At 40.7% G+C, this 136,021-nt stretch overlaps 8 protein-coding genes across 26 annotated transcripts in view; 4 read left to right on the plus strand and 4 right to left on the minus strand.

The window, feature by feature from the left end:
- Positions 1-5,534: 5,534 nt before the first annotated feature.
- pikfyve (phosphoinositide kinase, FYVE finger containing) lies at positions 5,535-35,260 on the plus strand. Of its 9 annotated transcripts, none has more exons than XM_058391074.1 (43): positions 5,535-5,683; positions 8,540-8,730; positions 9,430-9,468; positions 9,683-9,841; positions 15,347-15,456; positions 17,198-17,369; positions 18,579-18,786; positions 19,145-19,171; positions 19,371-19,460; positions 19,720-19,855; positions 19,980-20,137; positions 23,258-23,369; positions 23,462-23,609; positions 23,696-23,914; positions 24,245-24,307; positions 24,407-24,536; positions 24,655-24,835; positions 24,936-25,010; positions 25,096-25,203; positions 25,294-25,434; positions 25,608-25,737; positions 25,957-27,197; positions 27,284-27,384; positions 27,505-27,576; positions 27,674-27,845; positions 27,991-28,169; positions 28,283-28,396; positions 28,487-28,595; positions 28,712-28,866; positions 28,999-29,095; positions 29,329-29,389; positions 29,473-29,607; positions 29,737-29,857; positions 30,325-30,420; positions 30,509-30,592; positions 30,689-30,783; positions 30,881-30,940; positions 31,443-31,619; positions 32,621-32,724; positions 32,951-33,079; positions 33,336-33,597; positions 33,678-33,752; positions 35,065-35,260. In XM_058391074.1, exons 2-43 carry the CDS (start codon positions 8,550-8,552, stop codon positions 35,178-35,180), a joined length of 6,342 nt encoding a protein of 2,113 aa, XP_058247057.1. In that variant the 5' UTR covers positions 5,535-5,683; positions 8,540-8,549; the 3' UTR covers positions 35,181-35,260. The 9 variants fall into 9 exon arrangements, with proteins under 9 accessions (XP_058247057.1, XP_058247059.1, XP_058247062.1 ...); XM_058391069.1 differs by lacking the exon at positions 5,535-5,683 and adding an exon at positions 6,203-6,346; XM_058391073.1 differs by lacking the exon at positions 5,535-5,683 and adding an exon at positions 6,203-6,346 and having other exon boundaries at positions 23,696-23,863.
- A 2,229-nt stretch (positions 35,261-37,489) lies between these two features.
- ankrd44 (ankyrin repeat domain 44) lies at positions 37,490-60,065 on the minus strand. 6 transcript variants are annotated; one of them, XM_058391084.1, is made up of 28 exons: positions 59,597-60,065; positions 51,814-51,897; positions 50,497-50,575; positions 50,259-50,329; positions 49,264-49,464; positions 48,699-48,786; positions 48,377-48,519; positions 46,828-47,040; positions 46,657-46,735; positions 46,444-46,558; positions 46,271-46,353; positions 45,130-45,247; positions 44,405-44,473; positions 44,054-44,194; positions 43,399-43,464; positions 43,176-43,287; positions 42,888-42,959; positions 42,209-42,428; positions 42,009-42,096; positions 41,447-41,564; positions 40,973-41,192; positions 40,752-40,839; positions 40,523-40,606; positions 40,254-40,399; positions 40,084-40,166; positions 39,046-39,128; positions 38,863-38,954; positions 37,490-38,403 (listed from the first exon to the last, which is right to left on the minus strand). In XM_058391084.1, exons 1-28 carry the CDS (start codon positions 59,621-59,623, stop codon positions 38,372-38,374), a joined length of 3,015 nt encoding a protein of 1,004 aa, XP_058247067.1. In that variant the 5' UTR covers positions 59,624-60,065; the 3' UTR covers positions 37,490-38,371. The 6 variants fall into 6 exon arrangements, 5 of the variants coding, with proteins under 5 accessions (XP_058247067.1, XP_058247063.1, XP_058247066.1 ...); XM_058391080.1 differs by having other exon boundaries at positions 37,490-38,500; XM_058391083.1 differs by having other exon boundaries at positions 37,490-38,500; positions 42,209-42,410; positions 45,130-45,193; positions 59,597-60,064.
- Positions 60,066-62,851: 2,786 nt separating this feature from the next.
- Positions 62,852-74,326, minus strand: sf3b1 (splicing factor 3b, subunit 1). 3 transcript variants are annotated; one of them, XM_058391581.1, is made up of 25 exons: positions 74,166-74,326; positions 73,216-73,388; positions 72,302-72,403; positions 71,545-71,659; positions 69,550-69,629; positions 69,252-69,437; positions 68,843-69,080; positions 68,523-68,735; positions 68,305-68,426; positions 68,014-68,211; positions 67,836-67,937; positions 67,563-67,742; positions 67,385-67,471; positions 67,021-67,291; positions 66,676-66,821; positions 66,416-66,562; positions 66,160-66,285; positions 65,846-66,067; positions 65,552-65,734; positions 65,339-65,450; positions 64,926-65,046; positions 64,157-64,288; positions 63,798-64,070; positions 63,481-63,697; positions 62,852-63,367 (listed from the first exon to the last, which is right to left on the minus strand). In XM_058391581.1, the coding sequence occupies exons 1-25, from the start codon at positions 74,191-74,193 to the stop codon at positions 63,209-63,211; spliced, it is 3,933 nt and encodes a 1,310-aa protein (XP_058247564.1). In that variant the 5' UTR covers positions 74,194-74,326; the 3' UTR covers positions 62,852-63,208. The 3 variants fall into 3 exon arrangements, with proteins under 3 accessions (XP_058247564.1, XP_058247565.1, XP_058247566.1); XM_058391582.1 differs by lacking the exons at positions 71,545-71,659; positions 72,302-72,403; positions 73,216-73,388; positions 74,166-74,326 and adding an exon at positions 69,916-71,516; XM_058391583.1 differs by lacking the exons at positions 62,852-63,367; positions 63,481-63,697; positions 63,798-64,070; ... (15 more) ...; positions 68,843-69,080; positions 69,252-69,437 and having other exon boundaries at positions 69,547-70,492.
- Positions 74,327-77,149: 2,823 nt separating this feature from the next.
- coq10b (coenzyme Q10B) lies at positions 77,150-86,669 on the plus strand. The gene is made up of 5 exons (XM_058391586.1): positions 77,150-77,308; positions 81,725-81,877; positions 83,282-83,474; positions 83,598-83,699; positions 85,014-86,669. The coding sequence occupies exons 1-5, from the start codon at positions 77,208-77,210 to the stop codon at positions 85,179-85,181; spliced, it is 717 nt and encodes a 238-aa protein (XP_058247569.1). The 5' UTR covers positions 77,150-77,207; the 3' UTR covers positions 85,182-86,669.
- Positions 86,670-87,739: 1,070 nt separating this feature from the next.
- hspd1 (heat shock 60 protein 1) lies at positions 87,740-93,084 on the minus strand. Its single transcript, XM_058391584.1, has 11 exons — positions 92,934-93,084; positions 91,607-91,782; positions 90,952-91,287; positions 90,743-90,838; positions 90,440-90,533; positions 90,183-90,351; positions 89,970-90,069; positions 89,638-89,883; positions 89,381-89,555; positions 89,101-89,279; positions 87,740-88,942 (listed from the first exon to the last, which is right to left on the minus strand). The coding sequence occupies exons 2-11, from the start codon at positions 91,778-91,780 to the stop codon at positions 88,787-88,789; spliced, it is 1,725 nt and encodes a 574-aa protein (XP_058247567.1). The 5' UTR covers positions 91,781-91,782; positions 92,934-93,084; the 3' UTR covers positions 87,740-88,786.
- A 401-nt stretch (positions 93,085-93,485) lies between these two features.
- On the plus strand, positions 93,486-104,213 carry LOC131354214 (MOB-like protein phocein). 3 transcript variants are annotated; one of them, XM_058391590.1, is made up of 9 exons: positions 93,486-93,644; positions 94,961-95,122; positions 99,268-99,330; positions 101,507-101,607; positions 101,705-101,747; positions 101,891-101,977; positions 102,754-102,833; positions 103,058-103,169; positions 104,007-104,213. In XM_058391590.1, exons 1-9 carry the CDS (start codon positions 93,642-93,644, stop codon positions 104,136-104,138), a joined length of 783 nt encoding a protein of 260 aa, XP_058247573.1. In that variant the 5' UTR covers positions 93,486-93,641; the 3' UTR covers positions 104,139-104,213. The 3 variants fall into 3 exon arrangements, with proteins under 3 accessions (XP_058247573.1, XP_058247572.1, XP_058247571.1); XM_058391588.1 differs by lacking the exons at positions 93,486-93,644; positions 94,961-95,122 and adding an exon at positions 98,391-98,518; XM_058391589.1 differs by lacking the exons at positions 99,268-99,330; positions 101,507-101,607; positions 101,705-101,747; ... (2 more) ...; positions 103,058-103,169; positions 104,007-104,213 and adding exons at positions 95,206-95,295; positions 95,398-95,589.
- Positions 104,214-104,292: 79 nt separating this feature from the next.
- rftn2 (raftlin family member 2) lies at positions 104,293-119,804 on the minus strand. The gene is made up of 9 exons (XM_058391585.1): positions 119,276-119,804; positions 112,472-112,652; positions 110,310-110,418; positions 109,975-110,140; positions 108,960-109,178; positions 108,036-108,142; positions 107,235-107,338; positions 107,079-107,157; positions 104,293-105,989 (listed from the first exon to the last, which is right to left on the minus strand). The coding sequence occupies exons 1-9, from the start codon at positions 119,412-119,414 to the stop codon at positions 105,789-105,791; spliced, it is 1,305 nt and encodes a 434-aa protein (XP_058247568.1). The 5' UTR covers positions 119,415-119,804; the 3' UTR covers positions 104,293-105,788.
- A 14,815-nt stretch (positions 119,805-134,619) lies between these two features.
- Positions 134,620-136,021, plus strand: part of plcl1 (phospholipase C like 1) — a 65,671-nt gene continuing 64,269 nt past the window's right edge. Inside the window, exon 1 of one of the 2 annotated variants that reach the window (XM_058392488.1) lies at positions 134,620-135,450. In XM_058392488.1, the coding sequence (XP_058248471.1) occupies positions 135,289-135,450 (162 nt within the window). In that variant the 5' untranslated portion in view covers positions 134,620-135,288. The remainder of the gene's footprint in view (positions 135,451-136,021) is intronic. The other variant, XM_058392489.1, reaches the window with a different exon arrangement.

The following is a 136,021-nucleotide window of genomic DNA, read 5'->3' on the forward strand; positions in this document are numbered from 1 at the left end:
AGCAATTGAGGATTGAGGGCCTTGCTTAGGGGCCAAACAGCAGCTTGTTGGACCTGGGATTTGAGCTTGCAACCCTCTGATAATTAGTATAACCTCTGAGCTAGCACTTCCCCCCAAAGATAAATCAACCTGTAACATTTAGACAAAATAACCTAATACATAATCTGCTGAATTTAGACAAAATAACCATTATATTTTTTATCAACGGGGAAACATATATATTACAAATATAATCTTAAACTGACACACAGTGGCACAGTGGGTAATGTTGCCACCTTTACAGCTGATTTTCTGGTTTCTTCCCCTGTAGAAAAACAATCAGGTAGGTGGGTTGACTATGTTAAATTACCCCTAGATATGAAATTGTATGTGTGTGTGTGTGTGTGTGTGTGTGTGTGTGTGTGTGTGTGTGTGTGTGTGTGTGTGTGTGTGTGTGAGCATGCTGGCCTTCACTCGACTGGCAACCCTTACTGGGTGAATTCTCTCACCTTGCATCCATTGTTTACTTTCCTAAACACCTTTCCTGCTATAAGTATTTAATCTCAGTAAAAAAAAAAATCTGATTTGTGAACTTTAGATAAATATTGGCTATAAAAAAAAGATTGTAAATGAGGCTAGAATGATTCAGCAGATAACAGTAATTAAAGGTTTTTACATTTCATGTAATTAAAGGATTTCATGCATTAATTCCATCATTACAGTTGTGTGAGGATCTAACATGATCATTCTCATCCATACGGTTGTATCACCTTTTAATAAAACCAGGTATGCTCATGTATGGTCCTAGAAATATGCCCGCCTGCAGACTTCATGACTTTTCTCTCTCTCTCTCTCTCTCTCTCTCTCTCTCTCTCTGTCTCTCGCTCTCTCTCTCTCTCTCTCTCTCTCTATTTTTTTCTCCCTGACACTATTTGATACTTTCCTTAGTAGAATCATTTAGAATAGAAAAGAGTAAAGCAGAGCACAATAAAGGTTCACAATATATCATCATATATCACAACATACATCATCAAACTCACAAAGTACCTCGAATATACACTATATTGCCAAAAGTATTCGCTCACCTGCCTTGACTCGCATATGAACTTAAGTGACATCCCATTCCTAATCCATAGGGTTCAATATGATGTCGGTCCACCCTTTGCAGCTCTAACAGCTTCAACTCTTCTGGGAAGTCTGTCCACAAGGTTTAGGAGTGTGTTTATGGGAATTTTTGACCATTCTTCCAGAAGCGCATTTGTGAGGTCACACACTGATGTTGGACGAGAAGGCCTGGCTCTCAGTCTCCACTCTAATTCATCCCAAAGGTGTTCTATCAGGTTGAGGTCAGGACTCTGTGCAGGCCAGTCAAGTTCATCCACACCAGACTCTGTCATCCATGTCTTTATGGACCTTGCTTTGTGCACTGGTGCACAGTCATGTTGGAAGAGGAAGGGGCCAGCTCCAAACTGTTCCCACAAAGTTGGGAGCATGGAATTGTCCAATGTCTTGGTATGCTGAAGCATTCAGAGTTCCTTTCACTGGAACTAAGAGGCCAAGCCCAGCTCCTGAAAAACAACCCCACACCATAATCCCCCCTCCACCAAACTTTACACTTGGCACAATGCAGTCAGACAAGTACCGTTCTCCTGGCAACCGCCAAACCCAGACTGATCCATCAGATTGCCAGATGGAGAAGCGCGATTCGTCACTCCAGAGAACGCGTCTCCACTGCTCTAGAGTCCGGTGGCGGCATGCTTTACACCACTGCATCCGACGCTTTGCATTGCACTTGGTGATGTATGGCTTGGATGCAGCTGCTCGGCCATGGAAACCCATTCCATGAAGCTCTCTGCGCACTGTTCTTGAGCTAATCTGAAGGCCACATGAACTTTGGAGGTCTGTAGCGATTGACTCTGCAGAAAGTTGGTGACCTCTTCGCACTATGCGCCTCAGCATCCGCTGACCCCGCTCCGTCAGTTTACGTGGCCTACCACTTCGTGGCTGAGTTGCTGTCGTTCCCAAACACTTCCACGTTCTTATAATACAGCTGACAGTTGACTGTGGAATATTTAGGAGCGAGGAAATTTCACGACTGGATTTGTTGCACAGGTGGCATCCTATCACAGTTCCACGCTGGAATTCACTGAGCTCCTGAGAGCGACCCATTCTTTCACAAATGTTTGTAAAAACAGTCTGCATGCCTAGGTGCTTGATTTTATACACCTGTGGCCATGGAAGTGATTGGAACACCTGATTCTGATTATTTGGATGGGTGAGCGAATACTTTTGGCAATATAGTGTATATATAAAAAAACAGAATACAAATATACACATAAATTACTCTCCATGTTATTTAGAGACTTCTGATTTCTGTAAAGATTAACTGCATGAAATACAAAAATAAATACATAAATACATTTACCAACCTTTCCCTGACACCTATAATGATTATTATTTTATTAAACCATGATAACATAATAATTAATGCTCTACTCCACCAGCAAGAGGAAGAACGACTCTCAACAATCCAAAGAGACAATCGGATGCTACTGGATAAAATATTCCACATCAAGCAAACCTCTGGTCAGATTGATTGTAGAAATGAGTATGTGAATAAAAGGTAAGCATTTTATAGTCCTTGGATTTAAACGTAAACTGGCGAAAAGCTGAGTGAACACTGCTTTAGTGATCAATTCAATTCCCTTGTTTCTCAAATTCAGGCTTGACACAGACAAAAGACAAGAAGCGCTGCTTGAAATTGTGAAGGATAATAAAATAATTCTCCGACGTTTATCCCAGTGCACACCATACTACAGTGTTCAGGCGTGGAATGAACAGTGGATAAAAACATTTGATATTATGAAGAGCATTGGGCGATTCCCACCATTAAACCATGCTCAGGTGAGGTGTGAAGTACCACTGGATGATGTCTTATCTGACAGTCATCACCTGATGATGTTATCAGTGCACTTCAGGATGTTTTAAATCATTTCTATTTCAAATGCAGACCGGTGTATTTTCTCTCCTCTTTACAGAGACCTGTAGATGTTTTACCACAGAAGACGATGCAGTTTTGAAAGAGAAAGCTTAAGAAGAACATACAATACTTTCCGTCAATCAGATTTCTATGAAAGCGTTCTATACTAGAAGTTAGAATCATTGGTTTTAATAGACTGTTAGAGAAACTACAACCACTGAACATTACTGATAATGATTATAGCCTGTAGCTTATGAGCACACCTGTGTTACATGGCTCCCCCTAGACTTAGTGGAATATTAGAGAGGGTGAACTGCAAACATATGTTCATTCATGAGCTCCTGTCTTACAGTAATACAAGCCATTATGAAGAATATTCACTGAAGAATAAGTTACTAAGAGAAGTCCATGATGTTCTTTGCATCTAAAATAACCTAGCTGAAGCATGTTAATTTAATATGCTACTTTAAGCTGTAATCATTGAAGAAATTCGACTAAACGGTGGCTGGAAGACTAGCAAGATGGGTGTGAATTATTTACTTGAATGTATAAAGATTCAGTAATTCAGTAAGGATATGCAGTACACTGTATATAGTATATACAGTTAGGTCCATAAATATTTGGACAGGGACAAAGCTAGTGTTATTTTAGATGTCTACAACTGTATATCAGAGTTGAAATTAAATAATGAATTATATTAGTTTGTTTCATATGTTATATGTTAGTTATATGGCTAGGCATTTAACTAGGCATAAGACGATATTCTGAATCCTCTTGATTGTTTCTTGCATTTCTTCTTTCATTACTTCTTTTATTTCTTCACTTCTCACCAGATATAGATTCATCTAACCACCCAGCTGTAGCATATTAAGCTTAGTTTACTACACAAGATTTCAGTTTCCACATTTGGCCCTCTTTGAGCAAATCTACAACATGTAAAGCAATAGCTAGAAACTATCTAAAAGAAAAAGAAAAACTCATAAGCACTCAGCTGAGAAAACCCAACTACTGTTAGTAGTATGTAGAGTAGATACACACAACCTGCACTAAGTGGAACTGCAAGAACACAGACATATCATATTTTATAATATTGATAATATCTTATGATATTTATTTGGGAGAAATGCTTTACATTTGTCAGAGAAATATTAAATATTGAGATTTCAAGTGTGAAAGCTTGCTTTCTATTCTGGATCCTCTTCCCTTTCATGTTCCACAATTTGTTAAAAGGCAATACTTTAAACCACACATTTATTTTAAACCTGAAACATGATAAAAAAAAAAATGTTACTATTACTGTAACCCTGGCTCTCAAACATCAAGAGAACAGCTTATGCAACCTGACAGATTTGAAACAACAGATGATGAAACGAAGCTTCAATAACAGATGCACAAAGTCAAGAATTATATGAGGATACATGTAATAATGTATTTTATATCTGTAGGCACAATTTTGTATTTGTATATTGAGATTTCATGCTCACTAAAAGAAAAATGCTAAAGCATGTTAGTTTTATTATGTGTGCAGTGCAGCTTCCTTCTACTCTACAAGAATTAATCTCAAAACTGTGAGTCCACACATTCAAACAGACATTAGTGCCATACCACAAACCACATATTGATCATATAGTAGTAAACGGATATAGCACATTGATGCACACTAGCCCACCAACCCTCCTAAATTAGCTTAAACACAGTGTAGAGAACGGTTCTGGTTTCATGCAGTGTTTTGCATTCAGTTATTACTTTTTCTTTTATAATACCTTCTCTCCTAATATTCCCAAGACAAATGTGAGATATAACCTCTTCAACAGGTCCAGGGTCTATATCAGGCTGTTGACTGATGTTAGCTTTGAGGGTGTGTGTTTATTTTCATTAATCAACTTAACAAAATGATACACGTTACGGTTAGTGTAAAATTAGCTTTTGCTAACATTAGGTGTAGCTAATTGAGAGCGAACAAACATAGAGGGAATGACATGCTTGTGTTTGTTCAGTGCCATTTGTTCAGTAATGGCGGTGGTAGCTCAAGTGGTTAAGGTTCTGGGTCATTGACCGGAAGATCAGGATTCAAGCCCCAGCTCTGCCAAGCTGCCTCTGTTGGGCCCTTGACAAAGCCCCCACCATGCTCCAGATGTAGTCCACATTGAGGTGTAAATATAAACTACATCCATTGCCTTGAGAGTCAGATTAGCTGTGTTTAGATTGTGAAGTACTGTGATTGCAGTTTAACTTAATGACATTTAAGCTTTATTTGTGTTTGCATGTTTGTTTCACTGGAGTTCATGAAAGTTTCTCTAACACTTCTAATAAACAGTGTATGAATCATTGATAAAATTATTCTGTTAAGTCTAATTTTGTCAAGGATGACTGGCAGCAGAATGATCTTTTTTTATTATTATTATTTTAACAAAAAAATCCTAAGCGATGTATCTTAATCAACAAATTCACCTTTATTAAAAATAAAATGTATGCTTTGCGTACACGGTACGTACACTGTTTGCTCAGATAGATGAGTAATGTCTTGTCGCGTGATAAAAACAATGATCGAGCAATGTGCGATCGACTACTTCTGTCTACTCAGATGAAGACTCCCTTTCCTGGCTTGCTAGCGGGCTAATGCTTACCGATCATGTGAAATGGATTAAAAATGTCGTATTGTGTCGTGTGTTTTATCTCGGTTCGGATGCTATAGGTATGCTGTAGGACACAACAACACAACAGGTAAGCGGAGGTTATTTTGTGAAAAGTTAGGCTAGTGATATTCGCGGTCTGATGTGAAGAGATTGAAGGCGGCTAGCCGGGTGACGGGTCTCTGCTGTTAGTTGGAGCTTGTTATTTACAATCTTGTGATGGTTAAAGTCTTTAAAAGAAACGCGGTTAAAAATCTGCTCATCATAGCATAGATAACCGTGTTGAAAAAATCTACTAAGACTATGTAGATGTGGCTACACAGAATGAAAATGATGTTCTGGGCATATCTCTGTTTAGTAGCATCCATCAGGATTAGTGTGAGAGTGATATCACTGGAGGATGTCGTATTAGATTTCATAGCCTTTTCGGCATAAGTAGGTGAAACAAATATCTGATGTAGCAGACTAGCAATCTAACCGGCTGGAGATGAAGTTGCAGATGTGTCTATGGCTGAATGCAGGCAATGTCTGTGTAAAGTCATGTGTAAGAAACGCAGGTCTGTGGTGTGAGCTGTGATGCCTGCGGTGCTGAGCTCTGGTGCCATGGCCCTTCATCACATGACCTGCTGATCTGTGTGAAAGCGGCGCTGTTCCGATCAGGAACCGGAGACACACCATGCTTCCTTCATTCTTTTAAATGATCTGTCACTATGACCTGTTCACTGCGACTTGAGTCAGTGATGTTTATTAAGCGGTAAGATTTCATTTCCATCTCCACGACATGCTTTGCAAATCTATGTACGTTTTAGCCATTTAGCTTCGCCAGCAACCGGAGCGACCCTTTATCATTTTGGTCATTTCAAGTAAGATAAAAAAAAATAAATAATGAATTAATTATCTAAACGGCCAAACAACCTGTTATCCGTGCTCACGTTTTGACATTAGGTAAATGTTAAAGTGCATAATGGTGCAATGTTAGTCATATGTCTCCATTTAAGGATGCAGACCGGAAGTTGTCGCCCGAACCGGTTATTACTGTCCGAAAAGAAAATGTCTTTTTAATTTTGTACTGTGTTTGCTTTCTTTCTTTCTTTTTGTTTGCTGCAATTTTTAGTTTTAGTTAAGTTTATCTGTGTAATTTGGACTTTGGACAAACATTCAACGGTTTCTGTGGAAATGCCATAACGCATTGTTTTCCGCTTTACAGTGTTTACAAGTGTCCTCTGCTGCCCTGTGCTCTCTCTTCACACTGTTATGAGAGAGTTTTTCTAACTTTCCATTAACTCATTTAAACTCCTTTATAAATCAGAATGGGTTTAAAATGATGCCAGGTAACACTAATGTCATGGCATTCCTATAAGCAATGTATATCAGGCATAACATTATGACTACCTGCCAAATATTGGTGTTTGTCCCCCTTTTTGCTGCCAAAACAGCCCTGACCCATCATGCACTGTGTATTCTGACACCTTTCTATCAGAAGCAGCATTAACTACTTCTTCAGCAATTTGAGCAACAGTAGGATCGGACCACACGGGCCAGCCTTCACTCCCCAGGTGTATCAGTGAGCCTTGGCCGCCCATGACCCTGTCGCTGGTTCACCACTGTTCCTTCCTTGGACCACTTTTGATAGATACTGACCACTGCAGACCGGGAACACCCCACAAGAGCTGCAGTTTTGGAGATTCTCTGATCCAGTCATCTAGCCATCACAATTTGGCCCTTGTCAAACTCACTCAAATCCTTACGCTTGTCCATTTTTCCTGTTTCCATTTTGAAGTGAATAACACTGATTATCTCCTCATCTGTCAGTGCTTATAATGTTATGCCTGATCGGTGTATATGATGAATACAGTCTACATTCAAGTCTGCATGTTTCACATGCTTGAAATTCTGTGAGTTATGAAAAGTTGTAATGCTGCCAAAAATAGGTTGGTACAGATTTTCCAAAGGTGCTTGATCTTTGATTTTATGGGCATTAAACTACAAATAACCACACAATTTATGAAGAAATCACACGGACCTCTGTGAGAGATTTATTTATGCATTTATTTATGCATTTATTTTATGCTCTGGGCTGCCAAAACGTTAAATCCATATGCATAGCACTTTACCTAGCATTTTTTTCCTCCTTTCTCTTTTTTTGGAGCATTTTATGAATGATACACAGAGCACATGACTGGGGAGGGTTATGTCTAACAGCTGTTTTGTACACAGGCTTCAGCAGAAAAACTTTATTTTTGGTCCTAGTTGTTCTCGTTTCCATTGAGTTTTCATATGTAAAGACTAGCGCTATACTTGGTGTTGTTTTGTGCTTTTGTTGAAGGTTTTGTATAGTATGTATTTTTTTCCCCATTATAAAAAAAAAAAAACATATTTAATTATGTATATGTAGGTATAGAGCAAGCTAAACAATTAAACAGACACTATTTGTACCACACCAGAGTGACTGGTTCTGAGGTGCACTAAGTACAGGGTTATTGAGAGTTTATGAAGAGTTGATAGTTAAAGTAGTACTTGCTGACATTCTTGGCTTGATGCTCTTTCTTTCTACATGAAGATGTTATGCAACATCCTTCATCTGGTTTGAATGGGTTTTATGTATTTCCTTCCTTTCCTGTTAAATGTTATCAGCCTGCATGGCAACAGTATAAAAGATGTGGTCATGTGATGTCTGTCATTTGACAGCATGATGTTCAGAGTCAGTCTAGCTAAAGAACTTTGTGCTATATGTCAAGTTAAGCTACGAATCTTGGAAATATACATCAAGAGACAAGTGGAAGCGGAAATACGTGAGAACAAGACAGTAAACAGCAAACCCTTTGTTCCTTATTTAAGAGAAATTGTGGTCTGTTGTAAAAAAAAAAAAAAACACAAGAGCCTGATACATGAAAGTGGTTTATCACTCAGCAGAAGTTACAGTCTCTTATGTTATTTTGACTAACAGGGGCAGTGATATGGCTGCTGATGACAAGTCCACGTCGTCCTCGTCCACACTGGACTGGAACTCCGAGCCACCCCTGTCTCCCACCAGCCCCTCCCACCTGACTCACTTTAAACCCCTCACCCCGGATCAGGAGGAACCCCCCCTTCGTTCGGCCTACAGCTCCTTAGTCAGCCTCTTCCGCTTCAACAAAGGTGATTGATAATGCTTTCACAAACCTTCCAGGAAACCTTTGCCCCTGCTAATAGCAGAATCAGACAGTTTCAGATACATACTTTGCTCTTTAAGGGACTGCACCATATCCCAAGTTAACAATTATCTTTACGTAAAAGCACGTGTGTTAAACATGAAGTTTGACGATGTAGACTTAGCTTTCATTCACATTCAGGTTTAGAGCCTTTTCATTTTTAACAAGTGTTGGAACTTTTTAACAATCGGATAATAACACATGCCATTGCCAAGAGTTTGAAGTCATGTGATGTTGGTGGAGCAGTGCCATGAGCTCTGGGAATTTCATAAACAGTCATGTGTTCTCCAACCTCACTTTAACCAGCTCTCTATCTTCCTCTTGGAGAGTAATATTAGCACAGAGCTGGAAAAAGGCCTGTCTGAGCAAAACGATGTTTTTGAATATTAATTTCTTGGCAAGGATATGCATATATTAGATATAGTTACAGATATGTGTGCATTTAAAGAACTTCAGAATAAACTAGTTAGCTATGGTTAACTGGATAGGATAAAGTTTGTGAATGACAATGTTGTATATAATTACCCCCAACATTTGCTGATTAAGATGATTTACAATTATTTTTAAAACAAAAACATAAACCTGGAGGAAATGTAATTCACACAGTGATTAAATATATCTAATTTCTGCCTTTTATTCTTTTTAGAAAAGTCAGGTGCAAACATTGCACCAGCAAAAAAGCTTGGTAAGTCTGGCCCTTGTTATACCCAAAAATATAAGCACAGCAAGGATTTTTTTTTTTTTTTTAAATAAATCACAATTCAGGGAAAAGCAGATTTGGCAGCAGTGGGTTTGCGATTCCACTGAAAACAGCTAACCATCCCATCAGCATAGTGATGTGTTTCTGTGGCTGGGGCTGAATTTCAATCTTCTCCCTTCCCCACTGCTGTTGCACACAGAGGATGGTCGGCCTTCTTCAGCAGCTGAGAAACCAGAGTCTGCTGCGCCGTCACCACAGGGCGAGCGCCGGAGCTGGGGCAGTTCCTCACTGTCCACACATGGCTCTGGGACACACAGGAAGCACTCAGACCTGATCAGGAGAACATCTACAGCCTCCGGTAAAACACATGCTTCTACACGTTATTAATCCTTTATGACCAGCAATATTTATACTGGTATATAAGTATTTGGATTGTTTTTCTATGGTTAAGAATTGCAATTGTAGATCAGTAGAATGCATCAGTCTTTGATTTGTAGATATAAGAAAAATCTTATGATGTATAGCAGGAGTAATCTGTCGTGTCTTATGTGACCGCAATCTTATTACTGAATCTGCTGGAATCTTACGGATCTTTTGTGCTTGGCTTCTTTCTCGCACCCTCTTTTTAGGTATCCCTCCAGGCACAATAACTTTACAGTCCAGCATTAGAGGTTTTAGTACATCATTGTATATAACTTCAGATTTTCAGAGAGAGTCATTAAAAGTTATAGGTCAATAAATTGGGAGTACAGGTGATGCAGCTGGCAGTATTGTACTTTGGTTACTAAAAAAATTAAGCACATACCAGTCCCTCCAGGGTTTCAAAATTCTGTGATCACAGAAATTAATGCAAAATTAAGGAAACTCAGGAGCTAGCAAATTTGATCACTTGCAAATTTGATCACAGATTTTCCACAGATTTGGGCCACGACATGTTGTGTGTCATCACAACACTCATTCAGCTAAATCCCTCTTCCATTTCCATGCATGGAACATGAGTACAGCTATCATAGGAAGTGATTACATGCATCTTCACTGCTAGGAGTTTAAACTTGCAGCAGTTCAGGAAGCTTTCTATGTTTGCCAAGATGCATCATAAAATTTCAGGAAAATCAAGCATTTTGGTCCACAACAATCAGAAAAACACTCCTGAAGAGACATTTCATTACGTTTTGTCACATGGATCATTTTACATTTAAAAGACACACAAATGCTGAGAAGGAATAAAATCACACAAACCTAACTATACACAGGCTCTGTAGTAAAAAAACTAAAATGTTTGACATGATACAGTAAATCAAAGGATCCTGTGTAGTACTTTAGTGAGACTGTAACTTCTGCAATGAATCATGGTGAGCAGATACCACCACTGTGTGGTCACTCACTTGCAACATGATGACATTTTCAACAGTGAGTTTCAAAAAAGTAATATCACTATTGATTTTGTTTGTTTGTTTGTTAGTTTCCCTTGACCTTCATTACTTTTTAAAGCTAATTTTCTTATTGTGTGGTGACACTTAAATGTTATTCTATGGTCTTGCAATACCTGCTTTTCCAGACGTGACAAAAGCCCACGATGGAGAAACTGATTCAGAACAGAATTAACTTAAATTCAGAATTAACTTAAATGTTAATGCTTAACATTTAAGTTAAAGCAAATAAAATCTTGTAATATGTAGATAGTCTGAAAGGTCTGTTTCATACACTATATTGCCAAAGGTTTTGGGACACCCCTCCAAATCATTCAGTTCAGGGGTTGGTCTTGGCCCTTTAGTTCCAGTGAAAGGAACTCTTAATATTTCAGCATACCAAGACATTTTGGACAATTTCATTCTTCCAACCAGGAACAGCTTGGTTTGGTGATGACCCCTTCCTGTTCCAACATGACTGCACACCAGTGCACAAATCAAGGTCCATAAAGTCATGGAAGAGTGAGTTTGGTGTGGAGGATCTTCAGAGAATCCTGTCCTCAACCTGATGGAACACCTTTGGGATGAATTAGAGTGGAGAATGTGAACCAGGCCTTCTCGTCCAACATCAGTGCCTGACCTCACAAATACACAAATATAGAAAATATGGTCAAAATTTCCAATAAACACACTTCTAAACCTTTTTGAAAGTATTTCCAGAAGACTTGAAGCTGTTATAGTTACAACGGGTGGGCCAGCTCCATATTAAATTCATGTGCATGTAAAAGGCAGACGTCTCAGTTTTGGAATGGCTCGGAGTCTCCACTCTAATTCATCCTAAAGGTGTTCTATCAGGTTTAGGTCAGTCAAGTTCCTCCACACCAAACTCGCTCATCCTCATCATGTCCTTGTGGACGTTGCTGTGTGCAGTCATGTTGGAACAGGAAGGGGTCATCCCCAAACTGTTCCCACAAAGTTGGGAGCATGAAATTATCCAAAATGTCTTGGTATGCTGAAGCATTAAGAGTTCCTTTCACTGGAACTATAAGGGGCCAGACCCAACCCCTAAAAAAACAACCCCTGAATTCAATGATTTGGAGGGGTGTCCCAAAACCTTTGGCAATATAGTGTATATTCCTCAACTAAAAGTAGATATAGTGTGATAAGCAGGAATACTCTAATGCTGGCTAACTTGTGTACAAATGTACAGCTTTAGAATGATGCTAAATTTCATGGGTGTTACAGAAATAACTGAAATTTAACATGTTTGGTAACCTTGACCTTTATTGAGGACAATAATTTTCCAGTATATGATAGAATATGAGCAGTGAAATTACTACAGTGATGTTATGGCTTTTGTTTTGTTTTTATTTAGTTTATCTTGGTCCTGTCAACTGTTCGAACAGCTTTGAGGAAGCTAAAAAGCACCGTTCTCCATAACACATGGAACAATGTGCTTAGCTTTAAGATTTCATAAAATAAGACATAATTTCTATATGACCTTATTTCTCAGATTTTAGCTTGGCTCTCACATCAGTATTCAGGGTAATAATACAATATCTCTTCACTAACACTGTGTGTGTGTGTGTGTGTGTGTGTGTGTGTGTGCGCGCAAGCATTCCTAGATTCTTCTATGAAAGTTCTCCCTCTGGTCCTGTTCTTTATTTTAGCACACTGGAGCTAAACTTAAACTTGAATTCACAGCATAGTTTGGAGACAGGTAGTATTTGGACATGCTGATTGAGTAAGCTGAACATTTTCTGGCTGAAAGATTTGGGGAATTTGTTATACAGATGTTACTCAACTAATATGGCTGTGTTAATTTAGACCTACAATACCACACAAAAATAATAGCACACACTTGTTACAGTAAAGTTATTTTTGTTAGTTAGGAGCGAGTCATAATAATCATTAGTTATTGATCATTCACTAACTAGGAAGAATACCAAGAGTGTAATTTAACATGGTAAATACATATATTCTTGGATGTCACAGGATAATTAACGATTGGAGGTACAATACACTTTTTTTTACCACTAGGTGGCGGTGAAGTGTCGTTTTAGACAACTTGTTTGGTATAAAATGCATGATATAGCAACAATGAAGCAAAATTTGGAGATTATATACAGACAGACACTATACTGCCAAAGGTTTTGGGACACCCCTCCAAATCACTGAATTCAGGGGTTGGGCTCGACCCCTTAGTTCCAGTAAAAGGAGCTCTTAATGCTTCAGCATACCAAGACATTCCTGTTCCAACATGACTGCACACCAGTGCACAAAGCAAGGTCCATAAGACATGGATGAGTGAGTTTGGTGTGGAGGAACTGCACAGAGTCCTGACCTCAACCTGATAGAAAACCTTTGGGATGAATTAGAGCAGAGACTGTGAGCCAGGCCTTCTTGTCCAACATCAGTGCCTGACCGCACAAATGAGCTTCTAGAGGAATGGTCAAAAAGTCCCATAAACACACTCCTAAACCTTGTGGAAAGCCTTCCCAGAAGAGTAAAAGAAGTGTAAAAGAAGCTTTTATAGATGCAAAGGGTGGGCCAACTCCATATTACATTCATGTGCATGTGAAGGCAGACGTCCCAGTTTTGACCTGGCTCGCAGTCTCTGCTCTAAATCATCCCAAAGATGTTCTATCAATTTGAGTCAAGTTCCTTCACACCAAACTCACTCATCCATGTCTTTATGGACCTTGCTTTGTGCAATGGTGTGCAGTCATGTTAAAACAGGAAGGGGTCATCCCCAAACTGTGCCCACAAAGTTGGGAGCATGAAATTGTTCAAAATGTCTGTTTTCTCTCAAGGTTTCTTCCTCATATCATCTCAAGGAGTATTTTCTTGCCACCTTCATCTTTATATAAAATGTATATTCTGAATTTATGATAATTTTCTGTAAATCTGCTTACTGACTAAGTCCATTATTGAACGCACTATACAAATAAAATGAAATTGACATTGACATTTATTTTGGTTTTAGTATTTTGAAAATGATAAAACCTTCTGTTTATTTATGTTATGTTTAAATAGGAACAAATAAATCCCATATTTTCGATGTGGCCTTGGAGGCTTACAGGCTGCTTCACTCAAGTCTAATTTTGTTGTACAGTAAATACAGTAATATTATGTTCTTGGCTGGCATTAGAAGCATGCAGGCAACACTGAGGCCTTCTTTATTTGGCCTTTAATCAGGATCAGGACATGGAAATTATACCAGATATTTTAGTTTATTTCAAGTTAAGGAAAGAGGCTAATTATAAAGCTGTGTTCATCTTTTCTTCTATCCACAGATGAGTGGGAAGGTGAGGGTCTTTTTTTATTATTATTACTTTTTTATTAGTTTTTAAGGAAGTGTGATTTGTGGGCTGGGGCTCTGAAATTGTTTCCTGCTTGAATTCAGGCAACATTTGTTTATTAATACTGTTGCTGTTGGGTGTGGTGTGTGTGTGTGGTTTGAAACTTAACCTTTTATATCAGGGGTGTTCAACTTAAATTTGTGATTGGATTTATTTACATGAAATTGTGGTTATGCATCTGACATGCCTAAATGGCTTATCGATTTAGTGATCAGTTTATGAATAAGATGATATGTAGTGGTTGTGCTTTCTCATGTCTACACTTCATGTTAATACATCAGACTAAGACACTTCTGTTTTGAATTTGATGCAGGCAGAAAAAGTAGATGCGTCTCTGTCCGTTCCTCTTCAAACACTTTGTTTTCTTTGGTGATTCTTTTCTTCTGTGATTAATCAGTGCACTGGTCACTATAGAGAGTAAATAATAATTGATGAATCTATGAATATTTTCAGTGAAATTTTCAGATCAAATATCTCTGGCTCTGATGTCTCTGGTCAAAATAACAGTTAACATAAATCATGTGGTTGCATAAACTGCAAGAAAGGATCTGATGAAGCTGCATTCGTTTACGTTTAACATACGTTTAATACGTTTAAAGTATTTTTCTACTCATGTTCGCTTTAGTTACTAAGTTGGGTCTGTTTCCGGACCACGGTTCACTAGTTGAAGACCCCTGTTCTACAGCATGTCACATTTTAATAACCTAGTAGTGTTTTTTTTTCTTTGAATGATCATTTAGCTCATGTTGGCTGAACACATTTTGTGACACGCAACAGCTAGATAAAAACATCGCATTTTTTTTCTGTTTTATTTTAAATTGTGTTGTGTTTTGGTTTTTATTTAAACATGATTTACGTTTGCTGTGTTCACAAAACACAACTCTTATAACAATTCACAATAGCTGCCGTTGTTTTTTACTCAGGGCTACCATCAGATCATGAGTTGGTATGTGACCATTTTTTTGAAAGAGGTGAATGAGGCGGATTGAATTGACAGTACGCATGAGCAGTGTGAATATTCTGAATTGCATGTTCACTGATATTTTCTCACATTTTGCACGGTACTGATCTTTCCTGTACGTTTGTTTCCAGAAGGGCGACGAAAGTCAGAGACTCCTCTCGGGGGCCATGACCCTCGAACTGCAGTCCAACTTCGCACTGCTCTGAAGAGACTGAAGGAGATCATGGAGGGAAAGAGCCAGGTATGAATATGTATGTGGTTTTAGAATTTCAAAAGAAGCAAGCATTTTGTTTCTTCTTTTCACTTACACTATATTGCCTAAAGTTTTGGGACACCCCTTCAAATCATTGAATTCAGGTGTTGTTTTTCAAGGGTTGGGTTTGGCCCCTTAGTTCCAGTGAAATGCCAAGACATTTTGGACAATTTCATGGTCCAAATTTTTTGGGAACAGTTTGGGGATGACCCCTTCCTGTTCCAACATGACTGTGCACCAGTGCACAAAGCAAGGTCCATAAAGACATGGATGAGTGAGTTTGGTGTGGAGGAACTTGACTGGTCTGACCTCTACCTGATAGAATACCTTTGGGATGAATTAGAGCAGAGACTGAGAGCCAGGCCTTCTCGTCCAACATCAGTGTCTGACCTCACAAATGCGCTTCTAGTGGAATGCTTAAAAATTCCCATAAACACACTCCTAAACCTTGTGGAAAGTCTTCCCAGAAAAGCTGAAGCTGTTATAGCTGTGAAGGATGTAAAGGCAGACGTCCTAAAACATTTGGAAATAAAGTGTATATACTTTTCATTAGAAATGTAATTAAATAGGGAGATTACCTTGCATGGCATCTTTCACAAGATTAAAATCTGATGTTAATTATGATTAACAACATTAAATACACATATAGTATTTTACAAAATAATAGGCATACCATCACTGAGCACTTTATTAGCACTTCTATATTTATACTGGGATGGGCCTCCCTTTGCTCTCAAACAGACTCAGTTGTTTATAGCTTGGATTCCACAAGATGTTGGAAACATTCCTTTGAGATTCTGGTCCATGTTGAGATGATTGCATCACACAATTTCTGTAGATTTTTCAGGAGCACTTTCATGAATGTGAATCTCCTGCTCTACCACATCTCACATGTGATCTACTGTATTCAGACCTGGTGACTGCGAAGCTCACTGAAAAACACTAAAGTTGTTCAGAATGTGCATGAAACCAGTTTGAGATGAATTTTGCTTTGTAACATGGCGCATTATCATGCTGCAACTAGCCGTTAGAAGATTGTGGCTTTGAAGGAATGCTGAAGTTCAGCAACAATACTCAAATAGCCTACTGTCATTCAAGTGATGATTGACTGGTGTTAACAGCACAAGAAAGTGAAAAGGAAACTTTCTTCACACTATGGATTCATGCTGTTGGTGCCAAATTCTGACTCTACCATCTGTGTGCCTCAGCGAAAATGAAAATTCATCAGACCAGGCGACATTTTTTCTAGTCTTCAACTGGAATCTTTGTATTCAACTGCTCAGCCCTATTGTACATGATTAGAATTGTTATCGGAGTTACTGTAGCCTGTCAAGTGGAAGCAATCTGGCCATTCGCCATTGACCTCTCTCATCAACAAGGCATTTCTGCCAACAGAACAGCTGTTCACTTGATGTTTTTTTTTCTTTATTGCATCATTCTGAGAAAACTGTGAAAATCCCAGGAGATCAGCAGTAATAAAAAACCAGCCCATCCAAAACCAACAAACATGCTACAGTCAACATCCACACCCTTATTTTAATGGTTGGTCGGAACACTACCTAAAGCTGCTGTCCTGTATCTGTATGGTAATATTCACTGCACTGCTGACACATGATTGGCTGATTAGATAACTGCATGAATGAGTAGGTGTACAGGTGTTACTAATAAAGTGACCAGTGTGTGTATATGTAAACATTCTTTTTAATTCTGAGTGCATTGCTGTTTACAGGACAGCGATCTGAAGCAGTACTGGATGCCAGACAGCCAGTGTAAAGAGTGCTACGACTGCAACGAGAAGTTTACTACATTCCGTCGGCGCCACCACTGCCGTCTCTGTGGCCAGATATTCTGCAGCCGCTGCTGCAACCAGGAGATCCCCGGCAAATTCATGGGATACACAGGTAAGCTCTTAGGAACTCAAAGCACAGCTCAGTACTATCAGCATACTGTTTTCACGTTCACAATCCCACTTTCACAAACTCACAATGAGACATTATGTCAGATTTTACATGAATAGAGATACTTGGACCTGAGGAGCTGGTATCTTTGAGCATATTTGTGTGCCAACATGTACAGGCATGACATTATTACCACCTGTCTAATATTGTGTTGGTGCCCCTTTTGATGCCAAAAAAGCCCTGACCCGTTGAGGCATGGACTCCCTGAAGGTGTACTAGATCCCTGAATGTGTGCTGTGGTTTCTGGCACCAAGATGTTAGCAGCAGATCCTTTAAATTCTGTATGTTTGGAGGTGGAGCCTCCATGGATCAGACTTGTTTATCCAGCACATCCCACCGTTGCTCGATTGGATTGAGGTCTGGGGAATTTGAAGGCCAAGTCAACACCTCAAACTTTTTGTTGTGCTCATCAAACCATTACTGAACCATTTTTGCTTTGTGGCACAGTGCATTATCCTCCTGAAAGAGGCCACATCTGTGTGCACAATAACTTTGATATTATTGTATAGCATTTGATCACTAGGAGGTGTTGGTGATGCTGATCTCTCACAGAAGAGTCCTCTCTATCAGAGTCATTCACTCAGTGAAACTTTCCACTGACAAAATACTGACCGTTTTAAATCCATGTCATACATTTGGTACGTGTTTTTCTCCCAATTTAAGTGTGACTGGCAGGCAGTGTTGGCAACATGGCTGCTGAGTGAACAAACTAGATATTTTGTGTATTTTAGGAAATGTTTTTCCATGTTAAAAAAAGTACAGAAATGAAATTTCTATGGTTCAATAAAAAAGCAGAATTTTATTGTATACACTTAAATAACTAGAGGAATATTTAAATAATTAGATTTGATTAAAAAAAATGAATTTGCATTGAGGTAGTGGGTATAAATGTTATAACAGTTCCAGCATTATTGGAAATCATGCTGATAAAGAAATGATAATGATAATTACCTCTTTAAATGTTACTCAGAAATGTTGTCTTAAACAACCTCCAAACACTTCGTAGAGAGCGCTTATTATTCAGACGTTTGTTAAAATGTTTTAATCCTGATTTACTGCATTACAGCTCAACTGAAGAACAATTAACTGGACTTCCCCATCCTTCCCTTCCCCCCCTTGTCTCTCTTTTTTGTGTGTGTGTTCTTCATGTAGGTGATTTACGGGCATGCACATACTGTCGCAAGATCGCGCTGAGCTACGCACACTCTGCAGACTCGGCGTGTATCGGAGAGGATCTGACGGCGCTGTCAGACTCGCCGTGCTCTGTGTGTGTGCTGGAGCCCACAGAGCCTCGCACACCTGTCGGCGGACGCAAAGCTAGCCGCAACATCTTCCTGGAGGAGGACCTCGCCTGGCAAAGGTGAAGATAAGGCATTGGAAAAGTTTTATATTTGCATCTTGTAACATTTTTGTTTTGTCACAGTGTTTTTATGTTCAGCGAATATTTGTCGTCATTCATCGTCCTCTTGAATTTCATCTCTGCTTCCATTCTTTTAACCATCTGAAAAGCAGAAGTGGTTGAAGGCAGTTACATTTGGTTCTTATTACTATTCATAAGTGTGTGTGTGTGTAAACCAGTTTAAGATGTTCCCTTTGTACTAGCTATTCTCATTGCTGTGTAAGCAGTCAGGTTTTTTGTTTTGTTTTGGGGGTTTTTTGGGATTTTTTTGCTCATGACTTTTCAAAGCACATCTTTTCTCCTTTCTCTTCATGCATAGAAAAGCTCCCATTGGGATGAGGAAGAAGTGAGTCTACGGTGTTTGCACCTTTAGTTAACATGTTGAGGCTTCTGTTCTAGATATAGCGAATGCACCATTTGTCATGCATGATGTGCATGTGCTTTAATGTGTTTACTAACCAAATCTCTGTAGGTAGCAGCAATTGATATAGTCACAATCTTGATTATTTGAGTCTGTTCGGGGTGTGTGTGTGTGATTTGTGCAGTTTGATTCATCCAGAGTCTCAAAATAGTGGGCTTAACTCTAGATTGTCTGCTGTGCAAGAAGATCTGGGCAAATCACCAGCACGAAAGAGGTTAGTGAGTGATTTATTATGTATGAGGGTTTTTTATTTTGCTTTTATCTGACTTTCTTTCCTATGGTAGCATAGAACTGGTTAATATGATTTAATTATAAGATAATTGTTTTAAAGTATATTCATTTTCTTTGTTTTTTTAAAACAAAATACTTAGTTTAACTCATTGGACAAGTGTTTGTTTGTTTGCTGTAGCACTCTTAATTACAGAGTATATGGACATTGTGAAAGGTCACATGTTTGCCATTTCTCTCTGTAGATCAGCTAGTGTGACCAACTTGTCTCTGGACCGCTCAGGCTCCATGGTTCCCTCATACGACAGTTCAGTGAGCCCCCAGAGCAGCCGAGCGGTGTCCAAACCTGACCACAGTGAAGAGGAGCGCAAGATCCTCTTGGTACACCTCCCATCCTTAAACATCACACCAGTACAACTTTCTTTCTTGTTAATTTTTGTGCTTTTTTTCTCACAGGGATTTTGATTGTATTTTATTCTTACCTATATACTTTATATATTTGTAGGATTCGTCTCAGCTAAAAGACTTATGGAAGAAAATTTGTCACAGCAATACCGGGATGGAGTTCCAGGACCACAGATATTGGCTACGTACTTACCCTAATTGTATTGTGGGTAAAGATCTAGTAAACTGGCTCTTGCGAAATGGCACCATTTCTACCAGGTAAGTATAAAACTGCCAAGTCACACAGTATGGTCTTGAAGCATTGTATGACAAAATATTCTAGAACAAGTTTCAGTAACAATTTTTCTCAACATCAAACACAACACATATTTACTACTGGTGTATTGCAAGAATTTCTCCTGCAGTGATGTAACCTAACACTAGTGCACTGTGCTGGAGAAACTTTCAAATTAAATTTTATTTGTCACATACGAAATCATACACAGTACGACATGTAGTGAAATGCTTTTTTACGACGGTCTTACATAAAAGAGGAAAGAGTAAAAAAAGAAAATGTGTGGACATGAAAGATAGGGGATATAGTTAAGAAGTATAGGGAAAAATAGGGAAAAAAATTTTAAATGATAAAAAAAAAATCAACTGTCAGATATGCATATGCAAATATATGTCTATGTATGTATATATAACAAATATAAAAACAAAAATATATATATATATATATATATATATATATATATATATATATATATATATATATATATATATATATATATATATATAGTACAATATAGTATATGTAAAAAATAAAACAATATAAATAAATGTGTAGACTCTATAATGTACAGAAGATACAGTATATGAATATATGTAGATAAAAATGGTCAACATTGAAATGGTGTTGCAAAATAATATAGTATGTATAATGTGCATATGTAAGATAAATATATAAATATATTGTATAAGTGTATATAAGGCAAAATATAATGTCCAGTTTAACAGGGAGTAAAGTGACAGTGCAGTGTGCACACAAAGATGTACAGAGAAGATGTACAGTGAGAGTGTTATTGTGTGTACAGAGTAGTGCAGAGTAAAAAGTAGTGCAATATTTGCATGTGCAACAATCAGCTGAGGTAGTATGTTATGTTGTGTGGGGGTAAGACCAGAGAGTCCAGATCCTAGGTGTACTGGTTGAGGGCCCGAATGGCCTGCGGGAAGAAGCTCCTCCTCATTCTCTCTGTGTTCGCCTTCAAGGAACGGAAACGTTTCCCTGACCTCAACAGAGAGAAGAGTCCATTGTTGGGATGGCTGAGGTCCTTCATAATCTTCCTGGCTTTGGTCCAGCACTGCTTGCTGTATGGTGTCAAGGTCAGGAAGCTCGGTGAGGATGGTACGCTCGGCTAATCACACTACCCTCTGGAGAGCTTGCCTGTCCTGTTTGGTGCTGTTCCCAAACCAGGCAGTGATACTTCCCGTCAGGATGCTCTCAATGGTGCAGGTGTAGAATGTCTTTAGCACCTTTGAGGGCAGTTTAAAGTCCTTCAGGCGTCTGAGATGATAAAGACGCTGCCGGGCCTTCTTCACTAGGGTGTTAACGTGACAGGACCATGTCAGGTCCTGCGTGATGTAAACACCTAGGTACAGGAAACTGTCCACTCTCTCCACTGGGGTCCTGTTGATGGGGAGGGGCTGGTAATTCCTCTCCTGCTTTGTGCTAAAGTCCACTATCAGCTCCTTAGTCTTGCTGACGTTCAGGAGGAGATTGTTGACCTGGCACCATGTCTCCAGGTTTTTAATCTCCTCTAGGTAGGCCGCCTCATCATTATTGGAGATCAGGCCCACCACCACAGTATCGTCCGCAAACTTCACGATGTTGGTGGAGCTGGAAGTGGCCACACAGTCAAAGGTGTACAGAGAGTACAGCAGGGGGCTCAGAACACAACCCTGGGGGGCTCCAGTGCTGAGGGTGAGTGAGGGTGAGACATGGTTGCCCACCCGTACTGCCTGAGGACTGTCTCGCAGGAAGTTGGAGATCCACCGACACAGGGATGGGCTAAGGCCCAGGATCTCCAGCTTAGTAGTGAGTATGGAGGGAATTATGGTGTTAAATGCTGAACTGTAGTCGACAAACAGCATTTTGACATAATTCCCCCTTCTGCTGTCCAGATGGCTCAGGGCTGTATGATGGAGGTGTGCGATGGTGTCCTCAGTAGATCGGTTGGGACGGTACGCGAACTGTAGTGGGTCCAAGGTAGGGAAGAAGTGATGAAGTCTCTGATGAGTCTTTCGAAGCACTTCATCACCACTGAGGTCAGGGCCACTGGACGGTAGTCGTTCAGGCAGGTGGGTTGGGGTTTCTTGGGGACAGGAACAATGGTGGACCGTTTGAAGCACGTTGGGATTGTAGACTGTTCCAGGGAGAGGTCGAAAATCTCAGTGAACACAGGAGCCAGCTGGTCAGCACAGGCCTTCAGGACCCGACCCGTGATGCCATCACGTCATGCTCCGAGATGATGAATGCGTTGTCCTCTCCGGCATGCTCCTCGTGTGTGCTGCCTATAGCGCTGTTGGCGCTGTTAACACCGTTAGCGCTCTGAGCTGCAGCCTCGAAGCGAGCATAAAAGGTGTTTAGCTCGTCTGCCAGAGAAGAGTCTGCATTCACCGATCTAGAAGATGGTGTTTTGTAGTCCGTCATAGTCCTTAGTCCCTGCCACAGACTCCTAGAGCCACTTTGGTGAAATTATGACTCTAGTTTCTGTCCATAGCGCCGCTTCGCCTCCTTCACCACTCTGCGCACGCTGTAGGATGTAGCTTTATACTCATCCATGTTTCCGCTGGTGAGCCCCGTGTTGTACGCAGCGGAGCGGGATCTCAGAGCATCGCGGACGGATTCATCCACCCACGGCTTTTGATTGGGGAAAGTCCGTTAGTCTTGTGAACTGTCATCCGCTAGTTTCCCGATGAATCCCACAACCGCTTCCGTAAACATGTTGATGTCATCAGAGCTGCGCCGGAACATGTCCCAGTCTGCGTCCTGCAGAGCGTCCACCGATTGGTCCGTCTGGCGTAAGACCTCACTCCGAGCCGGAACTTCCTGCTTGAGCCTTTGTCATGCTGTTTCTTGGTATCAGTTCTCTTGCAGTTTAGAATGGCTTACAAACTTCTAATTTAACACTTCTGACTCAATCATTAAAGCCTTCTGCAGTCAACTGTATATGACTAGGGTGGCAATTAAGAACCAGATAGTAGACTTTGGTGCTAGAGGAAGTCGATCACGCAAAAAAAATTTGTTTTCTTAATTTAGGATGGAAAACCATGGCTAGAATGTTGGAACCTTTCTTAAGCCACATTTTCATTTAAAAGTACCTCTTCCCTCAACAGGGCTCAGGCCATAGCTATTGGACAGGCTCTGGTCGATGGGCGCTGGCTTGACTGTGTTACTCATAACGATCAGATTTTCCGTGATGAGTACGCACTGTATCGCCCTCTTCAGGTGCCTTTTTCTTTTTAATTCAAATTGTGTATATGCCACTAATTTGTCAGTGTTTTGTACTAAAGACTGTTATTGTTGTTGTGTTTTGGTAGAGCACAGAGTTCTCTGAGACCCCATCTCCAGATACGGACAGCGTGACATCCCTGGAGGGCCACTCAGAACCATCATGGTTCAAAGACATCAAGTTTGACGACAGTGACACAGAACAGCTAGCTGATGAAAATGACTTAATAACAACAAGTGAGAAGATTACATAGATATACGCGTTTTATCACATCTCTTTAGTGCATGTCCGGCTCACTTTTAAGACTGTTTCTGTTATTCAGGTTCAGCCAGCCCCAGCAAAAGAACCTCAGTCAGCAGTTTCCATTCAGCAGTGGATAGTGATTCAGCTGCCTCCATCAACTTGAATGTCGAGCAGGACAACGTCAACTTTCACATCAAGAAGCAGGCCAAGTACCCTCACGTGCCTCCTCACCCAGCCGAACAGAAAAGTATGGCGCACTCTGACCCATTCGCCCCTGACTCTGACTTCCACGCACCAAGTGAGAAGAGACTTAGAGATTTAATGGCCCTCTTTGTTGGCGACAAACTGCATTAACTCATTAAACAGCACTAACTCATTACTCCAGCCATGACTTATCACATGTTCATTCCCCAACACTAATTGCGTAACAGCATCACCTACATATAGAAGCATGACTTCACTGACTCCCTTCCCTTAATTACACTGACTTCCTCAAAACTAACTAATCACAAAGCTGACATGATACTAAGTGACTCACAGCAACTACAAAGAGTTAATTGGTTGCCTTCTGATGTTGTCTGTGGTATTGCATTGTCACAGTCTCACACTTTCTTTGCTCATCATGCAGCTGAGGTCCTTGTCACAGAAGATGGCGGTCAGCATTTATCCATTAGTGATGCCTTTATTAAAGGTATGTGTTCTTCAGAGTCCCTTACTACATCTTTTTTTTTTTCTTTCACTAATTAAATTGTTAATTGTTGAGGGTTTTTCTTTTTTGCTGTGTCGGCAGAGTCTTTGTTTAATCGGCGTGTAGAAGAGAAAGCTAAAGAAATGTTCTTCACTCCACTGGGTTGGCACCACAGCTCCCTAGACCAATTGAGGGAGGAGAATGGCGAGAAGAAGGCTATGGAAAGACTTCTGTGAGTCATCAAGAGCACTGCTAGACCAATGCTGGCAATCTTTTAAAAAGGTTTTGAGATTTAATTTTTGACACGAACATTTACTTTTCCTTGCGGATTCTTGCATTTATCGTGTCAGATCAGCCAACCACAACCACATGATGGCCCTGCTACAGCAGCTGCTTTACAGCGAGTCACTGTCTCTCTCCTGGCGAGACATCATCGTGCCCGTAGTGCGGCAGATAGTGCAGACGGTGCGTCCAGATGTTCGGAGCTGCGACGATGACATGGACATTCGCCAGCTGGTGCACATAAAGAAGGTTGGATCTTGCTTTTTCATCTTAATGTTCTGTGAGCAGTGCATTTGTGACAAAAGAGCAAATCTGCATATCTCTGTCTGAGCATCTGTACTTTTTATAGATACCAGGAGGAAAGAAGTTTGACTCTGTCCTGGTGAATGGCTTTGTTTGCACTAAGAATATTGCTCACAAAAAGGTGTGCTTGCTTTTTAATACATGCAATTATTATGAGTACATGTATGTGTTCTAGTTGACTGATCGTAGATGGTCTCGTTTTCCAGATGAATCCTTACATCAAGAACCCCAAGATTCTTCTGCTCAAGTGTTCCATTGAGTATCTTTACAGAGAAGAGACAAAGTTTACCTGCATCGATCCAATTGTGCTTCAGGTATCTGTTTGGCTATAATGTGTACAAATATTTTACTGCAATACTAAAAGTCAGATTGGAGTCCTGACATCACTAATATATTCTCTATAGGAGCGAGAGTTTCTGAAGAACTATGTGCAACGAATAGTCGATGTGCGTCCTAACCTGGTGCTGGTAGAGAAGACGGTGTCACGCATCGCTCAGGATATGCTGCTTGAGCACGGCATCACTTTAGTCATCAACGTCAAACCTGTTAGTGCTTCTTCTGTTGCTGTGGAAATAATGTTTTGTTGTGTATGTGTGGATTGCTTTCCAACAATGAAAGCTTCACCATAGGGCCAATTCAGCGGTAGAACCTACACTTGACTTTGACAATGTTGGCTTATAGTCTGTTTTTTGCTCATGTCATCTCTGTGTCTTTGTAGCAAGTGCTAGATCGAGTGAGTCGAATGACTCAGGGAGATTTAGTCATGTCTATGGATCAACTTTTGACCAAACCTCGCTTGGGAACATGCCACAAATTCTACCTTCACTCCTTTCAATTAAACTCTAATAGTAAGTATGGATTTTTTTCTTCCCATAGGGTATCTTTATTTGTTTTGTCATATTAGGCAAATTTTAACAAAAACATAATTAGTATTTGATTTCTTCTGATTGTTTGTTTTATTTTTCCCCAGTGCTCACTACAAGCAGTGACTTGAGTTGCTTTGCTTAACAAGATATTAAATGATCCTATTATTGCATTGATTTTTTTTTTTGTTTGTTTTTGTTCAGATGAGCTAAAGACACTCATGTTCTTCGATGGATGTCCTTCTCATCTGGGTTGCACCATCAAGCTCCGTGGTGCTTCAGAGTATGAGCTAGCTCGAGTTAAGGAGATCATTATGATGATGGTGTACGTGGCTTATCACTCCCAGTTAGAGATTTCCTTCCTAATGGATGAGTTTGCAATGCCTCCTAGTCTGTCTAAGAGCTCATCATTCCACTGCCTGCTTGAGAGCGCACCTGAGGAAGCAGAGAAGGAGGTGGACCGCGAGAGCCAGGGGAACCAAACTGAAACAAGGGAGGAACATGGAGAGATCAACTCGGAAGGTGATTATGACTTTGAGCCAGGGTTTCAAGAGATTATTAAAAGCCACAGTAGGCAGCATTCGACCTCTGAGTCCTCAATGAAAGATGGAGAAAGTCCTAAAGTGAGCAGAAATGACTCCCCCATGTCTACAATTGTGGTGGAAGGAGATGAGATAAAGACCTCCACTCCTCTGTCCAGCCAATCACACCAGCCACTGTGTATGTCCCCTCCTTATCTTTCGTCTCTGGAGGAGATCGTAGAGGAGGATGTGAAGAAAGCAGCTGAGGCAGTGAGAAATAGAGAGGATGAGGAAACCCTGGTGCGAGCAGACAGCACCAGTTCAGAAACTCCACTTGCTCCAACACAGCTCTTCAGAGACCCGCTGCAAGATGACAGCGGCTTGTTCGTGGCTGAGCAGGTGACTTCATCAGACGATCGGCTTAAGTCTATTTCAGCCAGCTTTAGGCAGGAGTTGAAAGACGTTATCCTGTGCATCTCGCCCTTTATGACCTTCCGCGAACCCTTCTTGCTCACATCAGCTGGTCTACGCTGCCCGAGCCGGGACTACTTCCCAGAGCAGGTCTACTTCTCACTGCTGCTAAACAAGGACCACAAGGAGGTCGACAGCCGCCGCAAGAGGCTCCTGCTCAAGGACTCGAACTCATCTAGTAGTTCTCTGGTTAACGGGATTGGCCAACAGCACCGCCCAGTCCGAGAATTGCCCCCCCATAAACTCACTACAACCCGCATGACCCAGCAGCTTAGCAATAGTCAGGGTCTGGCTCGCATGCTGGCAGACTACCGCGCTCAGGGAGGACGAATCCAGCGAGACACTGATCCATTTGCTCATCCCTCGCAGACCCCAAATACAAAGGCACCAGTCAAGGCAGACAGTGAGGAGGAGAAAGGGCCAGGGCAGAGTGACATGGTCTGGGCTACTAAGGTAAATCAGTTTCCATGTTGCACTCATAATCAAAATGTGTGTAAAACCCCTGAGAGGTGTTTTTGTGTATTGTTCCTCCCATGTAGCTTGACTGCCTGAATCCAATAAACCACCAGAGGCTGTGTGTGTTGTTCAGCAGCTCCTCAACACAGTCCAACAATGCCCCAAACTACTGCGTCAGCCCTTGGTAAATCCTGCTCATCATTCTGTATAGCAAATTTCCCACAGATTAGAGAAAATCATCTCTTCCTTTATACAGATGGCTGAATGTGATTTTAATGAAATTGCAACTGTTACTTACATTTAGGATTGTGACCATGGAATTTTATGGGAAGAATGACTTGACTCTTGGAATATTTCTGGAAAGATACTGCTTCAGGTATAATTATTCTAAGTGACAAATATTCCAAACTAGTTAATGCTATATTTCTGAAAGCCTAAAAAAGGACTTCTGTTGGTGTGTGTATGTAATGCAGGCCGTCTTACCAATGCCCCAGCATGTACTGTGAAACTCCCATGGTACATCACATCCGTCGCTTTGTGCATGGTAGTGGCTGTGTCCAGATTGTTCTGAAAGAGCTCGATTCACCTGTGCCTGGATACCAACACACTATCCTCAATTACTCCTGGTGCAGAATCTGTAAACAGGTATGTTGTAAATAGAGTGGCTAACTCCTTTACTTCTCTTGTTTAAAGATGTATTCATTGATCAAAGCTGTAAACAACAGAGCTACCCACACTACCCCAAACACATTTAGTTTACCTTATGGTGTTCTTTCTTCCATGGTGACAGGCTACTCCAGTTGTCCCCTTGTCCAACGATTCATGGTCCATGTCCTTTGCTAAATATCTGGAGCTGCGTTTCTACGGCCACCAGTACACTCGCCGTGCCAATGCAGAGCCATGCGGACATTCCATTCACAAGGACTACCATCAGTACTTCTCCTACAACCAGATGGTGGCCTCTTTCAGGTGAACATCTTCAATTTCTATAGTAGATACAACAGTTCAGCCTTCCTGGAATTATTTTCACAATTCTTTTGATGTTTATTTCCAATTTCTGTCTTGCTGCTTCTTATCTATAGCTATATCCCAGTGAGATTGTTGGAGATCTGCCTGCCTGCTCCTAAGATCATCATCAGGAACCAGGGCCCCAGTAAGAACATTCTGCAACAGGACCTCAAAGATTTTGCGCTGAAGTAAGAATCTTTACCATGGCTCTAACCTTTCCAACATTTCTCGCTCCAGTGTCATCTCTGTTAAGTGTAGGGATTCCTCTTCTCACACAGGGTGACTCAAGTGTATGCTGCAATAGACGATCGTCTCACCTCTCTTAAAACGGACACATTCAGCAAAACTCGTGAGGAGAAAATGGAGGACTTGTTTGCACAGAAAGATGTAGGTTTGAGAAATTAATAATGTTCCGGTCTTTGTTTTTGATTGGTTAATACTGTTTCTATATTATAAACCAGCTATATGGGATGGTCAAATTCTGCTTGTATTTCTGGGGTTAGATGGAGGAGGGTGAGCTGCGCAGCTGGATGGAGAAGCTGCAGGGACGTCTGCAGGCCTCGACTGTAGACACCCCACAGCAGATGCAGGCTGTTCTTGAGTCTGTGGTGATGAAGAAGCAGAGCTTGTGTGAAACCCTGCAATCTTGGAATAGCAAGTAATAAATCCTAATCACAATGGCCTTCAGACATACAGTGCACATATTTATGATTTATATTATATACACCAACAGAGTAAATACACTTGCCGTACACTTTATTAGACATAACCCTGTGTGTGTGTGTGTCAGACTGCAGGATCTGTTCCAGCTGGAGAAGGGCAGGAAGCGTTTGTCTGTTCCACCTAGCCCTGGCAGACACAGACAGGCCACCAACGATGAGAGCAAGGTGAATATCCCAAGAATGCAGCTTATTCTTGTGTTTATTCTTGTGTTGGGACCAAAATAAATTTCTGCAGTTGAAAACGTGAAATCCTGGAGTGACCAAAAAAAGTTTGCACAGTGGCATGCTGTTTAGTCTGTAATTAGCTGAGAACTCATGTAATATGCTTATTCTAATAAATAGAGATTTCAGAAAAAAAGATCATAAGATACATACCATAATGTTCTGTTTTTTGACAGACGAGTGTCTTGGAATCGTCTCCCCGCAACCCCTCCCCTGTGGTACAGAATGGTGAGAAAGGTAAGTTCTTTAACTAATTAACCGATAATGGTTTACAGTATGGTTTGCCTGTCTTGTTTAGATGACATAGCTCTATTTTCCAGCATTAGAGGATCGTCACCTCAGCACCCTGCCCTCAAGCACAGGATCCTTATCCTTTCCCCTGCCATCGCCAGCCGAACAGAGCTCAGAGGTCCCCACGGCTGGTCCTTCCTTCCATGATCAGGACTCTGAAGGAGGTGACACACATGGACATGGTCCCAGGACCTGATTAACTAAACACCTACCTATGTGAAAACATACTTTATTGTCCATGAGTCATAGAATGATCAAGTCCATAACCTCAGTTTGCCTTGTGTCACTCTCAGAGGTGTTTGACAGCCACCTACAAGGCTCCATTGACAGTCAAGTGAAAGAGAAAACCACCATGAAAACCATTCTGGCCAACCTCTTACCAGGCAACAGTTATAACCCTATTCCTTTACCTTTGTAAGTATCTTATTACATTTATTATTATCTCTATACACTTGTACCACATCACTGTTTAATTCTCAATTCTGATTGGTCAAAAGGACTTTTTATCTGTCTGTAAAGTTTATATTAATATGCTTATTCTAATATTTTGTATATTGATTTTATAGTAACATTCCACATAAACAGATGTGTAGTTTTCTGATGTTTTGGAAGGATAATGTACGTTATAACAAGAACATTCATGGATGTTCCACCATTTTAAATATAAACGGATGTAATAAATGTTTGATGCGTTACTTTTCCCTAAACAGTAAATTATCATCATTAGCAAATTACTGTAGCATAAGAGGAATAAAGCACTTGATGTTGTGCTGTTAGGATATAATGACCGGTGTGGTGAAGTCCTGAAGTGTTTTATTTCTTTAAGTGTTATCTACTTATTGAATTCTGCTCAATTCCGAATCTTGTTGTCTGTGTATTAGTGACCCAGATAAACACTACCTCATGTATGATCATGAGCGTGTCCCTATCGCCGTGTGTGAGAGAGAACCGAGCTCGATCATCGCCTTCGCTCTGAGGTACTCCACCTTTCATCCAACACAAACCTTGCATCACTGACTCTTTCTCTTTGTTCTTCAAGTATTAATGACATGATTTCCATTTTAGCTGTAAAGAATATAAAACTGCTCTTGAAGATATTTCAAAAACTACACTGAAGACCTCTGGCGAGGAAATCTCACAGACCAACAGGTCTATATTAGTGATTTATGTGAAATTGTAGTATTGTTGCATGTAATGTGTGATATAGGACTAATCCTGCACTGAACTGTTCTCTAATGTATGTAGTTCGGGAGAGAACAAGGTGAAGAGCAGCCCTGCCAAGGTCACTGATGGCAGCACCTCTCAGACCGGCCGCAGCAGCATCGATTCCGACCCGCCCAGTGAGTAAATGAAGCCGAGTCATCCACTGGATTTCTCTAAAGATGTAAATATCAGTTGGAAGCAGTTTAGAGCATCATTCTTTCCTTGCACTTACAGAGGAGCCTGAGAGTGGTGACAAACAGAAGAAGCAGACAGGAAATCCACACATAGAACTGCGTAAGTGTTAAGCAAACGAGTTGGTCAGAAATTTCATCTGAATAAAAGGATATTATAACGATGGATATTTTACTAATTCTACTGATTTTTCAGCTTTATCAGTGGTATTTTTTTTCTGTTAAACACTTGCTTTGTCATGATCTCAGAGAAGATGAATGCATTCTTTCTGCTCTGTGAAAAAAACACATCATGACATTTTGTTTCTTCAAGGAAAAATAGATTTGGGGTTTAATTAAGCTGCTTTATCTTTGGGGTTTACTGAAGGCGGGTCATTTTTCACCTCAAGTGGGGTATACGATACAAATTTCCTTTAGTTTCCTCTGGTTTCCATACCTGAGAAATAATATATGAATCAGGGTGTGTTTTAAACATTTATCTCTATGTCCAGATAATATAACCCTAAAAACTAGCATTGTGTAGATATCCAGAAGATTCTCCTCACTGCAATTTTTCATTCAGTTTATAACTTGTGTAACTAAGTGTGTGTGTGTGCACTCTGCAGAGTTCTCAGACGCCAGTGCAAAATTCTACTGCCGCATCTATTATGCAGAGGAGTTCCATAAGATGAGGGCTGAGGTGATGGAGAGCACAGAGGAAGATTTTGTGCGCTCGCTCTCTCACTGTGTCAACTGGCAAGCTCAAGGTGGCAAATCGGGAGCTGTCTTCTATGCCACTGAAGGTGATTCTGATGTTTAAAATGAGAAACTTACTTCTAGTCCGTAGTTCTGTGTTGTTTTATGTAGCTCTTTGTTGTTTTATGTAGCACTGGAGTCCTGGAGAAACACTGCTTCATTTCACAGTGTACTGTGTCAGCTATATATGGTTGAAATGACTATAAAAGCTACTTGACTTGAGCACACCTTAGGGGTTCTTGTGATTTGTTTAAGGCTTAACAAAGGTTTCAGCCTGTCACTGGGTGATTGCAAGATGCTCAAAATGATGGCATACAGCTGTCTGTTTCTGATGGTCTAAAGGGTCATAGTAAGCTCTGCTTACAGGGTGTAAAGGATGGCTTTCTTCCTGCATGGTCAATCAGAGCAACACTAGCCAATCAGGAGTGTCTGTGAACTCACTGCTGCTCTTTCTCAGACATGTTTGGGTATAAATTATATATTTATTACGTTCCATGCTCTCACTCTCTTTCAGTAACCGGGTTACTCTGATCAGGGTCATCAGTCTCATTTACAAATACAGACATTCACACACTTACAGTTAACAAACTACATTGTGCATCAGACGGATTGTTTATTGCAAATGTGTAACTGGATTTTAATATATTGTCTTTGTCACTATTTAATAAAAATAGTAACAGGGTTTATGCACACTGCTTTTCATCATACCTAAAAACAGCCATAAAAGCCACAAATGTTATTAAATCACTGTAACACACACACTCTCATGACTTATTGCTTAATTTAGCTACATAAAAACATATAGGGGCAATCAGTGTTAGCCAGTCCACTAACTGGCAATTTTTGTGGGAGCTGGAAGAAAACCTGAGGTCCTGGAGGACAACCATGTGAACACAGGGAGAACATGCTTATTAGGTTTTTTTAATCTTTTATATATTTGTAGTCGCAATGCGTCTGTTCAGTTAGTCAAAAGATGCTGGTTGTAACAGTGTAATGTAATCTAGCATCTGAAGTGCTAATCGGCTAAAGTCCTTTCTTCTCTCCACAGATGACCGGTTTATTTTGAAGCAGATGCCCAGACTGGAAGTGCAGTCCTTTCTGGATTTCGCCCCATACTACTTCACTTATATCACTGGTGCAGTTCAACAGAAGGTAGCTACAATTCAGTTTCATTTAGAATTAGTCTCATCTTAAGTTCATAGCCTCCAGAATAATATTGTTTGCGTTTTTGACTGGCCAAAAATGTAAGTATCTTGAAGGCTGCCATTTTGATTAAATATATATACTCCATAATGTCTTCCTGCACCTATCACACAGAAAGTGGTATTTAGACTACAATCAGTTTCTCTTCTTCCCTCTTTACACTTCCTGTTCTCAGCGGCCTACAGCACTTGCAAAGATTCTGGGAGTTTACCGTATTGGTTACAAGAACTCACAAAACAACACGGAGAAGAAGCTCGACCTGCTTGTGATGGAGAACCTCTTTTATGGACGCAAGATGGCACAGGTGTGTGTGACCAGAGTGTGTCTGCTTGTATGCAGATTGAGCCACTTGGGTCTTGAGTGACCTCTACTGTAGAACATTCTAGGGGCTTTGTCATGTGTTTTGTCTGTAAAGGAATTTTTTAGACTGTAACATATTATGTTCATGCACTATAAATAAATAGTTTATTGTTGTTGCATGCTTTAACCTCAGTCAGATAATCATGTAATTAATCTTCTCGAGATTCACCATTAGATTGATGTCATTTCTACTTACCCAGGTGTTCGACCTAAAGGGCTCTCTGAGGAACCGGAACGTGAAGACGGAGCAGGGTAAGGAGAGCTGTGAGGTGGTGCTGCTGGATGAGAACCTGCTCAAGCTGGTGCACGATAATCCACTCTACATCCGATCCCACTGCAAGGCCATCCTGCGCGCCGCCATCCACAGCGACGCTTACTTCCTGTCCAGCCACCTCATCATCGACTACTCGCTGCTGGTGGGCCGTGATGACACTTCCGACCAGCTCGTCGTGGGCATTATAGGTACGTCATCAGGTTGATATGGCATTCTCCTTCATGCATTTCCCAACACGAGAAGCTGATGACATGTATTCTGTTTCTAGATTACATCCGGACATTCACATGGGATAAAAAGCTTGAAATGGTGGTAAAGTCTACGGGAATTCTCGGCGGGCAAGGTTAGAGTTCTGTGGTCTGCTAATTATAAGATACGTTTTAATGGGTTTGTTGTCAAAGCGCTAAACAAACAGTATTAGGTTTATATATATAAAATACATTAAATTTTTTAAATTTCTTCTGAATTGCTAATGATGGCAACTTTTTATTTTTACCCCTGAGAAAATTTAGAGTTGGCATATTAAAGCACTTATAAAGTGTTGTACAGTTTATTTAAAAAAAATATTTAATACCCTTCATCTATTCCACACCTAATGATAGTTAGAAATCACCAAAGCCGTCAATAAAAAGCAGTCTTAACACGGGTTTTAAACATGATCACAGAGGTTTGAGGATCTAGTAAACACTGGTACTCCATTTCACAACTTTCGGGCAGCAATGGAATGTATAAAGTGCTCTGTGTGCGTGCGTGTGTGTGTGCATTGAGATATATCGTGATGTGTATATATTGTGTGTAAAAAATGTACGTATAGAAAACTAAATGTGGTGCATGGTCTGTAAGAAGTGAGACTTTAGTCTGCGGTCTCTAGTCCTTCATTTCCTGATGGCAGGAAGTGCTTAACATTTTTTTAACATGTGACTAAAGATGACTAATTGTAACAGCTAGAGGCAATCATGCTTGAAACAATAGCATTTTAGAATATATATATATATATATATATATATATATATATATATATATATATATATAATAGTGTGTGTGTGTGTGTGTGTACGATTAGTCATCTTTAGTCACATGTTAAAAAAAAATGTTAAGCACTTCCTGCCATCAGGAAATGAAGGACTAGAGACCGCAGACTAAAGTCTCACTTCTTACAGACCATGCACCACATTTAGTTTTCTATACATACATTTTTTTTACACACAATATATACACATCACGATATATCTCAATATTTATATAGTTATACAGTTTGCTGTATATAACAATCATTACATCTAGTCTGTCTGAATGTGTAAATATGTATAGCTATGTTTGAATATTTGTAGTTTGAATAGTATATAATAATAAGAATATTTGAATAGTTGATATTTGATTGTACATTACTATGTATATATTTTTATATAGTTTTTGTCATATTTATTGTTGCCTTTTGCTGCCTTTATTACCAGGCCACTCTTAGTTTTGATAAAATAAAAGTTGCTATTATATATATATATATATATATATATATATATATATATATATATATATATATATATATATATATATATATATATATATATATATATATATATATATATCCACTACATGGCAGTGGTTTCTGCGTCCATGCTTGACATGACATGCGTTGTGCTCTTGCTGCCCCGCAGGTAAAATGCCCACAGTCGTTTCTCCGGAGCTGTACCGCGCCCGCTTCTGTGAAGCCATGGACAAGTACTTCCTTATGGTCCCTGACCACTGGACCGGACTGGGAGTGAACTGCTGAGTTGTGGAGCTGCCCTAAGATGCTACAGTAGACAATCTTCAATGACTAGAGACTTTATATTAAAAAAAAAATAAATTAAATAAATAAATAAATAAATAAATAAAACCCTGCTTCTGTGGACAGCAGAAAGCACATGGGGAAGTGCAGAAACTAGTTCAGAATGGAGACTTTTTCATCCACATGCACACAAAAGCACAGCAGGAAACTGCACCAATGTGCACATTTCAGTTTACTAGAAATGCCAAGGGTTTCAAAATGACCCTTAAGGACTGTTGCACTGAAATGAATTAACAAGCTAGATATCTTTAATGCTGTTCATGTATTTATATATAAATAATATAAACTATGGATAATGTAAATCTTTCATAAATGTACAGATACTGTAATTAAAGATTATTAACATGGTTTGGCTGTTTACTGTAACTTTTAGATATTGCAACTTTAATCCAAGCACCCTGATGATCTACCAGTTACCATTTAGTAAGTGTTTATTTATTTCCTGTGCAGCTCAGTGCCATCAGAAGTCGCATAGTTAATTGAATGGAGTCTAATAGCTATAAAATGATCCCAATATAAACACACCTGTTCTTTTAAAACCCCAGACTTCAACTTTTCCAGAGTCCAAGGGAATGTTCTGGAAGACTCATCAGGAGATTCATGAGGGACCGGTTATAAAAAATATCCTAAATTTCTAACATGCCATGGAGCAACATTAATTATTTATGCAGGGAATGGAGGAAGAGTCAAATGTGTAGAGGAAAAGGAAGAGGAAATGCAGACTGGGGGACTTCATTCGAATAATTTATGCAAATTCTGGTGACTAAATGCACAAAAGTTATTTAGGGTTTTAGGGGTAAATACTTATGCATTCACAACTTTTTCATTCATAAATCATTTTATTTAGTCATTTATTTTATTTTTTTTAATTTCAATAAATTTTACCTCCCACTTAAATGAGTTATTTTGTATGAACTTATACATATAGTACAATTACTATATATATATATATATAATATATAATATATAATATATAATATACACACACACGGTCAATTTCAACTCCAGATTGTAACTGTGTGTGTGTGTGTGTGTGTGTGTGTGTTGGGGGGTGGCCTATGCAAGGCACTGTAAGTACACCAGTATGTTAGGTAGACCTGATCAAAACAACAAATCTGTGTTGTCACTAAATGCACACAACTCATTGTAACCTCTCTTACTGGTGCATGTTGGAAGACACTGTGAGGAGAATAAAAAGACACACAACATTTTATAAGGATACAATTTATAGAAAAGAATGCTCAGCTGACCAACAGCATTTCGTACTGCATGAGGAACATGTGGCACACGATAGGATTGTCAAGGTTGGCAAAGCTTAGTCTTAAGTCTGGCATAATACTGATAAGATTTCACATCTGTGCATCATTCAGCTCGCTACTTATCCAAGCCATATGGAGACAAACAGTTAGTCATGTGCTTTTGTTAGACAACATTTGTGTTGATTCTTGTAAAATACAGAATGTATTAGGAATGTAGCCAACATTGTCAGATGTATCGCACACACACACACACAAACACACACCCATGTACACACACCTCAATATAGTGAAAACACAGGAGTACAGTATGAATCAACCACCAAAATGCAATAAATCCCCTTTTCACATTTTTCAAGAACAAAACAAGGCACTGGACAAGCTTTAGAGACTGGCACATAGTGGACAAAAATGATTAGGATTTTTGGAAAGCAAATGAAAAATCAAAACTCTTAACGAATCTTTTGGTCAATTTCAATCGTCAAATTTTTAATCATCAAAACATTTGAAGGCTTTAGCACCATATGATCCAATTCAAGCGACTGGTTCAGATTAATAACAAACTGGAGATGAACAAATGTAACATTCCTCCAGAAAGCATTCCTGATTGCAGCCGCACATGTTCGCTAGTAGCTGTTTGGTATTTCTTTTGCCTTTATTTGGAGAAATGAACATGTAGGTAGCACAAACTATGAGAGGAAGCTTAAGAAGAGTGCGACAGTTATTCATGGTTCTTCACTGAACTCCTAACCAACCCTCTTCCTCTAGATATACAAGTGCAGACAAATCTTAGTACCATTTTATTAATAAACACTCTTCAGACACGAGTGTGTGGCAGCTGTGCTCGACTTGGCCCTGTGGAATTCTTTTGATTTTTAATACTGTCAGTGTAAATGATTCTAAAAGTGATAGAGTAACACTCCCCGAGCGTTACGGTTAAATATAGACCTTCATAAGCTTTCTGCATTGTAACAGACTATTCAAGACCGTCTGGTCATCTCATCTGCTGAGTCTAATTAAAATTCATTTACACACAATTATCTCACTTTCAATCTAGACTGTTAATGTGCTCGCATGTTTCTAGTCCAAATATTTAAACATACATGTATAGAATCCCAATCAGTCTGTGGCAGTAGTTTGCGATTCCCTGTTTGCCTTGATGTCCTTGGTCCTTGATCCAAACTAAAATAACCCTGGAACAACTGTTTAATAACAACATATGAAACTGGACATTGTGCTTCTCTGGGGCTTGTGCTTGCAAGCAGTGCACAAGATGCTGGACCCCACACTACATACAGAGTACCCTAAATGCGGCATTGCAGAGACGATATTTGGCAAATTGATCCGTAAAAGAAAATTTAAACCAAAAAAAAAAAAATCTGCTTTATGGTTCAGGTAGGTAAAAAGAATTCTAAAATGGCTTTAAAAAGTCTCTGTGTGTAATCAGAAACACACAGGAAGTGTACCGATGTTCTTGTGAAGGCTGATTTATGCTTTTAAAGCCAACGAGCTCTTCTATATTATAAATAGCAGCAATGGTGGTCTTCTTTCAGTCTTCATCAATAAAGAACTGCTAGAATCTTAGATATCTGCTTTTCACGATCTTTACATTTGGCTACATGAAGCATAGACCAGCCTTCATAATCTTCTCCACAAGTGGAAACTGAGGATATTCGTACAGCTTCTGGGAGGTCGGAGAGTTTAAGTGCTGTGAGAACTCTAGAGGTGGAAGGTGGATAAGGCTCTCCAGAAAGGGCAGAGGTCAAAAGGTCTCCGAGTCGGAGTCGTTCTCGGTGGCCGTGCCCTCGCTGGATGGGCCGGAAGGATCTCTGGGGCTGCGTGGAGTCTGAGGGCCCTCAGCTTTGGCAGGAAGAGATCTCAGCAGGGTGCCTGGAGAAGGAGCTTCTGAGCTGCAAGGGGAGCAAAAAGGCATCATGGTAGCCAGAATGAGAGCCAGGCACTCAGCAACTTCCTTGCTAGGGGCGCAAGCCAGAGCGGGAGTGAGACCTGAAGAAGGGAAAGAAACAGGGGAGACGGACGGACAGACAGCCAGAAAGGAGGACAGAGAGGAACGGGGAGGCGATGGGACATAATACAGTGGTGGGGAAGTGGGTGGGAGAGAGCAGCATTTCATTAATACACAGCCAGGCGGGCAATCAGACAGGGCAGGGCAGAGATGGACACGGTCAAAGATTTGCAAGAAATGCAACGCTTTGGGACTGGGATTTTTTTTTAAAGCTTCAAAGCACACAGATAGAGGGCAGTCACACTAAAAGACACAGAGCAGAATGACAACCAGCTGCAGAATTCATTACGAACAAGCAGCACTATGAAGCATGCGTTGTGGAGTCAGGTTGAAGAAGACGCACCGTTCTCATCCAAGAGCTGCACGCTGGCTCCACGAGACAACAGCTCCTGCACTGTCTGCTTCAGCCCACTGCGAGCTGCAAGATGGAGGGGACTGAGAGACAGACAGGAAACAGTTACACGACCATGAGAATGTGCTCTCAAATCAGACTGTCCTTTCCAAATGTTTCACGAAACACACTCACGTCTGGAGCGCAGCGTTCGTGGCGTTGACCAGGGCAGAATCTGGAAGTTTCTCCAAGATGAACAAAGCACATTCTTCTTTTCCCTGTAAATGAATAGAGGACAGGAAACAGGACAATAATCTTCAGTGCACTGGAGAACTCAAATGAACTAGGAGTAAATTGCCCAAATAAAGAAATGTAACCTTTTTATCAGTCCATTCTGGAAATTTTCAATCTGTGTAAATAAATAAATTATTTTATGTCCACATGTCTGATTAGAAAATGAGTCAGGGCACTGTTGGCTTTCAGTGCGAGATGTTTTAATCTCTGTTGGTTAACCTTACACAGAATTTTAGTGGTCAAAGAGAACACCTTCAAATTTTAGTAACTTTGGTTTTTCTCATCGAGCAGAAACGGGTTTAATATCACCATTTACTTTGAAGATAAAGTTTTGGTAAGTTTTCTATGAATATATTGCCCCTAGTTGGCTAGGAAAAACAGATATCCTTATGAAAAACTACAATTAAAATTTTAGTGTGTCTACTTTCATACGAGTCATTAACCACCTCTGTGCAGTGTGACATGACAAAGACATTCAGTACTGAACATGGAAACAAGCAAAACAGAAGGAAATTCCTTTTTGTGGCTTCTGGTAAAAAAAAAAGAGATAAAGAAAACTTGTGTATAAAGGTCAAAAGTGAGAACCGGGTGGAAACTAACATGGACATATCACTATTTATGACGCAAAAAGCATATTCATAGGAAACTGAGTGGTTAGAGACTCAACCCATCCCACGTTGAGCTATAACTCTGTGGCAGAGTTTCATCAAGGAAATATGAAAATATTCTGTATAAATGCTGTTACTGAGACAAGGCTTGAGTTAAGCATGCAATCATTTAGAAAGTGATTAATTCTTGACTATATGATTCTAGTGAGCAACTTCAGGACAAAACTAAAGAAACCATGCATCTCTTGGCTCATTGGTTATACTGCATTTGAACAAAATGATCTTGAATGTATTCTTTACAGTATCCTCTGAAAAGAAAGCGAACACTCACACTGCTGCAGGCGAGGTGTAGCGCAGTGTTGCCTTTTTGGTCTGTCAAAGTGAGGTCTGCGTTCACCATGTTGACTAGATTCTCTGTACAAACACACGCACAATTATAAAAATCAGCACGGCTCAGCAGGGTAAGAGTACAAGATGTTAGAAGAGGAATGTGCTCCGTACCTACAGCGCCGATTGCCCCTCTCTCTGCCGCCATCATGAGCGCACTGCGCCCCGATTGGTCCACAGCATCCACAGGAGCATCATGGGCAAGGAGAAGCTGAAGACAGTCCACATGGCCAGCGAAAGCAGCTGCATGAAGAGGAGTCCTGGCGGTAGAAGATTAGATTTATGACACATAAGATGGTTGATTTAAGATTTTCTATGCAAAAAAAGACACACACACATATCTCAGACAAGTAGATATTTCCTGTTCAAACACACACACACACCTGTCCTTAGAGTCCTTGCAGGTTACTATCTCTGAGCCCAATGCCTCCAGGAGAAGAGTTGCACAGGATTCCTGGTCATTTATTCTACACAGACAAAAACACATGGAATTTTAATGCACCAGCATGGTGAAAGATTTTTAATTCATTTGCAGATTTCTACTTGCTAAGATTGAATCATTTGCACTGCGGGTGCATAGAAAAGGGAGTAAAAGAAGGACTGAAGACGTACACAGCACAGTGCAAAGGAGTGAAGGGGTTCCCATCAAAGCATCGACAGCCCTTCTGCTCCAGCAGCACCTCCACACAGTTCTCATGACCTGCACAGACACAAACACACAAGATTTATCTTCCCTGAATGTGTAAATATTAGCATTTTTGTGACAGGAAGTGCCGATCCCACTATTGTGACAAGCAGACACTTCATGCCTGGAGGGATAGTAGAGGACTGACCGTTGTAGCAGGCCCAGTGTAGGGGTGTGTATCCATGACGATCTTTCAGAGGAGGGATGGACGACTCTGCACAGGCCACAGTCAGCAGTTCACTGAGGCAGGACGCGTGACCCCGAGCTGCAGCTATGTGGAGTGCTGAGCGCCCCTTACAGTCACCCACCAACACCGACGCCTCCTGCTCCAAAAGACACTGCACACACTCTTCCTGACCAGACAGCAACTGAGAAAGAGAGAGAGAAAGAGAGAGAGAGACAGAGAGAGACAGAGAGACAGAGAGAGAAAGAGGAGAGAAAGTATGAGAGTGAGGCAGACATGGGGGGGCAATTTAACACAGTTAAGTTAAATCAGCAGTTGTTTGATAATAGAACAGCAGTGAAGAAAACAAATATTATTCACAGACATAAGAAGCAGTGAATGTGTGTGTGTGTGTGTAGTTTTAGCACCACTGCAGTAATTCACTGTCATTTCGCTCACCCCTAAGTGAAGTGCGGTCAGTCCCTGATTATCTGCTGCATCTACATTGGCTTCTCGCTCTAACAGCAGAGACACAGCGTCCACATGACCCCCCAGCACTGCCAGCATCAGAGGAGTCCTGAAGCACACACACACACACACACACTGAGTACAGGCAAATCATAATTAACCAAATTTTACACAAACCAAGGTTTCTTCCTCATATCGTCTCGAGGAGATTTTCCCTCAAGCTTCCTCATCTGCTGTCATCTGTTCTGAAACTTCCAACCTAAAGCTATCTTTACTACTGATATTAGAGAAGGAATTTTAAACACAGCTCGTAATATGTAGCTCCCACCCACTAACAGGTGCCATGATGAGGAGATAATCAGTGTTATTTACTTCACCTCTCACTGCTCATAATGTTATGCCTGATCGGTGTATACATTTATTTTTAATTGTTAGTGCTATTTCACATTAAAAGCACACACAAACACAAACAAATAAAAGCACTTCTCTTTCTTCCTACACACTTAATTCCATGCCTTCTCTCTAGCACTGCACATGATCATGAGTCACTCACTGTCCCTGAGAATCAGCTGCGTCCGCCAGATCGGCGCTGTCCGAGTCTTCCAGCAGGAGGCGCACACATGGTGTATGGCCATTCATCACTGAGAGACACAGTCAGATCCATTAGGAAATAGAGTTAGACTCTGTGTGTTATTTAACACAGCATTAAATCCATTTTCATCTCATTCACACACACAGAGCAGGGTGCAGTACCTGCGAGGTGGACGGGCGTGCGTCTTCGGACCGTGTCTTTGCAGCGTGCCGATGCTCCGTGGTTCAGCAGCGTCAGAGCACAGTCAGTGTGACCCCTGAGGGCAGCGAAGGCGAGAGCGGTGCGGCCCACTTCATCCCCCTGATCCACATCGCAGTGGCCCTGCAGAAGCACCTCCAGAGCCTGCGCATGGCCATGGTACGCCTGCAACACACACACACACTGAGTACAGGCATACACATACAACTCTGTCACAGCAATAGTGCTCCTTTTGAATGAAATCTATTCAACACACATGACTTAAACATAAAAAACAGTGCTAAAAAAATGACCCCTTTACCACTTTCCTTTTCCAGAGCTGCAACATGCAAATTATTCTAAGCTCCAGACCAGCAGTGATATCTTTTAAATCCGCCCACTCTTTTTACACCTTTACCTAATGGCAGTCATGTAAATAAGTTAAGGGGTGTGAGATGCTGTCATGGAGACGCAATGGCCCCACCTACAAAATCCACCATCGCTGCTTCCTCAACATTTTGAGCTATTTTGCAGTGAAACAAACAGTGCAATGGTTCTCCATGATGACGGAATAGCGATGACCTGTGACATGTCACTGGTGTCAAGTTGTACATTTATTCCCAAAATTTGAAAAGAACAAGGTGAAGAGCTAGCATGACTCACGGCTAGATGTAGTGGACTCCGGGTGCTGCACTTTTTGCCTTCGTCCTGATTTCGGTCCTCTCGTTCCAGAAGCTTCAACAACAACAAAACCACTGAGTGAATTAGTGTCCAATAAAACCAAACAATAGGAAAAAGCAAAAAGGTTCTGACCAAAAAAGTCTAGCCGGGGGTGCGGAAAATTTATCATGACATGACAGACACATGAGATCTGTGCTTTTGGAGTGAAGTATAATTACATTGCAATATGACCCATCTGAGTGTGTGTGTGTGTGTGTGTGTGTGTCTCACCAGCTCCAGGCAGCGTCGATGACCGTAGGCAGCAGCATAGTGGACAGCGCTGTATCCCTGCTTGTCCTTCAGTGAGGCAGTGGCACCACTCTTCAACAAGAACTCAAGGCACCTTGCATACATACACACACACGCTCAGCTACACAGGAGTTCCCTAAATGATAATGGCAGGCAGACTCTAAAGTTCATGCTCTTTAGTGAAAACAAGATAAAGTGCACTTACAAAGCTGCCTCCTTCTCTTTCTCTGCTTGCACTCCAGGACTCTCTGGCTCCAGGGCTACACGTCGCCTTCAGAAACACACACACACACACTTTCAGCCCTCTGCTCTTTGAGGTTTTCTCTGTGAAAAACCTTCAAGCCCCAGACCTTTAACAATTCTGTGGCGTGAGAAAAACATGACTCTATATAACATCATACTAGCCTGATAGCAACAGGCCTGATTGTTTTGTTTTATCCATTCTTGAGTGTGAAATAGACACGCAGCCTCGCTCTAACGTCACAGAAGCGTCTCTGCATTATCTACTGCAAACTTAAAAATATCCCAGGGTTGCCATGGTGACTTGAACAGGGTGGTAATACTGTACCAATCCTCATCAAGGCTCCACTTGGTGATGACAATGATTGAGAACGTGTTTGTGCCAAATAACCTCTGCCTGCCTACTCCGTTTCCATTTCTTTGTTCTCATCCTGCTCTTGTGCTCAAACGCTTGGATGTTCTGCTGTGGTTTAGATGAAGGAACCTTAGCATTCTATGCAAATGCTTTAGCTGAGCAAACTTTCAGGCAACATCTTTGCTAGGCAAAGCAGACTTGCAAACTAGCGTCTTTTTGGTTTGAGGAAACCAGTGTGGCAGAGAAAAAGAGTGTAGATGTGTACCTCCTGTCCAGGTCCGAGGCAGCAGCATAGTGCAGGGCAGAGCGTCCCCACTGGTCAGTGGCATTAATACAGGTACCGCAGGACACCAGAGTCTCTAAGCACTGATAATGACGACTTGCGGCTGCATAGTGGAGGGGAGTCCTGTGATATAGCAGACACAACACACAAACACATGCTGTAATCAAGACAATATGTGTCTCATATCTTGTGAAGATGCTGTCAGTAAGGCTGACTGGGTCATAATTCTGCTCTGCTCTGTACTGACCCATCAGATATTCAATCAGAATGTGCATTGTAAACAGATACTTAGATTATCACTTCTAATAAATTAATAAATATAACAGCGCTGACCTGCCATGTTTGTCTTTGCGGTTGTGGTCTGCTCCGCTGCTGAGCAACAGCTTCACACACTCCACGTTGCTGAAAGAGGAAAGAGAATTAATGTAGACTTTATGCAGATTTTACCTGACAAGGCGAAATGTGCAAATATTGAATTAACACAGAAAACAGAAAGCCAAACAAACTGAAGTAATGTCTAATGTCTGATTCATCTCAGCTGACCGGAGTTGTGGTCATCACAATGTGAAGTGTTACACAATCCACATTCATTATTCAATTGATCATTTTTAGATCAGGCTTTGACTGTTTATATGGCTGCTTCTATTCAAATCCATCCATCCATCCATCCATCCATTAAGAATTGTATATGTATATCAAGTATGTATATTTGTTGTGGATTTCAAATAATTTTAGAATATTTTACATTTTCTACAATATGCAAGTGAAAATGGAGACCACTGCGTTTAAACATTGTAGCAGCTGGTATGTGTTTACAAACTGTACTGATTAGCCTTATGCCCATTTCACTATGGCATGCAGATATCCAACAACTTGAGCAATGAATTAGACATTTTTGGACTTTGCCAAGTTCTTTCTACCGATACGGTCAACTATAAAGTCTATAAAGATCAAAAGACTGATATTTGCAATAAACAGAATATGCAATGCACTCTTAGATGAGACACTCAGAAGGCAGAAGGTCACTGCTACGTTCCTTCAGACTCAAAGACACTCACCCTCCAGCAGCTGCTGCGTGGAGACAAGTCCTGCCCAGGCTGTCCGGGGTGTCAATCTGGAAGCCTGCACACAGGACCGAGTCATTACTGAGGGTGCAGATTATGCTATACCTCCGTCCTGAGCGAGGATGGAGGCATGAAGAGGAGGGGCACAGACCCCAACAAAACACGCAGACAGCCATAGTGGCAGACCCAGGAGAGGGTTTCAGGAAGAGAAACACAGGGATAGAGAGATAAAAAGAAAGTGTGAGAGAGAGAAAGAAGAAAGTGTGTTAGTGCAGGATGAACACAGACCCAGTGCAAGGGAAGACAAATTTTAGACAAAGAATGCATGCATGGACGAAAGGCAGAGACAGGAACGCAGCAGCTAAAGACACCCACTTCAGCAAATGAAGCCTCTAAGTCTCTCTTCAGGGATCTAAACCCTAAATCTATAAAGATCAGCAGCTTAGTGCGGTGCTCTTAAACACAAACAGCTCATGAATACACAGCTCGTAACACGACAGGAAACGATCACACTGTGACACTACTGCACTGTTACTGCACAAGCACACAAGAAACATCTTATGAAAGATTAAAACCACACATTTGCTTATTGTGGGAATCACAAGCCTTAAATGGCCCCTGGGCTCTGCATGTCTGCTACCATGGACAAAAATGCCTTCAGTAGAGATCAATGAGAGCTTTCAGTTTCATGTTATGCCCATTATGTATTGACAGGGTGCTGCATAGCACCAAGAAGATTAAAAACAAGGGAAGTTTAAAGCCTATAATATGGCGCCAAACTTAAAGGAGCAGTTTGTAATACTGAACACCAATTTCTTTAGAGAAAAACTGCAAAAAATTGCCCCTAAGTGATCATACACCCTGAGTTAATACAACATGAACTATGCCTTATGAGTTGCCTTCTAGGGAAAGCAGCTAATCAGCTAGAAGCAGAGCTCAACAAAAACTGATACAAAAAATCTAGCCACATACATGGCATTGCAATATTATGAGTCCTAAGACGTCCTTAGTGTAGGTCTAAAAACATTTTTAAACATTAAAAGTACACAAGAATGCTTTAAATTTCATTCCAGCTCATTTCCAACCAGTACTTTGACAATTTTATGTTGCGTCAGATCTCCAAAGGCAGAGGTACCTGAGGAGAGAAGTTTCCGGCAGCAGTCAGCATGAGCATTTAGAGCTGCCAGATGGAGTGGAAACATTCCATGATTTCCTCTTCTAGATAAAGAGAAACAGAAAGAGAAAGACTTCATAAGTGTTATCCGATATGGACAGTATACTCATCTTTGGTTATAAAAACACACACACCTGGTGCAGTCGGCCCCGCTGGTGATTAAGGTGTTGATGAGGAGTTCATGACCATAACGAGCAGCAATGTGTAATGGAGTGTTGCCATCTTTATCCACACAGTCTATCTCTCCACCTGCAATTATAAAAAAAAAATATTACAGGCTTTAATTTGTGCATGCTAATAGCTTGACACTGACATTTCATCCCCCTGGTAACTCTTAAAGCTCTCACCGTTCTGAATGAGAGTCTGGGAGCGAGTGAAGCGGCCATGCACTGCCGTCATATGGAGAGGACTCTTCCCATCTCGGCTCTGAAAGAAAATAATGCAGGATAACGTCTCAGAAAGAAGTCATGAAAAGAAACTGAGATATGAGAGATAATGCAAGGGAGCAAGAAGATCACCTGCACATTGACGTCAGCTCCGTTGTTGACCAGGAACTCGAGGCAGAGGGCACCGTGCGTGGATGCAGCGGCAAAGTGCAGAGGGGTGAAGCCTTTGTTGTTGGGCTGACTCACATTAGCACCATGGTCAATCAGCTCACTAACCACAGCATCCTGACCATTAAAGCACGCCACGTGCAGAGCCGTGTTCCCAAACGCATTGGTTTCATCTATCTGTTCCAGATAAAGAAGGGGAAAAAATGAATTATGCAGTTACTTATATCTATAATCCTGTTTGTTGAAGATGATTAGACATGAATTCATTTTCTCACAGTATTGCTGAATTCTCTAATTGCAGATCCCTGGGAATGAGTTACTATGAAAACATGAAAGTACTAGCATGAGCTTGTTGCAATACATTAAAGTTTCTATAGTATCAGCTCAGTCACAGGGACATGTAACAAATATTACATGTAAAATAACACAGGTGAAACCTCAGCATACAAATGCCCTCCCTTATGAAATTTTGCATCAGCATCCAAAAAACTTGTTTGCGTCAGTGAAAAGCCAAGCGAAGCCAACAGAAGCGAGTTTACGAATTTTACAAATTTTCTTTCAGTCAATTTTCTTTACTGACAGATGTGGAATACAAACTCCATAACGACTTAAATTTGTATGCCGAGGTTCCACTGAACAGAAAGAAAGATAACAAAGATGTGAGGCCGACTTGGTGACATGAGCAACAGCAGCCGTTGGTGACTAGATGCGGGTGTGTCCAGAGACACTACAAAGTTGAGAGACGTTTATCTTCATGCAAATATGGAGCGACTTGGTGCAGCAAATTCAATGGGAATGAAGATAGTAGAGCGCATGTGATCCGTAACAGTTCACAAACTGCTTCTCCTGCATCTCGTATGATATGAAATTTATATCCAATCGCAAAATCTTCCTCCAGAATGTTTCATTTTAGTGACAATATAGCTGATTTGGAATTCTAGTTGCATTACCAACTGATAAATAACGTTAAATAACAATACACTAGCACTCCACTTTTGAGCTCTTTAGTATTTTTTCTGCCACTGGAGAGTCTTCGGGACTTTTGGATCTGAATATTACAGCTGATAGGATCCAAAAGCGTAAACTCCTCTGTCTTAAAGACTCTCCAGTGGCAGAAACCATACAAAATGTTACATAAAAGAAAATGTCTTCACAAACATCCTTGTTTTTATTGAGAACAATAGTGGAGGCTTAATTTTGGAACAACATATTTAATGTACTGTTCCTCTAATTGATGCTGTACTTTTAAGCTTTTGACTCATCCTCATGCATTGTTGCCTCATTGCAGGTTACACCCACATTTCTGCCATTTGGGAATTCTATTCCAACCCATAAGACAGACATTTTTTCCATTCAACCACCAAAATGAAACATCTGCGTACTGATCAGCTGCATCTCATGGTAAAGGGAGATTTCATTTTTGCTCGAGTGATGTACATTGCTGAGAAGCATCTGAGAAGCGAAAATGTGTTGTGCTGTATGAGTAAGTGGATGAAAATGTGTGTGTAGCTACCTCCACAGACAGGCTGAGCAGGTGTTTAACCACACCAATCTGTCCATTGGAGGCGGCAGCGTGAAGAGGTGTGTATCCTCTCTTGTCCTTACAGTTGACTTCTGCTCCTTGCTCCACCAGCCGACACACTACATCTAAGTGACCTGCAGAGGGCAGAACGGTGCAAACGCTTTAGCTACCAATATGTTTACTTCCGATTTATTTATTCTTCCATGCCACCAGATTAAATTTAATTACTGGAAAATTGCTTCTTAACCACAGCTGCTAGAGTTCAAAACTACAGTGTATAAAACGTCTGAATGGCCTGTTCTTTCCGTCTCACCCATGTACGCCGCCCAGTGAAGAGCACGGCTGTCTTTCTTGTCGAAGGCATTAATATTGGCCCCCTTCGCCAGCAGCAGATTGACCATCTAAGCAGGAAAGGAACAGGAGAAACAAAGAAATTCCAAGAGGGAAAGATGGCAAGCAAAAAAGAAAAACGACTGTTGGGTTACAGGCTGTGAGTCAGTCGTGCGTCAGTTGGTGTGTGTCTCACTTTATATAACATCCTTTTAAATACCATTCAGGATGACAGCTCCACCAAAACCAATGCCTGGAGCCAGTTTAGGAAGTGAGCATGAAAGGGAGTCCGTGGGAGGATACTATTGGAACACTTGAAATGATTTGAAGGCAGTTCTGTGCATCTCAACCCACAGGAGTGTGTTAATGAGGTGCTTGGCACAGACAAAATGAACAAAATCTACTGCTGGTATCCATTTATCTCTCTGTTGAATTGAGGAACGTGAATCATTCCTAAAATTGTAATGTAATGTTTTAAAAATAGTCATGCAACAGTATGTAGATGCACTAATATGCATGGATGTACAAAAACAGGGTGTCTGTTATACCTGGGTGTGTCCGTTGAGGGCGGCATGGTGCAGGGCAGTTCGCCCGCCACGGTCCGATACATTTACACTGCTCAACAGTGGGATTAAGAGCTCAGCACAACGCAGAGCCTTGTTGGCGGCTGCCACGTGAAGCGGCGTCTGCCAGTTCTTGTCACGTGCGTTCACGTCGGCCGAGTGACGGATCAGCACACGCACTGCCTCCTAGACACAAAGGAAGTGCGTGTGAAGAAGGAAGTTAGCAGCGACTTCTCGTTCAAGTCAACCCCACATTTACACAAGGATGTGGAAAACAAAATCTATACATCATAGAAACATAATCAAATAAATTTTAGTGTAAGGTCATTTTGTCACGTAAGGGCTCACAAATGTTTGATCTTGTCTTGTGAGTTTCGTGTGAGATTACTAATCATGTACCAGGTTATGAAACAGAAACAGGAAGGAAGTGATGTTGCTCTAACCAGTGTTAAAAAAATATCCATTTACAAGCTGCTTCTTTTTTTTCGGTCTATGGTCAGTTGACACGGCAGATTTTTACACCATACTTTAGATACATTTTAGAGATGATGACCATGATACTTGATTTGTAACCTACACACTAGGAAATCTGCCACAAAAGCATAAAACAGCAACACAAGAACAAAACGGAAAAGACTGAATGTTGGTATGGATGAAAAGTCCATAATATTTCACCGTATATAAACTTAAAGGACTGTTTTCACTTTTCATATACGTGTTTTTGACTGCTCATGTTGCTGTGGTGCAGAATCTATCTGACTGATCTTGTGTCAGTGTGATTTCCTGTTGTCCCAGATTCAATCTGTTATTTCCAGTGTAGTTTCAGTCAGCTTACAAGATAAGCTCCCACTGTACCGCTGCTTTACACCACGCTGCAGAGCTTGCATGGGCTGTGCTCTCGTAGTGCCTTGACACCTGCACATTAACATACACTACTTTTCTGAGCATATTTTGTTGACTAACAACACGTCTACACCCACCTCGCTCCGTGACGCCACGGCCCTGTGAAGAGGAGTGAGCCACATGTTGTCTTTGGCATTGACCCGAGCTCCTGAAGAAGAGAATGAGAGAGTTAACACAACACCTTTCATTTGAGTCTAAATCAGGTGTATTACAAACACAAGTGTGAGTAGGAAGATGACTTTCTTTAAAAAAAAAAAAAAAAGGCCTCCATGTTTTTAGCAAAGTGTACAGAAAAAAGACAGAAGAGGAGTCTACCTGAGAGGATGAGGAGCTCAATAATCTCCGCATCTCCGAGGAACGCTGCTGCATGGAGAGGAGTACGCTTTTCCGAGTCCTGAGAGGAAGAATCAGAGAAGAAGAGGATACATATCATCCTGAATATCATCCTAAACTGCACAAATCACTATAAAACAAAGACTTTTCCCTGTTTTGTCCATCTTTTTCTCACATTAGTGCATAACTACTTGAAATAATCCTGATTGTCATGTGATCTCAACTCCAGCCAGATTTAAATTTGACTCTTGTTTTTGGTTCTGTTTTGGTCACTCATTTACAACAGAAAAGAGATGAATACAATATCAGCTGGGCATTTTTGCATGCAATAGGAAGTATTTTGTATTCACTGATTTAACTCGTCACTTCCTTATTTACTGGTGTGTCACAACAAAGCATGTAAACTTCTGTAATATCTGTAAAAATGTTGAGAGATAATGAGAGATATTGTTCGGTATCTGCGTTTTCTATCCATTCCAGAACCTTCTCAAAGTTGGAGGATCCATGAGTTTTAAACGTCTTGTTAGAAATTAACCACCATCAATAAATATTAATTATCGAGTTATTATGGTTATAGTTATTATATTAGAATTTTTGTAATATTACAACTACTGTATCATTACTACAGTACAACCAGAAAAAACATTAGTTCAATTTCTAATAATATTACATGCCCAGGAGACAAAGAAGCAATATTGGCCACTGTATGTGGGTCAGTCACAGTGACACTAGCCTATAGCGTGTGTTTGCGAGCTCATGTATGTGGAAGAGGGTAGAAAGCACTGTGTTTTGCTGACACTGAATGAGCTACAGCTTGAAAATAAGATGCAGTAGGCATGCTTCACATATATACAGGTGCCATAAAGTGCTTGAAAAAAGTGAAACAATGGAAAAGTAATATCCCTTAGTGTACCCATGCTGACATAATTCTCTGTTTTAAAAAAAAAATCGCAATCGCTTGGGTTCTGTTAACGTGCCATGACAAATTTCCACACAAAAAAAGCCATCAGTTTCAGTGATCTACAGCGTTATCTGTTATGTGGGCTGTAACGGCATGTAGCAGTGGTTGTAGATACAGTTGTTCAAAGACAGGGATCTGAACAGAGCAGGGCAGAACAATGGAATGAATGTAAATGAAGTCATAAAGGAGGAATGCAGACTAAATACTGTGCGGAAAGCGACAGTGTCCTGTCTCAGGTGCTCCAGGCTAAATAAATTTCATCTCAGCTCATTGTCTGTACAGCTGAGAGACAAAGCAACTGAATGTGGGTCAAGAAGCTCCAAGATAGAGTCGCATACCAGTGCATTGATGTCCTCTGATTTGTAGATGAGCATGCGTATCTCCTCAGGGTCTCCATTGAAGATGGCTTGGATAAGAGCCGGCTGCAGGGGGAAAAAAACATTTCAGTCAGAATGAATACATGCTTTTATAATAACATTTAAGCAATCATTGTCACACCCTTTATTTATTTTTATTATCATATACGTGCATAGGAAAGAATTTGTGTATGTTTAGATGCCCCCATAAAAGCATAAAGGTCTGCTTTGGACTGCTGACATAAAGAACAGGCGATTCACCCACATGAGGGTGATAATCATCAGCCTGTAATGCTGCATCGGCATGTCTTTTGCATTATGGGAAACGATATCTTTACTGAAAGGCTAAACACAGACCCAGGACCACATGACAGCACACCGGGTGTCCTCATCACCTCAAAGCTCAAAGCAAAAGCCTGAAAGCACACAGACATGACTTCCCTTCTCCTAAATCTAACCACTGAAAGAAAGGCACGGCAGTGTTATCATGCACAATCATACAAGATAGCTTCCTTAAGAAAAAGAGGAAATTTGAACAGGTCAGTTACAGCAACTCTGTATTAGACCTGCTTGTATGTTCACTTCCTGTCTGTGTCTCCTAGCTGCCACCACCCCCAGAAAGAAAGCAACACTTCCTGTTGTGTGCTGTCACCTTCTCTGAAAAGATCGAGGGGAAGCTCAGAAAGCATTTTCAGTTCCGCTAGAAGAAGAGAGAGCACACATGTTGTGCAAACACACACACACACGCTAATACCAACCGGCACACAGCCAACAACTGCTTTGGAAAATGCGGTAATGTGGCCTAGTACTGGACAGGGAATAAAGTCACAAATAAGGCTGTCTTGCTCCCTCATTCTCTCAAACCCATTGACATCACACAGTCCTTTGCTCCCACTCTTTCTTTCACACACAGGCTAGTTAAGATGTGTTCCTTCAATAGGATGCATATACTCAAGATCTCTCAGTTTTCAGTTTCCTTCTCCCACACATGCTTTCAAATTTACTTTAGACTTTTTTTAGTCTTTCAAGACTTTTTTATTTAGTTCTCTTCACAAATACAACACTCTGCAGGCCCTTTCACAATAATATACATATTTTGCTATTAAGTCATACACAACAGCATTTTCTATAGTAACTGAGTGACTCATTTGAAATATGAGAAAACACTCTTGAATATGGTGTAGGTTAATAGAATAATTGAGCTGCTCTTGTCTAAGGCTGGGCAGCTTCACAGCTCCTAAATAGCAATACACTTTTCATAATCTATATAGACTAACCAGGCACAACATTATGACCACCTGTCTAATATTGTGTTGGTCCCCCTTTTGCTGTCAAAACAGCCCTGACCCCTCATGCCCTGTGTATTCTGACACCTTTCTATCAGAACCAGCATTAATTTCTTCAGCAATCTGAGCAACAGTACCTCGTCTGTTGGATCAGATCACACGGGCCAGCCTTCACTCCCCACGTGCATCAATGAGTCTTGGCCGCCCATGACCCTGTCACCGGTTCACCACTGTTCTTTTCTTTGGACCACTTCTGATAGATACTGACCACTGCAGACCAGGAACACCCCACAAGAGCTGCAGTTTTGGAGATGCTCTGATCCAGTCGTCTAGCCATCACAATTTGGCCCTTGTCAAACTCGCTCAAATCCTTACGCTTGTCCATTTTTCCTGCTTCTAACACATCAACTTTGAGGACGAAATGTTCACTTGCTGCCTAATATATCCCAACCACTAACAGGTGCCATGATGAGGAGATAATTAGTTTTATTCACTTCACCTCTCACTGCTCATAATGTTATGCCTGATCCGTGTATACACAGCAACCTTGTTTTTACAAAACTTCTAGAATGTGCTCCAATGAGACACTAGTCATTTTGGAAAGAGTTTCTAAAGCATTAAATGTTACAAGGAACTTTCTATATCAAAGTTTTAATAAAGCACCCATAAGCGTATGAAGAACCATGGCCATTGTCAGATTATTCTGTTCAACTGTTCAATTTACGATAGATACACTAGCATGGTTTTAGTAACAGACCTTCTGATGTAAGATAAGATAAACCTTTATTCGTCCCACAGTGGGGAAATTGGGTAGTTCATCCAGTCACATACGTTTATGTAAATTATTCCACTGAAGGCTCATCAGACCAGAAACTAGCTAAAAGGCTAGAGAAATTAGGTCAAAAAGGCTTAGCGAGTTTTCCCAGACACTTCTTTAGTAATGATTCAATCTGTTTTACCCTCTGTGATCTGTTTATCAAACTGATAACAGAGCTTTAAAATTAATCCAACAACAAGAATGTCTCGTCTGTTGAGTTCAAGGCGCTAGTCAGATGCGATACAAAACAAAGCTCTGAATTCTTTGAAAACTAATCAGTAATATTTAAGCACTAAAAGGTTAATAATGTCACGTTAGTCATGTTAGTAGCTTTCCAGGAGCTTCATAATCAAGGCATTTAAAGCTGCTGACCCACATTTTAGGTGAATTTTCATTTTCTATATGCTGTTAAAGAATATAATACTAAAGAGCAGAGCAGTTTGTAAGCACAGATCACAGTACATGATCAAAGAGGTCTGCAGAGGAACTGTAAAAAGCTGAGGTTTGAAATAACATGCCTCACTATTTCGTTAGAAACGTGTACTCAAGAGTACTGTTTTACAGACAAAGTTTGATCACACTAAATATTTAGCTGATTTCGGGTCTCTTTTTATTAGACGCTTTTAATTGAAATGATTGTGTGACGGCATCACAACACACGTCCAGCCAAAGCCTAGCGATTCAGATGTGTCGAACGTGAGTACAGCTGTTATACACAGTAATTACACACATATGTCTTCACTTGCTAGGAGTTTACAAAGAAGAATCCAGTGCTTGCAATTTCAGCATTTTAAAATTAAATCTGCAATTCTGAAGAAAGCCACAGCAAAATCAAGCATTTTCTGCCACAACAGTAAGAAAACACTCTGTGAACCTCTGTGACGGACAAATCCCTCGTACGCTGGGCGAATATCCTGATTCTCCATTTCTGATAACATATAAGATCTCTGCACACATCTGTACTGACATAAGATATGTTTAGCTCATTGACATGCAATGTCTGTATCAATGCAGTGAAGCACAGTACTTCTTTACTACTTATGACAGATCGTGCTTCAGTAGGGAATCGTTTGCTCCTCATTATCACATTGTCCTCCACTCCACATTGAAGTGACCAGATGTTTGTGCTGAAGCGTGACAGTGCTGTTGTGTGTGATGAGACTCTGGAGAACAGGAGCAAGGTTCTAACATGGCCTATAACAATCGAGGACATACGCCATATCCCTTCCAGCACTCCTTCTGGGCAAAGCCAGTGCTCCAAACACTGAAGCCTTTGTTGACATAAACTACACCCCCTCAATCGTTCTACTCAAGAACCAATGAGGTCACGTTACCAAATGGGGGGAGGGTTTAAGGGGGAGTTTCTTTTCTTTTGACAACTCTGCAGACCCTTCAACTGTATTATGCCTTTAAGCCAATAATCTGAGCACAGCTAGAGAGAGAGAGAGAGAGAGAGAGAGAGAGAGAGAGAGAGAGAGAGCTTGAACATGAAGCAGAACTGCTGATGCTTCAGCAAACTGAAACCGAGATGCCTTATACAGTATGACTGAGTTTTTTCCTTTACTGTTTGTATCTGTCCTCCATGGAGCAAAAGCAGAACACAGCTGAGGGTTACTGTGCATGCCTACACTGGAGGAATGTCTTTAATATAAACGAAATCTGTACATAATAGCAACAAAGATCACTTTCTAACCTCAGTGCCTTTAGGGAACATTTTTATAATGTAAAAAAAAAAAATACAGTTCACCAAAATGAGACCCGTTTTGTGCTGACACATAACAGAAGCTCAAACACTCGCCTCTACATGCTTGCTGTCTCTCTCTGTCTCTCTCTCTCTCACAGCAAGAAATCAAACCCACAGAGACTTAGAAGAAAGGGGGACGAGCAAAGAGATGCAACAACTTCCTGTCCCTTTTTTTCTTTACACAGTCAGTTGGAAAATTTGTTTAAAATTTGGGCCTGACTATCAGGCTTAGTAGTCACAATCATCTGCTCAAGATGACACCTAAAAAACTACTTAAAAAGTTCCATTTTCACACCAGGAAAAATTCCTTTCTCTGGGTAAAATAGAATTTCAATGCAGCTGCAATCCAAACATCAAATTTAACTGATTAGTTAGCCTAGTTGGACCGGATAAGGCAGGTCTAAATAACCCAGAACTTTTGAATTTTACAGTAATTATCATATTCCACATCTTTCAAATGCCGCTTAATAATCGTCAGTACAAGACTGCAGAGAAACAATAAGCAGTAATCTGTTCCACTAGATCCTTATCACAGCATTCATGTTAATAGCTCTGCAGACACTTTAGCAGAGAATCTCCCAATATTGTGTACACCATCATCAATATAACCACAGCAGGACGATTCAATTCAAACGAATTTTATTTGGGTAACAACTCTACAGACATAGTTTTAGATCCCTCAAGAGCAAGCCAAATGTGAATCTTAGAGGAACCTGATTTAAAAGGAAAGCTCTTCTGGTTATATGTACATCATTACTCTTCTACAGCTGAATAATCAAGCAGTAAAACAGTACTTAGCATCTTGAACAAATGATCAGTATGACTATGTAGTGAGGAAGAGCGCTGAGAGGAGCACAGAACCGTCATTAAGATTACAGCAGCTATGTTTCTGTACGCCTACAGCATCCAGATGAGAACTGGGTGTAACAGTGACCTGTTAGAAAGCGGATAGAACAAAAGGTTGTTGGTCATCAGAGGTATGATATCCTATCACATGGATGGACCCTGTTTGAATCAGATTCCGCATACATAAATATAACTTTGAACTTCTAATGAAAAGGGACGTAGAAAAGACGTCTTCAACCTAGGGTCTGTCTGAACTTCCTTCCTTTTTACTATATTTGCTCACTACACAAGGTTTTTTTCTGATTTAAAAGTCAGACAAGTGACTATTAAAAAACTATTTTATTTTAATACCGTCTTCCAACACTTTATTTTATGTTAGATAATAGCTTAAACCATATTTTCTGAAATCTTGCTAACTCAATCAAACTACATTTTTACATTATTGATAATCAGCAGTAAAGTTGTCTCATGAGTCAGAGCTCTAGTTGTCTCAAGAGTCTCGTACATTTCATCACTAAGCATGGCTAAAACCAAGGTCTTATTAGGATTAGACTACCTGAATGACATCGACCAACCACGGATTACTACTAAACTGGCAAGAGTATCATGTTTACTCATCATTGCTTTAAAAAAAACTCTTCAAATAGTTTTACAGATTAGCAATTAGCTAATCACCCATTCATGTGTCGGAAATGCAATGCATAAATTCATGCTGATATGAGCCAGCAGCTTTGGGTGATGATCCCAACAACTATAAGAATGGGGAAATTGTGTGATCTGCGGTATGATTGTTGGTGACAGATAGGCTGGGTTTATATCTTTCATCCATCGATTAAGCCCACATCTACTGGAATTTTCACATACAACAGTATCTAGGGTTTACTCAGAAAGGCAAAGTGAAGAAAACACATCCAGCGAGCCGCAGTTCTGTGGACAGAAGTGCCTTGCTGATTAGAAAGGTCAATGAAGAATGGTCAGACTGCTTCAAGCTGTCAGAAAGGCTACAGTAATTCTGTACAGTTGTGGTGAGCAGAAAATGCACAACAGGTGGATCAGCTACAGCAGAAGAAGACCATGTCAGGTTCCTCTTCTGTCAACCAAGAACAGAAAGCTGAATCATCAGTGGGCACAGGCTCACCTGATACATCTAGATTTTTGCTGAGACACACAGATGGTCAGAATTTGGTGCCAACAGCAAAATTCATGGACCCAACCTTTCTTGTGTCAACAGTCCAGGCTGGTGGAGATCATGGTGTGAGGAATGTTTTCTTGGCACACTTTGGGTCATTAATATCAATCAATCATCACTTGAATGACACAGACTATATGAGTATTATTGCTGACCTCATGCAGCCCTTCACTGCTACCATCTTCTAATAGCTACATCCAGCATGATATGCACCTTGTCACAAAGCAAAAATAGTCTTTAAATGGTTTCGTGAACATGATAATGAGTTCAGTGTTCATCAGTGACCTTCCCAGTCACTGGATCAGAATCCAGTAGAACACGTTTGGGATGTGGTAGAACAGGAGATTGACAGCATGAAAGTACTCTTAAAAAAAAAAGGATTTGTGCAATGTACTCATGTCAGAATAAACCAGGAATGTTTCCAACACCTTGTGGAATCCACGCAATGAAGAACTGAGGCTGCTTTGAGAGCAAAGGGAGGCCCTGCTGAGGATTTATCAGAAAGTTTAACTGTCAACTTTAATGACAGATTCAGCCTCTGTCACTCTTTTAAAACTTTAAAAAAAAAAAAAAAAAAAAACATTTTTATTCCTATTCCTACAAGGTTATAAGACAGGAATTCCAAATAAATGTTTTTTTTAGTTGGATTAATGTTAGATTTTATAATAAAAAAGCAAGCAAAAACAGCCATTGATGATTTCCTGATTAAACAATACAGAAACGTTTATGTAGAAGTCTTCACAGTGAAGTCAAGACATTAATTCTAACATCATCCAATACTTAGATTGTTGGCTTTATTGAATATGCAAACTGAGACAAATTTAAATAGACAAATCTTAATTTGCATGCAGATGTAAATTTTTTTTTTTTTGGAAAAAGTTTTTGTACTTGTGAAAACACCAGCAGAAAAACTGAAAAATTGCTATCTTGTGATATCTATCAGTAACAAAAAAAAAACAACAACCTCGAGTCACCCACAGAGTCACCTTAATGTCTTTAAAGACTTTTCAACTCACAATCCCTTCTTTAATCTTTATAAAAATGTCTTCGAAACTAGCCTGGTACCCGGGGCGAGAGCTTTCGAATGTGTTATAGTGGTGTGGTTATAGATAGGGAAAATGAGTCATGCTGTATAACCATACACTCTTCACACTATCATCAGCAGGACAGACAGCTTAACACAGCACACTGCGGCCTTTTGGGTAATCCATGCTTGGTCAGCTTTACAAAAAAAACATTCGGTGCATTAACAGTGAAAGATTTTGGTGCATTCTGGTACTAAAAGCTGAACACGATTACACCGAACCTAAATTTGAAACAGGACAGAAGAACGAATCACTAAAAAGTCAGCACTAATTTATATGTGGACAGAAATAAAGGCACCCTCTGAAAAAAAGCAAAAAAAACATTTATAGTATGTTTTGTAATTGTGTCTTACCTGGAAAGGTGCATGGTATTTATATTTATATGTATTTTTGAGAGTAAAGCTTTAAAAGGTGTTCCTTAAAGGTCAAATTTTGTATCTGTATATGTAAGTATAAAACATGTATCATCAGTGGTAGAATAAAAAGTAGAGTTTGATACATTTATATCTGAGTGTGTATAAATAAACATACATATACATATATATATATATATATATATATATATATATATATATATATATATATGTAAGTGTGTATGAGGAAAAAATGTGTTATAATCACACACCCTTCTCATTATGCGTAATAGACTAGACAACTGAAACTGCAATTACAAGCAAGACCAAGAAATATTCGAAGTATTTCTTTTCTCTAGATGCATTCCTATGGTGCAGATAAATAAGCAAATAGTTTGACATTCCTTCACCTCTGTGTAAGTGTGGCGGCATTTCGGAGACAAACCTGATCGGCGAGTTTCAGCACTGCCATATCGCGGTCACCTGAAGCGACTCATCCGAACTGGTGCAGATGTGAACACTGATGCTAAAGCGCCGCTTTGCTTCTTCACCGATCTGCTCGTAGCAGGCACAAAACCCCCGACGCACAACGATGCCCCTATGATGCAGATCGTAATGTCGGGGCCCGGGGCTTGATGGCGGCCCTGGCCGGTTGGTGAGTCGCTACCTCCAGCCAGAGAGCGGAGCAGGACCCGTGATCCAGTGGAGGAGGGATGCTGGGATGCAGACGCTGCTGGAAATACTGGAAAGTATCCGCATTTGCAGTGAGCTCAGTGAGAACTGAATTCGGGTGTGTATCCGCTGCACATCTTCCTGTATGTTTTTTATATATATATATATATTCGGATGCGTTCAGAAAACAGGAAGTCAACGATTTTTCTCTCCTCCCCCTCTGCTGCTCCTCTGCTCAACAGACGGATCACCCATACTCCAACAAGCCTCGCCTCCTGCGTTACAATTGGCTAATAGGGGGACACTCGACTAGCCAATCAGAGATAAGGAGACTGGGCCTGAGGGTGAATACTGGGGTAAAAGCATTTCGTTGAAATGGAGCTTCTAATGTGAGGAAATGCTGAATGTGAATGTTACAAAAGGGGAAAAGGAAATACCCATGTAATAAAAAAAAAAAAAAAGCTAAAAGTTTAATCCGTGTAAATGCTGTTCATGTTGGTTCCAAACTGTTTACACTCAGTAGTTGACCTTCACACTCCAACTAGCTCTGAGGCCCAATCTGCTTTGTGTAAAGAATTTGAGTCACAAGAGCTCTCCTTTCTCAGTATTTTCACCTATGAAGATGTTTAGAATTTTTGCAACCAAAACCAGGAAGTGCAAGGATTATCCACCGCTTTTTAAAGTAGTGTATGCACACTAATGAAATCCAGGCTCTTCCTCTTTTACTGGCAACACTACAGTGCCAAGTCTTACATTTCAACCACAGCATTTATTATATTGTGTTGATAGTTTAATTATTATACAATGAAATGCGTTTTATATAATGGTCATTCCTTCACGCAGTTGAGTTCATCTTATCGCCTTTACGGGGCAAACATGTAACCAGTGTATACATACTTTCAGCAGCCAGTATACTGGGTAGGACCTGCTTTGTTGGTTTCGGAACAGAGTCAATTCTTTGTAGCATAAATTCCACAAGGTGCTAGAAAACATTCTTTGAGAGTCTGGTGCATGTTTACATGTCTACATTGCTGCAGATTTGTCAGCTGCACCTACAGTAAATTAGCCTTTCTTCTACCAAAGTGCTCTATTGGATTCAGATCTGGTCACTGGTGAGGATTCTGAAGCACACTGAAATCTCATTGACCTCTTCAGGAAATCAGTTGAGATGACTTTGTGACATTGTTATGCTAGAAGTAAACTGTATAAGTTAAGAAAATAGATGCCATAAAAAGGTGCTGATGCTTAGCATTACTCAGCTGGGCTGTGACATTTGGTAGATGTATCCAGAACATCTTACAAGAAGTGTGTTTGAGGTCTCTATTAATGAATCCATCAGTCCTGGTTTACTAGGTCACAGACTATGAATATCATCAGTCTAAACTCTGTTGGGAGGTAAAAGCCAGAAAAGCACAACTTTTCTAAGTGCTAGTTTAAGTACTAGATGTTAAATCATTAGACATCATTTGGAGACTGCCAGTGACTCAGCAGTTCAGACATCTAGGGGAAGTTCCTTCCACCACCTAAGTGCTAGAACAGAGAAGAGTCTTGATGCATAACTTCCAGTTGAGAATAGTCCAATATGTGCCAAGAAAATATTGATCGCCTCATAAGATCACTGCTATCAGCCTTAACTATTAACACAAGGGTTCATGGATTCATGGTGCTGATTACATTTTGTGCCTACCATCTGCTCCGGTCTTCTGCTACTGCAGCCTGTCCACCTTTAGGTATGACATGCTTTCTGAGATGATTTTATGTTCACCATAGTGATTATTTGAAGTGGTTCTTTGAGTTACCATACCATTTGTCAGCTCAACCCAGTCTGGCCATTCTACTCTGACCCCTTGCATCAGCACTCCATGTCCACCTGCAGAACTGCTGCTTACTGGATGTTATATTTTTTTGGAGGCTGTTGTATATGCAAGTCCTAGGAAATCAGCAGTATGAGATATGAAATACTCACACCAGCCTGTGAAGCACCCACAGTGATGCAAAAAAGATCACATCTGCATGATTGTACTGCTATAACAATTATCTGATCAGATAATTGAATGAATAAACTAGTAATGTGGCTGATGAACACGTATTTCATTTTATACAAATACTTATATTCTGCTTACTGATGTGACCATAATGTTTAGGTTTATATTGTGTAAATTCAATTCTGTTAGGAAACTGGTTTAACAGGGTGGGGAACACCAGGGTGGGGAACACCAGGGTGGAAATAAGATGTCAGTAGTTATTAAAATTAGTCATAATGGTTGAATAATAGATCACATTGAACATGTGACTTTTTGTGACAACTGCATGTTTATAGGTAGAACTGTTGCCTTTATGTTTTAAGATTAGCAAAACCTCAACTAAATGTGATCTCAATTCAATAGAGTTTTATTTTCTTAAGAGGTTCGATTAATAACAAAAGAATTAGGTATAGTCAAAAAACATGCACTTGAATTAAATTACATATTTAAAACTGATCTTTTATTTAATTAAAATCTAATTTACCACCACATATTAGCTCTTCTGAATCTTTACTGAATGTGAATGTGTACAATGTGTGCGCAAAATCTCCCTTCACTGGCAATATTTCACACTAAACTACACAACACTGCAGATTTCCCACTTTGAAATGCCAGTAGTTTTCTCCACACACCATTTTCTGTAGGTCCACAGTTGGTGGAGTGACTGTTCCTGTGAACAGTATGAGAAGCTGTCTGAATTTATTTCACACAGCAGAATATTTGTGTGTTGTGTGTCCGACAAACCACTTCAGATATTTCTGACTTCATTGCAGAAAGTTACTGGCTGAACAGAGCCTTCAGAACCACGCCCACTTACTGTTGAGAAAAATCCCTGAATCTGGCCCTGTGGAGCTACAGTCTACAAAACTTCAGTGCCAGACTTAAACCACTGAAAACTATAAAAACAACTAGCTATGAAAGTGTCTGAATATTTGTATTTTATTAACGTCCATTTAAAATGTGTGACCTGATTCAATCACAATACAAGCCCGCAACAAATGAAGCCTTTTCATACACAAACGTTTATTCAGCCATAACAAGCAATAACCAGTAAGAACAGATGATTGCACAGAAATTATTACACATATGAAGGTTGTGAAGACTTTCCTACTAAGGGCTTAATATTTCCTGGCAAATCTGCCGCTACATTTCACTGCAGTTGATTATGGTTTCAGTTTTTAAAAAAATTACCTTTTTTAAATGGTCTGTACTTTAATTTAAAACAGATTTGCTAACCCCAAGCATGTGTGGCAGATGAAGCTGCAAACCAACACAACTAAAAGTAAACGGACCATGTACTATAAACCATGTCTGTAAGAATAAAAGAAACGAAAAGAAAGAGTGCACAAGTTTAAACATATTCACAGAAAGTACTCCAGCTCGCAGCGGACGTATGGGTTCTTCTCATCATTGTAGATTAGGGGATAATGTGCAATCAGCGCATCCTGTGAGCCGATGTAGATGGAATTATAAATCTTCCAGTACACATCTCGAACTTTCCGTGCAGGATGGAACAAACCCTGAAAAGAACAAGGAGGGGGAAAAAAATTACATATAATTTACAAGTTTGAAGCTGATTGAAAGACAGAAATAAACCTGTCAATTCTTAAAATTTTTCTTCACAATCATTTACCTGCAGGCAATATTGTAACATCCGGCATGGTCCGATGGCCACACGAAGTCCCTCAAGGGCTCCCATTACGGCTTGGATAACGTGAGGTGATGTTTCAAATACATTAGGCCAAACATAGTTGAGCAAGTGGTTAAGTGAGTCCTCACAACCAAACCCATACACACCCAATGACATGTGTTGCACTACAGCGCTGGCAGTCTGCCTATGCACAAGGTCTCTGTGAAAGAAAAATATTTATAGGTTACATCAATTACAAACAAATGAAATAAACAACTATAATATGATAAGTATAAATAATGGCTCATTACTGTGCTCACCTGTCCATCAGAGCATCCTCCAATAATGGAGTGACAGCATAGATGTAATCCTTGCCCATTTCACCAATATATTCAAACAAGAAGGAGAGGGATTTAAGGACACCATTCTGAACATTCAGTTCAGGTACACGGTACTCGTTCATCAGTGCTGGGAGTACAGTGAAGGGTGAGCATGTTTCTGCCACGATAGCTATCGCTACTGTTGTACAGACTCGGTTTTGACGCTCCTGCACTTTCAAGTTGTTAAGCAGTGTGGCAAGCACATCATGAGGTCTAGACAAATCGAGAGGAAAGTGGTTAGTTTTTTATCACAAGCACCAAAACAGATTAAAGGTAATACAAGACTTTTTTTTTTTTACCCGATTGCCTTAGCGATGTAGCCGAAAGTGTTGACCGTGGCTCGTCGGATTGCCTTCTTGTGAGCTTTCAGCAGCTCCAGCAGTTCAAAACAGATTCGCATCCACTCCCTGGCAGACACATACTCTGCACCTCTACATAAAACAAGAGCAGTTACAGAAACTTTCAGTTACAGAAATATGATTTAAAGACCACATTTCAGTGCTACGCCAAATATGTCTGTCAGGTTGCACCATATCCACAAACCGGTAACCTGACCATTAGTACAGCCACTTCCGCATTATACTCAGACAGACAGACATTTGTCATTGAAAAGTACAGGTACATAGCAATGAAATGGCGTTTAGCATCTACCAGAAATGCAGATAGTAGAAATTGAGCAAATGAACAAGTGTCAATAATCAATAAATGTGATCAATTGATCAAGTGATCAATAAATAACGCTGTGTCAGCATGTGCATGAATAAATATATGTGTGCATTATGTACATTGTATGTATAACAGTAATGTACATGTGGTAAGACAAATACTTCCATAACTGGGCTTAAAAACGCCTCAGTTTTCACTACAGCATACTGGGAAGTGGTAGCTCAGTGGTTAACGCGTTGGATTATTGTTCCGAAGGGCATCTACCAAATGCCATAAATGTATACTGGAATATGAGCAGCGGTGGTTGTTCACACAGCATGTTTACCTATTCTAAAATAACATTTAAAACTATACATGCTCAAAATATAATTTCATTCTAATTGATCCAGACTCAACACTGACCTGTCAGCAATTCTTCCCACAAGATCAATGCAGTTTTCTTGCACCTTTTCATGTCTGTTTTTCAGGATTGGTGTCAATCGAGGAAGCAAATCCTTAATTGGAGGAGTCATCTTGTGCATACCTGAGAGAAATGATTATATCAACATTAAGGGTATATTACAGCTGTTTCACAATGCTAATAAACCTTATCAGCATATAGCAACACAAACACACATGGCTTCATAACAGATTTTTTCTTCACTATTATGGCAAAACAGTGTCAAATAACTGCAACCGTCACTTAAACTGATGTCTAAAAAGTTACTTAAAAAGGTTTCTTTGGCTGGCAGGAAACAAATGTGTATCTGAATTCAAACCACAGGCTTGTTCACCCTGTGTCAGAAAAGTTGATATCACATCACATTATGACATACCAATCACATTAACAATAGCTTTAAGGGCTCCAAGGATGCTTCCAAGCACTTCAGGGTATTCTTCTCCCAAGTACTCATACAGCACTACACCCAAATGACCCATCAGCTTCTCCTGTTAACAAAGAGAGACATATAGCAGGTTAAACAAGGAATCATAAGTAACATGATTTTATTATGAATATTTTCAGAAAGGTGCAGTTACTTCTCTCTCACCTCTTGACAGGTCTTCATAACCACAGCTGTGCGAGAAATTAGGTCAGCAGCCTGCTGACGAACCTTAGCTGACTTATTGTTTAGACGCCATAGAACAGTACCACAGATCTGAGGCAGGTAGGGTTTAACTCGCTTGCCCAGAGCATTCACCACTGTTCCAAAACCGTTCAGCATCACAGAGTCCTGGTGGGACACATCAATAATTACCAATTCAAATATGGACCAACCATTAAAAAAAAAAACCTAAACCATGAAAACTAATATACAAAGGTATTTTTATCCTTTGTAACTCACCTCAGTGGTCTGTTCTTGGAAAGCATACAAGATGCCATCAATAAGCTGCTCCTCCAGTTTGTGGTCAATGTCTGCTGCACCCAGGTTGCCCATGATCTTTTCTATTGTCTCCATCACCATCTTTCTGTACTGCTCAGCTTCATCCTTCAGGTCGTCCACGATTCTTGAGATGATTTCTGCTGCACCAACTTTGTTGGCCAGCTCTACTGTAGTGTCTACCAACTACGAGGAAAGAAAAATGGCAAAGCATGAAATAAACAACAGCCATAGGGAATTGCCTATTAAAGCTAATAAGACCCCTGAATTCAGCATACCTGTCTGTAATTACGTCTGTCCAAGGCCATACGGTGCTGCCAGAAGTGTTTAAAGAAAGGGGGCAGAATCTCAGTTTTGATGTAGTTGGCTTCCACACCATCAGTCCCACAACACTGCTTCACCACCTGAAAGTGTGACAGACAAAAGTGTGACCAAGTTCTTTAAGAATATACACAATATCCAATCCATTATATGATATTAAGTATCTGTATTAATTAATCACAGTCATGTTTAAATGTTCAAGTTTCACCTCACCTTCAGCACGATCTTCTTCATTTCCTCATCTGGAGATTGGAACTCTCGAATGAGGATAAGCATCACTTCCCTTGTGTAGTAGTTGGCATACTCAGCATCCATAAGAGGAATCAAGTATCCAATGGCTTTTAAGAAAGCAGCCAGACCCTGAACAAATGCAAACATAAATATGGCTTACTCTTACTTAATTAATCCTGACAACTGCAAAATCAGAGAGCATTAAGCATCATCACGCATAAATTATTTGAGATCATGCTCACCTTGCCTCTGTGTTGTCTGATACCCTTCCAAAGGGGTTTTAGCACAGAGTCAAAAGACTCAATACCGTAGGGTGTGGCAGCCTCTGCTAGAGCAGCAATAGCCAAAGCACTGATGGTTCGCACCTTCTGCTGCTCATCCACAAGACCTGTAATTATAAATACAGGTAATTAATGAAAGGAAAAAACGCTGCCAACAATATGAGATTTGATCATAATAAATAAATAGAAAACAAGTAAATGTTAAAATCAATTATCATCACACCCAAATCTGATGCTGAATGAAAAAAGACAAAAAAAATCATGATCATATTTAGATGGGCATTACAGTTAATACCAAATACTGACCATGTTCGATAATCTCCACCAAGCTGCGGAGATGAGGCAAGATGGCACAACCCATGAGGATGGCAATCTGCTGCACAATTTTAATGCCTGTGTGCCGAGCCTGCCACGACTTCTTGCTCTTGCACACAGCTTTGAGGAAAGGCAGGAGTGATGGGATACCCAAAGCAGAGGCCACAACAGCAAAGGCACGAGCTGTTGTGTTTCTCACATACTCGTCCATGTTGTCAATGTCAGGCCTCATTGTGGAGATCATAGTGGCCAGACCAGCAGCCTGTGTAAAATAAATTAAGAATTTAATGTGTTTACATTCACACATACCCAACATCTTATAATCACTAGTGTATGCATTAGGATTTGTGCCTACCTTTGCCAAGTTGGAGATAATCTCTCTGCCCTCTACTCTAGCATAATAATCTTCATCAATCAGCAAGGGCTCAATCACCACAAGGATCTAGAGAAATAAGATATACATGAGACATGGTTCATAAATAAAGGATAAAACCTATGCAATTAAAATTTAACTTAAGATGCTATAGACCTACCTTGTGGACATAAGGTCGGACCAAGTCGTCCAGTTTGTACAAGATGCGATCGATGACTTTCACCAACAGATGGCGCTCCTGATCTTCAAGGGTAGGAGACATTAGCAGGGGCAGAATCTGATTGAAAAGTGGCCCAGCACCAAATTCCCTGGCCTTGTCTGTGATTTGCCTGAGAGCAGCCTAAAAGCACAGCAGCGATGGTTAGAGAAGTTGATGATCAGATGAGGTGATAGACAGCTGACTCATTACATTTCAGCATGTCAAGTTACATACCTTTCTCATGGGAGGGGTGCCATTTTTTATTTTCAGAAGCAGTTTCATGATCTTGCGCTCCTTCTGCTCCTCTGGGCTGAGAGTGGACTCATCCACCTCCACCTGAAAGAGAAAAAATAATTCTTTATTCCCAAAACAAAGTCTATAAGAAATTACTAATAATAATCAAGAAGCTTACCAGAAGTTTGTCGAAGTACTGGATGTCATCTGGTTTTAGGAAAGGCAGGTTGCCAGATGGCTGGTCATTCATCTGTTTGGTGGTTCGGTCTTCGGCCTGCATGTGGAAGCCAGTCATGCCACCAATGGGTGTTGGAGTGGCAGTTAACTTCCGGGCAGGGGTGCGGATGGGCACATAGCCTGCTGGTGGGGGCAGCACCTGGTGATAACACAAATCATGACAATGTTTAATATTAATAAAAATCTTAAATAGTTGTGTTAAATATCACAAATTGAAGGATCCATAGCATGCCTTGTAGCCTTCTGGAAACATAGCGTCCAGCTCCTCATCAGTCAGTGGACGGTTCCGCTCATCAATCTCTCTTTCCCAACGCCATGCTTGAAGCTGCTCAGGAGTCATACTCATCAAATGACCTACGGGGGAAAAGGAAAAAACGAGCAACTTTATATGCAACCTGTGTATGTCTCTATAGATATATAAAGATATTCACATTTCTACAGCAGATGTACCTGGAGTAGGTGTGGCCATATTCATAGCTGGTGTGCCAATTGGGGTCTTTCCAGGGGTGAGCAGAGGAGTGGAGGAGCCAATCTGACTGGCAGGAGTCTCATCCCAACGGGACTTCCTTTTGCTTGCTCCAGGAGTTGGGGTCTCTCCCACAGACTCATCCCCTCTGTCTGTACGAGGAGTCTCAGCCCAGCCACTACCATGTCCCGGCGTCTCTAAAAAGGGGGGGGAAGAGGGCAATTTAAAATAAAATTAATACATAAAACTATTTATCGAGGAGTTTTATTCGTCTTTGCTTTCAGACGGTCGACTAATTACAAACCTCTTTCTGTCTTTGGCGTCTCATCCCAGCGGTTTTTGCGCACACTGGACGTGGCACCACCGTGGCCAGGTGTGGCATGTCCAGGGGTGTCTCGACCAGGCGTTGCAGCACCAGCAGGTGTGTGGCTGGGTGTGGGGTCCCACATGCGTGTACTGGGGGTGGCTCCAGGAGTCTCACTACCCTTGGGACGACCAGGTGTCTCATCCCAGCGACTGTTTGAAGGTGTGTGTCCTGGTGTCTGGAAAGGAAAAATTGAAGATTAAGCTTCATTAAGGCAAGATTTAGGATCTTTCATAAATTGAACTTAAAATCTCCTTCTGAAAAAAGAAAACACTGATTTGGGGGTTGGGGGGAATGACTGAAGAAACTATTTATTTTAAGCCAACCCAAACTGCTAAGTTAGACATACCTCTGATCCGCCATCTGCCTGATCCCAGCTGGACACTTTTTTGGGAGTAGCGCTTGGGGTCTGGTCAGCAGTCTGGTCCCATCGACGCTTGCGTTTGGGAGCAGCAGCTTGAGACGCAGCAGAGCCATTGACTGCTTTCAGGTCACCTGATTTTGCCTTTTCTACCATCTGCAGCCTGATTTCTCTCTGTAGAAAAGAAAAACAAGAAGCAGTATTCAGAAAACCTCTATGACATTTGCTTATAGATGTATGACAAAGGAAAAAAATTAAGTTAAAGATATCAGTAAGTCTTCCATACCTCTTCTTTAGAAAGATGCTGCTCCTTCATCACATCCATGTACGACCTGGCAGGCATCTTGGGATCTGGCGTTTTGCCCCCTGTGCAAAAGAGCAGCAACAAAATGCAAGACAGTCAGCCAGGCACATGCTATCACCAGCACTTCCTCACATTGCAAACAGTCAACTGAACCCTCATTCTACTCCACAGAAATCTTTACTTACTATGTCCTCTCACATAACAGGTTGCATCACAAAAGAGCCTAACATTAAAACACTCCTAACATTCATAGTTTAAAAACAGGCAGGTACATAGTGGTTTATGTTAAGGAGAGGATATAGCCATCAATGTTGCAGGGTCCTGGGCTGTGCTCTCCAGAATACGTACACTTTCAGTGCCAAGGGTCCATCTGCAGTCAGACTTCAACCGGCAGAAAAGAAGCCTAGAAAATTGCTCTTTACCATTAGTAACACTTTGGAAAATGGTTTGAACTCACACACAACAGCATAGCACCTGTGATGCCCTTGTCACTCACTGTACTCAAACCTCATAGAAGACTACAGCTTTAAATAGAATTACAAAGCAATATTAAATGTGACAAAGCTAGATTTGTACCATTAGGGGAATGGAAAAATTGTGTTAAAGCACCTATTTGCAGTTTAAAAAGGTAGATTTGAATGTCAAGATCTTGAATTTTTTTTTTGTCGTTAAAAAAAATTAAACAAAAATAGGATGAGTCGGGCAAAATAAATTAAAAAATGACAAAATGGGGAGGGATGAGGCTGAGAGGAGGTTTGTGTGATTACTAGATCAGAACTTTGGGTACAGAGAGTTGTTGAATCCATGCCCCCCACAAAATATTCCTAAATCTGATAAACTCTCTTCTCTTTGTTCACCATAACCTACACAGGATGAGGTGCTGCACCCTTAAGAGAGTGCAGACAGGACTGGCATAGCAGTACTGCTGTAGGAGAGAAATTAAGCACAGTTAGTATGGGGCTGTGGAGTGTTTGTACACAGATTCTTTAATATATACTTCTATTTTAAAGATAAAATAGAAATATATTTACACAACACTTATATAGAGGATGTTCCTGTTTGCTACATGCAAGGTGTTCTAGCCACCATATAACTGTATTCCTAAGCTGAGCGCTTTCCTTTGTGTAAAATTTCTCCATGTCAAGTTATGAACTAGTGCATACAAGTTTACTTCATACATACTTTCCGCACTTTTCGACCACCAGTTTATTAAATGAGCTACGTATGCAACTACAATGCTAGCGAGCAACACCGAAGGTTTTACAGTCGTATGGTGTTAGCAAATGCAATGCAGCTCTTTCGAAAAAAGATGCGTCTAAAAAGGGCAAAAAAGCATATAAAGCTTGCCAATATAGTAAACTGCCACCAGTCTGGCTGTCTGGTTGATTTGTTTACCTCTAGTAAATCAGTTTTAAATAACAAATCAACAGCACTGGCTTCTCAGTGCCAGAGAGCTCTTCATTTTATCAGTGTTTTGTTTGTTAATTAATAAGGTGCTAACCTTAATATATGCAAATTAACGACAAGTAAGTACATTCATTTCTAGAGAGCTCATGTTTTTGACTACCTGCCTGGCTGGCTATTTAAAACAATTCAGCATATGTAATAATCCAGTAACCCTTTGAAAGACACACACACACACCTACCTGCACCCTGTCTGATTGGGTCTACAGACTTTAAATTCAACACCACCCAACTAGCAGTTCCCACAGACGGACAGCACCTCTAATCCTCTGCAATATCCCAAAGACAGACCTGTCCAATTTGTTTGTAATTTTCCGATGTTCCTAACTGGAAAAGGGTTGTGTAATACATTTTTTTTAATGTCTGGGAGAGAGCAATGTTGGGTAGTGTTCAAAGGGTTAAGCACCAAAACAGCTGATCTGGACCAGCAATGGTGAACATGTGGACCAACAATGCACAGATCAGTATGGACATGGATGGGGCTATCGAGTCAAATAATGGCGCCATATTTACCATCTGCAAAAGGGTCGTGTCGCTCTGGAGAGATGATCATCTTTTGCCTGCGCCTCTTGTACTCATCTTCGCGATCTGAGATCTTCTGTGGCCGGTGCTCGGCAAAAGGATCATACTGTAGAGGAAAACAAACTGACTGTCAGTGCATTTTAAAAACAGAAGGCGGCAAGGGAAGGGGAAAAACAGCCAAATAAAAAGTATAGACTCCAAATTAAATAGACCATTATGATTTGAAAGGGACAAAAGTGCTGGCAATAGGCACATTTTGCATGTACTGGCAAATTGTGAAACGAAATAAATGAAGAGATAAACGAATAAATGAAGAGATCAATACCACAAGTCAGATTTGTGGAAGATGCAAGAGACTCAGCATACTTAAAGTGGAAACAATGCTGTTGTCTGACAGTGAATCCACAAAGATTAAGCAAGTCTTCAAATACTCTCTATGATTTTGTTTGCTGTCACATACAATGCCATTTGACAGAGTTTGCCTGGCTGGCATGTGTGACAAATACAACGCAGGATGCCAGTTTGCTCCAGAATTCCATCATACTGTTCATGGAAGCCAGCGGAATGTCACATTTGATTGAAGTATGCTGAATGATCTACAAACAGCTTCTTATTGGTAAAATGTATGTTGGCATTTTGGTCAATTTTTTACTATACTGTTCACCCAATATGTGGACCATTACAGAAAAAAACTGTGAGGTTGTGTCCACCACACTGTTAACAGAAGGAAAGAAGGCATATCAGGTACCTGCTCATCTGACTGAGGAATGGAATTGAGTATTGCCACCGGAGCATGATACCCCGGCTTCTTCTGGCCAAGCAGCGTTGTAGAAGAGTCTTCCTCATCATCCTAAAAAAAAAAGAGAGAGAAATTCAGCCTTGCAGTATTGCACTCAGGATGGAAAAGTCAAAGTAATCATGCTTGTCTAAACATTAAGACAAAAAACTGAAATGTTAATACCACAAATCCAGAAAATCCAAAAGCCAAATGCTTTGGGACACTCCTCCAAAACACTGAATTCAGGTGTTGTTTTTCAGAGCCCCTTAGTTCCAGTGAAAGGAAATCTTAATGTTTCAGCAAACCAAGACATTTTGGACAATTGACTGAAAGCCAGGCCTTCTTGTCCAACAACAGTACCTGACCTCACAAATGCGCTTCTAGAGGAATGGTCAAAAAGACCCATAAACACACTCCTAAACCTTGGAAAGCCTTCCCAGAAGAGTTGAAGCTGTTATAGACAACTGCATATTAAATTCATGTGAATTTAAAGGCAGACGTCCCAGTTTTGGCCTGGCTCGCAGTCTCCACTCTAATTCATCCCAAAGGTGTTCTATCGGGTTGAGGTAAGGATTCTGTGCAGGCCAGTCAAGTTCCTCACACCAGACTCTCCCATCCATGTCTTTATGGACCTTGCTTTGTGCACTGGTGCGCAGTCATGTTGGAACAGGAAGGGGTCATCCCCAAACTGTTCACACAAAGTTGGGAGCATGAAATTGTCCAAAATGTCTTGGTATGCTGAAGCATTAAGAGTTCCTTTCACTGGAACTAAGGGGCCGAGTCAACCCCTGAAAAGTACAATGATTTATAGGGGTGTCCCAAAACTTTTGGCAATATAGTGTGAATCACAACATAAGCGTAAAAGAGATGACTACAACACTTACATCCTCCTGCTCGTTGGCAGCAATAGATGTGACATATCCAGCAAAACGACTGTCGCTTCCTCCGTAGATCTCCTGGTCGTAATATCCTGTAGAATCGAGACCGACCCCCTGATCTCCCTCCTCCAGCAGAGCCGTCTTCATTCCCTGGATCTCCAGGATCTGCGCCTCGATATCTGAACAAACAGCAGACATGCATAAAATACACAATACACAAGGCGGACAATGTAAACTACACAAATAAACGAGCACAATAGCAAATCTAAACAAAATATATACTATAATCAAAAGATAAGCTGTGCGTTGATGCAACGTTCTCATGGTGGGCAAGGAGTCATAATAACGCGACATGCCGTTCTTGTTATGTTAGCATGCTGGCTAATGTAGCGACGTGTTTTGACAGGAAAACCAATTGAAGTAAAACGCTTCTTATAACAGTGGGAATTTGTTTTATTCAAATGTGTGTTGTAAAGGATCAGACAATCGCCAGAATCAGCGTTGTGACAATGCTGTTAACTCGCAAGGCCTCCGCCTGTCGTGTTTATACTGGACTAGCGCCATTTTGAGACACCATCTTAGTTAGCACGCTGGCTAACTAACAGCAAACAGAGAAAGAGATGCAGTTACTCGGGCTGCTTTTTCTGTGTAGCAATAAAAGCAAATGCGTGTAATAAAGGGGCTTCTTTGAGAACATGAAACGTAATGTTTAAGTGGCTGGTTGTTTAAAACAAGGAGCCTGTGTGCAAGCTGAGGTGCTTTCTAAAATGCGCAATAGCCGCACGGCCACAGCGTTATAAAACACACAGGCGCCATCTTGTTTTCGGCGCCGTGTTCATGCTGCACTCAGCGGCAACACGGCGATGGCATAATTCGCCAAACCAATAACGTGATCCAATAAATGCGTTACAGACGTTTTAGTCTTGCGTACAATTATAACTTGAAAATACACTCACCCTCGTGTGTTTTGGCGATCTTCGCCATGATGCTCTGTATGTGTGTACGCGGATCAGTCCCGGAAGGCCTTCAGCTTCTCCTACGTTATACAACCGCGCATGCGCACAAAAGAACCTGGGCGTAAACATACGCTACATCACAAATCGCCGGCCACTGGTCATGTAGAGTAGTTCACTACTTTAAGATGTTACCTTGTGTATTTAGCTTGAAACTGAAAGAAACAAGAGACAACAATGAGATAAACGTAAATCCTAACAGATAATCTGAAACTGGAAAAATACTTGTTTATCTGTATAACCTCTATAAGAAATGTGGATTAGATTCATCCCACTATATACATAAGAAGCACATACAGATCAAGGCTGACAACAGACTATAAAATGTAAGCTTAACAATGTATAAATTATAGATATAATATAGCCTATATAGAATATAGAAGCTTTTATTTGTCACATATACATAGCCACACATAGCCATGATGCAGCAGTACCCCCTGGAGCAGTAAGGGTCCAATAGTGGCAGCTCAGCAATGCTGGTGCTCAGACAATACTCTGAGGCACATAGTGACGCAAACTGGACAGTTAAAGTCTGTTAAAAGACCAGATAATGTTTACCTAATCTTGAACTGTTTGAGTAAGTCTGTGCCCATGATAACCTCAGATTCCTGTTCTTGGCTGACAGGAGTGGAACCCAGTGTGGTATTCTGCTTTTATAGCCCATCCAAATTCAACCTTAAATTTAAATTTATTGGTCATATACACAATCATACACAGTACGATATGCAGTGAAATGCTTTTTATGCTTTGTATGTATTATGAAAATAAAATTAAATAAATTAGGGTAAAGATTAAACAAATAAAATTAAATAAAATACAATAAAATATACTGAAATAAGATAATATAAAAAAAAGATAAAATGGAATTAGCTGTGTGTAGAATAACTTAAAATGGAATGGAATTATCTGTACATTTGATGAAAAAAGAGGAAAATAAAAAGACTATAAATATATAAATTATATAATTCTATATTCATATCACCACACACCAATCAGGCATAACATTATGAGCACACAGAGGTAAAGTGAATAAAACTGATTATCTCTTCATCATGGCACCTGTTAGTGGGTGGGATATATTAGGCAGCAAGTGAACATTTTGCGCCCAAATTTGATGTGTTAGAAACAGGAAAAATGGGCAAGCGTAAGGATTTGACTGAGTTTGACAAGGGCCAATTTGTGATGGCTAGACGGTGGTAGATGGTCATAGATGGTCAGTATCTATCAAATGGGGTTAGTATCTATCAAAACACAATATTAGGCAGGTGCTCATAATGTTATGCCTGGTCAGTGTATATCATCAGTCATTGTATTGTTTTAATACAATAATACAATATTCTGTATAAATGCTAAAGACTGTTGAGTACCATGAGATCAGCAGTTTCTGAAATAATCAAACCAGCCCTTCTGGATTGTTTCAAAAATCACAGACATAAAATTTTTCCTTTATTGTGATGTTTGATTTGAACAATATCTGAAGCTGCCATATGATTGGATAACTGGAGGTGAGTGATGTTGGCAAGCTTAGCAGGGTAATTAACCCTATTAGGCTGACTGTTAGTTTGATGAAATACATTGTGTTCTATATCACCCTGTACCAGACAACCAGAGGCATTGAATATCACCTAAATACCTTCTTGTGCACATGAGCACACAAGTCAAGATCTTGAACATAGTGTCCATATCATGTAGCATTAATATAAATACCACTGTCACACAGCCATTGTTTCATCTTTCTCCTTCTTACCTCATACTCCTGTCAAACCTCATGCAATACTGTCACACCAAGTTCAGACACACTAATAACATTCTGGTGAGGTCTTACAGCAATGCCTTGAATATTGTGCATACCCACAATTTGTTAGCCATTCTTCTGCGGGCTTTGGAACAATCACTTCAATCTGAAGTTATCATTCCATCTGTGACAGATGATTGAAACCTTGTTTAAAGCAGAGGCCAGAATGGAGGTAATTCACTAATCAGGTTTTTGTGCTGTGAGACAAGTAATCAACTTTGTGAAACCTACCCTATGTGTCTTTATACCTGAGGCAAAAGAGTCCTGGAAAAAAAAACAGGAACAAAAACAAGAAACAAGCACAACCAAAATGACTGGTTGAGTTGAACCTTCAGAAAATACGTCTAGCTTTGAGAGGGTGGTTTGCTTCATAAAAGGCATATATCCACATGTTAAAGCTACCATGTGTGATTCATGGTGTAGAGTCACAGATTTGTACATGTAAGTGGATCTCCATGATGCATAGTTTCATCACTCAAGACCACATTTTTTGAGGCCAGGGCACATGAATACCAATTTTCACATGTCACATATTTTCACAGACAGCTTATATTTATTTACAGATATTTTATATTTTATACAGATGTTTACTTTTACATATACTTTATACAGTTGTGTACTCAAAGTTTTTGCACTAACAGACTTATTCCATTTATCATCATACAACAATTCTATTTTATTTATGTTATTTTTTTAATTGTATTTTGTGCTTGCACTGATCTTTTTTTTTAACTACTCTGCATGCCTTAAATTGCCCCTTGGGGATAACTAAATCTTTTGAATTGAATTGAATTGCATATACAGCTCCACAAAACTTAATGTGGTGCTCTTTTTTTATTGTTTTTAATTTGCTTAAATTGATTATAATATTAAAGCTTTGACTACGCGACCTCAACAAATTTATCTGTAACCTTTCATAGATATGCGCTTCAGGTCTCTCAGCCTGGGCAACTCTATCCCGCATCCCGTGACATTTCTGCAGACGTCATCGCAGTACATGTACATACTTAAAAGGGGCAGCGTGATGGACGGGACATTCAACCAATCAGCAGCGACTACCAAATCGCTTCCGTCCAATAGTATTTGGAATTTTATTGGGCGAGACTCGTAAAAGGGGGCGGGCTCTGGTATTGGAAAAAGTGTAATCGCGAGGGGGAAGGTGAAAAAAAAAAAAAATAGCTGAAGTGAAGATGGCGAGAGGCTCCCGGTGTTTGCGGAGAGCGGTAGCGGAGTGTATTAAACAGTTACCATTTACGGCTACTCGAGAAACACCGGGCAGGAATGGAGTCAGGTAACACAAGCAAACACTACAGGAAACATTTCCGCACTTTGCAAAGTTAGCATTAATGCATCGCTAGCTGGCTGGAGTAGCCTTCAGCTAAGATAGCTAGCGTTATTTATCTATGTGTAAGTGGTAATGATGGCAGCTAGCCAGCTACCTTTACCGGGATCACATCCACTTGTGGCTTTTCTTCGTAGTTAGTTAACTTGTAAACTGACCAGAAAGGTAATTGACATGCGATGGAAAGAAACTAGCCGCATACCTCAGCTCCAGATCTGTAGCTAGTGTTAGTAATTTTGACCAGCTGTTGTCTTCTAGGGCAAACTGACTCCTGTACCCGCTTTCTGATTAACCCTTAAATCAGCTAACATGTATGTCAGCTTAGTTCCTTAAGTTTGTTGAGCTAGTGACATTGTAAAGAAATGGCCTAGCGTCTAGTTTTGATACGGTTTTTCTCTAATGCCCTTGACTAGTCCAGTTACTACGTCCGGGGTTACAACTTATTGTTCTTTTACAGTTGAATATTTTCATTCATTTCTTGAAGAACCTTCTATTTAAGGATTGGTGTGTGTGTATATATATATATCTGGTTTCCGTCAGGATTTTTGACAGCTGTGTAATTGGACAGATAGTATACCGGCATTTTGAACACTTCATTCAAGCATTTAAAGCTTTCGTTTTTAACCGCAGCCTCTTACGTAACACGGGGGTAGTGACGTCACGACAAGTGACACCTGAGAGAGAGAGAGACTTCCTAGTGTCCTAGTGTATCAGCTGCCCTTCTTTTGCCCAGCGCAGGGACGCAGTGTACCATGAGCACAGGGCCAGCAGTGGTCCTGCACGAAACACTCGGCAAGTGTCCAAAGTCCAGAACACGTCCCCTAATAGTGACAGGTTCGTCATACTTGGCTGCGAGCATCACGTCTAGGTTAAGGGACCGAGACACTTTATTTTTGTTCTGTCAAAGCCTGACATTCAACTATTATCGTAATGACAACACACTCTTGAATGAAGTGTAAATAGCTGGCAAGTGGTTAAAAGTGCCGTTCCAGACAATGCTGATTTGTCTCCTTTAAGTGTCCATTTCAGGTCAGATCTACGTGATAGCCCCTCAGGTTCTGGTCCTGCATCTAGTATTACCTGGTTACAGCTGAGCTATTGTTATTTTCAGGAGACCACTGAGTGTCCAGTGTTGTTTTTGTATAATTTTCTGGTTTCAAGATTCAGAATCTTAGTGGTGGGTGACCGGCAGCTCAGTGCTCAGGATGTTGGACTATGGCTTGGAAGGTCGGGTGTTCAAATCCCACGTCTGCCAAATTTATACCCCTGGGTCCTTGAGCAAGAGCAAGGCCCTTAATCCTGAACTGCTCAGCTGTGTGAAATAAGATGTATGTAAGTCATTCTGGATGAGGGCGTCTAAAATAGGAAGATATACATGGTGTCCAAATAGTCCGGAACCAATGAGATTAAAACTACACATGCCTTATTTTGTGTTTATTATTTATAACATGCTGTACATGTTCATCCTTGCATTTCCTCAGCCTCTCTGTCAGGTTTATTATGTGGGTTGTGCTCAACCTCAGCAAACATAATCCTGTTGCTTCCTGACTTTTCCGACACCCCGTATTTCTAGGATTGAAGAAAAGCATTAAGAGTCACTTGATTAAAACCTATTAGAGGTGTAAAGAGATTTGTTTTAGGTAGTGAGTAAACACGGTGAGTAAACGAGAAAACCGTGCATGTTTGCTGACAGGCGGCTGTGTGCGCAGGTCAGCGATCACTGTGCTGAAAGGTAGATAAAGGACATTTCTGATGAGATGAGTGCAGTGAAACGTCATATTCACATAAGGCTTTAGGTGAAAAAGGTTTCAAATCCGCTGGTTTAGGTTTATGGCTAAAGCCATCTCTCTCTCTCTCTCTCTCTCTCTCTCTCTACCTCCACCTCCACCTCCAGCTCCAGCTCCAGTCCTCACTGACCTGTGCTTTAGATGCTCTACTCTACCACACTGTGTCCCGTATCTGCTGTACACTCTTCTGGTCACAAACTAATTGAAAGCTTGGAAAATATTTGGAGAAGCACTATAAGAAAAAGATACTAGTGTTTGTGTTTCTACAACCCTTAACAACTGAATACCAGCAAAAAAGCTGATTGGTTTTTGACTCTATATAATTTTTAATGTTGTTGTTGTAATGTTTAATTTGTTGGTGCATCAGAGATTATCAGATAAATGTGTTCCGTAAAATAGTGTTAAGTTGGTGTGGTTTAGCAGAATATTGACACTAGACATGTAAATGTTTCATTGCGTTTAGCGTGCAACTCCACTGTTGTTGGTGAACACTGTATGAATTTGGATTATACTGTTGTCTATTTCCTGCTAATAGAAACTTCAGTGATTTTTTTTTTTGATGGCTTGTAGCACTATTTCCTTGTGAGTATGTTTTGCAAAACTCAGTATTGGGTTATATATTGTATTGTACAGATGTTTAGACGTTAATAATGACTTGATTCAGTTTGAATGTAAAGTATTGTGATATGATTTTTGCCTTATCCCCACCCCCCTCTCCTAGTTCCTAGGAATCAATGCAGCTCACACTAATTTCAATTCACTTTTATTTATATAACATGTCAATGCACGTTGTTACAAAACGGCTCTACCGAAATGTAGATGTAAATATAGATTTAGATATTTGACAAGGTAATGATTTGCTATTGGTGTTTTTGACTTGCTTCATCCCTCCCTGCTTCTGTCAGTGTTTGTGACTCAAAGACAAATAGATGTCAGATGATCACAAGCCAGACAAGTTTCAATATTGTTTTTGCCTCCTAGTCACATTGGAGTTTGCCCAACATTTTTTGTCATGTCACAAGGCCTATCAGTTTAAATAATCAAATTATATGATGTTGACAGTTGCATGTGTTTAGAAACTATGATTCAACTTTTCTTCTGCTCTTCAGTATCAAGTGTTGAATTGTCATGTGCATACCCATGTGACCAGAGGCATTTCTATTATCTTTTATATTTACATTTGATCAGCTTGTTTCTTAAAAGTAGCATGTAGTCATCTGATATTAAACAATGTTGCGTTTTACTGACCTTAGTGTGAAATAAACTAAATGATAAAAGTGATTTCAGTGTAAACAAACTTCACAATATTAGTGATTCTTTGCAAACCTGATACCTCTAGATTAGATTAGGCTTACACCGACCTTGTGGTATGTCATAGTGCCGTAAACATCAGGTGTGAAATGCAGAAAAATCTTTACATGCAGTCTACAAAAGCCATAAAGGTTGAAATATATAGCAACCAAACTTCAGAGAGCAGAGTACAAACCAGCACCAGGCCAAATGTGTGCAGGAAAGTGATTAAAGAAACAATAGCCAAGTGTCAAGTAGCTCAAAGGCCTTGGAAACTGTTATAATGATGGACGGTGTTGGAGGGTGCCAAGCTGAAAGAGGAAGAGAATTCCCACAGCAAAAGCTGGAGGAACTGTGAACAAGCCAGGGCATGGGTGGAGAGGTGTAATAAGGAAATATGTTGCTTTATGAGACAACAGTCATTGATCTTGTGCTCACATCGAGCATTTGTGAGATGCTATAAAGGAATTTAATCATACAGAATTGGGAAAGGACCTGCTGTCTGTATACTGAGCTCATAATCAGCATGTCACTGATGGGCTAATGAGAATGATACAGAGCCCTGGAGATGGCATTATGGTGTGTGTGTGTGTGTTTGTGTGTTTAATGCAAAAACATGTTAACTCGATCAGTTGCCATAATGAATATAAAATACATATGCACAATGTTTTATTTCTGCTTTCAGTTTGCTTTTTCGAATCCCAGAATGAATGGATTTATACCTATCTTGTGGCTGATTTTGTGTTTTTATTGAAAGAAAACAAACCCATGATTTTATGAATAAAGCATTTATGGTTCACTCTCGGTGTACCATGTAGACTCGTGCAATAATGCAGTAGGAAGAAATAGCCAACAACAGCCTAGGTATGCTTTCATAAAACATTTCCACCAAAAACAACTTTCTGGCCTAGGGCATGTTTTCTTGGGCACAAAATAGGTGCAGTATTGTGTGCAATGCTCCCTGTAGTGAACTGAGAGCAGAAAAGTAATCTCACGCATATCTTTAAGCTTCTACGTGTTTAATGTGATCTTGTTTTCATTGATTAAGCCTGCTGTTATTGACAAGTTATCTTTAACAAGCTGACAACAGCTTTAATCAGTGGAGAATTCCAGGTTCATGTCAGTAATCCAATCCAGCTAACAAAGAACTACTGATAAACATACTTGTTGTATCTGTGAAATGCACCAGTAGTCCTGCTGAGATGAGGGAAAGTTTGATAATGATTCTATGGTTTTAGTTACGGTGTGAAAAGCATTAGTTTCTTATCTCTGGCTGCTTTCTGTACAGATATCTGTCATCGTGTGGGATTCTGATGACCAGGGTGCCTCCTCTCTTGCGGACCGTGTCTGGCCGTCCTGTGCTCAATCCAGCCAGAAGCTTTTTCAACCTCACCGATTCCTTTAACAAAAGGAAAGAGTACTCTGAGAGACGCATCATTGGGTACGGTGTCTTCTACATTGTGGCTAAAGTGTATGGTGCAGGTCTCTAGCTTTGTTATACAACCCAGATAAATTTACACACATGAAGGAGTAAAACACAATGCTGTATAGGGTTATTGGAAAATAATCCATGATTGGGTGGTGTTATGTGTTGGGATGTGAATTAGATTATAAGTGGACTATTTTCTAATAACTTCATATCTTATAGAATTTTATTCCTCTTATAATGATTTGATCAACTATTAGGATTTTTAATTTAGCATAGAATGACACTTCATGCATTTTAACTGTTGGCTTTAATTTCCTGGAACGTTGGAGACAAGTTGGATCCTGTTATCGTCTCTTTTTTTCTCTCTCTTGCAGTTAATAAGACAAAAAAATGCACTGATGTTAGAGCTGCTGTTAATCGTAACATTTTAACCAATCAGATTGGAGAATTCATCCATGCTATTATTATTATTATTATTATTATTATAGTAATGTACATATTAGTATAGCATGGCTGGAAATACTAGTATGCTGATGGCCTTCAGTGTTTCTGCAGTTGTCTTTGCAAAGCATGGGGGTACTTTCAGTTTAACAGAAGAGCATTCACACTGGCATTAAATAACTACTTTTGGCAAGGGAAGCACAAGGCCTGTGCACACAGGGCACTAAATAATATTATATAATCAACCCAGTCTCATAAGTGTCACATTGCACATTCCTTTGCCCCCAAGGTTTACATAGAAAGGGCAGGCAACTGGGGCTGTTTCTCTGAAGCTTGAGAACTTCTATGTACAGATTTTTGGAAACAGCATGCTGTGAATATTTTGTTCCATTTGTCCAGCCTGTCTGATTTCTACTCCTATACTGACTTAATTTAGACACTCTTTTAACACACAGGCAGCATATCAAAAGGCTGGCTTCACGTGTCTCTGTCACGTGATGGGGGAGACCTAACAGGAGAGTGGGAAGTTGCCATGAATAAATTACGGAGAAAAAAGGGGGGGGACTGACTTGTAAGAACTCCAACTTGGCACTGATCGAGCTATTTCTGTTGGAGTCGCCTTCCCTAATCTGCAAAAGTGAAACTCATATAATGAATAACATGAAGTTATAATGATTAAAAAGGTTAAGCAGTTCACCATTGGCCAGCTCGTGAGACAATAATAAACGAATATTTGACCTTTAAGTGACTCCTTATCAGCTTGAGAAAGAGCACAAGGCCAGTTGGGGTCATGGCCGTACCTCATGGCCATGTTGCCCATTTTTCCAATGACGCTTTCTGTGTACTGACGTGGCACCAGGGACATTGTTCGCATGGTTTCCATGTGAAGGCAGATATGTTTGTACTGCTGCCCCCCCCTTGTGTGGCGTTCTGTCATTCTCATGCCGGTCTCTCTATTTCTCCATCTGCTCTTAGTTACTCCATGCAAGAGATGTATGATGTGGTGTCCAAGGTTGAAGACTATCTTCACTTTGTGCCCTGGTGCAAGCGCTCAGACGTAGTGTTCCGGCGTTCTGGTTTCTGTAAGGCCAAGCTAACAGTGGGCTTTCCTCCAGTGGTGGAGAATTACACATCTCTTGTTACGACAGTGCGCCCCCATTTGGTGAAGGTAGGCATTTACTGCAGAAAAGAAGAATATTATTCTGTGTTCCTTGAACTAAATGCATGTTAATATCATAATATGTATTGCTGGTGATGCATATCGCATTATATCTCCTGTTTCGTCCACAAGGCTTCATGTTCTGATGGTAAACTGTTCAATCATCTGGAAACGGTGTGGCGCTTCAGTCCTGGCCTACCTGGCTACCCCCGTACATGCACCCTGGACTTTGCTGTAAGTAACATGAAAAGATTTGTGCTTGTCTTTTTTTTTTTTTTTTTTTTTTTTTTTTTTTGGCCAAACATCTGAGAAGCTCATCCACAAAAAAGAAGCATGTTTAAATGTATGCATGATTAGTAAAGTGCAATGGATGTCTTGTGTATGTTTAAAGCAGCAGTGTCTTAACCAGAAGGGGGCCAGTATGTGCCCAGGGTTTTATTCCAACCAAGCAGAAGCCACACCTGAGGCAAGCCAAGATCAACTGATTAAACAGGTAGCATTGGGTGTGGATCCTGCTTGATTGGAAAAAAACCTCAGTCCTTTCCAGATATGGTGGTTGTCTGTCCTTGACAGGCCATTTGGAGGCCTCAGGTCCTCAACTCCAGACTTAGAAGCAGGAGGCTGAATCCCTATTTTGTTTGTTTGGTTTGGTTTAGTTGAAAAAAAAAACAAACAAAAAAAAACAAACAAAGGCTTGATATTTTGATTGGTGAGATTGGGCACCCCTGGTTTAATGCATTTGTAGCTAGATGTTCTACTGAATCTTTTACAATTTACTAAATGACTAACACTAAAAATTTACACAATAAATAGGATGGATATTTAAATCTAATCTGTTGTCTAATGTTAATAATGTTCTTAAGTTCCATGTTTAATCATGCACTGACCAGGCATAACATTATGACCACCTGACCCATCATGCACTGTGTATTCTGACACCTTTCCATCAGAACCAGCATTAACTTCTTCAGCAATTTGAGCAACAGTAGCTCGTCTGTTGGATCGGATCACACGGGCCAGCCTTCACTCCCCACATACATCAATGAGCCTTGGTCGCCCATGACCCTGTCGCCGGTTCACCACTGTTCCTTTCTTTGGACCACTTTTGATAGATACTGACCACTGCAGACCGGGAACACCCCACAAGAGCTGCAGTTTTGGAGATGCTCTGATCCAGTCATCTAGCCATCACAATTTGTCCCTTGTCAAACTCGCTCAAATCCTTACGCTTGTCCATTTTTCCTGCTTCTAACACATCAACTTTGAGGACAAAATGTTCACATGCTGCTTAATATATCCCACCCACTAACAGGTGCCATGATGATCATCAGTGTTATTCACTTCACCTCTCAGTGCTCATAATGTTATGCCTGATCCGTGTATATTATACTGTTTAAATACTGCTTTCTACTCTGACATATTGGTTGATTTTAAAAAAAAAAAAAAAAATTATGGAAAGGATTGATTTATCTTCATGCATGAAGTATAATCCTGCATTAAGTACAATCAACTCGTATCATGACTTTCTCCTGTCTCTTCCTGTGGCAGATTTCCTTCGAGTTCCGCTCCCTGATACATTCTCAGTTGGCCACCGTGTTCTTTGACGAAGTAGTAAAGCAGATGGTGTCAGCGTTTGAACGACGGGCCTGCAAACTCTATGGCCCCGAGACACAGATCCCACGCGAACTAATGTTCCACGAGGTCCATCACACGTAGCGTCTCTCCACACGAAGAGGCTTCCAGGGTGGGAGGGCATTAAGGGAATTCTGGTAAAGGGTCCTTTTGGAGAGGGGGAGCTAACGAACACAACTTCACATGCCTCAGTATCTGCAGTGCCTGGTCCAAGCAAAACCATTTGATTTTACATTTTTATCCTAAGTTATTTTTGAGGCTGGATCTAATTTAAGGGATTAAATTTGTTGTGTGAATTAAGCATACAGCTGCAACACTCCATCTCTAACAATATTTTTGAGCTGCATTTTGAGCCATACTGTTTAATGGCAGCTGGAGTATGTGGAAGGTCTGTCAAGAGCTCAATGAACAGATGTTGGTTTTGTGAATAGCGCACAAGGAGATGGAGACGGTTATTTGGCATGTGTGAGATCGGGATTTCGGTAGGATTGAACCAGGCTTGTTTTTTTCACAAGTTACTTTTTGAATCTTCTTGTAAGCTTTCTCCGTGTGTGTGTGTGTGTGTGTGTTTTTTTTAATAAACACGCACAAACTATTTCGGAATAACTGGACTTGTCCAGTAAGCGTGGTTGCGCCCATAATCAGCACCAGTATTTTTTTTTTTTTTTTTTTCAATCATGTCAAATTTTTTTTGTTAACAAACTCCCAAGGAGACTTGATTTGAGTGCCCTGAATATAAAAAAGGGGACACTATACACATGCTTGGACTGCTACAGTGGTTGAATGAGTGCATGCATTCAGTCAGTGCAGCATATAAGAGCGACAGGCTGCAATCCTTCCACACCAGCATCAGTAAGGCTTTCCATGACACAAGTGCTATGAGAAACCGAACATGTTTAAAAAACACTTCACTCACATGGAGCTAACTTTTTTTTTTTCTTCTTCACCATGCAGAGTGGTGACATGGTTGCCAAGTCTTTAGGAGCGATGTGAAGTTGGCACATGTATATAGTTTTAACTGCTGAACGTTCATTAATGGGAGCACAATACATAACATCTTATGGTGTGTCTCAAGTGTCCAAATCAAGGGACAAATGTTTTATTGTTATATGTGTGCAATATATTTGTAAAGTTAGATTTTTAACAGATAGATCCTTGCAACTTTACTAAAAGGGCCCAAACTCAGGGGGCTGATGGGGGGGTAAATACACTTCATGGCTCTCATGAGATTGCTATAAAGTGAGTTATCTGCAAGCATAGACCTTAAAGATTCAGATCTGACCTGCATGCCCTTACTGCTTTTGAACCTAGCACGTGACATATTATTTATCATTGTCTTCAAACATATATTCATAGACATCATATGATATTTATTTTGGTTATGGGAAAACCACATGTATATAACTAATGTAAGATCACAGACTAGAATACAGTGTATAATAGGTTTTTGTTTTTTTTTTGTTTCTTGTAGTAAGGCTTTATTTTAGTCGTATTGATTTGGGTGTTTGAGTGTTGTGGCGAGTATGTATCCTGCCTGCATGGTTTATAAACTATTTTTATATTTAAAAATCAGGCTTCTTGTGTGGTGTGGTCTCTATGCAGTATCTTGTTTGCCAGCATCCAGTTCAAACTAGTTTCACCTTCAAAATAGATGGGTCATGTGAAAGATAATATTAGACACCTCTAGCTATGTGCTTCACAACAGCTGGTGGATGGATAGCGGACTCTAACTTTACATTACGAAGTTGCATATTAATTGAGTGAAAATAAACAAGTCTGGAGAATGTGACGAATAAATGATATGGCAATATCCATGAAACGTTTCTCCAGTTACTGCTCCAAAACGACTAGAAATGGCTGTCGTTTTATTCTAATAAAAATCAGAATGACCTAGTGGGTTTTTTTTCTTCTCCTGAAGAGGAACAGAATGAGGAATGGGCCTGATTTCACAACACTATGAAACATGGTCATCTGTTGCCTTATAAGGCATCATATTTGGCATGTATAATCCAGTGTTTTTCAACCTTTAATGAGGCGTAACATTAAAAATAATCCCACAGCACACCACCAACCAAAACACTTTACAATGACACACCGTAGCCTAACACAGTGTATATCTAATGAAAATCTCTCAATATGAAACCTGGGCTTTCTCATACACCACTGTGGGGGTTTTTTTATTAAAATTTCTGTGTTCATACAGGTGTACAAAAACGTCTGCTTTCTTGTTACTGTCATAAATTAACAAGGTCATTATTGTGCTACCTACTCATGTGGAGGAGTATTTCATTATTTTGCCAGTCACTGCATCGCACGCACAGGCGTTCAACAATGGTAAATTATTTGTAGTAACTAAAAAAAATAATTTTTTTGGACAAATTAAGTGTAATTGGATAAATTTCTCCCGGCACACCTGAAGATCTCTCACGGCACACTAGTGTGCCTCGGCCCAGTGGTTGAAAATCACTGGTATAATCCGTGACTTCCACAGAAGCTGATTGTTATAGACACTGAGCCTTCATCAAGCTTTACTAAACCTGCAAATGCCAAACTACCCGTTAAAAGCAAGTCTACTGTTTTAACACACAACACCCACGTGAGATTATTGTGAGGGAAGAATCTTAATTTGAGCACTCCAGGTCTTTTGGAACATAATGTTTTATTAAATTAAAAAAAACCCACAATTACTAAGTATTGTACAAAACATTTGATTACTGTCACATATTTGTAAAGTAACATTCTTTACTTGGAAAATAAACTGAAGGATTATTCACTATAAAGGTTGTTCTAGGCTGAACAGCAGTCTTAATACCGTCACTCGACATACTGAGGAGGACGTGCATTGTGTTATGCTCGTGTACTGTTTCTTTAAATCTGCTGTGCAACAAGTTTATGCAATATCCATTTCCAAGAGCTCCAGTCACAGCTGAAGAAACGTTAACCTTCCCCCAAAACTCATCAGACAAAGACAAGTGACACAGAATCTAGGCCTCTAAACACTCAACACTCTCAGCTGTGTTGTCTGCTATTCTATACAAGCAGCTCTTATTATTAATTTAGTTTATTTCAGGAACAACCCCAAGCATGCAAGTCTTCAGTGAGATACTTTTAATAGTCATAAATGACATGAATGTTTAGAACAGGTGTAAACATGACATGAACACACACAAAAAGACAAAACTGGAACACAAAACAAAGAAAAGGAATTTGCTGACATCTGCTTCGAGTTTCTCAACACACTGGTTTTCCATTTTAAATGCAGATTTCAACTCGTGTGCCGAAGCTTTTTTAGCGTGATCACATTCAGCAACAAGAACTCCAGCTTTAGCAAAACTATTCACTCGATGCATTAAAAGAGCATTCCAGCTGCTTTTCGTATTAACCACTGATTAAACTGAGCATGTTGAGTATGGACTGATCACACAGGCAGAGTCTGGTCACTTGATGTTTGTCTTCTGAGCAACAAGGTCAGGTCAGCTTCAGCCCCAAGTGGAGAGGTGAGATCAGACTTTTTTTTTTTTCCTTTTTTTTTTTTTTTTTATATAGAAGAATTGGGCATAGGGTCATCCATTTCTTCTGTACTGTCACACTCCTGGGCAAGTGAAGAGGTGCGAGGGAAGGGTCAACCTGTGTGCCCTGCCCTCACCCTCCCTACCTTAAAGTCTGTATGGCACTTGTCGTAGCGGAGTTTAGAATCCCATACCACCCATGCCTCCCATTCCCCCCATTCCTCCCATGCCTCCTGGCATTTCCTTCTCCTCCTTGGGTAGCTCTGTGACCACAGCCTCTGCCGTTGAGAGCAGGGATGCAACACCAGCAGCGTCCAGTAGTGCCGTCCTGACGACCTGCAGGGGGAGCCAAAGAGATTTAGCACATCTGCAACATCTTTCCATTCACAGCAGAGGGCAACAGAGCTTCCTGCATTGTGTGTTCAGGGCTCATTCTTGCCATGCACTCAAAAAAAATGTTCTTTTTAATTTGACAGCTAACATTTCTAACACACCTTTGTAGGGTCAATGATTCCTCGTTCCACCATGTTGACATATTCACCATGAAGGGCGTCATAGCCAGTCTCTGGGCTGCTCTGCAAGATTTTTTCCACCACCAGAGAACCCTCCACTCCTGCGTTCTTAGCAATGGTCATAGCAGGGATGCGCAGTGCTCTGCGGATGATGTCGATACCTGAGGAAGACATTTTTGTACATGTATTGTGTTTGAGTGCGAGACCAAACACTACAACTGTACTACAACTTTTAATTCAGTGCTTTTCTTAAAAGACTTACCAATCTTCTGGTCCTCATTGATAGGTTTGATGGTGTCCAGTGCAGGGATGCAGCGCAGGAGAGCACAGCCGCCTCCAGGAACAATGCCCTCTTCTACAGCAGCTCTAGTGGCATTCAGAGCATCAGTCACTCTGTCTTTTTTCTCATTCACTTCCACGTCGCTCGTTCCACCAACCTATAACAAGGCAGATAAACTGATCGTACCTCACTGTGTGGCAGCTAAATAGACAAAAAAACACTTGAGCCTGCCTCCTTACCTTGAGTACAGCCACTCCGTCAGAGAGCTTGGCCAGGCGCTCGTTGAGTTTCTCCTTCTCATAGTCGCTGGTGGTGTTCTCTAGCTGCTCGACGATCTCGGCAGCACGCTTCTCAACGGCAGCTGGGTCGCCACGGCCCTTCAGCAGCATGGTGTCATCCTTGGTCACGACCACCTCGCCCACACGGCCGAAGTCGTGCACCTGTATATCCTCGATAGCGAGACCGACAGCCTCGTCGCCAAACACCTGAATGAACACAAAGGCAAATATGGTAACTGTGCACAGTTGTATCTAGAAGACATGAAGATTAAGTCTTGGATTAAAACACATACAGCTCCTCCAGTTGCAATTGCCATGTCTTTCAGCTGGTTCTTCCTGTTGTCTCCGAAGCCTGGGGCCTTTACTGCAACAACCTGCAGTCCAACTTTCAACCTGGAGGAGTTAAATACATGTTACAGCCGGATTCTTATAATTAACACGACAGTTTTAGGAACAGGGATAGGAATTAAAGTGGTATTTAGTAACAAGATTTTAAATAGACAAACCTGTTGAGGACAAGTGTGCTAAGGGCCTCTCCATCAACATCCTCAGCCACAATGACCAGTGGTTTACGGTGCTGGTTGGCAATCTCCAGGGCTGGCACGATGCTCTGGACGCTGGAGATTTTCTTCTCACTCAGAAGCACGTAGGCATCCTGGAACTCGCACTTCTGACCTGAAGAGATCAAACAGTAGATACCGAGTGAAGGAGAGTTTTTATATCAGATGTGTTTCATCAAGGACTGAACCCTGTATATTCTGACCTTTAGCTGTGTTGATAAAGTAGGGTGAAATGTATCCACGGTCAAACTTCATGCCTTCAATGATCTCCAGCTCATCATGCAGAGTTTTGCCATCCTGGATGACAGAAAAATCAAGAGTCAGGAAAAATGTTCAACACAAAAGTACTGATCTAAACTTAAACTAAAGTTAATAGTAACTTAAATTTAACCTTTATAATTTTTATTCCATGTTTCTATACTTCTGTAAAGCTGCTTTCAGGCAATGTCCATTGTTTAAAAACACTATACAAATGAATTGAATTGAACATGCTGGGAAATGTGTACCTTTACAGTGATCACTCCTTTACGTCCCACCTTCTTCATAGCGTTGGAGATGATTGCACCGACTTCATTGTCTCCGTTGGCAGAAATAGTGGCCACCTATGAGCATGAAGGATTAATACTTTACAATCCACTGGCTAAATTAATGATTCTCTCACTCTGGACAGAACAGACTCCCTTCTGTTAATGATGTTATACATTCAAACTCTTACCTGAGCGATTTCCTCGGGTGTAGTGACTGGTTTGGAGAGCTTCTTGAGCTCGTTGATGATCGTTTCTACAGCGAGCATGACTCCTCTGCGGATCTCTACGGGGTTGGCACCTTTGCTGATGGTGTCGAAGCCCTCTTTGGCAATGGCCCGTGCCAGTACGGTGGCGGTGGTGGTGCCGTCACCCGCCTCCTCGTTTGTGTTATTAGCCACATCCTGCACCAGCTTGGCGCCGATGTTTTTGTACTTGTCTTTAAGGTCAATGCTTTTGGCAACCGTGACTCCATCTTTGGTGACCTTTGGGCTGCCCCAGCTCTGCTCAATGATAACTGTGCGACCCTGATGAATGATGAAAACATTAGAACATATACCTGAAGATTTTTTTTTCCCCCCAACAAGCTATTCTGGAAACAGATCAACTGTATGAAAAGGAAGTACAATAAAGTCTACCCAGTCAATATTTTTGTACCATATTATACAACATTGTTTGAATACTCTACAATTAATTCTGACCGGTATTAAACAGTACTATACAATCATGTTAATGATTTATTATAAAAACACAAGCTAAGCTTCAACCATGTTATGTGAAAATTTTACCCTTGTGTATTTAAGAACATAATTTAGCTTTTTTCCCCCCCACAACAAACAAGCTAACCTTTGGTCCCATAGTGACCGCCACAGCATCTGCCAACAGGTCCACTCCCTGGAGCATGAGCGCCCGGGCATCAGCTCCAAACTTTACATCCTTGGCATAGGCACGGGTGAGGTGTGGAGCTAGAGCCCTGCACACTGGCCTCATCTGCCTCATCACACTGGGTAGGCGGAGCATCTCTGAAAACACATCACAAAGAACCGAGTCTGTCAGATCTGAACAATTTTAGATAACCCACCTTTATCCTTGAACTCTATTGAAGCGAAATTCGAGTCACGTGACCACAAAAGTCAGAAACGTCCCATGGCGCCCCCACTGGTACTGAAAGGAACTGCAAGTTATTTGGTTTGAGGGAAGCGGAATCTTTTTCTCCTTGATGAGAAAACCAAACACAGAATTCTCACTAAAATTAAATCAATTCACTCTGTCCTTAATTTCCAATTCTGATAATAAAGTCTTCTGTATACACCACTGTCTCAGAGATTTCTAGAAACGACAGGATGGATCATTCATGTGGTTCCCTCTGTCCCACGTGTGTCCAGGTCACGCGTCACAAGGTCAAGCTCACCGTCCTCATGGCAACAGGCACCGGAAGTGCTGTTTAACAGCCTCACATTAGCCCGAACACACACCCCGGCATCACGACAGGCTTATAAAGGTTCAATAATATTATTAAATGTGCTCTAGCATGGTGAAGAAAGCATAGCACGTTTAGCTTAGCCGACATTAATATTGAGTAGAAATGCTCGCTCAGAACAGGTTGTGGAACAGTGATCAGATGGTTATGGGTTCAGATCCCCAGGATGTCAGTGTTGAGATCTAGAGCAAAGGTCTTTTAGATGAAAGCGTCTAGTCTAGATAAATAAACAAATGTAATGTAATTCAAATTCGTCAGCTAGCTAAGGAACAGAATAATGGGGTTGTATAATCGTGCATAAGACTTCCACAATCAGTAAAAGTATCCATGATCAAATCTATTGAAAAGTATTTAACATTTGTTAAATTGGGCCCACGTTAACTGCGTTTTAGCTAGGGTCCATTTCTCAACATGGTCAGTTATTCACCTGCTTAATCATGGTCATTTAAGCAAGGCTCGCGATCCTGCAGCACATCTTTAATATGGAAGACCCATTGAGTTCATAGTCTCATTAATCTGTCTATTTAACATGGCCTTGACTTCATCACACATTATATTAGAAGTTTGCTGCTGCTACTATTAGCTTTTATATACTTTTGCAAAGCTTAAACGATCTATACAATGAATGTCGTTTGTACTCTTTGGGGAAATAAAATAGATATGTATATAAAGTGAAAACGCAATAAAACTTACTTTAGCTGTGACTGGAACCGAAGCAAACGGCTGAAGGAGAGAGAGAGAGTGATCTAACGCAAGGACTGAAGCTGCTGCTGCAATTCAAGTAGCTCCACTGCAACGCACATGGGCTTCTACATCCGGGTAACAAACCGGCCCGCCCCGAAACCTGAATACACATGTGTTACTAATAATTAACACTTTTTTGAAACAAAATAAAAACACAAACTTCTATTAGTCATGTCTTATTCTATTCTTGTGTGCATATTCAAACAAAAAACATACAAATTACACGATTTATTACACACTATTCAATAATAAAACAGTATTTATGCTCGTTCCCGGGCCAGGACTTCCAGAATTTTCGCAAACGCTATTGGAGAAAAAAAAAGCGAGGTCAGGGGTTGACATTGGGTAATCACTGTAAATGGTGCACTGGTTAAATTAATGTTTTCGCATTGTTGAATGGCTCGTTTTTTTGCAATATATTTTAGACTAATTTTTTCATATAAATTGAAATAGAAGCATAGATTTATCATTTTGTAGAGACGGAGTGTTATAGAAATCCTGCACTAAATTCTTTTCAGGCAGTGTGCACTTCGGCGCATGCGCGTTGGCCTTCTAGAGCTTTCTTCACGTGGGTCTCTTCAGTGCCACTCGCTTCTCTTTGCTCTTTCTCACACACACACACACAGGACCTAGAGCTGCTAAAGATTAACTGCAGATATGGTAAGTTCTTACTATTTCAACACGACTTCGTTTTTCAGATATAAAATCTGACTATAAAAAAATAGGATCTGTTTTTTTCCCTCCTTCTCTACTCATATCTATCAAGTTCACGTGCAGTGCTATAATGATGTACCGGCAAGGTCATCAGTAACGTGTCATATTGCTGATAAAACGCTTTATATGTTCTTGAGGTTAGAAAACTTTCTGGATAGGATCTGAACACATTTAGCATGGGTGTAATGGATTAGCAGACTGGTATGCGTCCTTGATTTTATAACCTGCTTCTGCAGCTAAGCTACCGGACTGCCAGCTCGCTCACTACAACACATCTCTGACGCTTGGAGACTTTTAAAAAATCTAGCTAGCTAATGCTAATCTGTGCACGGTGATCAGCTGTCACATGGTCAGTGATGTCTGTTAGTTTTTGTAATATTTCCTGACACATGTAAGACAAAAAGGCAGGTATACAGGTGAGTTTTATGTGCGCGAGGTCCATCTGTAACCACTTCCGGCTTATTTCACGTCACGTCGCGTCGCAGAGCACGTGAGGGGAATCCTGGAGTCTTTTGTGCATCGCCTCTGATGCAGAGACCATCGGATCACTTTTTTTTTAAACGCTTTAGTATTTTCCTTTGTCTGCTCACATTTAACTGGTTATGAAAAACTAAGTAGAGTTTCTACAGCTCTTGGATTATTCCTGAAACAGTTATGGAGCACATGCATCTCAACTGGCTTGTGTGCATGGAAGTTCATTTGGATGAAAAGAGCTGAATGAATGAATGTACATGTTGAGACTTTACGATTTCCTCTTCCTCTCGCCTCACCATCCGGTTCTTTCCAGAAATCTTCAGAAAATTCAGTCTGCTTCAGCCTTACATCATTATCTCCAGTGTCAGTGTCCTTTGTCCTTCACCAGATTGGTAAACATTTACAAAGCCTCCAAATTCTGTCCCTCCTCCCTTACTCCCTTCACAGTACTGTCCTTGATCCTCCCCTCCCTCACACATGACCTTCACTCAAGGACATGGACACAAGTGCAGCTGGTGTTGCAAATCTCTCCTTCAATGGCAGTTTAATTCTTTAAGGTTTTTCACAGTTAAGCTCAGTAGAATAAGCAGCTTGTGATGCAAGGGTGGGAGAGGGGGTCCACTTAGATGGACTGGTGTCCCATGCAGGTTGTATTTAATGTTCCTGGGACCAGGATAAAGCTGTTACTTTATCAAGAGGGATGAATGAATGTGTGTAATTCTACAGTGCCCTCTGCAGGCGCTAATGTGGATGAACATTATCATGCATTATCATCTTTTACCCTTTAGGCTAAGGCTTTCCGAAAGTTTCTCCCCATGTTCGACCGAGTACTGGTGGAGCGTCTGGCAGCAGAGACCGTGACGAAAGGAGGCATCATGATTCCAGAAAAGTCCCAAGGCAAAGTGCTTCAGGCCACCGTGGTGGCTGTGGGACCTGGCGCCACCAACAAGGTGTTTATCATCTCAAAAATGTTTGTGCCTTTTTGTGCTGAGAGATGTGTAAAATCATATCATTGGCTTTTTCCCCCCCTCAGACTGGAACTGTCACGCCTGTCAGCGTGGTAGTTGGAGAGAAGGTTCTACTACCAGAATACGGAGGCACGAAAGTGGTTCTTGATGATAAGGTACATGTCTTCCTGTATTGTGATACATTGGAAATAATTAGTTTGATTGTCTTCAAGAAGATTCATAAAATCTGTTCTAATAATTGGTGTTTTCAATCCTAGGACTATTACCTGTTCCGGGATGCAGATATTCTGGGAAAATATGTTGAGTAATTCCTGGTAGTGTCTGTTATAATCATGCTTATCATCCCCGAGGAGTGGTTGTCTCGACTTTTTTTGGTTTCTTTTCTATGTTGTCAATTGTAAATAATTCTGATCATACTTTGTTACATTAATAAAGTGAATTTGGGGAAATCTTGATGTCTTGTCTGACTTTGGGACTGTAGAAATGTGTTGTAAGGTTCTTATTCAGCATTTCTGCCCGTTTAATGCTGTGGTCATTTTCAGCTACTTGAAATTTTAGTATATTTTCAAAAATATTTAAAGATTTCAATGTAACTTTTAATTATTTTAAAACAAATTCAGGTTCTATTGTCTCTGATTTTACTCCACAGGGCACATCTTTATTTCCATGTAAAGCATCTTTATGGCTTTATTAAATGATTTAAACTAAATTAACATTATACATATTACACATACCCATACATATGCAAATGTTCAACTTCCTCGTATTAAAGTTTAACATTATAGATCGGTGTAGCTAATGGGTCATTTAATAAATAATTTAGCACAAAAAACTTGACGTAAAATAATTTAGCATAAATAACTACTGGTTTAACTGATACACACTGTGTACGTGTGTGTGAGTAAGAGTAAGAGCTCTGTGATTTTGACCCATTGCATAATTGTTGGTGCCAGATAGGCTGGTTTGAGTATTTCTATAACTGCTGATTACAACATTCTCTATAGTTTACTCAGAATGGTGCAATAAATATGAACAAATCCATTGAGCAGTAGTTCTGTAGATAGACACACCTTCAGTGGAGGTCAGTAGAGAATGGCCACAGAGGGACAAGCTGAGAAAAGCTACAGATAACCACTCTGTATAATTGTGGTGAGCAGCAAAGCATTTCAGAATGCACAACATGTCAAACCATGAGGTGGATGGTCCACATCAGGTTCTACTTCTGTCAGTCAAAAACAGAAAGCTGAGGCAGCAGTGGACACAGGTTCACCAAAACTGGACAGATGACGATTGGATAAATGTAAAGTTAGCTGTGAATTTAGCTCCAACAGAATGAATCCACAGACCCAACCTGCCATGTGTCAACAGTCTAAGCTGTTGGAGGTGGTGCAATTGTGTACATTTACATTTCATTATCCAGAGTGACTTACAATTTTATCTCATTTTATACAATTGAGAGTTAAGGGCCTTGCTCAGGAGCCCAGCAGTGACAACTTGGTGGATCTGGAATTCGAAGTCACAACCTTCTGAGCAGTATCACAACCATTTAGCTACCACATCCCTACATGTAAGGTGTAAGCAGTGTTGGGTAGGTTACTTTGGAAATGTAATAGGTTACAGATTACTCTGTTTAAAATGTAATAAGTAGTGTAACTTTTCAATTATTTTACAAAAGTAAAGTAACTGATTACATTTAATTACTTTTTGATTACTTTTAAGCTTATAACGGATATTTTCAACTAAATCATTTCCAAACATTTATAGCAGGCAGGGTTAACCTTACAGTAGTAACTCAACTCTGTTTACTGTTTTTATTTATAAATAAACAAATGCTCTTTGCAGTGCCGCATGCCATATGTATATTTAAGAAGAAATTAGAATAACTGGGGAACGCAGTCAGTTAAGTAACAAGTACCACATTTCAGTCGTACAGAAATTTGTCGACGGTCCCTAAACTACCAGTTCCGATTGTCTGTCTAATGTCCGAATATCAAACTAACTTCACCGCGGTTCTGATTAAGTCGTGATCACGAGAAAACAACTTTTGTTATCTCGAGATCACGAGAAAATTAAGTCGTGATCTCGAGAAAACAAAAGCAAAAAAAATATCACATGTCCTCTCTGGGCTTCCGTACTGAGGCGATCACTTATTCGTGTACAATTTATGGAGAATCGCAGAATTTTAGGGGGGCTGAGCAGAAATGGCCTAGCGATGCCCATGGCTAGCAGACTAGCTAATTAGTTCTGAATGTTATGAATACAGGTCTTGAGTACTCTATGGGCTCGATGAATGCGCAGGCGCGTTTTAGTGGATTTTTTCCCCACATAGCAGCTACAGTAAATCAACTGACCACTCCGTCACTTTCTATTAAACAGAAACGAGTAATATATCATTCCAAACTAAAGGGTCTGTTTTTATTTCTGTACAATCACAATAATGACAAAAAATTTTACATTTTAAATATTTTGTAAAATAAAGAAAGGCTAGGTTACATACCTGCAGATGCTTCCTCAGGTTCAACATTGAAGCCTTTGATGCTGAAAGCATTTTAACAGCCGGCAAACTAATTTCCCACTGAACTGTTATATTTGCGCCTTTATTGGATTTTAGGATGAAATTATTTTTAAATTTCCAGGACTGAAATGCATTTTTATCACTCGCCATGGTGGTAACTCTCAGACAGTGTAGTGGCCTAAAGCTTTCCGAGGCAATGTGGATTAACGTAATTGGCAGACGTGCCGCAAATTCAAACCAGAGAACCAATCAAAATCATCAGAATAGCACCGCTTTAACAAACAAATTAATATCATTTAACATATCCTAGTTTTTTAAAGAAAATATTCAGATGTAACTCTATTTGTAATCTTTAACATTTTCATAAGTAACTGTAATTTTAATTACATATTTTTCTAAGTAACTGTAACGAGTCACTGTTACATTTATTTTGTAATTAAGTTACGTAACGCCGTTACATGTAACTAGTTACTCCCCAACACTGGGTGTAAGGTGCAATTTACCCAACCACAAATGGCTAATACCAGCATGATAATGCATGTCACAAACTGGTTTCAGTGAACATTCACTGTCTTCGCAGTCACTGTACACTTATGGGATGAACGTCATTTTCACATCATGAAAGTGTACCTGGAGAAATCTCCTGGATTCTGTCGTGTTTATCAATTTTCGACGCCATTTTACTGGACGTTTCGAACACACTACCTGTAAGAATGTAATGCATACACCGATGCCATTATACGAGCGGTTGCAGTACCAGAGGCGACCGCTAGAGGCGCGCGCACGCCATTAAGTCGGTCGAGATGGTCATGGCGGAGGGCACAACCGTTCTGAGGAGGAACAGACCGGGAACCAAGGCGAAGGTACACCATCTCCTGCATTATATTCAGACAAACCTTTAACCAAGAAACCAGTTGAGGAAACATCTATACAATTTAACCTTGACGAAGGTAGTGTTACTGTGGTGGCTAGGTATCTCGTGCGAAATTGCTTGAAACACGTCTCGCTAACGTTAGCAGCCTAGCCTGCTCATTGGGTTTTGCTCAAATCACTGGCTAAACTAAATGTCTCCATGACACTCCCTTTCCACTTTAATTTTATTAAAGTGATGATCAATAATCAGATTTTTTTTTTAAAAAATGCCTTCATTTCATCTAGTCGTGTCAGACCTAATACTCTTTATCTTGCTGTACTTATTAGCCACTTAGCTGTGCACGAGCAATAAACAAACAACTTGGCCATATTCAAAACACAGCACTAGTTTGCTGTATAATAATAACACCAGTGTGTCCGCGGTGTCAAATACTTTGTTGATATAAGGCTTCGGATCGTAGTAGACCTAGATTTACATTTTTGAATATGTATTTAATATAAACTAGTGCTGAAAAGTAGTTAATTGTACGACATTCAGCTAGTCATAACATCAGCTAGTGCTCTCATCCACATACACGGAGAAGCGAGACAGACACTAACTGCATTAAAACTGTGGGCTCAGGTATTACACGATTGTGGCTTTTAATGGTGTTTTAGTATGTCATAAAACTTCACATTTCTTCCATGCTTATTCTGTAGCATTTAACGTTACAGCAGTGTGTCCTCTCTGCTTTGTCAGGACTTCTACAGCTGGCCAGATGAGTCTTTTGAGGAGATGGACAGCACTCTGGCAGTGCAACAGGTGGGCGCTGTGCTCAGGACTGAGACTCTGATGCTGTTTTGTGCAAGCTTGCTTATAATTGATGGATGTACACTATAAAATACATATTAAAATACAGTGGCCGAGAGGTAGAAAAAAATAACAAATAAGGAAACAATAATAAATCAGAAACGAAATAACAAATCAGAAAACAAAATAAATAACAAATCAGGAAACAAAACAACAAATCCGAAAACACAGGACAATTCAGATAAACTGGAAAAGGTAGGTATAGTTTGTGAATGGAATTCTTACTGCAGATCGGTAAAGATATACAAGAAATAGTAAATTATGTATCTAACTTGATTTCCTGTACATGTGTGGAGTTCTGCGTTCACTTTCAATCATTCTTTAGATAGTGCAACATTAAATCTTTTAAAGAAAATAACAAACATAAATAATTATATTGCTAAGAAAGTGGAATCCATTCAGCGCTGCTTCGAGGAAGGACATTCATATGGCGTGATTTTGGATATACTGATAGCGTATCATGGCATAACGATTAGTGTGCAATTTCTAAAAACACACCTAAAGAACACAGGTATTTTTCAAAGACCAAACCATTCCAGATTAAACGAGGTAAGGAGCGCTATAAGAGCAGAGCTCTGTTCATATACACACTGGACTTCCGTGTATCTTGAGTGACAGATCTCTTGTCCAATCAGTGTTAAGAATTCCATTCGCAAAATTTACCTACCTTTTAAGTTTTGTCTAAATTGTCATTGTGTTTTTGGATTTGATATTTTGTTTTACATTCCTCAGCCATCGTACTAAAAGGTTGTGGACACTTCACCATCATACCCATATGTGCTTGTCGAACATCCCGTACCACATTCAGTCCCTCTTTGCTGTTATAATAAGCTCCACTCTTCTGAGAAGACTTTCCGCTATATTTTGGAGTGTGCCTGCAGAAATTAGTGTTTTAAATGTACATACAACAATACATAAAACAAACAAGAAAAAATAAGAGCTAGTTTGAGCGCTTCAGGAAAAGGTAGGTATTCATCTGTCATTTAAAGACGGTCAGTGACTCGGCTGTATGGGTATCTAGGGGACGTTCATTCCACCACCTCAGTGTCAGAACAGAGAAGAGTAGATAAATATCTACCTTGTACCCTGAGAGATGGTGGGAGCAGTCGAGCAGTGCTAGTAGATCAGGGTCAGGGCTCTGTAAAGGGCACTCATGCTTTAATGTATTCTAAGTGAGAAATAACTTTTCAGGGTGTTACCTAGGTGTCATTAAACAATAAATCTCCATTATGGTTAATTAGAAGATTGGTTTAAATTTTTTTTTAGTAGCCAGAGATAATGTAAAACAAATTCCACATATTGTAAGCATTTTTTCAATAAGGTTCAATAATATTGTTTTATAGCAATAAAGCTTTCCATTCCTGGACCTTAACCCTGATTGGACTTTGTTGCTTGGACCCCTAAATATATAATAACTTTGATCATGTAGGTTGTGGTTTACACCACTGCAACAAAATATTTAAGTATTTTGCCTTCTGGATGTGCTTCTTGGACTCATAGGCATCCCCAGATCCTACTTGGAAAACCCAGTTAGAAGTTGTGGGTTAATTGTACATAACTGCACAATGTTTTGCTGTAACATGATTGATAGGTTTATATAAATGCACTTGTGGTATTAAGTTATTGTTATTATCGTAACGGCTTCTTCACAGGAAGCGCTGTGCATGGAGAGTGTATAAAGTATTTTGTTTAACAAAGCAAAGCATAAACTGTTGATTATGATGAGGTTTTCTTTGAGGAGACAGTTAAACATTTTTGGAAGGAGTCTCTGATGCCAGCAGTTGTTAACAGTCCAGGGTAAAGCTGTTGCTTTAAGTTTTTCAACAGTTTCTCTGTAACAGGCTGTGTTTTTCCATCAAGTGAAATAGAAGCTAATCACCCCACAACCTTAAGTATAATCATAAACTGTTAAAGTAATAAAAATATTTAGCAAATGTTTATGGTATAAGAGCAATAAAATCCTTCAGGTTGTGCTTTTATAGCAAAGTAATCAACATGATAGTAACAGTGCCACGTCACACACTGTTGTTGGTTATTTTCCTGTAACAGCGCTTGCTTTATTTTACACTTTATGCCTGTGTTATGATGTCAGAAGGTGATAACAAAGTCTCTGTTGTGATTTCATTAGTATATCCAGCAAAACATTCGCTCCGACTGCTCCAACATAGAGAAGATCTTGGAGCCTCCAGAAGGACAGGATGAGGGAGTGTGGAAATACGAACATCTCAGGTAACTTTCACTTTTAATGGCAGACAGTGTAAGTGTCTGTTTCTAGTCTTGTTTTTCCTTTTGTCTTAGTGACCTTAAATCTATGGGGTTTTTTTAGGCAATTTTGTTTGGAACTCAACGGCTTGGCTGTTAAACTCCAGGTAATCTGCATGTGTTTAAACAGTATATAAATTAGTGCTCAGTCATCAGGTACCGCACAAACAGTTTAAAAACAATGCCATCGCCCATGCTGACACAATTGTGTGCTTTTGTATGCTGACTGTTTGTCTCTTTCTCCGGGCAGAGCGAGTGCCACCCAGACACATGTACCCAGATGACTGCCACCGAGCAGTGGATCTTTCTGTGTGCCGCCCACAAGACTCCAAAAGAAGTGAGTATAATGTGTGCCTCTCCAAGGGGGTGTCCGAAACATAAAATGATACCTACTATGGCTATATTTGTAAGGATGACTCCTGTCCAAAAATAATGTTTGTGTGGAATGCTACCTTCTTGGACATCTTCATCAGGATACATACATATATTGTTGCAGTGCTACATGTACATTATGCAGTGTCCAAGCCAGTCTGTGTAATAGTGGAGGAAACAGGGAGCAGTTTGTGGACAAAAATAACACATCATCTCCATTAGTCGATCTGTCCAAGTCAGGTTCTCTGTGGATGTGCAGCACATCCTGGGAATATACTCTGTGAATATTGCCCTATGATGAAATAAGAAAACCACACCAACATGAAGAAATCTATCAATTATTCCTTTCCTTTTAGACATGTAGAAATTTAATTTCTAGCAAGAATTGGCTGGGATAGTCATGGGATATTCACTAAAGGGCTTTAGGCTTAGTGATTGTACCATATATCAGTAATCTGGACATGTGGTACAGTATGAAGACTCAAACCGTTCGAAATGGTGCCTTATGATGAGTCTTCTGTATCGGACACACCTGACCTCTTTGCTCTCTGATAAAGACTCCCCAATGTCTGTGACTAAAAGGACACTTGTTGAATCATCTCCTTATGAGAGTAAACGTCTATGACTTTCTGTGATGTATGACTTTCGCCCAGTGATACCACTGCAGTGCTTAAAACTATAACGTAAGACAAAAAATGGATCACTTTCTAACAGTCACATCTTTCTTTTTCTCCTGTTCAGTGTCCTGCAATCGACTACACCAGGCACACTCTGGACGGTGCAGCATGCCTTCTTAACAGCAATAAGTATTTCCCTAGCCGGTGAGTGCTTCCACACAAAAGCTGCCATTCACTGAGTTAGGGATTGTGGATAAACGGGTTTGACGCTGCTTATTTACAAAATTTACATGGCAAAATCTTTAGTATTCATACTCAGTGGCATATTTCAATGTTCCTGTAATCTAGTTTGTTTTGCAAAACGTTTCTGTTGTAAGTTATACTACTGGAGGCATGCTGTGCTCATTAATAATGTGTTCTGTGTACAGCGTCAGCATTAAGGAGTCGTCAGTGGCGAAGCTAGGCTCCGTCTGCCGTCGAATTTACAGGATCTTCTCCCATGCTTACTTTCATCATCGCCAAATATTCGACACATATGAGGTCAGCAGATTTTATTTTATTTTTAAATAAATTTGTTTGTGTTGACATTGTTTCTACTTAAATGGCTCAGGAAATGCTGCATGTACAGACAATGGAAGGAAATCATGTTTAAATGGTGTTCTTTAGCCTGATCAGTAGGTGGCATCCTGAGACAGTATCTGAATGCTTTAGTTAGCATGTCCATCTTGTTCTAATCATAGTTTAATACACCGATCAGGCATAACATACATTATGACCACCTGCCTAGTATTGGTGTTTGTCCCCCTTTTGCTGTCAAAACAGCCCTGACCCATCATGCACTGTGTATTCTGACACCTTTCTATCAGAACCAGCATTAACTTCTTCAGCAATTTGAGCAGTAGCTCGTCTGTTGGATCGGATCACATGAGCCAGACTTTGCTCCCCACGTGCATCAATGACCCTGTGGCTGGTTCACCACTGTTCCTTCCTTGGACCACTTTTGATAGATACTGACCACTGCAGACCGGGAACACCCCACAAGAGCTGCAGTTTTGGAGATGCTCTGATCCAGTCGTCTAGCCATCACAATTTGGCCCTTGTCAAACTCTCTCAAACCCTTACGCTTGTCCATTTTTCCTGCTTCTAACACATCAACTTTGAGGACGAAATGTTCACTTGCTGCCTAATATATCCCACCCACTAACAGGTGCCATGATGAGGAGATCATCAGTTTTATTCACTTCACCTCTCAGTGCTCATAATGTTATGCCTGATCAGTGTTTATATACTTTTTGGAAAAAACATCCCTTAATGATGTTTACTGGAATGAAAATAGTATGAAAATTTATACCATCCTCTTCTTCACTTCATATGCAGAATGAGACGTTTTTGTGTCACCGCTTCACCCGCTTTGTGATGAAGTACAGTCTGATGTCCAAGGACAATCTGATTGTGCCCATCATGGAGGAGGAGAACCAGAGCGGGTCAGCAGGAGAGAGTGAAGCCTGACCTCCACCTCTGCAGAGCATCCTGAAAAACTGGCGCACACACTTGTTTTTTTCCCCCCCTCCTTATATCCACAAAGAGAGAAAAAATGGAAAAGGTTCCTTGTATATATGTCTTACTCTTGCAGACGAATCTGACAAACTGCAATAGTCTCTCCTTTGCTTTTTTTTTTCCCCCATCACTCTATGAACAAGTGTGGTGATATTCACCCTTTCTTTACTTCTTAAGTTATTTTGTGGGTGGAGGTGTTTTATCTAATCAATTTTTTTTAATGAACTAAAGTTAGATATTTTCATTATGATAGTAAGAAAACACACCTCATACCCAGAGCTGGCTCTGAGCTGAACCGTTCAGTGTACTAGCAGATAGATTCAGTAGCTTTTCATGTTTGTGAATAGATATGCAGAACAAATGTGAATAAAATGAGAAGTGAAATGAGGGAATAACTGTTTTAATAAAATATTCACTCCAACAAGTTGTTGAGTTACATTATTTAAAACATAAAATACTGTCAATGGTAGATTATACTGATCAAAAATCTTATTACAGAAAAAAACAAAGACTGCAGCATTTCATGGCTTATTAATCCTATATACAGCATTATAATATTCTACAACATGTTTTTCCTCTATAGAGTAATTTAAAGCAAGATCGTGACGGTCACCATGAGATTCAAATAAAAGTATAAGACGTAGAATGTTAAAAGCCTTCAGAATCCATGCCATCATGCTGCTGTACATAGTCAGTACTCTGGCACACACACGCTTTGATTCAGCCAACAACACAACACCTGAAACCTATAATATTAAAGTGAACGAGTGTGTAGTTAGCTCTCACACTGTTGTTTGACTAAAACAGTTTACATTAACACTGCTTTCTTAAACTTGTGTAAGAACTACAACATGCTTAATGTCACCTTTTTGAACTGTGAGCCAACAACAAAATCATAATTCTATATATAATAAAAGCCCTTGTATAGCACCACTCGAGCTCAAAATTGCAATCTGAGATAAGCAGCCTTCAGTTGGTTTTATTTTTTTCCAGATGGGATGAATTAGGGCCACGGTGTATGAAAAATGTACTTTTTCATGGTCTGGCCTAAAAAAAACAACAAAAAAAATTTTTAAATCCAAAAAAGGATGGTTTTTTCCCTGACTGTTTTGACTGCAAAGTCTGGGCATCCTCAGTACCATAAAAAGCAAGTCCGAAACAAATATAATCGTTTGCATCCTAGAGCAAGCCGAAGAGGAGCCCGAGATGAGCCTCAGTGAGAAGAGATGCTGACTGATGTGTAATTAGTGAAGATCAGGAACGAATAAAAGGAAGTGAGAACTGTGCAAACAGTGCAGATGTGTGTTGGAAGCCTTTAAGAGAATAACATGATAGTGGGATAGATGTGTGCTATATTCAGCTGGTCAAAGTGTAGCTGTAAAAAGTAGAAAATATGAGCTGATATCCACCTCATTAAGAAATTGTGTCTTTACAAAAAAAAATATCAAAAGTGCTAAATGTTTATGTAGATAAAAACATACAGGAATAAGGAAGCTTAACCTAAATTGTTAATGATTAAAAAAAAAAAAAAAAAGTTTTATAGCACAGAGCTGAGCATCTTGGATCCAGTTCTCTGTTGAGACTGTTCATTGTGTGGGACGGTCACATACAGGTGACCTCAGCTGCCCCTTCGTCCTGCTCGAAGCCGCCATCCTCAAGCTGTGACAGAGCGCTAGGATAACCTCCTCCAAAAAGAGGGAATCCCACAACACCTCCTGAACCAGGGGAAAGCTCTTCTGGGTGAGCCGTTCCCGTCCCTCTATTCATCGAGTGGCTGGCCTTCTCTCTTCGAGTGCAGCTCCCCTGAGATACATGAAGAGGGAGATGGAGATTAATACAGTACCTGTGATGAAGTGGAAAGCAGGCCTTCATAAACTGACCTAAATGTTTTAATAACAGTCCTACAATATTGAGTTTCAGAACACAGAGACTTGTATGATGGATGGTCCATCTATAATCCAAGCATTATTGTTTGTCATTTTACATTTTGTGCCTTTTACTTTCTCTCTAATTTGGTCTTGTCCAATTCGCACCCACCAGCCAATACTTGCCTGTGGTACCATACGTACCAACCGTGGGTAGCTTAGTGGTGAAGGTGTTGGCCTACTGATCAGAAGGTTGTGAGTTTGAATCCCAGGTCTACCAAGCTGCCCCTGCTGGGCCCCTGAGCAAGGCCCTTAACATTCAATTGCTCAGTTGTATAAAATGAGATTAAAATGTAAGTCGCTCTGGATAAGGGCTTCTGTTAAATGACAGAAATGTAAACCATGGAGACTAAATGCTAACACATGCTTCCTTTGAGACATGAATCTTTACAAACTGCAATGTTTTACACTTGAAGGAACGTGTTACTCTGCCCACTTCTATGTACATTTCATAGCATTTGGCAGACACCCTTATACAGAGCTACTTACATTTATCTCATTTATGCAACTGGACAGTTGAGGGTTAAGGGCCTTGCTCAAGGACTGAGCAGTTGCAGCTCTGTGTTCTGACCAGTAGTCCACCACCTTAACCACTGAGTTACCACTATCACTTCCATATATACTTTCACATCCTGAAAGCACAAACAATTTTGCTTTGTTGGACTTCAAACTCGAGTCTCAGGTGTCTGTGCTTTGTAACACATTCTAAATAATTCATCATGGGAATGCCTTCAGGACTGGAAAATATCTTAACATAACAGAGTGTATTTATTTATTTTTTTAAGAATCTTATTAACTTTAAAAGAGAAGCTGGTGGGGAAAACCGAGAACTCTTTAAAGCTGTTATAACATCATACACATCACCTCATTGCTGATTAGTTTCTGTCCATGGCTTGCCAAAACTAATGATATGAGTTTGGTGTCAGTTTATAAACAGGTCCATGTAAGCAGAAGGTTTCTGGTGTACCTGGCTGTTCTGTCGGATTGAGGAGGTTTTAACAGGCCTCTGCAGGAACACCACTTGTTTGGTGGCAAGATTTCCCTCACTGCAATGAAAAAAATTCATAAACAAACAAAAAAAAGGAGTAGAGAGATGAGTCTGAGCAGCATGAATGTGTTTTACCTGTCGTGGCGAATGATAGGCGTGGGCAACACGCACGTCAGTAACCAGCCAAACTCAGCCAGAGTGTGAAGGAGTGGCCCGTAATCAGTCTTCACATTAGAGCCCTGTAACAGGCACAGAGAGATCTTTAGAAAATATGGAAAAAAAAATATTGGCACAGACATGAGTGTAGCAGGTCAAGATTTCTTGATAGGGTCTACTTTTATTGATACTGAAATACTACACAGTAGGGCTTTTCACACTGTACTTAATAACTGCGGTTATAGAGAAACCTTTCACAAAATATAGCTGCAGGGTTTATTCCAATTTTTACTAGCGTTCTGAAACCCTGTTCTGAAGCAGGGTTAGCTGTATTAACACTTAATACGGTGTCAAACATGTACAGTGTGAAAGGATATAATGTTTGAATGTTACAGCTTGATGCTTCAGACACCCAATCAGAAACTGAACCATGCACAGACCTCATATCACATGCTTAGTCCAGTCAAAGAAACCCCACATGTTGTGTAAACAATTATAAAGTTTAGGCTTAAAACATACAAGGAGGATTTATTATTGATTTATTTATTTATGTGGCAACGTGTTTCCTCACTGATCTGACAGCGTGAGAAGAACACGAACCCTGGGTTTAGGAATGTAGAGTGGGAAACATCAGATTATGAATCCCCAGGAATAAATGTTAACCCCGGGTAAAGTATGAGCAGTGTGAAACGTGAAACAAGATAATCCAGGATTCGGTTTACAGTGACTCACTTTTTGTACACTAAACAAGTATAACCTTAATGCAGTGCTTGTGCTGACCTCAATAACAGTCCACTGCTCAACAACGATGGTGTCATTGGCAGGAGATGCAGGGCTTCTCTCCTCATACACAAACAGCCCCTCTAAAGATCTGGGCACAGGATCACCTATAAAAAGAAGAAGAAGAAATTCCCTCATCATTTACCTCAGCTGATATTTTTTCCAACTGTATTATTTTCAGCCATGATTGGAAAATTCATGAATGTACATTTCCCACATGACTATGTGTACCAGTGTACATGTATATCCTAGGGCAGAGACACAGCCTTAATAATTTATTTTTTAGGCTGAATGAATTGTATGAGTTTTATTAGTTGTGGTTATGTACCATGAAATGGTTCAACATTAAACTGGTCTCATTATGTCAGCGCTGAAAATGTGTCACTGACCTACTAAGATAACACTGAACTACTTAGAAGACAAATGAGGGAATACAGCCCTGCTGTCATATTAGCAGAGAGAGAGAGAGAGAGAGAGAGAGAGAGAGAGAGCGCAGTTATGTGTGTGTGCCCTTCATGTTCTACATTCTCAGACCCCAGATGTCCACACACACACACATCTGATTTAGCTGTTATTAGTCTGGTGCAAAAGAGGAAGTGAGGTCATGAGGTTGAGATGTGAGCACTAAATATAGTCACTGTGGGAGAAGATAGACAAGATGAGGAAAGGAAACAAAACAAAAACAGACACTGAGAGGATGAAGACAAATTTAGGAGGAAAAAAAAAGGAAGGAGAAAAAAAAGATTTGGATCAGTAAGATATAAAGTGTTTTATTTAGTTGCTATAATGTTTTAGGAACAGAGCTGGAAAGAGTTTGACAATTTCTTTCTTTCACAGTCCTACAGTTTAGCACATTTCCTTCATTTGTTCTAGTTTTATTGATAGATAAAATTTTGGGCTGAAACAGACCACAGAAGAAGTTACCTTTAGGTGTATCCCAGTACACGAAAGAGTCCACTAATGACCAGCCTTTGCGGTAGTAAGCTGCGGTCAGCTCGAGCCAATCAGCCTCCAGACTGCTGACGACTTGGCCCTTCCTGGACACGCGCATGGAGAGTGCTCCTTGGTGGTAGCTGCAGGCTAGCGGGTCCAGCGGAGCACAGCCCGGAGCCCAGGAGTGAAACAGCACCAGCAATCTCAGATCTGCAGATTGAACACCAACAAGACAGTGGAAGATGAGACACATCGGAATGACTGAAGGTTCAGCAGTAGATTGTTCTGCCAATGGAGAAAGTGATGCTGTCCCTTAACCTTCATAACAAGCTCTTTATTGAGTCCAGAAACTGCAAGTATATCAGGAACCTCTTCATTTTTAGAGCAGCTATATTTGAACACAGCATCCTGCCACATGCACCATGTTGAAACTGACACGGACCTCTATCACTAAGCTGGTGTGACATGTCACTGGAGCGTCCAGTTTAAGCTAAACATTACACATTACAGCTGGATAAGCTGTGTGCTAGTAGGCACATCTAAGCACATATTTGCCTACTTGATTTAACTTTATTTGAATTTAATTTGCTCCTGTTTTCTGTTCATGTTCAGTATTAAATGTTTTTGTCATGTCACACTCCACAGTGATGGTTAATGTCTCAAACAAAGTAGATACTTAGTACTTTGAGAATTTGAATTTGTAATTTTTCATAAGGATTTCTGTTTTTTCCTAGCCTACTAGGGCAATAGTTTTATAGAAAAGCTAAAAAAAAAAAAACCCCAAAAAATCCATCACACAAATTCTGTTCTCTGAGACGCCCCCAAGTGCTTGTTCATAAGCAGCTAAAATCTAAAGGCGTTATCTTCAAAACACTTAACTTTTGTGTAAGGTTAACCAAAAGAGATAAAAACATCTCACACAGAAAGCCTACAACGTCCTGACTCATTTTCTATCAGACTTAAAATAATTCATTTGTTTATACTGATTGAGTTTGAGATGTGTAACCTGGACTATATCCACCATCTTCCATGTCTCTGTCTCCTGGTGGAGTGTGTGGTGGAGAGCGACAGCTCCGCCTGGGACTCGCCACTCGGCCGTTACACCGCCCTGCTCCTGCCTGCTGGAGCACAGATCCCACAAAGCGCACGCCTCCCCGAGCATTACAGTTAACCTGAAAAATCCACAAATGCACAGCTTCATCAGTGTCTGTATGTGACATATGTAAAGAGTTGTGTTTCAGTAAAAACAAGAAGATTTCCTACTTAGAATGAGGAAAAAAATCTGAAAGACATTTTGATTGCTGCATATAAATGTCAACCGATTATATCTGAGTGACTGACCCGGTCTATAAGCGCTCTCACAGTGTTGCTGGTCAGGGAATCTCCAGGCAGTGGCCACTCCTCAACCCTCAGCACTGGCACACTGTGAACCATGGCCACGGCATGCTTACTGCAACAAACACAAGCCCACACACAAAGATTTCCACTTCAGTGTTTAGGAAAATTCCACTTTGTACTGGGTCTAATAAAAAAGGAAAAAAAAAATGTTGGTGATTGTATGCAGGTTTCTCACAGAGGGTAGCGTCCTGTTGCAGAGCCTGTGAAATGCATGACCTCTACTGTGATGAACCTTGCTGAAGGTCATGCTTGATTTGTCGTGGTCGGCGTGTCAGCACACGGGGCTCATAAATGGCTCAATGGGTATGCATGACAAGCGTAAGTGTTTTACACACATCCAAGCAATTGTCTAGGCACAAGCTGCTGCTTCTAATGTTTTTCTCTACTACAATACTAACCACGTCAAGCCTCGGTAGGTATGTTGACCTGGAGGCTTCTCTTTCTCTTGTTGAATCCTTTGTATACCATGTTTACACTGGTCTTACAGCCTCCTTAAATGCCCTTGGTACGGCGGGCTGAGATCAGCATTCCTATTCTGCCTCAGATACAGAAGTCAAATATGAGCAACAGCAGTGACAAAGATACAAGGACGTGATTAAAGTGATTACCTAATGATCTGTTTACTTTACGTGGCAATATGCATATCTAATAATCTGTCCCTCTTCCATTTCCTCTCTCTGTCCCTCTCCCTGTTCCTCTCCTCTTTCCTCTCTCTCTGTCCCTCTCCCACAATCATTGTCCCTTCCCATCTCTCTCGGTCCCTCTTCCTTTTCCTCTCTCTCTGTCCCTCTCCCACAATCACTGTCCCTCCCACTCTCTCTCTGTCCCTCTCCCTTTTCCTCTCTCTCTGTCCCTCTCCTTTTTCCGCTCTCTCTCTTCCTCTCTCCCTTTTCCGCTCTCTCTCTTCCTCTCTCCCTTTTCCGCTCTCTCTCTTCCTCTCTCCCTTTTCCACTCTCTATGGCCCTCTTCCTCTCTCCCACTCCCTTTTCCTCTCTCTCTCTCTCTGTCCCTCTCCCTCTCTCCATTTTCCTCTCTCCCTGTCCCTTTTCCAATCTCTCTGTCTCTCTCCCTTTTCCGCTCTCTCTCTTCCTCTCTCCCTTTTCCGCTCTCTATGTCCCTCTCCCTCTCTCCCTGTCCCTTTTCCAATCTCTCTGTCCCTTTTCCTCTCTCTCTGTCCCTCTCCCCTTTTCACGGCCCCTCTCCATCTCTGCCCCCTTTTAAATCTTTCTCTGTCCCTCTCTCTCTTTGTCAGTCCCCCTTTATCTCTCTCTGTCCCTCTCCCTGTCTATGCCACTTTTTATGTCTCTCTCTGTCCCTCTATCTGCCAATCTATGCCCCACAATCTATGTCTCTCTGCCTCCCCACCTCTTCTACTCTCTTTCTGTCCCCTTTTTTCTCTCTCCCTCTCATTCTGTCCTGTTGTCTCCCTCTCTCCCTTTTCTCTGTCACACTCTTTAGGATTCAAATGACCACAACAGTTTTACAATCAAGTCTCCATCAGTGAACAGCTGATCACTTCAACAAACAGTACACATTTATAGAAGAGAAATGATTTATAATCACACTAGTGAGTGTCACCCAGATGAAGATGGCTTCCCTTTTAAGCCTGGATTCTTTCTTATATCATCACCTCTGGCTTGCTTATTAGGGATCCATTTATGCATTTAAAATTCTATATTGAATTTATATATTTCTGTAAAGCTGCTTTGTGACAATGCCCATTGTTAAAAGTGCTATAGAAATAAAATGACTTTCAGCTGCTGTAGATGTTGCCACATGGACAACCAAAAGATCTGTGCTTCCTCAAAGTTTCAAGGCTCACACATGTTTCAGTGGATAATCGCACCAGGATCCTGTAGGTTTGAACCTGAGAACAGCTGATGTAATTGTAGAAAACGTCTTCTACTAACCCTGAACATCCCTTCAATACATTTAGTGCTGTTTGCTTTTACTCTTCTATAGCATGTATTCAGTAATGGTTTATTAGGAGGCGTATGGTTCCTCTCAAGCACTTTTTCTTCAGCACTGTTGCCTCTGGCGCATCTGGAATTCTGTAAAGCCGTTGTCAATTGTTAAAAGATCTAAACAAAATAAAATCAAATTACCTTGGTCGTTGTCTGGTCAGGATGGCCCGGTAGAGCAGGCTGCAGGGCAGGGATCGTGTCCGGCCAACAGAGAGGATGATGGGATGCAAGGCGACCAGCACGTAGCCCTGAGTGTAGTAGGGCTGCAGTGCCTGAGGCAGCTCACACAGAGAGGACAGGTACTGCACGGTGGGGCGACTGCCTGAGAAACGGCAAACAATGCAGCATGAATTAAATATGAAAAATCCAATCTTGCGGGATTTTTGATGCTGGGGTTCCTCATTATGTTTGCTAATTTGAAAGCAGGATCACATGGATCCTTCTCAGCATAAATGATGCACTGATGGAAGAGTACTCATTCATTCATTTAGTAAACTGATTATTCTTATAAGGGATGAGGTGGATCTGGAGGCTATAGTGAGAACACATCCTGGATGGGAAGCTAGACCATTGAAGAGCATCACACACACACACACACCTAGATGTGGTTTAAACTAGCCACAATCGCTCTGCAGAGAGACAGTAGTGAGCGATTATCAGGACAAGCATGAGGGAAACAAACAAACACAAGCCATTTTCAGTATGTTGTTTTTTTTTTGTTTTGGAGTTGTAATGAAACGAACATGGGGATCGTTCTAAATCTTTCTCAAGCCTACTCCAGAGCAGCCCTTCTTGCTACACTGACCCCAAATGCACTTCCTGTGTCTACAAAAGAGCTGCTGTTCACAGCATGCACATACGTCCACATTCCCATGACATTCCAACATACACACAACACGCAAACACACACACAATAAAGCGTTTTGTCGTTCAGTTTCTTTTTAGATATTTAAAAACAGACAGGCATGGGCATGAAACTAAATTTAAACTAAATCTCCTATTCAGATTTCAATCCCACTCCTAAAACACACTTCTGTGCCCTAATGCTTTCACTCATAAAAGGATAAACAGACTCCTGTGAAACTCTGATTCAAACCCAGACTTTACTTAGGCAAGCAGGGGGGGTTATGCAGGCCAGAAATGTGTCTCTGTCACTGCATGCCATGTGCTGAAGATCATACCTGAGCCAGCAGAGACATGGAGCTGATAGCCCATAAGGGAAGGAGTGAGTGTGTTTGTATTCGCTGGGCAACAAGAACAACACCGACCTCAGAGAGGGCTGTGCTTTTATTCCCCAGGGGGACTTCCCCCTCATGCTCCCGCCCTACCTCCATTTAAACTCACACACTGAGCCTTCTGTTCTCTGCTCATCAAGCAACAGAGAGAGAGAGAGAGAGAGAGAGAGAGAGAGAGAGAGAAGGAGGAGGCAGTGAGGGTGAGATGCGGCAAAAAAAAAAAGGGAGAACTCCAAAGAAAGTAAATACAAGTAAAACGAATGAAAGAAAATGAAGTAAAAAGGCTGAAGGGAAAGAAAGAAGCATGAAGAAAGAGCGAGTGACGACATCAGATGAAGTAGCGAGACTGTGGGGCTGCAGGGTGGCAGTTTGTGGGGAGAGGAGAAAAGCAGGGAGGGGGTAGAGAGAAGAGGAAGAATTTATGGGAGGTTTTTATGGTACAGAAAGAGTTTGAGGGAAAAGACTTAGTGTGTATTAAAGAAGCATTTGGGAGGGTGACAGACATGCTGTAATAATGAACCGAGGTCTAATACTTCAGAAAAGTTGAAAAATAAAGGATGAAAACTACGTCAAATGCAGCTTACTTTAACGATTACGGATATGTACAATCACTGTCCACTTTAATAGGAACACATGCTCACCTGTACAGGGTTTGATGCATGTTCTGGGATGCTTTTCTGCTCAGCACAGTTGTAAAGAGTGATTATTTGAGTGACTATAGATTTCCTGTCAGCTTAACCAACTCTGATCATTTTCCACAAGAAGGTTTCAGCCTGAAGACCTTCTGCACACATTGTGTTTTTGCACTACTCTGTGTAAACTCTGGAGACTGTTGTGTGTGAAATTCCCAGGAGATCAGCAGTTTCTGAAATACTCAAACCAGCCCATCCGGCACCAGCAAGCATGCCACGGTTAAAGTCACAGAAATCATACATTTTTAACATTCTGATGTTTGATGTGAAGATTAACTGAATTTCTTGACCAGCATCTGCATGATTCATTGTGCCGCTGCCACCTGGATAACTGTATAAATGAATAGGGGTACATGTTATCCTATTAAAGTGAGCTGATAATGTAAATTTAAACAAAGCAGGACAAATTCATCCAGAGCAAAAAGTGATCACTGATCAGAGTTTTGAGACTCAAGGTGACAAATTACAGAACAAATAGCTTTGTTATGCTGTGTGGGCATTATGCTGGCAGTGTTTGAATCCAATTTGAAACTTCTTTCAGGAAACACCTTATTTCTTCCTTTAATTTGTCACCCATCGATATCTGCTCTTTACAGGCAAAATAGTAGCATGGACTCATCTAGTACTCATTATACTTTAGCTATACTAAACTCAAGTACTCGTGTGTATTCAAAGAACAAACTATTTTAATGTACAATTATTACACTTAGATAACCTGTCAAATATAATTTGATTCTGGATTTGTTAAGGGACACAAGTTTCTCTTAAAGTTTATTTGTCACATATACATTGCTGCACAGTGAAATTCTTTCTTTGCATATCCCATCCTTGAAGGGTTGGGGTCAGAGCACAGGGTCAGCTATGATGCAGTGCCCCTGGAGCAGAGGGGTTGCTCAGAGGCCCAGTGATGGGTGCTTGGCAGTGCTGGGGCTTGAACCCTGATCTTCCAATCAACAACCCAGAGCTACCACCACCCATACAAATAGTCACAAATACTCCAGACTAACATTTCCACTTTTGAGATACTTCATGAGGAACAACCCACCACTAGCCATAACATGTCCAGATCCTTGCCACAAAATAGTATAAGAAAAATGCATGCAATACAATCCAGAGAACAATTTACTAAAAAAGAAAGATTACAGGGAGATTGAGAACTAGCAGCCCAGGCAGCCAGCGCTTGGTGTGATTAGTTTGACCTCTGTGTTTCAGTAATCAACCTCTCCTGACATTTTATAGCGTTCCAACATGTACATTGATGATCCAATTCTGAATGCCAGTTTATTTTGGAGTCTTTGACTTGAGTAATGTTTGTACATGGATTTGTTCTTTCTCTTTCACAATTACTAGCTAAACTAAAGTCCATTCTTAACCATTAGCATTCATTATATAATAATGACTGAACGCTAATCATTAGCTGTAAGCCTCTTGACTACCAAAAAAGGCACCATTTTGGGCTCCTCAATGCCCAAGAAAAGCAATCAGCCTATCATTTGATCCTGGAGTACATTAAAAGATGGATGACATATCTCTTATCTTCTTATCTGACTTATATCTTATATCTCTCCTGTTGATCTCTGGCCAAATCACTGGCATCTGTGAGCTCCTATATGAAGAATGTAAGCACCTGAGTGTATTCAGTTCCCTGTGCATTATCAGCAGATTTAAAACAACATGATGGCTAGTTTCACATATGAAGGAAGGCCGGGCCCATTGTGTGATATTTTGTATTTACTTGTGTGATATTTGATATTTACTAGTGGGTATGAATTTGCAAATGACCAAAATTTGAATGAAAAACAAGGGTTAAAATAACATTCTGAACGAGTTACTTGTGAATGCAGAAGCCATTACACCACATCAAATTAGGCACCAAACATGCCTTCGGATTTCTGATCCCTATCGAGTTAACTGAGTCCCTGTTGCTGCAGCTGTTCAGCGAATCTGAGCAGGCGATTAAGGCCAGTCAGTTTTAATCTGTCTGTTAGCTCCATTACAGCACAACATCTGGCTTTCCACAAGCAAGGGCTTCTGTAGACCTCTGCTGATGAGTGAACTGAGCAGATGCAGTGATTTAACACTGAAATCAATTGGATTTTTAAAGTAATATTTATCATAATTTCTCTCAATTTGTTCCATGCTAGCTAACTGATTAGGGAACACTGGTGGTTCAGACTTTTACGGCACAAGGCTACTGATCAGAAAGTTGTGAGCTTGAAGGAATAAATGTAAATGTGAACAGTGTTTATGAGAATGCTGATAAACTGATGCACACTCTACTGAGCACTGAGGAAAAAAGAAAACATTTGAAGACTTGTTTAGGCTTGTGTTGGTTCAGCACCATACGCTCAACCGCCGTGGGCTAAAAATACCACATACAGTGTATAATCTACAGAGCTCTTCAAGCAGGGAGCAATTTTAACTCTGGCACTGTATCATAAAGTTCGTGAAGTCTAAACATCACTAGATACTTGTGTATGAACGACTCAACTTGGAAATGAAACGTGTCTCGAGTCAGGAGACAGGCTGATAGCTTAGACCATGCTGTAAACATTCTCAATAAGTGCTAATCCCCGCACTCACTTTGAGACTCGCTGTGCTTCTAAACAGATGAATCTGAATATCAAAGTATCAAACGAAGGTGAGCCAAAAGATGAAGATTCTTGCCGTTGTGGGTAATGGCTTTGTGATTGTCAGACATCAGAGGCATTTAAGAACACACAGAACCCAAGCTTGATGCCAGTGAGAGCTCCTGCTGTTGTTTATCCGAAATAAATCATTCACAGAACAGCTTGATTTCACAGCGTTACTTGTTAAGCAAAACGGAGAAATCCTCCCGAATTCCACTTCTTCTCATTTACATTTGGAAGACAGATGAGGACAAATGTGCATCAAATCATCAATTAACGTCCTCCTTAACCATTCCTGACCACTTATATCCTCGCTAGTAAATGCAACCGCAGATCCCAAGGTTGTAATAGCAGGATGCCAGTTCTTTCTTGTAGTCACTTTTGTTTATTCTCACTCTGAGGCTGGTTTACAGAAGAGACAGCCTTTACAAATTACGCGAGACATAAAGTGCTGTCCAGCTGTAGCTCTGGAATGGAGTGGTGCCTGAATCAATGCATCAAGACACTATGATACTCTGAATCTCTCCGATATTCTATTATTGTACATACCTTTGAGAACTTGCTGAAATATATATGTGATCCTTTCCACATGACTCATTCTTGATAGCATTCTAGTAGATCAAGTAGATCATTCTAGTAAAATCGGAAAATGGGAAAACTGGGTTATGAGCCACAAAATGTGTGACAGTGACAGTCCTTGGCTCTATAATAGCAACTAATCACAGTCCAGATGTAGTAACCAATCAGGAAACTGTACAGACACCCCAGACAAATACAGACTATAAATAGAGAAGAAGCACACTGCTAAATTGATGTAGTAGAAGATTATAAATGACTACCTTCAAAGGGTGTCAAAACTTTAGCTTCACAGGTTTTCATAACTATTGAATGTTACCTAGCAACACTATTACTTAGCCATATTTATCTTAATTAATTGAGTAGCTATGTCCATTTACATTTCTGGCATTTGGCAGATGCCATTATCCACAGCAACTTCATTTTTATACAACTGAGCAATTGAGGATTAAGGGCCTTGTTCAAGCTTGGTGGACATTGGATTCGAACTCACAACCTTCTAGCACCTTCACCACTAAGCTACAACAGTGAAGCATTGCACTCCTATATGATTCCACAAATACAATTGCAATATGTACAGAAATATCTGAAATCTGAATCTGAAATCTGGCATGCAACAGCTTGGACAACTGCCCTGCTGATGTCCTCTATTATCTCTCCTTACCATTGCACTGTCTATTTGCATGTCTTTGGTGTAAAGGAGTATAGCTGCCAACACCGCTTACAGCAGCTTTAATGGAAAATTGAACATCTGGTTACAGTGGTGATGTGATGGCTGAAAGTTCCCTCACTGTCAACATTAACAGGAACAGCTTCACACCTGCTCATTTAAGCATATCTTCAATCAGCCAATCGTATTTCAGCAACACAATAAGCAGAATAATATCATGCAGACAGAGTTAAAGAATGAAGAAATCTTTTCTGCTCACCACAGTGGTATAGAATGCTACAGAAAAAGTTACTACAAACTTCCTGTCAGCTCAGACCAGTCTGGTCGTTCTTCTCTGATCTCTGTTATCAACAAGGTGATTCAGTCTGCAGACTCTCTGCTCACAGGATGTTTTTTTTTTTTGCATCAATCCGTGTAAACTCTAGACACTACTCTGTGCTAAAATCCCAGAAAATCATCAGTCTGTTAAATACCCAAGTCAGTGCATGGGGCACCAACAACCATACCACAGTTAAAACAGAGATCAAATTTACCCTGTTCTGATGTTTGATGTGAACATGAACTGAAGTACTTGACCTAATTTTATGCATAGTGCTGCTGCCACAAGAATGAGAGGGTGTTCTTATTAAAGTGGGCAATGAGTATAGGTTGATATTAATACATACATAAACAGTCATGTGCAGTGTTTGATATAAACATTTCAAATAGATATACTTCTCAGAATTTTTTACATGATACATCTATTCCGTATGGGTTCACTAGAACAACAACAACAACAGTAAAAACAAGCCTAGGAAGTGTGTACATTGTCTACACTACAGGAATGTGCAGAGGAATGTTGTGTGTAAAGATTTCTTATGAAAAGCACCACTTTTTTTGCATTAATACAACTAGAATAAATCCCTGACCTATTTCTAGATTTGACCCTGTAGTTGCTATGAAAAATAATGGCAAGATTTATCAATCTCAACTGAGCTGTGCCAGACTGCCACATTTCTACACTGTAGTACCAGCCTTAAGGAATTTCAGTGGGCGTTTCAGGTTAGTAGACTTCCATATCTGAAACAGATGGCTTCAGAAATCAGAAAACAGATTTATGTCATATAACCAAGAATCATGATGAGCAGAAAACCCACATGTACCTTCTAAGCTGAAGTCCAGCAGCACGTACTCGTACACGGTGTCGGTTTTGGTCTCCACTTGCGGTCTCCTCAGGGTGGAGTAAATTTTGCCCGGACTGCTGTCCTCAGGCTCCTCTAGTTTCCGCAGTCCACATCCCATCGTGGCGGAATCTCCGGCGTGAGCGCGCACTCTAGAACCCGAACCTGGGACACCGAACCAACTCCCGAGTACGCGCAGAGGAGCGCGCTTTCGGGCACGAGCCTAATTGTCCATTATCGGCTCTGTAAACACCGGACCACGCAAATAACACAACGGAAAGTGTTTAGATTAAAAAAAAAAAAAAAATACAGACCGGAAAATCTCCCTCAACAAAATGGTAAAACAATCAAAAGTTGTGTAAAGAAGTTATATCCAGCTGCGCTTCTGTTTTTCTATGCTTAATAATTCTTTTTAACCCCAAACTATACAGCAAAGGTGAAGGAATGGCTTCCGTACCGAAAAAGCTCTGGCAGAGTTAAAACAAAAACCCAAACTCGTGGCTGGATTGAAGAGGTGGAGATAGAACTGAATGAGGGGCGGGGGAAATGGAGGAGAGGCGAGCTGATGAGGGTCCGATGAGTGCGCATGCGTAATGATGATCCAACCGACATACTATCAACAAAAAATAAAAAATAAAAAAAATAAAAAAGCCCAAAGACGTGCTTTAATATTAATATTACTATTTCATACAGTATGTATATGCTCCACAGTTCACAGGCAAGATTTAATAGACCTTTATACACAAACCTGTACTTGCATGAGAAGAATTCAATTAGTTTTATTTGTATAAACAATGGACATTGTCTCAATGCAGACGTATAGAAACATGGAATAAAGTTTTCAATTTATCCCTAACATTTATCCCTAGTGAGCGAGTCTGATGTGACGGTGGCAAGGAAAAATTCCCTGAGATGATATAAGGAAGAAACCTTGAGATGAACCAGTCTCTGAAGGGAACCCATCATCATCATTTGAGTGACACTGTACAGTAAATAATGTAAATGTAAATGTTCTTTCTTCAACGATTTACAGTCACATGCAATTGTGCAACCAAGAGCTCCTGAGGAACAAATAGGTCAGCGTACCTTCTGAGTATATTATTGACTTAGCATTAGACATTGGATGCCTACTAACTTCCTCCTCGTACCAGGACCACATGCAGCCAGAAGTAAGCTTTCTGATTACAGAGTGAATGGCCTTTCTTTTTCATCATGGGCTGCAGTAAAAGCCCTTGGTGTGATTAATGACTCTGGTCTCTCATTTGAGGCTCTTGTAGATAATATCACTAGGGTATCCTTCTTTCATCTCAGAAATATTGCTAAGATAAGAAATCTGATATCACTGCAGAAATACTAGGGGTGTGATGGTCAGGTAACATACTTTTAGCCCACACAAAGTTTTCTGAATTCTGAATTCTCTCTCTCTCTCTCTCTCTCTCTCTCTCCCACACACACACACGCACGCGCACACACACACACACACACACACACATACCCAGCAGCTTCAGGGAAATTAAATTTTTTTGTTTGTTTGTTTGTTTTTTAGGGAATGTTAAAACTGCCTGTCTTTTATGTGTTTTGTGATATAAGTTACATAATGTCTGGACAATACAAAAAAAGTAGCCGGCATTTAGTAAGTCTCAGAGTTGAGTAGCTGGAATTCTTCTGCTTGTAAAAGTTCAGCGTGAGGCTGTGAGGCCATTTCCGGGCTGACACTTAAAACAACATATGGGTCACCAAGAATGACTCTACCATTCTAACCAACCCCCATCATTTCTGGACTTGGGATTACTGCTAAATGCACTACAAATCTTAATGGCAATAGGTAAAGGACAAGAATGAACACACACATACAGCTAACAGGTTTGTTTAGGTATGAACGATACAACTTTGTTAATAGCTTAACCAGGAATTGTGGTATTAAATTGGCATGAGCAAACAGAAAGTGTACTAAACACAGCTCTTTATAATCATGACCTTGTAGCCTTTCTTTATCGAAGGTTATGTTGTTGCAATACCAAAAAAGGGGGCTGCCAATTGTATTCCTGCCTATTGAGGCTTTAACAAAAGCAAACCAAACAGAAGAAAAGGAAGGAAAGAGGCCTCAGTATAGAGGGAAAGAGGGAATATGTGTAAAAAGACATAGTTTACCCTCAACCCACCTCCTAACAAGAGGGCATGAATCTATTAATACATTCTCATGAGTGAGTCAGGCCCAGAGCAGACCAGTGTGGAAAGAAAAGGAGGAAAAACACAGCTGATGGAAAAGCTTGTTTCTGTTCTACCTGTCAACCAGACAGTCTCAAACAATGCCCACCTGCTGGCTTCTACATGGCACAGAACAAAGAAAAATCACAATAATCTGCCACATGGACACATTCCATGTAAACAGGGTTTATGGCTCATTTTATGAATCAGTGTAAAGGACCTGCTGCACACACGTTAGATTGAAGAGAACTGATAAGAGTGTTGTTTCCACCTCTACTTTGTTTCCAAATTCATCCTTCCAAAACATCTTTGTGTCAAATTTCCTGTTGTTTTTACTTTTGTGGATATCAGCCATTTGCTCATTAAATTTTGCTTTTATTTTTCAGGCAGTGTAATTAAGAGGTTTTCAGTGTACTGCAATAATTTACCACTGCCATTCCCTATGTTATGGATTCATTGTTTTTTGCAAGGCCAAAAATACCCCAGAATAACCATTTTGAAAACCTGAATGCAGGCCAGCCACAGGAAAACAATGCAATTCTTAAGCCACACCCAAGGGTCGTGCGGAAGGACACACATGTCCTTTTTAAACCAGCAGCCTGAGTATAATCAAAATCAAAAAACAGGGCTAATCATTCTCCAGAAAATAGCTGGCACTCAGGAAAACTGAAGGGAACAAAGCCAATTTAGTGCCTAATTTATTCTTAAAAGGCTTAAATGCAAATCTGTTGGGAAATAGATAACACACACACACACACAAAGACACACACCCCTACTTTTCACAGATGTCTTTCATCATACTAGTTGAATAATCTTGTTAGTAATCCTCTCAAAATTTCCATATGAACTTGCTCACAGAGAAAAAAAAAAGAGAGAAGATTGTCATTCTAGAGAAGGAGCACCATCTACTGGTACTTAAAGAACATTCACATTATGAAAGGATTAAACTACAGTGACGTTACATCACTTCCTCATGATCTCAGTTAAGCTGGCATCCTTTTATACTTAGTTTGACTGGTTTAGAAGGTTTAGTACAGATATTGCACTCACACTGGTTTTGTAAGCCAGCCCTTTAGGTTCTCAGAGGAAGCAGAAACTTGTGTTAGTGTAGTGGAAAACACAACCACAGAATACAGCTGTGTTGATAAAGGTTCACATTTGTGTACAGACTAAAACTGAAGATGTAGTCTTCCTCTCGGCAAAGTCTATCTTCAACAATCATCTGACTGATTAACTGGCATTAATAATAATAAGGATTTAACTTAAGCTCATTATTGTCCAGCTCAGATATATTGCAATATTACACACCACTTCTCAGTTCTCTTATAGACCTCACTTTTAATGCTAATTTCTCTAATCTGATACACCTGTGTCACGAGGCCTGAACACCAGAGGGAGCCATCGCCCGAATATTTTCTGCCCACTTCCGGTCCAGTGACGTATATAAGCAGCACGCTATCTCAGTCACATTGCGAAGCATTGTTTCCTTAGCGTTACTAGCCAAGCCTTGATTAAGTCTCTATCTAGTTTCCTCGTGTATGACCCTGTTCGTTTACTTCTGACTTTGATTTCTGGATTAGTGTTTTGGTTTTGATATTCTTCGTTGCTTTCTGGTTTTGACCCTGTTTCTCCGTGCCCTTGACCAAGATCTTAGCCTTCGGCCCTTTATATTATCTGCGAATGGATTCTAATACTCCTACGTCTGACGAGACGTTACAGAATGCTTCGCCAGAGATGAGTCCAGCAGATATGCAAGTGGCGCTATGGCGACAGCGAGTCCTCATTCAAGCTTATCAGGCAGAGATCGACGCACTGAAAGCTGCTAACCAACAGCTCCAGCAACAGCCACCGGATCAAGCTGCGGCCGCGGCGCCAGCGTACAACGTTCGCAGCGAACTTCCTCGTTTTGCTCTACCAGAGAAGTTCGACGGATCCGCCGATTGTTGCCGGGGTTTCCTTTGTCAGTGTGATAACTATTTCGCTCACCAACCTGAGGCATACCGCGATGAGAGAACCAGGTGCGCGTTCATATTATCCCTGCTAACCGGTAGAGCGCTAGATTGGGCAGCAGCAGTTTGGGACTCCGACCCCCAAGTTGAATCGTCTGCGGATTATTTCGCTAATTTAATTAAGGAGGTGTTTGAATACCCGGCGGGAGGCAAGGATGTTTCCGTACAGCTGCTGGAATTACGCCAGGGGGTGGACACAGCCGCGGATTATGCCATAATTCCGCACGTTGGCAGCTCAGTCGGGATGGAATGCTACAGCTCTCATGGTGGTTTTCTGCGAGGGGCTCAACCCAGATTTACAAGAAGAAATGGCATGCCGCGACACCAACGTCACGTTGTCTCAGTACATTTCCACAGCCATCCGTCTGGATAACCTGCGCCGCCAACACCGACCTACAGCCACCACCTCACGCCCCCTGCCGCGTTATAAAATGTAAGTGCAACCATACACAGAGGATTATTCTGAACCCATGCAACTGGGAAGGGCTCGAGTTACAGCGGAGGAGTGTGAACGGCGTACTAAATTCAACCTCTGCTTCTACTGTGGGAAACCCGGTCACAGAGTGCTCCGATGTCCTGAAAAACCATCTACGTCACAGGTAGAAACCATAGTACGCTTATCCAAAGTTTCTCTTCCGGCATATCTCCTCTTTGCTCATTCTCAGTTTTTTGTCACAGCATTAATTGACTCGGGCTCGGCGGTCAACCTCATGGACGAGACCCTGGTGCACGATCTTCACATCCCCACAGTCCCATGCATACCCCCACTCAGAGTGACCGCCATCAACGATCAGCCCATCGGAGGGGGTCTCATTTCTCATCAAACACAACCCATTGACCTCCAACTCGGATTATTCCATCAGGAACGTTTATCTTTCTTTGTCATCTCTTCCCTGTCCAACCCCATAGTACTGGGCCTTCCCTGGCTGCAACTTCACGACCCAGACATTTCCTGGAAGGACGGTGACCTCCGAAGATGGGCCCCTTTCTGCATAAAGAACTGTTTTTTGAATCATACTCCTCGTCCATGCCTCGCTACTTCTATAGAAAGCCCAGCTTCGTCCAGTCCTACTTCACTCCCTCCTGAATACTACGACCTGCGGGAGTAAGGAAAAGGCGACCAGGCTCCCGCCACACAGACCATGGGATTGCACCATAGAACTCCTCCCCAACGCCGTACCACCCAAGAACCGAGTTTACCCTCTCTCCATCCCGGAAAAAAAGGCTATGGAGGACTACATCGAAGAGGCCCTTGCAGCAGGTTATATACGGCCCTCTACATCTCCGGCGGCGGCAGGCTTCTTCTTTGTGGAAAAGAAGGATGGAGGGCTCCGGCCATGCATTGACTATCGCGGTTTGAACGCTATCACAGTGCCTTACCCATATCCTCTCCCCTTAGTTCCAGCCGCCCTCGAACAGCTACAAGGGGCCAAAGTATTCACTAAACTCGATCTACGCAGTGCCTACAACCTGATCAGGATAAGAGAAGGAGATGAATGAAAGACTGCTTTTCACACCACTAATGGACACTATGAGTACTTAGTCATGCCTTATGGACTCACTAACGCCCCGGCCGTGTTTCAATCCATGATAAATGAAATATTCAGGGACATGCTCCACAGCCACGTAATAGCCTACATTGACGACATTTTGATTTACTCATCAGACTTGACACAACATGTTTCCCACGTTCGAGCCGTCCTCCACTGCCTGGCAGCCCATAAACTCTTCGTGAAGTTGGAAAAGTGTGAGTTCCACCGCTCCTCCATCACATTTCTGGGTTATGTGATCTCTCAAAAGGGAGTGGAGATGGACCAGTCCAAGGTGTCCACGATCACGATTCCTGGGGTTTGCAGACTTTTATCGCCGTTTCAATCGGAACTATAGCACCATAGCCAGTCCTCTAACCTCGTTGTTAAAGGGAAAACCACAGAAACTAAAGTGGACTGATCAAGCCAGAACAGCCTTCGATAAGCTTAAGCACAGCTTCTCCTCCGCCCCTATACTCCGACACCCACGACCGGATTTACCTTTTACAGTGGAGGTGGACGCCTTGAACAGCGGGGTGGGGGCAGTACTCTCTCAACGGCAGCCAGAGTCAGGCAAACTACATCCATGTGCCTTCTACTCTCGAAAACTAACACCGGCGGAATTGAATTATGACGTGGGCAATAAGGAACTTCTAGCTATGAAGGTTGCTCTGGAAGAGTGGAGACATTGGTTGGAGGGGGCATCTCACCCGTTCCTCATTCTCACTGATCACCGTAACTTTGCGTATCTTCGAGAAGCAAAACACCTTAACCCACGCCAAGCCAGGTGGGCATTGTTTTTCTCACGGTTCAAGTTCACGGTCACCTATCGTCCCGGCTCGAAGAACGGGAAAGCAGATGCTCTCTCCAGAATCCATGAGGTCATTGAGTCACCCTCACATCCTGATACTATCCTCCCATCATCTGTTTTAGTAGCCCCCATACGCTGGGATACCATGGGAGAAATCGAACAGGCTTACACATCCGAGGCACCACCCCCAATTTGTCCACCCTCCAAGCGTTATGTCCCCACTACGCTCTGTCTAAGACTGATTAGGTGGACCCACAAAAGCCCCAGCTCCGGCCACCCAGGCATCCACCGTACGGCCCAATTGCTGCGCCAGACCGTTTGGTGGCCGTCTCTAAACCAGGATGTGGAGAAATTTGTACGCTCATGCTCAGTCTGCACCCAGTCTCGAACCGAACGCCATTTGCCAGAAGGTCTGTTGGAGCCGCTACCCGTCCCACGCCGTCCCTGGTCTCACATCTCCATTGACTTTCTCACTGACCTCCCCGACTCACAGGGCTTCACGACCATCATGGTCGTCATTGACCGGTTCTCCAAGGCTTGCAAATTGGTCCCCATGAAGGGTTTACCTACATCTATGGAAACCGCCTTAGCCATTTTTCACAATGTATTCCGGAATTTCGGGCTCCCTGAAGACATTGTGTCGGACCGAGGGCCACAGTTTACCTCCAGGGTCTGGCAGGAGTTCTGTAAACAGTTGAAAATCAAAGTCAGTCTGAGCTCAGGATACCACCCCCAATCTAACGGGCAAGCCGAACATCTGAATCAAGAACTAGGAAGGTTCCTGAGGGTTTACTGCAGCAAAGAACAACACCAATGGAGTGAATTCCTCCCGTGGGCCGAATATGCTCAGAACTCCTTAACCCATTCCTCTACGGGGCTGACACCGTTCCAATGTGTATTTGGCTATCAACCACCTCTGTTCCCGTGGTCCGAGGAGCCTTCCGACGTCCCCGCGGTTGACGAGTGGTCCAAGCGAAGCCAAGAGATCTGGGACCGAGCCCATGTTCGCCTTCAACGGGCAATACGTCGACAGGTTATTCAGGCCAATCCCCGACGCCAACCCCATCCTAACTACCAGGTGGGTCAAAAGGTTTGGTTATCCACGCGCAACCTGAAACTCAAACTGCCCTGCTGTAAGCTCAGCCCCAGATTCATCGGCCCCTTCAAAATTGTTCGCCAGGTTAATCCCATCTCGTTTCGCCTAGAGCTGCCTGCCTCTTACCGCCTCGCACCCACTTTTCATGTATCTTTGCTCAAGCCCTATCACGAGCCACAAACCGCGGGCCCCACTGCCCATGAGCCACCCCCTCCCCTTGACATTGACGGTTCCCTCGCCTATCGGGTTCACACTATCCTTAACTCGCGTCGGAGGAGCGCCCGGAGGAGCGCTGCTGGGTCAATGCACACGACATCCTGGACCCAGCGCTCATAGAGGAATTTCACCTGTACTTTCCCCACAGACCCGCTCCTCGCCCGAGGGGGCGCCCTCGATGCCGAACACCTGGAGGTGTTCTTAGGCGGGGGGGTTCTGTCACGAGGCCTGAACACCAGAGGGAGCCATCGCCCGAATATTAACCGTTTCTGCCCACTTCCGGTCCAGTGACGTATATAAGCAGCACGCTATCTCAGTCACATTGCGAAGCATTGTTTCCTTAGCGTTACTAGCCATGCCTTGATTAAGTCTCTATCTAGTTTCCTCGTGTATGACCCTGTTCGTTTACTTCTGACTTCGATTTCTGGATTAGTGTTTTGGTTTTGATATTCTTCGTTGCTTTCTGGTTTTGACCCTGTTTCTCCGTGCCCTCGACCAAGATCTTAGCCTTCGGCCCTTTATATTATCTGCGAATGGATTCTAATACTCCTACGTCTGACGAGACGTTACAACCTGACTCAGCTCAGCCTATATACCATCCCTATATGACCGGGCTTAGGAATATTAGAGCTTGGTAACATGGAATTCAGCTCAGAAGTCCATGAAGCTCCATAAGTAACGTTCAGTGTGCAGTCTGTGTGCAATTATAAAAATAATATATTGTTCATATGTAATTTTTTTTACACGAACAATGCTGTGTTTCTATGTATACACAGTATTTGGACTGAAATGGACACACGAAGGATGTCAGTGTGCCACCTGAAGTAATATTACACCCTCACACCTAGTCCAGCCCGAAGCTCTGAATGTCTGTGCATGTGCTCTTCATGTCCATGTGGATTTCCTCAGAGTCCTCCAGTTTCCTCCCACTTCTTAAAACCTGCTAGTAGGTGTACTGGTGACTCTAACTTGCTCTTAGGTGCCAGTGATCCTCCAGCACTGCTCGATTAATCCCTCTCTCAAGGTACAAGTAAGCGATGCATCAAGACTCTTTTGTGTTCCACCTTCTAGGTGGTGAAATAAACTTCCTCTAGATGTCCAAACAGCTTAGTGACTGTCAGTCTTCAAAAGACCATCTTCCTGAAGTACTTAACCTAGCACTTCAGCAAAAAAGCTGTATTTGTGCTTTTCTTGTTGTTTCACCTCCCAAACAGAGTTGTTTATACTGATGATATTCTTAATACAGATCATAGTAGAAGAAGAGACTTCAAAGTACTTCTATAATTTGCTCAGGATAAGGGCGTCTTCTTCAGGGCATACATGTAAATGTAAATTAAAATGATTGTGTGTGTGTGTGTGTGTATGTGTGTGCATGGTGCCCCGATATGGCCTGGCATCCCATTCAGCATGTATTCCTGGCAGTGTTCCTGGAATGCTATGGATATAATAGGGGACTGTATAGAGAAGCATGGTGTGTGTTTAATTCCATCTTTGTTGTGTAGCAGGAAATTGCTAAAATTCTCCGTTCAGCTGCTAATCCACTATCATGAGGTCAGTGTGACATGGAGGCACTCACACCTGCACACGAAAATCTCTGCACATTACTGAGATCAGCCTGTGCTCAACTTCTGTTAATCCACTCTATGTGTTTGTGTGTGTGTGTGTGTGTGTGTTTGTGTGTGTGTGCATGTGTGCCTGATTGCTTGGAAGAAACCAGGAGCTTTTTCCCAAAAGCTGTGGCAGTGTAACTTTGTACAGAAGTGTTGCACCTCATATGGGCCTCTGTTTCTAACCAAATCTGCTACATTTGTGTGTGTGTGTGTGCGTGCTGTTATACCTAATATGGTATGTTTGTAGTGTATTCTGGTGAATTAATGGTTGCTGATTGCAGTCAAGGTCTTCACAATTCAAAACTTCCAGACATGAATAAGACCCCAAAATGTGAAAGATACTGTATTAACTAATTCACAACACAATTCTCTACAATAAAATGAAATCTTCTATTATCATGACAATAAAACCTACCTCAGGGTTTTATTAAAGTGATATCTAATCTGCAGTGTGTGTGTGTGTGTGTCTGTGTGTGTGTGTGTGTGTGTGTGAGATAGCCATGGGCAGTAATTTCAGCAGTAATATTTCCCACTAGTTAAGATCTGTTTAATCAGGAGGAGGAATTTATAATTATTCTTTATCAACATATACAACATATTAACAACAATCCAAAAATAAATAAAAAAAAATAAAAAAATAAAAGAGTTATTCAAGGAACCTTTAGATGATCAAAGCTTCATAAACATGTTCTAGATATAACATGTAAAGATTATTCCAGAGTGGCAAATCTGCATTTTGGTAAAAAATACTGTATATTACTGTATAAAGCATCACTGCTTATAGTTATACTGTTCTTTTAACTCTTTTATTGCCAATATACATTTGAAATAAATGTCAGACCAACAAGAATAAGTGCTTTGAAGTGTTCACTATCACCTGGATGAAGAATATCACCAGTCTAAAAACACAGTTTGGAAGGTAAAACAGCAAGAAAATCACAAATATAACTTTTTTTTGTTGAAGTGCTAGATTAAGTACTTTAGGAACACATTACTTTCTTGTACCCTGAGAGAGGGATCAGTCGAGCAGTGCTGGAGGATTTCTGGCACCTGAGAGCAAGTTAGAGTCACCAAATACACCTACTAGCATGTTTTAAGAGGTGGGAGGAAGCTGGAGAAATCCACAGGGACATGAAGAGCACATGCACAGACACTCAGAGATCAGGGTTGGATCAGGGATCCTACAGCTGTGAGGTTGCAATGCTGCTCCAGGTGGCACACTGATGTCCTTCTTGTGTCCATTTTGGTCCAAATACTGTGTATACATATAAAACACAAAATCTTGTGAAAAAAACAAAACAAAACAAAAAAAGCAAAACAAAAAAACCCCTCAAGAGCTTTACTCATGGAGTTTCATGGTCTTCTGAGCTGATTTCCATGTTACCAAGCCATAATATGTTAAAGCTGGGTCATATAGGGTTTACATATAGGCTGAGCTGAGCCAGGTGTATTGGATTTATTTATATTTAATTAGCATTAAAAATGCGTACACTCAGAGAACTGAGATGTGGTGTGTAATATAGCAATATATCTGATATATCTAATATACACCTACTAGCATGTTTTAAGAGGTGGGAGGAAGCTTGAGGAATCCTACAGGGGCATAAAGCAATACACTACATATACATATAGCAAACACTAGCAACTTATCTATGCTAACCGTTGTAAGCATTGCCTCCAGTTTATACCTTCTGCACCCCTACCTTTACCCTTACCTTTTCTGATCATTCTCACTTACCCTTACCCACTTACCCTTTTATTTTCTACATTCATCAAAACTAGGCTTTTCCCCCCACCAAAAGTTAGGAGGTTAAAATGATTACACTGTTGAAGCCATTACAGTGTAGTCACATAATTGACTTAACTGACTTTCTGAATAAGTGTTTGTTTGATCAATTTTTGTGTTAATTATTAAGGTAAAAATGTTTCAGCATTAACTATTTGTCCTTTGGGTCATTTATGATTACTTCTAAAGGAATGATTATATAATACCCTAAACATTGTGTATATGCTCTCTTATGCAGCTCATTATCTTTATTTACATATCTTTATTTATTTACTCTATATGTACTGTATTCATTTTCACTACAAAATAAATTCTTTGTTGATGTTGTGCCATTTAATAAGAAAACACTATTTAAAAATCTATTATTAAGGAACTGTAGCTTTAAATGGTGTTCAACACAGGAAATGGAGAGGATGTGCAGGGCCTTGCACCTGCACATGTCTATGTTCTTTACCAAAACAGCACATGAGAGAGGAGAAGAAGAGGAGCGATGGATTGAGGGATTAAAAACAGCAAGGCCTCTGACACACATCTGACACTTCTTCCGCTCATGACTCTGTTGTGGTTCAAGTGCACATGGGTGGATATGGTGAGGTTTATACAAAACATTCCAGCTCAGTTGCCGTACACAAATAAGGCCCTAGATATTTTCTACAGCAAGTTCTTTGAATTTTATATACCAGCATTCTCAGAGCTGATGATGAAGGCAGGGCCATCAAATACACTTGTACACTATGTACAATACTGGACTTGAGAATTACAATACTTGTTACATATAGGTTTTTTTTTTTTGCTTGATGGACATGGCATTTAGAAAATTATATTGGTATAAGAATTATAGTAATTATCTTCTGATGATATTTTCTTCCCAAGAAAGTCACTTTTGTGAGTCATCTAAAGATAATACATGCTCACATATAATATACAAAAAAATCCCCAACCTTTTAATATAGTAGAATCTACCGGTACTGTAAAAATGTTCCCACAATACTGTTGCATAAAACTGTGAATCATGTTTAAAATGTTACTAGTTAGACAACAGTATTTTATTGTAAATAATTACACAGTCTTTATAATGTAATAACACAATTTATTAAATATTATGTATTCAAGAAATATTATATATGTATTTTTATTTGATTTTGTCATTCTGAATGTTATCTCTGTGAAAAACATTAACAGTACAAATACACAGTCACATATAAATAAAAATCCCTGGTTGGTATACGCCTGTAATCTATAAGCCTGGTCCCTTCTGTATGACACATACATTTTTTGATCTTGTGTACTTATAATGTTATAGCCATTGATCTAGCATATATACCACAGTGCATTGAAAGGCTGACAATAAAGAGAATATAGAATAGAGATTACCATTTAAAACAGGTGATCATTCATTTTCTCTCAGGCCAGTTTTCATAGCCAACTGCACCATCTAAAACCTCTCCCTGCCTTTAAACAAAAAAAAAAAAAATAGAGAATACACACGACACTAGATATCCATCAGGTCTAAAAACACACCGTACTCCATGCACCTGCAGAGGAATGCGTTTCAGCGATGTGCATGCAGAGTGTCTTAAGCTGGTTTACAAGCAGAAGGATGTGTGTGTGTGTGTGTGTGTGTGTGTGTGTGCGTGTGTGTGTTGCTCCACTTGAGCAGGTAGAAAGTTCAGGGTTGTATCTGTGATGTTCTAACCATATTTCACACCTTTCTGCCATTTAACCTGTTAACACACATACATCACCTCACACCAAGACACTACTTTTGGCAGCTGGACAGTTCACATTCAACTTGGAACTCCTTCCTCAGTTAAGGTCCTGTTGAGGTTGTTTATCAGAAACCTGGTGTTTATGACTGGCAGGCTTCAAATCATGACCATAACCCAACGTTATCCTACATATATGGGCAAAGAACTGAACTACGTTTATTAGACATACTGAAAATAATTCTTACTCTCTCTCTCTCTCACACACACACACACATCATATAACAGTTCAGTATAACAGTAGCACTGAGATGCTAGTGACTAGCATCAGAAAGGTGTGAGACTTCTGGGACTCTTGCTAATAACCCTTGAGCGCTATCTACATTCCACAGTCTCCTACAGTCCACCTTAGGGTCAAAATCACAAGGTCTTTTAGAAGCTCAGCTTCATAAATGATAGGGATTTTTTTTTTTTTGACATATCAGAGTTCTGAGATCCAAATGCAGGATTTGTGTTTTGTCGGTCAGCTGTTCATGACCTTGAAAAACACCAGTGGCTCAGAAAATACTATCTGACAGCATCTTGTGGTATCAGATAATACTGTGTTTTCATGTTCTATCTGCTCACTTTTCACCTATATTCTGAAACTGAGCTCAACTGAACTAGCACTTCCATAGCATACATATTTCCTGTGAATTAGTTTCTGAAATAAAGAGTACAAACTTGCTGTTTCTGTTAAACCTCTAAACCTTTAAATGTCTAAAAATGACATGCTTACAGCTTCTAAAAAATGGAACAGTACTTTTTCCTGAACACGTGAGTATTATGAGACTCTGATCACAGTGCTGTAGTAATGATTACATAATTACAATTTACCTTTTTTTTAAAAAAGAAAGAAAGAAAGGAATTAATAAAACACAATGTGCATTCTGTTTTAGGATAATAATCCTCAGTGGGGTGGTGTGAGAACATTACCACTATGATGAGGGTTATTTTCCTATAACAGCTTGCCCTGAAGTGTTTTATCCCCTAATTATACCACAGCAACTGGTTTGGCAGTTGTTATAATTTATTAATACACGACCCATCTTGTTGTTTTTTTTATTTGTAGTTTTGGATAATGTTGTTGAATGCCTGCAAGACAAGTTAGTTTGTGTTATTGATGTTATACCAGCTAACAGCTGTTCAGCATCCTCTGTCTCTCTTGAATTTTGAGTGTTGATGACTGAGTCTTCATTCATAAATAAATAATAGCTTCCTCACTTTTCAACATATCACTTATTATATCATAACATTATGACCACCTGTACAATATTGTGTTGGTCCCCCTTGTTATGCACTGTGTATTCTGATACCTTTCTATCTGAACCAGCATTAACTTCTTCAGCAATTTGAGCAGCAGTAGCTCGTCTGTTGAATCGGATCACACAGGCCAGCCTTCGCTCCCCACATACATCAGTGAGCCTTGATCGCCCATGACCCTGTCGCCGGTTCACCACTGTTCCTTCATTGGACCACTTTTGATAGATACTGACCACAACAGACTGGAGACACCCCACAAGAGCTGCAGTTTTGGAGATGCTCTGATCCAGTCGTCTAACCATCACAATTTGTCCCTTGTCAAACTCGCTCAAATCCTTGTCCATTTCTCCTGCTTCTAACACAAAATGTTCACTTGCTGCCTAATATATCCCACCCACTAACAGGTGCCATGATGAGGAGATCATCAGTGTTATTCACTTCACCTGTCAGTGCTCAGAATGTTATGCCTGATCGGTGTATATAACAACTTGCCTTACATTAGGCTACGTAGATCAGCCGCTATGCTAGTCCATATGAAGTTATAGAAAATTAATCAACACTTTCTGACCAATCAGATTCAAGAACTCAGCAGCACTATGGTGTAGAGTCATGGTATGTAGACGTGTACTTCCAGCAGAGCAGTGAGTGCACCTAGGTCAGGACACTATAAATTTTTTACACACTAATTACACAGTGTTTGGATAAAATTTAAATAAGAAAAACTAAACATCTCAGTTTGATCATTGAACACAGACTGAAGAAAGAGTATGTAGCAATATATCTAACCTACTTTGACAAGCCACACACTGCTCAAGCCTCAACTTCATCTACGGTCGCCATGGTAACCTCTGGTATTTTGAAACTTTACCATAGCCTGTGGTTTGGGTTTGGCAAAAGCGCACCATTCTATCATGATTGCCCCGCCCCTCGGAGAACCAGTCTGGCGGCTGTGGTGCGAAAGACCTGTAGAGCCTCATTTGATTGGTCAGAAGCGAGCCTCTATCACGGGTGAGAGGGCGGAGCCACGCAATCGGTGCGTACTGTTTCCTTTTTCTTGTCAATCGCAGGCACGGCGCGGGTGTATCACACGGCTTGTGTGTGCAGCGCGGACATCAGGCTGTTTTTTCCCCTAAGGCCAGCTGACATGACATGACTTCTGACTCCACATCATCTGAAGTAAATGGAGAAATGGTTTCGGGACATTTTACATTTGGATCTGCGGTAGTCTTGCTCCAGGGTAGAATCCTGGAAAAGGTATTTTTGTAGAGATTTATTATTTTTTTTTGCTGATGTATGAGAGCTCTATGTCTTTTTCCACCCTCTCTACTGTTATGCTGAGAAGTTGCATCTTCAGCGCTTCTTCTATCCGCCCCTTTCTTTTTTGTTTTTAATTCACGAGACAGGAAACTTGTTGCATGCTGGATCGCACAGGGTTGCAGCTCAGACTCATGTACCCCAAATGATTGACCCGTGAGCTGAATTACCCCTTTCTCTACATCACGGCTTTGCAGCGCGATTAAGGAAATTGAAGTAATTGCAGCCGGCCATCTCGAATAGCGCGCTTTTAATCAAGGACAGCCGAGCTCGCGCTTCTTTAATCGTGGATCAGTCTAGCAAGTTCTCTAACAAGTCCATGCTCTGCTCGGGTAACACGCAGGTCTAAACACATAAACTCACTGAAAACAAAACAAAAGTTGGTTTATGTTGGTCATTTGAGCTGTGATGTCGGAGAGAGATTGTGATGGGGAGGAAGCCGTGGACTCGATCCCCACGGGCGCGTGGCGAGGCGCGCGGAGGAGCGGAGTGCTGCTGCCTGACACCGACACGCCGCTGCTGGAGAGCGTGAAGGCGGCCACAGCGCCACGGAGGAGCAGCATCATCAAGGTAGGTCTGGAACAACAGCTCTCAAGGGAACTGATCCCAAAGCGCAACAGTGTGGCATCAATAATAAAACCCACTTGAGTTTTTTTTTGTGACTCAGTTTGTCCTCGTTCAAGCAGCGTGTTGACGGCACGTGCAACAAAAACAAGGACTAAGTGATAAGATCGCGATGTTTTGATGTGTTAAAATTGCAGCCAAGCCTCTAGCTGTGAGAAAAATGCATGCCTTCTAAGAAGAAATTGGTGATCCGTTAGAAAAGAGAGCACTAACTTGCACCATTCTTTGTCAATATGGTTGTACAGACAAATACACATTTCTTTACACTATGTGGCCAAACGTTTGCGGACAGCTGACCATCACACCTATAGCTGAGTCTTCTCCAAATTGTTCCCACAAAGCTGTAAGTGCACAATTATATAATCTGATCCAGCATTACAATGCACCTGAGCACAAAGCAATCTCCATGAAGAAACCTTTGCCAAGGTTGCCATATGTTGCCTCAAACCCATTGAACATCTTTGGGATGAATTGGAACAGCGACCTTGCTTGGCATCAGTGCCTGTCCTCACTAATG

The sequence above is a fragment of the Hemibagrus wyckioides genome, linkage group LG06 (genome assembly GCF_019097595.1).
Source record: "Hemibagrus wyckioides isolate EC202008001 linkage group LG06, SWU_Hwy_1.0, whole genome shotgun sequence".
NCBI classification, from domain to species: domain Eukaryota; kingdom Metazoa; phylum Chordata; class Actinopteri; order Siluriformes; family Bagridae; genus Hemibagrus; species Hemibagrus wyckioides.

What these genes read in the sequence shown, in the direction of transcription:
- pikfyve (XM_058391069.1), top strand. Translation starts at nt 6,303, where the DNA reads ATGACCTGTTCACTGCGACTTGAGTCAGTGATGTTTATTAAGCG. An exon ending in TGCACCAGCAAAAAAGCTTG is followed by an intron (nt 9,469 to 9,682) that starts GTAAGTCTGGCC and finishes TGTTGCACACAG; the next exon opens with AGGATGGTCGGCCTTCTTCA. An exon ending in AGAATATTGCTCACAAAAAG is followed by an intron (nt 25,011 to 25,095) that starts GTGTGCTTGCTT and finishes CTCGTTTTCCAG; the next exon opens with ATGAATCCTTACATCAAGAA.
- coq10b (XM_058391586.1), top strand. Translation starts at nt 77,208, where the DNA reads ATGGCGAGAGGCTCCCGGTGTTTGCGGAGAGCGGTAGCGGAGTGTATT. An exon ending in CCGGGCAGGAATGGAGTCAG is followed by an intron (nt 77,309 to 81,724) that starts GTAACACAAGCA and finishes CTTTCTGTACAG; the next exon opens with ATATCTGTCATCGTGTGGGA. An exon ending in TGCGCCCCCATTTGGTGAAG is followed by an intron (nt 83,475 to 83,597) that starts GTAGGCATTTAC and finishes TTCGTCCACAAG; the next exon opens with GCTTCATGTTCTGATGGTAA.
- hspd1 (XM_058391584.1), bottom strand. Translation starts at nt 91,780, where the DNA reads ATGCTCCGCCTACCCAGTGTGATGAGGCAGATGAGGCCAGTGTGCAGG. An exon ending in CGGTCACTATGGGACCAAAG is followed by an intron (nt 91,288 to 91,606) that starts GTTAGCTTGTTT and finishes ATCATTCATCAG; the next exon opens with GGTCGCACAGTTATCATTGA. An exon ending in ACGGAGTGGCTGTACTCAAG is followed by an intron (nt 89,556 to 89,637) that starts GTAAGGAGGCAG and finishes GCCTTGTTATAG; the next exon opens with GTTGGTGGAACGAGCGACGT.
- sf3b1 (XM_058391581.1), bottom strand. Translation starts at nt 74,193, where the DNA reads ATGGCGAAGATCGCCAAAACACACGAGG. An exon ending in TATGGCCACACCTACTCCAG is followed by an intron (nt 68,427 to 68,522) that starts GTACATCTGCTG and finishes TTTCCCCCGTAG; the next exon opens with GTCATTTGATGAGTATGACT. An exon ending in TCCAAGAACAGACCACTGAG is followed by an intron (nt 65,735 to 65,845) that starts GTGAGTTACAAA and finishes GTGTCCCACCAG; the next exon opens with GACTCTGTGATGCTGAACGG.
- ankrd44 (XM_058391080.1), bottom strand. Translation starts at nt 59,623, where the DNA reads ATGGCAGTGCTGAAACTCGCCGATCAG. An exon ending in CAGAGGACATCAATGCACTG is followed by an intron (nt 50,576 to 51,813) that starts GTATGCGACTCT and finishes TCTTCCTCTCAG; the next exon opens with GACTCGGAAAAGCGTACTCC. An exon ending in GGAGTCCACTACATCTAGCC is followed by an intron (nt 42,429 to 42,887) that starts GTGAGTCATGCT and finishes GCCTGTACTCAG; the next exon opens with TGTGTGTGTGTGTTGCAGGC.
- LOC131354214 (XM_058391590.1), top strand. An exon ending in CCCACAAGACTCCAAAAGAA is followed by an intron (nt 101,978 to 102,753) that starts GTGAGTATAATG and finishes TCTCCTGTTCAG; the next exon opens with TGTCCTGCAATCGACTACAC. An exon ending in AATAAGTATTTCCCTAGCCG is followed by an intron (nt 102,834 to 103,057) that starts GTGAGTGCTTCC and finishes TTCTGTGTACAG; the next exon opens with CGTCAGCATTAAGGAGTCGT.
- rftn2 (XM_058391585.1), bottom strand. Translation starts at nt 119,414, where the DNA reads ATGGGATGTGGACTGCGGAAACTAGAGGAGCCTGAGGACAGCAGTCCG. An exon ending in AGATGGTGGATATAGTCCAG is followed by an intron (nt 109,179 to 109,974) that starts GTTACACATCTC and finishes TTCAATCTGCAG; the next exon opens with ATCTGAGATTGCTGGTGCTG. An exon ending in CCTATCATTCGCCACGACAG is followed by an intron (nt 107,158 to 107,234) that starts GTAAAACACATT and finishes TTTTCATTGCAG; the next exon opens with TGAGGGAAATCTTGCCACCA.